At 41.6% G+C, this 144,179-nt stretch overlaps 6 protein-coding genes across 8 annotated transcripts; 5 read left to right on the top strand and 1 right to left on the bottom strand.

The window, feature by feature from the left end:
- The first annotated feature begins 21,676 nt into the window (after positions 1–21,676).
- Positions 21,677–30,448, top strand: ifnlr1 (interferon lambda receptor 1). Its single transcript, XM_084053127.1, has 7 exons — positions 21,677–22,044; positions 23,020–23,146; positions 24,373–24,545; positions 24,871–25,055; positions 25,277–25,421; positions 26,248–26,378; positions 27,833–30,448. Exons 1-7 carry the CDS (start codon positions 22,008–22,010, stop codon positions 28,853–28,855), a joined length of 1,821 nt encoding a protein of 606 aa, XP_083909253.1. The 5' UTR covers positions 21,677–22,007; the 3' UTR covers positions 28,856–30,448.
- A 7,762-nt stretch (positions 30,449–38,210) lies between these two features.
- On the top strand, positions 38,211–110,335 carry myom3 (myomesin 3). Of its 2 annotated transcripts, none has more exons than XM_084051895.1 (37): positions 38,211–38,254; positions 47,208–47,335; positions 53,397–53,495; positions 57,690–57,843; positions 58,188–58,345; positions 59,502–59,594; positions 61,516–61,604; positions 62,526–62,570; positions 66,664–66,807; positions 68,634–68,795; positions 71,425–71,566; positions 74,996–75,195; positions 75,945–75,998; positions 78,118–78,245; positions 80,128–80,311; positions 81,283–81,457; positions 85,160–85,281; positions 86,408–86,595; positions 90,635–90,761; positions 92,179–92,360; positions 93,528–93,642; positions 94,137–94,293; positions 94,950–95,056; positions 96,735–96,779; positions 97,436–97,572; positions 99,824–99,968; positions 100,561–100,620; positions 103,899–103,966; positions 105,189–105,296; positions 106,210–106,297; positions 106,570–106,608; positions 106,952–107,057; positions 108,574–108,737; positions 108,981–109,017; positions 109,183–109,205; positions 109,312–109,367; positions 109,531–110,335. In XM_084051895.1, the coding sequence occupies exons 1-37, from the start codon at positions 38,216–38,218 to the stop codon at positions 109,798–109,800; spliced, it is 4,338 nt and encodes a 1,445-aa protein (XP_083908021.1). In that variant the 5' UTR covers positions 38,211–38,215; the 3' UTR covers positions 109,801–110,335. The 2 variants fall into 2 exon arrangements, with proteins under 2 accessions (XP_083908021.1, XP_083908022.1); XM_084051896.1 differs by lacking the exon at positions 38,211–38,254 and adding an exon at positions 45,277–45,370.
- Positions 110,336–111,786: 1,451 nt separating this feature from the next.
- On the top strand, positions 111,787–113,357 carry fabp10a (fatty acid binding protein 10a, liver basic). The gene is made up of 4 exons (XM_084051104.1): positions 111,787–111,922; positions 112,560–112,732; positions 113,047–113,136; positions 113,270–113,357. The coding sequence occupies exons 1-4, from the start codon at positions 111,856–111,858 to the stop codon at positions 113,318–113,320; spliced, it is 381 nt and encodes a 126-aa protein (XP_083907230.1). The 5' UTR covers positions 111,787–111,855; the 3' UTR covers positions 113,321–113,357.
- Positions 113,358–114,238: 881 nt separating this feature from the next.
- On the top strand, positions 114,239–120,707 carry srsf10a (serine and arginine rich splicing factor 10a). 2 transcript variants are annotated; one of them, XM_084052954.1, is made up of 6 exons: positions 114,239–114,397; positions 115,934–116,047; positions 116,971–117,077; positions 117,217–117,385; positions 117,483–117,535; positions 120,051–120,707. In XM_084052954.1, exons 1-6 carry the CDS (start codon positions 114,333–114,335, stop codon positions 120,320–120,322), a joined length of 780 nt encoding a protein of 259 aa, XP_083909080.1. In that variant the 5' UTR covers positions 114,239–114,332; the 3' UTR covers positions 120,323–120,707. The 2 variants fall into 2 exon arrangements, with proteins under 2 accessions (XP_083909080.1, XP_083909081.1); XM_084052955.1 differs by lacking the exon at positions 115,934–116,047 and adding an exon at positions 116,304–116,616 and having other exon boundaries at positions 114,259–114,397; positions 116,982–117,077.
- Positions 120,708–122,015: 1,308 nt separating this feature from the next.
- pnrc2 (proline-rich nuclear receptor coactivator 2) lies at positions 122,016–127,690 on the bottom strand. The gene is made up of 3 exons (XM_084050062.1): positions 127,495–127,690; positions 125,840–126,069; positions 122,016–124,985 (listed from the first exon to the last, which is right to left on the bottom strand). Exon 3 carries the CDS (start codon positions 124,962–124,964, stop codon positions 124,491–124,493), a length of 474 nt encoding a protein of 157 aa, XP_083906188.1. The 5' UTR covers positions 124,965–124,985; positions 125,840–126,069; positions 127,495–127,690; the 3' UTR covers positions 122,016–124,490.
- A 6,601-nt stretch (positions 127,691–134,291) lies between these two features.
- On the top strand, positions 134,292–139,096 carry cnr2 (cannabinoid receptor 2). The gene is made up of 3 exons (XM_084052146.1): positions 134,292–134,333; positions 137,560–137,671; positions 137,863–139,096. Exons 2-3 carry the CDS (start codon positions 137,593–137,595, stop codon positions 138,927–138,929), a joined length of 1,146 nt encoding a protein of 381 aa, XP_083908272.1. The 5' UTR covers positions 134,292–134,333; positions 137,560–137,592; the 3' UTR covers positions 138,930–139,096.
- The last annotated feature ends 5,083 nt before the right edge of the window (positions 139,097–144,179 follow it).

Raw genomic sequence — 144,179 nt, 5'->3', positions numbered from 1 at the left:
TGTGCAGGATAGCTGAAATAACAGAAAAACCTCCTCACCACATTGTAACTTGAAGTACATATTGGAAGATAGCAGTGATATGGTACGACAACTTGCATGGACACTTGGACAGGGTTCCAGGATGTCTGGCCAGATGAAGTCCTTATGGGGAACTGTGGTAGTTGTGTTTAAGAAATTCTTTACAGTCTCCTTCTGTTTGGAAGCAGTTAGACCACTGCCCTTGTGGAGCCATAAAGAAGCCCTGGCGATATGCTCCTTTAAACGGCCCCCTAAAATGTACTTAGTGTAATAGAGAGGCACCGTGTTGGCCCCTGTGGAGCATTAGCCAAAACAAATTTGTCCACTCCACTGATTTGTAATAAATTCCTTGCATAAAGGTGTGTGTGTGTGTGTGTGTGTGTGTGTGTGTGTGTGTGTGTGTGTGTGTGTGTGTGTGTGTGTGTGTGTGTGTGTGTGTGTGTGTGTGTGTGTGTGTGTGTGTGTGTGTGTGTGTGTGTGTGTGTGTGTGTGTGTGTGTGTGTGTGTGTGTGTGGAAGGGGGGGGTGACCCGACCCGACCCGTGTGTGCGTGATGTGGGTTAGTCTTAACAGAGTGAGTGTATGCATTCAGCAGAATGCTGATCATCATCCATGTGGAAGATATTATAGCCTATAGATGAGTTTTTCCTTTGATACTGGCTGACCTTGCAGTTCCCCCTCAGCGTTCACTAGCTGTTGCTTTGATGTACGCCATACTCCATAGTACTGTACAGTATGTTGCTATTACAACATGATGGCTCCTTTATCGTCACCCAGACAGGACGTTTCTCTTGACACATCAAGGCATCAAAATCCTCCTTATGGAAGTGTTCTCCTGTTGACGCAGTTAAGTGTTACTTAGGGATTGTCTGTCATGGATTGTCGTAAAGACTCGGGGAGGCAAGGGATGGATAGGCAGCCATATTCCCCATGTAGTGTCAGCTCTATTTGCATCTCCCCAGGGCCTCCCGTTGCTTCCAGCCCTCAGCTGTCTGTCTTATTTCAACTAGATCACTGTCTTGTTCCCTATGTTTTTCTCCCTTTCTTTGCGCTTCACAATCTCACTCACCTGTGTACCACTGTCATGATTTTCCCTCTTTCTCTGTCTCTGTACCCCCCCCCCCCTCTCTCTCTCTCTCTCTCTGTCTCTCTCTCTCTGCCTATCTATCAGTCTCTCAGCATGAGGCAACAGGATATGCAGTACATGCAAATGAAGCTGTGTCCATATGAAGATAAATAGGACGCAAACTATGTATTTGTTATGAAAGAGAAATTGTATCATGAGTGAAACGGCTATAGTCCTTGGGAAACCATAAACCTACGTAGGCCTACATCTAAATGAGTTGCCATATTTATAAGCTGCCATATTTATATTTCTGGGATGCATAGTAGCTGAAACTCCACCGCCCCCTCGCCTTCAAGTCGCTAGGAAAACGCCATTCGCAAATAGGACACTTCCGCCCTTCGTTTCTCTCTGCCAGTCAGTGCAAACCCCTCCACAGTTAGTGAAACATCATGGTATTGTTGAGGTCTACAGATCATAAAAGGTGCCTCAAGTCATTGTCAACCCTGACCTTTACCTTTAAAATAAGCTGTCATGCATGGCATACATTGTGTGCCACGTGCATGGCTGTGTGTAGGTGCGTGTGCGCGTGCGGGCGGGCGTGTGTGTTTATGTGTACCCGCGTGTGTGCATGAGTACACTTAATCTCCACACATACATAACACTATAATCAGAATGTCATAGTCATTACCTTTCATTTCTCCAGGAAAAAAGGGGAGTTCACAAAAAATCTATTTGTGAAAGGTCACGCCAGGCTGTCAAACACTTTGCCATTTCATTTTCATCTCACACCCCCACCTCCCCCCCTCTACCGCCCTCACTTGTACCCCTGTCCCTTCCATCTCCTCTGTCCCTCAGCCCCGTCTGTCCAACCCCGGAATGCTTCTCATCAGACAAACAGGGCCTGTCTTGGCTTAACGAAAGCAGTCACGGCAAGCAGCTATCAGCCTGTCACATCTTATCTAGGCCTTTGCTTTCTTTCCTGGGAGGGGATACTGGGCTCCAATGGAATCATGGCCCAGTAGATTTCTCCGGCATTAAATAATAATAAAATAGTCTGGCAAGTTCTACTGCCGACCTGTTTCTTCGCACCATCTCCAAAGGTTTCTTGGTTTCTTTCTTTCTTTCCTGGAAATAGTTTGAGTCGACGAGATTGTCAGTGAAGCATGTTCTATCTGGGTATACTGTATACGAAGAAATAAAGTTGAGCAGAACTCAGAGTTTGTGTAGAGAGTGAAACTTCTCTTCTTTGCTATTAATCAGTTGCTAATTCAATTCCTGTTGGCTGTTTACAAAATGGCAGCAGACCTCTAGTATGCACTATACAAGTCTCCCAAGTTCAATGCGTCCATGGGTCTTTCACTGCAGGCTTCTCTTTAAATGTAGCACTATAAAACCAAACTAACAGAATATAGTTAGTTTGGTTGACCTGACAGCAATAGTACTTTAACACAAAGTAGCTCTCTAACAAACCATCTTCAGACCACATTTGGCAGCTGAATAGAGAGCAATGTTTGAGATTTCCAGATAGTTCCTGCCATGGGTATAGCACCTTTTATTTCAACGCTTGTGTTAAATGTGCGAATCTCGCAGAGGTTCTGGCGTTATAGTCCACTGATGATTAACTGTATGTGAGGCCATCAGAGGCTATTTGGTCTAAAATGGCAGCTAATTTGAATATAATGACATTTTATTTATAGATTCACTGAATGTTTGCAAGCAAGGTTTATGAGATCTTTATCTTCACAAAAGTATTCAAAAGTAAATCAGTGAATTCATCATGCTTCATCTTGTTAGCTTTCCTCCACAAGACTCTGCACTCTGACAGCTGACATAACATGGGTTATATCCCTGTTATAATCGAGAATATAGTGACAGAGGGGAGCAAACTGTTTTGACATTCAGAACTGGGAGAAGCTGGCCATGTCAAAGCACTGTTCTATGACTATATATGGATATTTAAGCACAGACCATGTGTGAAAAGGCTCTATGCAAAGTGCCAGATAACCTTCAGTTTTCAGACGAAGGCCTTTTCAAATTTTATGCTGCACAGACATTTGGTAATGTGTGGTAACGCACATTTCCATTTCGCTTGGCCTTGAAGCATTATGTATCCATGAGGGACTTACATTGAGTGGAACAGTGGAGGGAGGGTAGGGTAAACATTGACTAATGCCGCAGGTAGTGCAAAGGTCAAAGGCCAGCAGTACTTTCCACCCCTGGAGCTTTCTTTAGTATGGCCACATGCGTTGCTGTGTGAGTGTGTTGGCTCCCACAACAGCAGTTTGGGAGCTCAAGGTGTCTTTGGTAGTGACCGGCCAGCCTCATTCTCCTGGTGCTATCTTCTCACCCACCCTTGGTAACCCCCAGATGCTTGTTGGTGACATGCTGGTTATGGTTGATGTTTAGTAATGTTGGTTAAATGAAAAACACGGGACAGCATGCAGTATATCGTGTGTGGACGTTCCCTTCTTATTCAATTGATTATTCTTTGGGTCGAGCACCGTGTTCAAGGAACTGTGGGGACGTGCATATCCTACCTTTTGTCATATGATGTTTAGTACTGCACACAGCATGGATGCTACACCAGGTAGTATCCCTACAGTACATGTACTAAGCAAGAAGCTGAGCTTAATTATGTCTGGGAAGGTTGGACTATACAGCTGTATAGAGACATCCTAGGTGTAATAATGGCAGAGGTCTGTTCACGAATGGCCACTAATGCCTAAGTGCATAGTACAGGTCTATAATGCAATGCTCACATAATTGAAGATGTAAGGACAAGAGCCAGGCAAATGTTTCCTTTTGTCCTGCACCAAATGCTTACTTGAGTGTGGAAATAAACTCAACACTAGGCCTATAAGGAAAACTTGTGCTTGAACTGAGAGACAGTTAGAAAAACTCTATGCCCTTTAATTTATCACAAAGGTTAATGGATTGTGCCTCATTTAGAGTCCTGTAATTGTGAATATTAAGTGGTGCAACTGAAAATGGAGATTGTAAATCTTTGATCACCATAAGCCTAATGTGCATATCTCTCTCTCTCCCGCTCTCTCTCTCTGTGTGTCTTGAGTAATTTTACCACACATTTGAAAAGATAATATTTTATAGCCTTGATGTTGGACACGTTTATGCAATTCCAAACAGTCAAATGCCAAAACCCTCATTACAGTGTGTGGGGTGCAGTGGAACTGAGTTGACGATTTGGTGACCTTGGAACTGCACAGTAATTCTGGGATTTTGAATTATTCCACGGAGACTACTGACAAATTGTGAAATGATATGAATGCTGTGTGCCTTTTGATTTGCTATGCACATTACATTGCTGACATCCTCAATATAACATAGCCATCAAAAGCTCAAAGTCCCATTGGGTCGATGGGACTTTTCCCATCTTTTCTCATCTTTCTCTTCCTCTTGAGTCAATCTCTCTCTCTCTCTCGCTCTCTCTCTTAAGCCTCTCATTGATTAAAGTGGAAGCTGGATGTTGGGAGTTTTGTCACCTAGAGTCACTATTAGATCAGGACCAAAGGCAGGAGACTGAAACTGAAATTACTGTAAAGGAATTCATTTATACAATAATATTGCTTCTCTATTGTCATATCTTGCATTAGGCTATGTTAACCGCTTGAACCCCAGCGTCTATATTCTGGGGGGAACATTAGCCCAAAATAGCAGATCTACAAGCTCACAATGCGTTGCAATGTGACGCATTGTGAGCTTGTAGATCGGCTATTTTTGGCGAAGAGATTTGGTGAAACGGGAAAAGTGGTCAAGGTACAATTAGTAACTCGAATCGGGTTTAAGTGCATGGTTTATGAGAAAGTTGGAAATAAAACAAGACATGGATCTAATAACGTACGTTGCCTTCCTTGTGAATCTTTTGACGTAATATAGATGATACTACACCTATGATGTTAGACTTGCCCAAATATGGAATCCGGCGGGACGGTGGATCTGAGATTATGACCGCACAATCTTACAAGCAAAATATTCACGCGCAGAAAGATGTTTACAAAATGAGAAAAATATTTGTGGATTGACTTCCCTGGCCTACTGGCAGTGTGCGCAAAATATTTGGTGTTGATCAAGGTAGTGGTTTGCGAGATTCAGTGCAACACCCAAATGATGTTATCAGAGGAGCAGACGGTCACAACACTCTGGGGGATATTATATACATACAGATGAACACTCTTCTAGATGGCTCAGCCTTAGGTGCTACGCCATAAAAATAACTGCAAATCAGTTTCCTAATGACCTTTCTTTTTTTTTTTTACCCCGTTATTGCTTCTGAGCAATTACCACTATAAATACATTCTCTTGCTGTATCATGGCACTCATTATAGACAAAATAAGGGACAGAGAGTGAACTGCATTCGTAAGAAAATGTTTTTTGTTTTTGTTTTATTTAGACAGGACATGAGAGACAGGAAACCAAGGGCAAAGACAGTGGATACACAGGTCTCCAGACCAAATTGGACAAGCAAGGCTGCAATCATTTGATGTTTTTTTCTCGGTATGGCACATTGCCACAAATACAGCTCATATTGGCTATGGCCGGCTGTCTATTTCAATCACGTGCTGTTTGTTTACCAAGATCTGTGTGCTGCAGTGGAACATTAATTATCTAACATTACCTTTGATAGTAATAAACAGTATCAAGTGTTTAGTTCCAAAATTGGATATCCAGGGAACATCTTCCCTGATTTGTGCGTGTGTGCGTGTGTGCGTGTGTGTGTGTGTGTGTGTGTGTGTGTGTGTGTGTGTGTGTGTGTGTGTGTGTGTGTGTGTGTGTGTGTGTGTGTGTGTGTGTGTGTGTGTGTGTGTGTGTGTGTGTGTGTGTGTGTGTGTGTGTGTGTGTGTGTGTGTGTCCATATTCTCACTCTCCAGTTGTACTACAATATAGTATAGTGATGGGCTGTGGCAACATCTTGTCTGATTACCAGACGGCCTCTCAACCTACTAAGCTACCACCACTCTCCTGTAAAGACACCTGAGCAGAGAATTATTTTCTCCTGACATCATTATATCACATTAATGCTGCTCTGATTGCTAGATTTTAACACAAAATATAACTTAAACTACTTTCAACCTTGCGTTCAATCTTGGGCATGTTATTACATTGTCTGAAATTGACAGAAATGATCAAAATGTGCAGATCTACAAGCTCAAAACGTGTTGCGATGTGATATATTGTCAGCTTGTAGATCAGCTATTTCATAGGAGTTAAATGGACAGATGTAGACATATACAAGACATACTGTAGCTTGTTTAATTGAAATGTTTGCATGTTATGCACTTAAATGCCAAATTTAGCAAATCAATAATTATTGTGTTTTCTTGCATGTAGCGGCTTCACATTTTTGGAAGCATATAATGGAAAACTTCATAATATGCAAGTTATTTAAATTATATATTCTAAATTATTTCCTCACAGTTCCTGAAAACACAATTGCTTATAGTATGCTATTGTGCAGTCTGCAAATGCAGAATCTGACATAATCTATATTGCAAAGTGCTAATGTGATATTAGTGTGGTTCACATTAGGTGTAAATGGTATTCAGAGACTCTGCAGTAAGACCCAACACTTTGTATTGCTCATTATTTCAATATACCATCTCTGCTGAGAAGTCCATAGTCAGGCCAATACAACATTATAGCACATAAAAGGCATTAGGCATGCAACACATTACAGTGAGCCAACACTGGCAATCTATTACTGCATAATGCCAAGTCTGCCATTGGTTGTGTGTTTATGATCCATACAGCGAGGTCATTACCATATGAGTAGAAATCTTCCTCTTCATCCTAAGGATGTTGGGTTAATGATTCATAACCACATAGATGTAAAAAGAAATAGTATATTAATATCCTCCTGTTCTTCAGGACTGAATTTCCAGTCCTCGGGGTGGCCGTAGCTGAGTAGGTACTGTAGATAGGCCGTCTGGAAATAGGAAGGTCACTGGCTTACCCCCGGTCAGCCTAATGTGTGGAAGTGTCCCTGAACAAAACACTGAACACCCAACTGCTCCCCCGGTGCTGTATTACATAGTGGCAGCCACTGCTCATAATATTTAGGCTGGATAAATGCAGAGGACAAATTCTACGTACAGTATGTGCAAAAATACCCCAATAACAACTAAAGGACAGAAGCAATTAGGGGGCCAAGCACAAAGTGCGCAGGGCCTGGCATCCTATTGGCATCCTATTTTATGTTAGTTTTATTATTATTATTTTATTACCGTGTTTGTTTAGTTTTTTTTTCAGTTCTGGCCTAACAGTTGCTTTTACAAAACATTGCAGAATGGTAGAGGGTCATGCCAAATGGGCAAGAATAGAATCTGACTCTCATTAGGGAGGCACAATTGAAAGTACTAATTTGAACAGGCAAAACTCATAACTTGCTCCAACAGCCATGAAACTTCATTACACATTATGTGTCGCCTCATGAGGAACACATTTGCCACTGTGACCCACGAGCTCTGCCCCTTAGATCTTCTGCCATTTTGAATTTCATGAAAAACTCTTAAATTCCTCCCCTCCTGCTGCAGACACTGTCATGCCAAAGAGCATTAAACACATTCTTACTACAATTGGCCAAAGGGAGGCGCTATAGCGAATGATTGAAAATTTGAACTTTGAACAGGCATATCTCATGCCTTGTTTGACCTACAGCCATTAGACATGCATACGTACAGTACAGTATGAGGAACAAAGCTGCCACCGTGACCCATAAACCCTGGCCTTAGATTTTCCAGTATTTTGAACGGTTTGAAAAACACTCAAGTCACTCCTCGTCCAAAACTGTCTAAACACAATCTAAGGACCAATATCTAAAATCCCAGTTGAAAGAATTGTTGACTAAATTGAGTTGTTGGAATAATACAACATTATATAATTCCATCTCAACAAAACATTTCTTTGTTTTTTCACTTTAGAAGCTCCTTTAAAAATGCAATGAATATAGAGAATGAACGCTTATCTTTTATATTGACTACATAATTGGCCTTTTTGGAGCAATTCTTCTCTAGATAATGCTTTGGTTCTCAGATTGTTGACGCCAGGAGGTTTTGGGGGTAGCATGGGTAGGGTACATCTATAGCCTGTGGCCAGGCTTTTGCACTCTCCATGGGGTTTGCTTCACTGCCAGGCCTCCTTTTTTAACAGACTGCATTTGTGAATCTAAATTCCTCTACGACCACTTTAGATGAGACATGGGGGGACACTCCCATGAAAGGCCATGGGAGTTGTATGTCTCTTTCTTTCTCTTATTAGGGATGAACATTTGGGCATCTTTTTTTTAATGTGCATACAATTAGAAATGTTGGAGGTTATCCACGGTTAACTGTAGCATGATGTCATATTTATAGATATAACATTGCAGTACACATCACAAGCTTTGGGTATACCAACTTCATCTTAGAGTTATGTTGCACAACTGACGTAGCCTACTTGAATGCAGTGAGCAAAGCCTACAAGGTGAGCAGCTTTCAAATAGTTAGTCATCTGTCACCTGTCTTTCTGGAAATGTTTCCCACTGCCTTGTGATTACAGAGGAAAGCTTTTCGTTCAATCCACTCTCTCGCTCTCTTGAAAGGGGTGGCAGTGGCTCATCACGGGTAGAGTGGCCGGGTAGAGTGAACTTGAAACCGCAAGGTTCCCAGTTCGATCCCGGGCTGGCGGGCTCCCCCAGAGATAGTGTCAAAGTGTCCTTGAGCAAGACGCTGAACCCCTAATTGCTCCCGATGTGCAGGTTGGTACCTTGCATGGTTTCCTCCGCCATCGGTGTGTGGGTGAATGGGTGAATGTAATGCACAATCTATGTAAAGCGCTATACTGTATAAATGCACCATTTACTATTTTGAAAGCATTCCCCCCCCCTTTTTTCATCTTGCATTCTTCTTGTTTTCACTCTCTCTCATCTCTCCCTACTTTCATTTTGTTTCACTTTCTCTCACTTTTTCTATTTCTCTTCTGCATTTCTTTCTCAAAAGGGCAACCATTGATTTGATTTTGACTGCGCTCCACTCTTGCCAACAACCTTCTGTTCTATTTTGCATCAAGAGTGATTTCATTTCAGCATTGGCTGCTTTTGAAGGGTTAAAAACTTCTCTGCTGTCAGACTGGGTAAGCAGCTTTGTTCATGTGCGGCCCACAAGAGTATAGCCACACACAAAATGCCACAACTGTGCAAAATAATCCTACTGTGCTGAATGGCTGACTGAGGACAGTTTATTTGGGGACACAATGTGCTGCAGACAATTAAGGGAAACAATAGGCACTGTGCATTTCTGTAGTCCTGGGTTTCCAGAAGGTGGCATACCCATTTCCTGTTCTTTTTCATTTTCCCATAGCTTCATTTGATTGGCTTGGCACCAGATTTGAACGGGAAAAACATATGACACCTTGGTGTCATGTGTGTTTAACGTTCAAATCTGCTGCCGAGCCAATCAAACAAAGCTATGGGACACTGAACCAGAACAGGAAATGGGTATGCCATCCTCTGAAAACCTGCCCTACAGTTATGCACAGTGCTCATAAATTGAACAGAGCCCTCACCAGGATTACAGTGAAGTGAATAGGAGAGGGAAACCACAGCTGTAACCTGTGTCAACAGCTACATGCCCACAAGAGTTTGAGCTATACGTACAATACAAAAACTGAAAAGAACATAATTAATTATTGTCATCCAATGTCCCCACAACCCGAGCTTGCCTTTGTACAGCTGGTTTTGGTCACGGTGGTATAGGAATTGAAAGAGGGAAGCATTTGTAACAGTCTATTCATTATATCCAAAGAAAGAACTTGCTATTGTAGTACTGCATTCTGTTTTGGAGATGTGGAGAAGGTGAAAAGTGTAATTGAGGCAAAATGTCTACATGTCTATTTCTGTGGCTCAGTAACATAAGTAGAGCATACTTGCACTGTATCAACTGCCGCTTTGCCTGATATAGGATTCAGTGATTCAAATTTAGGGAGATCAGACGGATCAGACAGATCTGGAAACCTTGGCACCAATCATAGTCAGATATGTAATATGGAAAATCTGATTTATACATGTTGACCACATGTGTACGGATGTGTGTGAGTTTTGGACAAAATCTGTGCTAATAGCAAAAAGTGTGTTTTGAAGAAGACGCAAACGGTAGTTGCGTCATGATCCAGGGAATGGGTGGTGGGGGGGGGGGGGGGGGGTTTAGTGCCACGATGAGGCCGATTTGAAAAAGTGGGGTGGTGGTTCTTACTTGGCCTAAGGGGAGTGTGCATGCAAAGGTTCAAGCCGATTGGTCCAGCGATGTCTGAGATTAGGTGCACACACACACACACACACACACACACACACACACACACACACACACACACACACACACACACACACACACACACACACACACACACACACACACGGGCAGGGACAAAATCATAATCTCCGCCTCCTGGCTTTTCAGCCTGGAAAATGGTACTGTATGTTTTGTAAGCATTATAGCCCTTTGGTAAGAAAATGTTGTGTACACTGTTATATTCCTTTCTTTTGTTTTGAGAAAAAGGTTTTTGTACACTGCCAATTAAATGCAGACAAATGACCACCAAAATGGCTCCTGACAATGCTGACTTTTGAGAAAGTGAAAAGACAAAACAACCGTGCGGATCCATAGTCCTCTCAGACAATCCAATAATAAGGATGAATGGAGCCCTGAGTTAGAGTTAGAGGACACAGCTTTCTCTGGTGTTGGAGAAAACATTTATGGCTCCCTATTTCATCCAGGTTTCGTTAGCCTACAAAACAGCCTATTGCAGCCAATTCATGCTTTTGAATTGTCATGGTTTGATTTGTGGAATCCAAGGGAGGCCCAGTGGGGCCCTGCGTTAATTTACACATTTGGCTGCTGCAATGTATTCTGTCTCTCACCGTAGGAAGAAAAGCTCAATATGTCTTCTTCCCTGTGAAGCGGTGATGGATTGTACTTGTCAACACTGGATGACGTATGGGGACTGTGGTAAACTCTGGCACTGCTTTGTATCATCGTCAGCTCTCCAAGGTGGCTGTTGTGGACCCACATCACTCATTAAAGTTGAGATTAAATGACAAGGCTGCCGCTAAACTGTTATAGTTAATACTATGCTATTGGTCTCTTAATTCAAAGATTTACTTTTTACTATTTGGAGTCAAGACTCCTCTGTGGAGTTGAATGGGATAATGCAGTGAATGCCATGTGACAGCTGGTTTCTACCACAGAGAAGGGGCCAGATGCATTTTGTTGTTCCTTAGCAAACTTGTAAACTCCACTGGTACAGTATACACAGGGCCATACAGTAGCCTCACTGACAAGAACGTAGCTACAGTACATCTACACCCCTTTCAATGCCATGGTTTTAGTCCTCACTGTAAATAAATCTAACATCGTTATACGAAAAAATGTCAACCTTCTGTGCACACTGTGATTGATTAACTTGATTAACAACCCCCTTTAACAGCAGTAACCTGAATTAATTGTTTTTGGACAAGTTTGTTAGTCACATCATTCTGGCCCTTGCGCAAAAAACTACTTCAGATCATTTGAAAGCTGCTGGGAAGCTATGTTAACATCTGAATTGCCCTTTTGTTTGCATCTGAATTCGTAACTTTCCGTACAAAAGGACATAGCAAAATTCACTAACACATTCCACAGTGATTGGCCATGTGTTCTAGATATGAAAATGGCCAGGGTTTCAAGTGGTCTGCAAAATCTATTCTGTTCATTCTTCACACAAGTATTTCTGTTGCCACACTGGGCTGAGTGCCCAGTCCTCAATGAATAGCCTTGAGGAGAAAGTCTTTGAAAGTGTTTGTCAAAGGTTAAGGTCACTGTAGATATTGACATTTCATACATGTCAATATTGTGATATTATCGTGGGGAAAAAAAGAAAAAGAACAACTTTTAATTAAATATATGATTCTGGACAGAAATGGGTGTAAACTGCAACTGGTTGGTGGAGGCCTACTGATACGGTCTAGTTGTAGCCTAGATTGAATTTAAGATTAATTATTACCCCATGACCGCATGAGGTCATGATTAATCATGACCTATTCGGCCTGCACACAAATGGGCAAACATGGCAACACACATAGGAGTGCCGTGTAGTAGTGACAGTTCAATATATTGTGTTGTGTCAAAACTGTCAAAGCTGCCTTAAATGAGCAACCGTCCTCCCCCATGTTGGTGTGAGGATGTTGTGGTTATATGTTTATAGTTTGGTTTTCCTCATAATTTGAGGAACACATTTAATGTGTTTTGCAGCACTGCCAAACAATTTCACTCTGTTCTCATACAGAATGTTTTGCAGAAGTACTTTGGGTGATTTACAGTAGGTGCAATTCTGCAGAACAGAAAATAAATGTAATTATCTCCTGACTACCCTTACATGAAAGCTGTATTTGTTCAGCATTTTCTTAAATTGAATTCTACCATTTTCCATGTTGAAGATCCCCACAAATTAATACTCAACGTAATACTGTGCACACCAGAATCAATGTAGTTTAACAACAGATTGGAGCGCCTTTCACATTGATGCAAGCTTGGTTACCTCCAATATGATATACAATACAACTATAGGAATTAAACTAAACTGCTGTGTGCTGGATTACTTTGGTCTTTAATGTTGTATTCCATTTGGCACCATAGTATAAGCATAGATAAAAAGTAAGCAACATAGTAAGCACCATAGTGAGCACCATAGATAACAGTTACTGTAAGCATCATAGATAACAGGTAAACACCATAGTACGCACCATGGAGAACAGGTGAGCACCATAGCAAGCACCATAGATAACAGTTAAGCACCATAGATACTGTAACAGGTGAGCACCATAGCAAGCACCATACATTACAGGAAAGCACCATAGTAAGCACCATAGAAAATAGATAGCAGGTTAGCACGATACTAAGCACATGAGATAATAGGTAAGCACCATAGTAAGCACCTTAGATAACAGGTAAGCACCATAGAAAACAGGTAGTACCATAGTAAGCAGCATGTAGGCAACATAACAGGTAAGCACCATAGTAAGCACCTTACAAGGAAGCACCATAGAAGACAAGGAAGAACCAAAGGAAGCACCATAAAAGACAGGGAAGGGGATTCCCAACAGGCATCGTTCTAGTCGCACAGAATCTCTGCGTGTGTGCGTGTCCATGTGTCTCCCGCATATCTCATGATCAGTCCGACCAATCAAATTCAAACTCGCCGCATGTGTCCTGGTGTGATCAGCGGATCTCCAAAAATCTATCTATCTATTCATGCATGGAATCTGTATTTGCCAGTCTGTTTTGTCTCACGCATTACTCGAGGACCGCCCAACCGACCGACTTCAGTCTTGCTGTGTGTATCGCAGAGGGTTTGGCGGGGTGAGAAGTCAGTAAAACCAGTGGTTGTCCAAAACAATATCTTTTATATGTCCGTCTGTCTGTGTATCTGCCTGTCCCTGTGCGTTCCTTTTATGACCATACAGGTATATGGAGATCTCTGTATCTGCCTGTTTGAGAACCGCTGAATTAAGCATTACCAGGAAGGATGAGAGAGGTTTACGTCTCAGAAAAGGTCATCATCTTTGAGGCGAAGCAAAGGGCAGGTCATCTTATTCAGATTTGCTCGTGCAAATTCAACAATAGGCACATTGCTCTGTTGTGTTCTTAACAGCATCTAGCTATGCATGTTGTCCGAAGTTATTGCCATGGGGTTTAATCCGTATGCGTTTATGAGGGGGACCAACATGGCTAGAGCTGTTTTTATATTTGCTTGTCTATGAGCTTGGCAGTGCCATTGTCTGTCTGCATGAAACCCGCCAACTCCTGTGTGATGTAGGCCATGGACACACACACACACACACACACACACACACACACACACACACACACACACACACACACACACACACACGCTGTGATTAATCAGAGGTTCACAGGTCCACATGAGCTTTCATTAGTTGAACTGAAGGGTGCCAGAGCCCAGCATCATTCCGGAGAAGTGATGGAGCTTGTGGTGTGCAGGTGGGCGTGGCCTTCAGATCCTTCAGAGTGTGTGATCAGCCTTCACCCTTCACCCCATAGACCATATTCACACGGTGGCCATATTGGAATTTAACATTGAAAGTGCCGCCACCCGGGGTGGCTACTTTCATTGACTTCATAGAAACATGGCCGCCGTGTGAATATGGTCTATGCAAGGCCCTATGCACATCCACCTCCCTGTCCAAATCACCCCAAATGAGCACAGCCCTGCAGTGGTTTAAGAGTAACTAAGTTCATACTCAAGTACGTTACTTAAGTACAATTTTGAGGTACTTTTACTTTACTTGAGTATTTCCATTTTTCCAATACTTTATACTTCTGCTCCACTACATCTCAGAGGCAGATTATTATATACAAAACATACATTAACCAAGTATTTTATACTTCGGCTATTTAAAAACAGTCGAAATACAAGCTCACAGCGAGTCACATCATGTTGCATTGCAAACTTGTAGATCTGCTATTTTTTATTTGGTATACTGTAAGTATATTTTGATGCCAATACTTTGTACTTTTACTCAAGTAACACTTTTAAAGCAGGACTTTTACAGTACTTGTAATGGAGTATTTTTATATTATGGTATTGCTACTTTTACTTAAGCACAAGTTTGAACTGTGTTCAAACTTGTGTATTTCCAATTTCCAATGCTTTTACTTCTACTCCATTACACCCGAGAGGCAAAATTGTATTTTTACTCAACAATTTTACTACAATTATTTGAAAAGTTTAGTTACTCGTTACTTTGTAGATTTTAATCATTATTACAAAACATACATTAACCATTTTGGCCATTTGAAAATAGACTAACTACAAGCTCACACTGTCACGGTGCAACACATTGTGAGCTTGTAGATCTGCGATTTTCAAAAGATATTCAAGAAGTCCCCAGTTCAAATATGATTATTTTGGAGGGTCGCGGCCTGAAAAGGTTGAGAACCACTGTCCAAGCGCAGGGTTTCTCAAAGTAGGTGCCCCGGCCCCCGTTGCACCCTAGGGTGCAGTAGGGTGGGTGCAGAATACTTTGATAATATTTGGAAATCATCAATATCAGTTCAGTTTAACTACTTCACCTCACTGCGTTCTTTTTCGATCTACTGTAGGCCTACACCAAATCTATTTGCCAAAAATAGCCGATCTGCAAGCTCACAACATGTGATGTTCCCCCCACAATAGGGATGCTGGGGTTCAGGTGGTTAAACGACGAGTATACAGTAAAGTAATTCTCAATCTGTCCTATTTTAAAGGAAACTGATATTCTGATATTAAGTTTTCCCCGTGACATACTATATCTTTGGGGGAAAGTAAGAATGTAAGGCGCTGTAAAGTAACACTGTCATTCAGGTGGTGCCGTGGATGAAAAAGTTATTTACAGGATGAAAACAGAGCTATAACTACAGTGCAGTGGTGGAAAAAGTGCTCAAATGTTTTACTTAAGTAAAAGTATCAATACTGCAATGTAGAAGCACTCTGTTACAAGTAAAAGTCCGGAATTCAAAATGTTACTTGAGTAAAAGTACAAAAGTATTGGCATCAAAATATACTTAAAGTACCAAAAGTAAAAGTACTCGAATGTTTGAAAATAGCAGATCTACAAGCTCACAACACGCGTTGTGAGCTTGTAGATCTGCTATTTTCAAATAGCCTAGGTATAAAATAGGGCTAAAGTGGTTAATGTATGTTTTAGAACGTAATGATTATTTAATTTAATTATTTAATTATTTAATGCCCTATTTCAGACCCTATTTCAGGCACAACTGTGTATTGTTGAAAGGTTATGTTAATGAGGGGGCGGTCCTTGCTGATGTCACTTAAGTAAAACATCTTTCCACCACTGCAGCCCTGGTCTACTGTTTCCAGGGGATACAGGCCCCAGTGGGAGCAGCAGGTAGGCTAATGGACAGTATGCTGTCAGTAAGTCCGTAATTAGCTGCTTTTCTCTCACAGAGATGGAAAACACAGTTGCCCTGTATGCTCGCAGCTGATTGGATACCAGGTTCCACAGTGTGGAATTTCATGTGCTTTTACTTCTGTCTATTTTCGTCCTCCACGCTACTGTTCATAGAGGACAACAACCAACATATTTCTCTCTCATTCTCTCTCTCTCTCTCTCTCTCTCTGAAAGGAATAAAGGAATAGCTCATTACAGTTTTGCAACAGAATTAAAAAGCAGGCATCGATGGTGAGAGAGAAACTACAGAACACAGAAAGATATGGTGGTCTTCAGAGGAGTTTCTCTACTTTCTAAGGGTAATGAAGGGTAAAGCTAAACTACTTGTTTTATTTATTTATGTATGTTTTTTAAGTGTGCCAAGTGCCAACACTTAAAAAAGTATTGTACATAATTTTCTTTTTACATTTCAAATAAATCTACAATCAATTAATATAGGAAACACATGGTGGACGATTATGTCATTAAAGACAATAGTTACATCCTGTTTCACCATACTTAGAGCAATGACAAAAGACAAAAATGAAATACAAAGTATTTACATAAACAATCAAAGGCATCAGCCTTGTGCTGCTACTGTTAATAAGTAATTCTTAGTAACAAATAATTATACATAAAGTAGTAGTGCGTCAGAGAAGTAGCAGTCAGGAGAATGAGACTAGCCAATCACTGCCATCGACACTAGTAGGAACTCCCTGCCAAAAACCTTGCACTGTGGGGACCAACACACGGTCGATCAATATCGATCCCATACCCACCTACGTGTATGTGCTAAAGAAAGATGCTGGTGCAGAAAGCACAAACGTGCGGGCCAGATGTATGGAGAATTTGACTGGAGACGCTGCAGTGGGCTTGTATGAGGATGACGTATAAAGAGTGTCGTTATTAAGCTGAGTGAGTGTGCCGTCATACTTACTCTGATGGAGATCCAGCAGGATCAAAACATTAGTCCTAATGTTTGCTTTGCTTTTTCTACCATTTGCTTTTTCTACTAGAATCTGAAAAGTGTAATTAAATGTTCTCCATCTCCATGAGTCAAAGAAGCCGGTGAGATGAGAGATACAAGTAACATTCTATTTGCTGCAACAGGCACACAGGATGATTCACTGATGTTGTGTAAAATCATGTCCAACAATACCAAAGTCTTTCTTCCCCTCTGGGATGCCTGCACTGCAAATTGATTTGGTGACATTGGCTGAAACACAATGGAAGTGTATTGTGAAAGCAAAGCTCAAGATTGAAAATGGGCCCGAGGCATCATGGCCAAGTATGGATTTGTCAAATCTATGTACCAGTAATGTTGCTCACAGCCCTTTTGGACTTTCAAAAAGTGTTTGGCCAACTTTGAGGACAAAGTTGGTGTGTGTTGGCCTACCATTATTTGAACAACACATATGTGCACAATATGTGCTTGTTAGTAATATTATTATTAAGGCAGTTCATTGTCTCCGGCAGGCCGAAAGGTATGGCGAGAGAGTATGTTTTGCACCCCGTCCGTCCGTCCGTCCGTCCGTCCGTCCGTGAACATCTAATCTCCCGCACCGTTGGCTTGATCGCAGCGAACCTGTGCACACACACTCCCTGGATGCCAATTCAGAACCTCTGCCCCACATTTTTCACATGGGCCTGTTATAGCGCCACCAGGAGGCCGCTTTTTGCAAAACGCATTTTTTGACAGTACTCCTACAGATTTTGTCCAAACGTCATGCACATCGGTACACAGTATCTCTATAGCCATTAAACTAAAAGGGTCTTTCAGATTTTTCATATTACATCCTGATTGGCTAGGAATGGCTTCCAAAGTTTGCAGGAGTGCTCCGTTTTGAACAAAATTCCTCAAATAATGAACACAGCATGCAATTTCCGTGAAATTTTGCACGTACATACCCACTAGGCCGAGGAAGAAATGCCACTTGAATTTTTGTTTTTCATATCAGCCTCATGGTAGCGTTATAACGATTAGTGTTTTTTACCTATAACTGCACAGATCTGTGTAAAACTTTGTATGTGCAAGGAAAAACCTTTGCCCTGCATTTTTCACATCTGCCTTTTATAGCGCCCCTTATAGAAAACACATGTTTGGATATTACTCCTTGAGATTTTATCCAAATTTCACGCCAATCGGTACACATGATCGATTTAGATTTTACATATTCCATCATGATTGGCTAAGATTGACATCTAAAGCTTGCAGGAGTGACCCGTTTTGAACAAAATGCCGCAAATCATGAACCGTGAAACTTTGCATGAACATTTTCACTACGTTAAGGAAGAAATGCCACCCTTTCCACATTGGCCTGTTATAGCGCCACCAGCAGGTCTAATTTAGGAAAACAAATCATGAATGCAGTGTCCGATTGCCATCAAAGGCCTAAGAAGAAATGGTACCCTTTTCACATTGGCTTATTATAGCGCCATCAGGAGGCCATGATAACCTACCTGACCTGGCAGAGACCTGTGCTCCGAGGAGCACTTTTTCTAGTTTATTCTCTTATTAGAAAAAAAAAAATAACAAAAAACTTCATTGGGTGATGCATTATTTGTTTCATCACTCAATAAATGGACCCAATACTCGGGCAGATGTCTTGTAACGCCTCATAAAAAAGGTCCATCACTACCAGAAGGACAATTAGGATTTGTCCCCAGAACTGACTGCCTCATTGTGGGGAAATTAGTTACAGGTCAACAGTGAAACAGCACCTCAGGGGAGGGCATAAAGGATGGCAGTTATTTTACAGTATCATGGAATGGTTTGTACGTTTTTGGTTGCTGGGTGAAAGGTTTCCTGGTTGCCTGGTTGTGCTTGTGATCATTTTATCTTTGGTGATTGAACCCTCTAATTTTGTAAACGGTCCAGACCTGTTCTCAACCAGCTGTCATGTTTTGATGACATTGGCTTCAGGACAGTAGTCAAACAACAGTTTAATTAAAACGTCAAAAAGTCAATGAACCAGATCCCCATCACCATGTTGTTGTGTATAATAGGATGGCAAAGACCATAAAACCTTCGACAAAGCATGGTAACTCAAACAAAACATATTGGACGCACAAAGATCAGACCTGCAATGTTTTAAAAAAGAAGGGGAAAAAAGTCTTGCAATGAGCCCATTGTTTTGTAGTACCGACTTGGTAAAAATCCATTATTCACTTCACTGAAGAGTCAAAAAACATCCCTAAAAAACTTGACATCACTCAATTTTTTTTTTTGAGAGAGAGAGAGAGAGAGAGAGAGACTGTCAGCCTGAAATGTGATCGATCAGTGGTTTGGTGATGAAGTTTTCATTCTCTCATCCAACGAAAATTCAATCGCAAACAATTTTCTTGAGTGCTCTTTCGAAAGCTGAATATAAAGTCAGCAGAATGACATGCATAACATGGGGCCTATTATCTGTTTTGCTCTGTGGTAATGCCTAGGAATCATCTATGAATAACAGCAAAGTGAGAAGAACTAGAATTTCCCCAGACCCCATGCTGTCCTTTAAAAAATTATAATATTTAGTTATTAGAGAAAATATGAATATTGATGTGTAGGCTTTCCCTGAATAAATGAAAAACGTTTACTAAGAGAATAACAAAAAGACATCACAACTTGTACAAAAAGACCAGTCATATTATGCAGATACAATAGATTACAGAGACGACACAAATGTCAGTTTTTTATCAGATGATAAATTGTGAGAGGGTCCACAGATAAACGTTATAAATTGACATTGGCACATTGGTGGCTGGTGAGAACTGCTTTTTGTGGATAGAAAAGTTCATGTTAATTTACAATTATAACAGTGGTTGATGAAGTGACTGCAATTTACCGGCTACCAGCTACCCACACCCACATGAATGAAGACAACCTTGCTCGCTGAACATTTTCAGTGAGCGATGCAATATGTTATATGACTGATGCAAGACATAGGCTACTGTATACTGTAGAGCTGGGCTGACAGGTGATGCCAAAATACAAGCATACAGTACACTACAGTGTCTAATAACGCTCTGGATTCCTTGTGCAGTCTGTAGCAGCTATTTATAGGAGGTTAGGTGTACAGTTTGTGGATATACTAAATGTGCTAATGTGATACTGTAACTAGTCCTTGACTAAAGAAAATTCACTAATCGTCATAGGAATTGGTTGACAAATTGATTAGTTGATCATCGATAAGTCTGTGAAATTGTGTATGCTGCATATAATTAAGCACCAGCTATTTCAGGTTGGTGATGTTGAGAACTGAGAATTGTAATGTTGATTTCATAATGGCTATTGTCTATTGAAAGTAAGACTGGCAGAATTAAAGAGTATCTTGAGAAAGTTTACCTGTTGTGCACGCACGCACGCACGCACCCACGCACGCACCACACACACACACACACACACACAAACTTAAAAAATGCCCTCACTATCTAAGAAGCAAAATTACTCAGAGTACAGGGTTTTGCATCTCTTACTTCTAATCTAATGTTTTTGATGCAGGTTAATTAATGTCTTGTAGTGTACAACTTACCTTGTCTCTCCCAAAACAAGGGACAGACAAACACGGTTAACCCCAGAAAAAACAAGTAGGGGCACAAAAACCAAAACAGCTAACACAGGGATAATGTACATGGGTGGCGAGTATTATTAAAAAGTAAATCCTGACAGGGTGAAGCAAGACATCAGCAAATGTTGGCGTTCGTTTTCTAACAATGACAGCCTCACTGTGCATTATACCATTTAATACATGTCTACTTAAGAACAACATGAATTATTTGACAACAACATTGATTTTAAAATGATTTTATTTGCTAACAAGGTTCAGCTTCCATAGCAACGTAAACAGAGGTAGGGCACTATCAGTAAATAACAGACTGCCTTGGTTGGCCAATCCAAATCGAGTATTCAACAAAGCCCTGTAACAACTCACAGTAAACAGAGACGCACAAAGCAAAAGACCGAGAGCTCTCTGGTACAGGTGATTTATATAGGGGTTGAGTGAAGTCAGTGGATTGGCTGGTGCCAGCCAGGAACTGCAGTGGGACAGGACTGATTGGATGACTGAAATTGCAAATGGCTGGATCAATGACGGGAGACAGACCTGTGATAAGTGACCGAGAAGGAGGGAACAGACAACACAAAAGTGTGGCTGACACAAGGCCACTCCTCCAGACTATTTTTAATCATCACACTAATAACGTGATTAGAGTGGCTGAAACATTAATTACACACTCATTCATACATACATACATTCATTCATTCGGTTGCTAAACTGCGCCCTGCATTGAATCGTCCTCCTGAGACATTTTGAATAGCAGCAGATGCCAGACACAAAGAAATGCCTGTGAGTTGACCCCACATTGTATCTGCATATGAAAGTATGCATAGCACACCCTGCATGCTCCATGTGTGAGTGTGTGTGTGTGTGATATCACTGTGTCCTTTCACTTTCTTTCTCTTGCCATGAGGTACAATCTGGACCATTTTCCGCAAAAGGCAACATCAGATCAAACCTGAAAGACAAGTATATACGGTATATGCGTCAGACAGTCTGAGGACGATGTAGAGAGAGAAACACAGACCAGAGAGAGACAGCAGAAAAAGAGAGAGAGCTGATAGAGGGGGTGGAACCTACTGTAAGTGAGAAAACAGGAACAATGTGATAAGACGCTCCAAAGTTCACTTGCACACCTGGGGAAGAACACACCTTTCACAGGGCAGACGCACACAGGTGGTTGTACAGCTCTGGAGGCTTTACAATGTAGCCACGATTTTGTCCTAATTAGTATTCACTGTTCGACTTCTGGGAATATTTCTTTGGTAATATTTTGGAGCGTGTTTTTCTACGGAATACATCACATGGTCATTTTACTAAGACCTCAAAACAATGAGGCAGTAACGTGAGAGTGGGTGTTTGTTCTCTCTCTCTCTCTTGCTGTCTGCCCATACCTAGTGGGCTAAAGATGTTGCCTGTTATGGTGTTCATTCTTCTCCTGCACGGTAAGTTAAAGAGACAGACGCAGTTGATTTTTGTTAGTGTCTTTTCGGGTGAATTTGTGAAATAAATGAATTAAACATCTCCCAAGAGTCCCTGTCAGAGAACCCTGTACATGCAACTATCCAACTAATGTGGTCTTCAGTATTGATTATAGCTAGCATTGCACAGCTTATACAAATTCACATTTTGGACGTCCTCTACAATTGTGTTATGCTCTGGGTAAGTGAATCAGAATACTGAGAGTATATGGCACTGCTAAAATGTATAAGCGTACCAGTTACAGTCTGAAAAGTTCATTGTCCATACAGAGGCTTTCAACATTCTGTCTGTTCAAGCCAAGAGCTGTCATCCGCTCCCTTGTATGAAACATTTATTACAAAATTGAAAAAGAAATGTAGTCACCAGCAGATCCAGCTAAAAATGTAAGCTTTCCGTGGTTGTGTAGTTACCTTGCCATTTTGTAAATCCAAAAGGTGGACAAGAAATTAAAAAAAAAATTGCTCCATTGATTAAAAATTGATAATTCAAAATACGCTCCTCATTGACTCACATTGTACGGTGAAACAGCTCTCAAAGTCACTCATTTAGCACGTAAACGAACGTAAACAAAGTTGATTCAGTTTGTTTATGTGCTAAAAGAGTGATTTTGAGAGCTGTTTCAGATAATAGTTTTATGTGTTCATAAATGTTTTACTGCACGTATTGTATGAAGAAAGGAAGGAAACTAAATATGTTTGGAGCTGTGTTACCGATACGACTACAGTACATTGGCATGGACAAAAGTATGATGTCGCAATATCAGTTTGAGGTTGTGAAACATAGGGCTATAGCTGACTGATGCATCAGTTAGGGTTACAAAATAGCGAACAGATTGAATGACAACTGCAAAATGAGCAGAGGTCCAGAAATGTAAAATGCAAAAAGTTGGATGCGACTCTGCTTCATAATAACTTTGTGACTCCTTTTCTGATCTATAGGCTGTCTCGCTGCCAGTGGTGAGAGACCAAAATTCTTTTCTAGGAACTTTAACAATGTACTCCACTGGGAGCATGACAAGCGTGGCACCTCCGGAGAGCAGGTTCTGTACAGTGTCGAGTACTGGAGGTGAGGTTCATGGGGCACAGGTGGCTGCTTATCACACCCATACTGTACCTTAAAGATGCACACAGAGCGGCTAAACACACTGTGATGGTATACATCCATTTGACCTCCATGCCTCTCTCACTCTATCCATAGTTTCAGATACAGCTCAATGGCACCATCAATTTATCGCTGCCGGCAATGTCAGAGCTGTGTGCTGTGACCTGACATCAGCTTGACTTCCCGTGGCTCAGATATAATGCTACTGTTCCTGGTCATTAGTATGGGCCTCAGTCAGTATCCCCTCGCAGGATAAAGCTCTAAAGCTTTCCGTCTATCTCACAGCCCCCAAGGACCATTTTTATTTTTTCCCCCTCGCTTACTTTTGCTCATTTCCCACAAACGATCTCGACAAAGTGGAAATGTCAACTTTAATTACTAATGACACCATCTCCTAGACAAAATGTCAAGTGCCTCCCAAATCCTATTGACTTTTCTTCCAGACACTGTTACACGGAATTGCAGGCGCAACTTCCTGGCGTCAAATCAGCGCTTCAGACAAAGATTTGCCCAACCATGCCCACTCAATAGCGGTTCCTCATTTCATTTCAGTTCATCTTACCTGTGGTGCAGTAGTAAGCTTCAGTACGTAACAAGGAACCAAATATATGATAACTTAAACATTAGGAAAGAAATCACATATACATATTTAATTTAACTTACACATTAGGTCACACCAGCTGAGCAGCCTTGTGGTTAGAGTGTCTGCCATGAGATTGGGAAGTTGACGTTCGATCCCCGGCCGAGTCTTACAATAGAATATGAAAATGGACCCAATGTCTCCCTGCTTGGCACTCAGCATCAATGGTTGGATTGGGGTACGTCCCTGCGACATACTAGCGCCATGTCCAGGGGGTGTACTTGTACTTCAAGCTACCTCAAGCTGAAGAAACAGGAGATAGGCTCCTGACCTATGGGCCACATGGCTCGGGAACCGTTGGTTACCAAGTTTCACTCCAAAATGCTAAATTGGGGGAAAAAAATGTATGTTTTAAACTGATTTCAAGATTAATAACTTTTAATGGCATTAATATGTAATAATGCGTTTGAAATTCATGCCAGTAACTATTTAATCAGACTAGGTGTTATTGTTATTTTTATCGCACATACAAATGGAATCAGTAAACCTAAAGATGATGTAAATAGTGACCTTAATTACTTTAACAACTTGTGTGTTGCACTCATTGCAGGTATGAGGATAACCCAAATATAACATCTAAACTGGAGTGTCAAAGAATTACTGCTCTGTCCTGCGACCTGACTGCAGAGACCCCACCGATTCCTAATGTTGACTACATTGCCCGGGTCTACGCCAATAGGGTTGTTCATGGTCAAACAATCAGATTTACACCAATAGCAGACAGTAAGCCTCCTTTAGTTACATTAACTTTCCCTGAACTTGTTTTTCTCCCACTTAAAAAAGTTATTTCATAGGCTGCAATGGCATTGTCTAAAATGTAAGCTTAAACTGGTGGATTGTCTTTTTATGCATTATGCATAGAGCACTTTGAATTGTCTTTGTGTATGAAATGTGTTATACAAACTTGCCAATGCCTGTTTTCTGCAAGACAGTTCATCACTCAAAACAGTATCTCTCTCCACCACTGCCGTCACCCCCCCAGACCCCCACCGCCCCCTCGTCCTTCTGTCTGTCTTTCTTTGACCTTACTTTCCCCCCCATTTCATAGCTGTTCTTGGGCAACCCATCTTGTCGGTAACACCTACCATGTCCTCACTGTGTGTGAACGTTACCTTGCCCTCGGGACCAAACGGGACATCCCTTGCAGACATTTTTAACGAGATCAGGCAGCCACCTTCCATTGAGCCAACAGTTTACAAACTCTATATTACCGAGCCAAAGTGGGCTGTACAGGTGACTCTCCATTCACTCATACAGACACACACTACCAATCCTGTGCTACAGGAAATGGAACAAAGTAATATTACATATTTATGTCAAATTGTCAATATGGCTGCTGTGAAAAAAAACAAATTCTGTGTTTTTATTATTATTTATCATTATTATTAGAATTTTCACGTTTTTTGTACAGATTTTTTTGGATGCACCATCTTTCTGTCCTACTGTCTTGCCAGGACAATGAAAGCACAAGTGGCCAGTTTGTTATCAACTTGAAGAACAACAACAACACAAAATACTGTGGCTACGTGGTCTACAGTCCACATGTCAAGAGGGGTCGACATCTTAGTGAGAAAACCTTCTTCTGTGGCACGCTGAAAGGTGAGGGGCAATGCTCACACTTTTGCTTTTGTAGGAGAAAACAGTGTCCCCATATGTATGCCTTTACTTTAGACAGCCTTACTTGGAGCCTACTGAGAGTGAGACAAGGCAGTAAATCATAGTTCTGCTTGATGTCCTTGACTTGTTTTGCTTCATATTGCTAAATGAAAATCATGATTGGCATTCATGAACAAGAATGTGACAATCTGATTATTGCATGTTTTTCTGTGAGGGTACCTACCCTAGGGGTCACAGGGAGAACATGCAAACTCAGGGTATGGGCACTGATGACGCGGAGGAGACACACCCACAGTTCAATTAAATTTCAAAAATGAAGCGACAGCACTGCCGACTGTGCCACCATGCCCCCACGTGCCACGTTGACTCCCCATTTGCGGATGCAGATCCGGTTCCGCGGATCCAGCCCGGATCTTCTTCCTAATTCAAATAGTAAAATCAAGATGAAGTTGAAATGAATGCCTTGTCAGGGTTGTAATGTTTTGCACTGACAGAATCCGCGTTATTTGAATTGATTAGTTTGGAGACAATGTGGAGAGAGTTACATCATGGCAATTTAACACAAACACAACCCAAACTTCTGCCAAAGTGTAATCTTGATTTAGAGGCTGTCACAATTAATGTAAAGAAATATCAGTACTTCCTAATTCAGGAAACTACTCACCAAGATAAGAACACACCTGCCCTTCTTTGTCAGTATGGGAGTTTTACCACTTCCAAAACTGCTTTGGTTCAGACAGATGTATTAGGTGTTGTTGTTGTTGTTGTTATTTATATATGGGCATGACACAAATTCCCTCCATGTTAGGTGACCCCTGGATGGTTTATCGTTGGTTTGTCATTGCTGCTGTTCTCCTGATGGTGATCGTCATAACATCAGTTGCATTTATTGTCCGCTACGTGAATGGTGGGAAGAAACAGAGCATGCCCAAATTCTTGGTAAGACACCTCTGCTGGGATTTCCCAAACATGTGCAATAATTGCTACAAGGAAATGTTTATTTACTGGAAAACCAAGCCCTCAGGCACATGTGTCTCTCTGGTGTCCCTTTGCACTCAGAACAAAACTGATGTCATTCTATCATTGTGTGCAATATCTCCTGTGTTATCAAGAAATCTACGTTTGCTTTGTTATGGTGAGGTGTTGTGTGGTGCTGTCTGTGTGTAGATCTGTTTGAAACATTATGGACATTATCTTCTGTCTCTATCTCTCTTTCTTTCTCTTTCATTCTCTTTCTCTTTGTCTGTCTATTTCTCTTTCTCTCTTTCTCCCTTAATGTGGATCTGTTCCTTTAGGTGGACTTTATTTTCCTTGGAGACCTGCCATGTGGATTTTTTCCTGTGAACTTTTTTTCTTTTACACCTTATTATAATCTAATCTCATTTACATATCTGCCGCTATGTGGACCTACCGATGTGTTATCACTAGGGATGTCCGATATTATCGGCCTCCCGATATTATCGGCCGATATTAGCATAAAAATTGATATCGGGAAAATATCGGTATCGGTTTTTGAAAAAAAAAAAAAATCTTTTTTTTTTGTTTTTTTTTATGCTTCATAAATAAGTTACAGGAGTTCTTACTGTATATGGTGTGTGTGATATGAAATTTGAGCTTACCCTAATCACAATAATCCCCGCATATATCGGTATCGGTTGATATCGGTATCGGTAATTAAGAGTTGGACAATATCGGTATATCGGTTATCGGTAAAAAAGCCAATATCGGACAACCCTAGTTATCACTTTTGCACCTTATGTTTTGCTGGTCTAAAGCTATGTGTATTACTGTATATTGTTGCTGTCGGGTGGAATGTACCTCATACATAGAAAACGTTTCAGGATTCAAATTCAAAAATGGCAAAAACAGCCGATCTAAACGTCTCACAATTTTTTGCTTGTAGATCGCTATTTTAACTACTTTTGTGTGACACTGTTGTATGATGAAGTAGGGCATTAATTTATGAAAAAACATACAAAGTTAAAATATGGTGATATGAGGGTTCTGCCCGACAGCAACGATCTGTAGATATCTTGATCTTGCTCTCTTTGACATGCTTCTTTGCAGTTTATTTTTACACCTGTAAACCTGTGATGTGACAATAACGTTGATTCCAGGGTGAAATAGGCCTCTCCCTCCTCCCTTCCCACCGCCTCTCGCCATCCCTCTCTCCCTACCTATACCCCCCTCCCCCTCTCACTCTCCACCCCCTCTCTCTCTCTCGTTGATTGAGCCATGCCTCTCTCTCTCTCTCTACCTCTCCCCCCCACTCTGGCCCGGTTATTGTGATGTTTGTCCGTGTCCCTTTTATACTCTTTTATGGAGATCCCTGATCTGCCTGTCTAATTCTAATTTGACTCTGGTCATTATTATTATTATTTTTTTGCATACAGGTAACCAGTTTCCGAGTCCATGATAATGTTGTGCAGACTCCAGACGTGAATCTCTTAATTTTCAAACCAACAGTTTGCCCTCAAATTGACCCAACCATTTGCAAACCAGCAGTTTGCCCTCAAATTGACCCAACCATTTGCAAACCAAAAGTCTGCCCTCAAAGTGACGACCAAACAATTTACGCCACAATCCAGCCGACGGTGCCAGTCCCCTCAGAGAGTTCTGGGGGCTACTCCCCTCAGGACGTCCCCTGCCCAGCCCTGTCCTGGAACAGTAGCTCCTCCATGGGTTCCTCCGGTGCACCACCGGTATCCCAAGACACCAGCAACCAGTCCTCTGCGATCTACAGTGCCGTGGGCCTTCATGAACCTGATGCAGAGGCTCAGGAGTTCCAGCAGACCACTTATGAATACAGAAAAGACATGACCCTATTTCCGTCTGTTCTTGGGAAGCCAAACTGGAGTTCAGTTGAACCAAGAAAAATGGTGACCTCACTTTTCCCCGATTTGGACTCTCAAGACAGCATTTCTGAAGGGACTCTGCTTCTGCCCACATTTCGAGATAGCAATGGAGAACTGTCTTTACCTATGTTCAAACTTGAGTCGAGGAGTGCCATGCCTGGCACAGTAATTCCACTTATCCCAAAGGGACAACCACGTTTGTCAGACTTAGTAGACACAGGCTGTCCTGTAACATTATTATCCCTGAACAGTATAGAGGAATCCGAGTGGTCAGACTCAGACTATGACCAGAGCATCTCCCCATCACAGGTTTCCAACAACCCCCATTATTCTCCATTCAAACTTTCACTTCCTGCTTCTTCCACAGAGGAGGATCAGTGTCAAATGGGACATGTCACATTTGAATCGGGTTACAAACAAAACTGGATGCCAGCCTCCCCTCTTGGAATAACAGCAGGGGACAATAGTGAACATGACAGGACTGATCCTAGTGGAGATGGAGAAGAGGATGAGAGAGATCAAATTTATCTGGGTGGTTGGGTGATACAACTCCAAGGATAATTCTCCTTTCTAAAATATACTGAAAGGCTTATCAAATGAACTTTTATAAAGAGCCAGGCGGAAAATCGATTACGCCATGGAAAGGAGCTTTAGACACTGAAGAACTGGGTCAAAGCAGTCCCTCTGCTGTCTGAAAACTGGACTGCTATGTTATAATATATATATAATAATGTTCTCAAGTTTTTGGGGACCCAAAAGTGGTTTGCAAGATGCTCTAAAAGTGCCATGGAGAACTTTAATAGAGAATTATTGTATCTTTTAATTAATGGAAAATCCAGGAGCTCACAATGTGAAACAATTTTGAGAACCACTGCTTTACACTACCAACCATTACTTCCTATACAAATATCTCAAAATAAATGCTGTGCCTTCTTTGGCAAAGCGGAAACATAGATTTGTATTAGGAATTCCAATTAAGCTTACTACAAAATAGCAATAGCTCTTAAAAGCTTTACCGAAAACACTTATTTACAATGAGGTCCTCAATGGAAGCAAAATATATGGAAGTAAACAAACAAACGAAAATACCAGTGGGGAGTGTGACACTCCCTCCCTTAAAAGTGAACCATCAACATTCCCCAGAAAGCCACCTTAACTTTTGTTTAAGAATGTGCCTTTGTTTGGTTTTGTTTAATATACAGAGGCGGGTTTTTACACACAGAAAGAGATGAAAAAAGGAGCTTTGTGGTATTTTAGCTTAGTTATCACTGTATGACATAATGCTTGCTCTTGTTTCAATTACTGTACGTTGGCTCCAACAATATCAATTTGACATTTCATACATTCTGGGACATTTTTTTTTTATCATTTCAAATATGTTTAAGTTTCAGTTGTTTAATTTGATCATCAAATGTTAATTATCCTACCTTAATTGCTAAGGGTTAACTGCGTGTCCTGGGAGGAACATTGAGTAATAATATTATTCAGTGTAATAATCTTGATTAACTGAGAATAGTTTGAGAATGAGTTTTTAATATTTGAGGTGTAAGTACAAAACTGGTGTGTCAACATTTCATATGAACAGGCTCTGTGATACACAGAAAAACAGGCTAATTACATTATGCACTGTGTCAGATGTCTTGCAAAAAGACTATGCATTGTCCTTCAGTATAATTGGATTACAGGGAGAGTGAACGTGTTTTTTTTTTCATGGTAGGCTCAGTTGACAAAGTCATAAAGTCATGATCATGTTCGGTATGAGAATTGAAAGACTCTTTTTCCAGATGTCTCTGAAGCCAATGTTTTTTCTCACTCATAAGGTTTGTTTACTTTTTCTGTGAGGAACTTTGCTCTCGTCTTTGTTTGGTGCTCTTTCAGTGGATGGAATTACAGCAGGTGAAATTATCATTAATTATATTCTTTATAAGGGTGGGGTAATGGTACAACCCATGCCACAGTGACAACAGGGCACATTGTAGCCTGAATGCAATCTTATACACATGGTTGTAAACCACTAAACATGTCCGATCTGTGGAAGCAATGTGATGTGAGTCACATAAGTAACTGGTACAGTATAATACTGCTATATAAATGTAACATGTTCTAAATGCATTTGAAGTAAGTTGAATTTTTCAATAAACTTTTTAAAACCGATTGATCTGCCTTGTGCCTGATTTATAATTTTGTCAAAAAATACGATTTTCAAAAGATGTTTTTCTGACACCTAATTTTTCTGTTGAAATTGAAAAAAAATGTTTGCAATAACCTGATGGTGCAGGTTCGGCACGGAAAATTTACGCTTCACTGGCGCGTGTCACTGTTTTAGCGCTCCTTCAGCAGCAAATGGTTCTCTGCAGTGGCGTTTCTGGGTGTACTTGCACCCAAGCCTAGGCCAGTGGTTCTCAAATTAGGGTCTGGGGACCCCCAGGGGTCCTTGAGGGGGTTTGCGGCAAAATTGCTTAATAGCATCAAAATCTGTTTAACCACTTTAAACCTATTTATACATCAGCATATACAACAATGGACAGCAGGCATCTTGTCTTGATGAGAGTGCCCTGCGTTGTGAATATTAACAGTGTGGATCAGCGGTGTGTTCTACCGTCAGATGCTGTGTACGGCGTATACCTTGAGATGTTTTTTCGTCGCTACCATATACAGTACCTTCAAAAGCTGTTTCATCCATTGAAAATGCGAGATCGTATACCCACGACCACGCGCACCGTATCGTAGCGTATACCTTCCGAAAAAAACTAGAACACAACACTGGTGTGGATAATCCAATATCATGATGATGAGTGACTTGCAATTTTATTCTGATTTGATTTGAGAAACGAGGTGTCCAATGATAATGTAGCGGAGTAAAAGAATAATTTTCTTATTTTGAATGTATTGAAGAAGTAAAAGTTGTGATGAGTAGGCTATGAAATCAAGTTAACTCGTGAGTGCCAAGAACGAGTTATCACGAGTATTTTCCTGAATATCACGAGTCTAAAAAATACATATATATATATATATATATATATATATATATATATATATATATATATATATATCGTGATTCGAAGATTTGCTGCTCCATTCACTCCAACTTGTGTACTTATTTTTTTACTATGTATTTTTGGCCCAGACATGCTATTTTCAAAGGCAAACAATTAATGTCAACGAGGTCGCGATGACCTCGCTGACATTTGTGAAACCACACAGTATGACCCTCAGTGATTAGCAATCATCAGGGGATCGATCATAATGGAGATAAATATTCTGTGACTACTTTAAAAGGTAAGAAAATCGAAAAATCGCTGGCAGTGGGCAAACGCAGCCAGAAATAAGTCTGGCAGTGAGAGAGAAGTATTATAACAAAGTACTTGTACTTTTTTTACTTTACACCACTGGTATTTCTGTATTAATTAAATCAGTGTCCTACCTATTCTGAGGAAAACCTGGAGACTGTCAAGTAAGCCACTGTACTCATATTTTTATTTTCTAAATCAAAGATTTGCCGCAGACATGGACAAGTCTAGCCACAGACCACTAGGCAGGAACTCAAAACTCAAATGCAGGAGACGTGGATGTTGAACATTTACATGACTTTACTGATTAAACAATGACTACAGCTAAGCAAGCACACAACTGCGTACTAAAACATAACAGGGAAGAACCTGACACACCAATCCAACACTGAACTGAACACACAGTCATGTCACACCAAACCAGTCTCAGCTGGTCCACACAGGTGATGACCCTCTGGGAAAAGAGTCTCATCAAGGCTTCAGGGAGGGAGGAGTGGAGAGGGGGCGTGTAGAACAAGGGAAGGGTGCACCCACTGGGCATGGGCAGAGGCCATGATCGTGACACAATCAAATCAAGCTCAATGCTTTTTGAAAACAAATTTCCCAATAATAAAACATACCCAGGTAGCCTAATTGATAAATTAGTCACAGGAAGTTGGCATGTAAACCAAGGAAAATGCAGAACAGAACCTGTGAAAATAGGCTCTGAGTGGAGACAGCAGCAGGCATCTCTTCCCCCTCCTCTCCTGCTCCATCGGAATGTCAGCAGAGCACAGAGCAACAGGGCGTTGTACAGGGAATACTACACCTTATTTATCAGATTCCTAAGGACAAGCCAACACTTAAGCTGAAGGTGAATGGACAAACTATGCAAATTTTCATAGACACAGGTGCGAGAGTAGTCTAGTGTAAACATAGCAAAACATCAGGTAGTAGACACATAAGAACTGTGGGAGTTGGAGGCATGCCAAATTCGAGCACCCTCAGTGAGCCAATTTCAGTAGAATCGTGCACAATTCCACATTTCCTTTTTTCACTAAACACTCTGCTCAATGCTCATACAGCAGATATGCAATCACTACATGTAAATTATTGGGGCAGGGATCTAGGTATATTATGGGAAGTAACGGTGTCGATTCACTGTATACCAGATGGAGTTTTTTTTTTCTTTTTTTTTTTTTTTACCAGATGATAAAACAGGAAATACTCAAATTCTTCTGAATGTGAACACAGATACTTGATACTGTTGGACACTAAACTGAACCTTGTGTGAGTGTATTTGTGACAGCAGCTCTGAAAATAATATCACACAGCAAACAGCAAAAACAGGCTGGAGGGTGTGATGTTACAACGAATCCAAAACGTTCTCCAAGTACCTGTCTCCACATGGCACTAGGAACAGGAGCGGAGCCTTTAGAGCCTTTTCACGCAGTCATATTAGCCCTGAGGGCTAATACCCTGACTTCCAGACATTGATAACACGCTCCACCATACAGTATCCCTCTCTCGCTTGTAACAACAAAAACAAAAACTCAATAGCAGTGGTGGAAAAACTAATCAGATTTTTCACTTGACAAAAATAGAAATACCACAATATGAAAAAACACGTTGCGAAGCATTCTTAGTTCATTTCCACCACTGCCCAATAATAGAGCTTTGATGTCCTGAATGATTTGACCTTCCCCGAGGACAGTACGCTGTCGGGCAGAAACCTTGTATGTCCATATTTCAACTTGTTGAATGTTTATTTTTTCATGAATTACTTCATCATGCAAGAGTGTCGCACAAGAATAGTGAAGATAGCAATCTATGAGCTTGTAGATCGGCTATTTTCATTATTTTACTTTTAACTATTTTACTTTTTTTTTTATAATTAAAAAGGAACGGTTTTGGACATACAAGGTTTCCACCCGACAGCGACGACATTAATCCAGTACGTGGATAACCTGCTGATTGCCTCAAAGAGGCTTGTGAGAAAGACTCCATCATTTTGATGAAAGCACTGGCCGAGCAGAAGCACAAGGAATCACTTCACAAACTCATTTTTTTTGCCAAACCCAAGTAGGACACATTCTGAGTGATTGCTGTGCCATGAACGAGTAAAAGCTCTGACCTCCATGCCAAAACCTACAACATAGAGGGAACTTAAGGTCATTCTTGGGGGTGGTGGGCTATTACTGTTGCTCATATCACATTTCCCCCAAAGTTGAATATACCCTGTTTGGAAATATGCATTTGGGCCCGTGACATGTGTACTGTATCTTCTGACAGCCCCTGCTGTCAGAAAATGAATAAATAAACAAACAAACAAATAAAGAAATAACAGTGTGTGACCCTAAAGATTACGTTGATTCTATGTCACACAACATATTTTAGTGCAAAACACTCTGTAAAAGCAGGAGGTATACGGGCTACGGCACCTAACACACGTAGTGCAGGGCCTTGCAACAATGCCAGAGCTAGCTAACATGGACGACAGAGCAACACACAGAGATGTAAACAGTGAGTGTCAGACAAGAAAGAGAAAGCAAAGCTCGCAAAAATAGTGAATGTCTTCAGAAAGAAAGAAGGATAGCTAGCTCAACTATTGGGACATTTATTAGAAAGAATCCTCTTGAAATGTAATGATATTTTAAGCTGTTTCTAGTATATTTGCCTTAAAAGTCACCCTTTTCCTGATCTTTATTTATTTATGTATTTATTTATTTGTTTGTTTGATTGTTTGTTTTCTTTTTTTTTTTTCTTTCTTTTTTTTGACCAAATGAGTTCCTAGATTGCCCATTTCCAGCTCCCTTTACTGGACCCTCACTTTTGTCACAAAGTTTCCTGGTGAAATGTTATTCAAACAATACAGAATCATATATTACCACATGTTAAACCTACAGTAGAAACCTATGCAAACAAGTTTCACAAATGCTGTATGTCTTTTTATGGCTCAAACAATAAAGAGGTGAGGTAGGCAACATAAAAAGGAGTCAAAGTACAGTCTGTTGCCAGGTTACAGTCGAAATAAAGTTGAGTACTAAACTTTTTGATTGGCCCTGGCTGTGCTTGTCTACCTGCTTTATTCAAATGTGGCATTATGTAACATTGTGAAAATGTAATTTTCCATGGAATTAAATCTTGTTTTTTGAACCCCATGGGCAAAGAGAATCGCTTATTTGTACAGTATGTGTGCATGTCTGTCGCCTCAAAAGTTGACTAATCACAGATCATGCTGCTACGTGCATAACATCCAAAGACAGAACCACCTCCGGCCATAAATAACACAACATAAACAGTATGCACAACCAGGAAGTGAAAGGCAAAGTGATGGAGAATGTGAAAGCTGGATCGCAATTGATAATATATGCACACAAATGTTGTTGGTTTTTTTCTCAGTGGATCTCTTAGTTACACAAACAATATTCTTGTGAAGCACTTTGTACTTATAGGTGAGGTGATTCATTTATAAAGATTGATATTTAGATTTGGCCAAAGGAGACGTACAGTCTAGCAGTGGTTCTCAACCTGTGGGTCGGGACCCCCTCATGATTTTAGGGGGGTCCCCAGATGACAGCGAAGTGACATGTAAGGACTCTTAAGACCTTTTTAATACCTAATAAAATAAAATAAGACCATTACATCAAAAGTAAGAAACAAACTACACTATACAAACTGGTCAAACATTGGCCAAATTGTCAAATAATATAAGAAAGAGAGAACATTTTTTTTAAATAGACGATCTACAAGCTCACAACACCTTGCAACGAAAGGCATTGCGAGCTTGGAGATCTGCTATTTTCTAATATTAGATAAATCTAATATTTATCTGTGGAATCGAGTCGAACAAAATGCCTCAACTCTTACACTTCCATGTGCTTGTCAGGTTGGGGGTCCCCAATTCAAATATGAGTCTTTTGGGGGGTCGCGCCCTGAAAATGCTGAGAACCACTGCAGTAGAGTAGACGACCTCCACATTAGTTGACACACCCCCATGCATGGGCACAGACTTTTGGGAGGGCAGGTGAAGGTCATACTTACAAACTGCAATTAATTCATTACCAGGACGGTAGCACATTTACAAACGAGAAGCTATCAAGAATGGAATCTAACACTTTTGGGCATGACATGCATTAAATAGATGTGCTGCAGTAGGCATGACCTAAAACCAGACTCATCAGGAGGGGAAAATATGGGACCCTGCCAACAAAAGGACCTGGCCTATCCTTGAACGAGAGTAGGACAGAGAGCAGTTGCGGGTTGTTTTGGCAATAGTGAAATTATGGGGGCATAAGTAAGGGCACTTTCTCCTGCCTGTGGGGATGATGCCAGGTTTTTTTGTGTATAGTGTGGCTTCATCATTGAACATCACATTGGGATTTGTGTAATCTCTCAAGAACAGATTCCGACCTGCGGTGGAATCTGTCGGAGCGGTTCGTCCTAACCAGTGCGCATTGGCTAAAAGTGGGCGTGCCTTCAGATCAGGAAGTGGGCCGCGCTTTACCCAATCAAATGTAGTGGGCGGGATTCACGTGTCCATCCACCATGATCCACCCTCCCCCCCTCGAAACTAGCCGAAACTAATTTAACAATAGCGTCCTCGGAGCGGACAAAACCACGGAAAGATATTCACATTTTAAATTACTCTTTCATCATAGAAACAAGTGGGCTTATAACCAAAACCATCCATGTTCTCTGGGAGAAGTGGTGTTAGTGTTCCGTGTAGAAATATTGTTAGTGGGAATGAAAACATGGTCGCACCAACCGGAAGTGATGCGCTATAGGCAGACATGAAACCGGTGTTTCCCTGCGCTCTAGTCTAACATTATACTCCTGCCAGACTCCACAGAATATCAGAAAAGCAGAGGTCGCTGTTTTTCATTTTCTGTGGGGTCTGGCTACGCGAGACTAGGATTTGTGTGGCTTCATTAACAAAGTACCCATAGTAACTTATTTTGGATAGATAAAGCCTTGAGCATACCACCTTCGTTTATTGTTAAAAGCACTGTTACTAGCAAAATGTGTTTCTATTCATTCAGGGTAACTGGTAAAATGTGACATCAAAGCTAACAAAGCCGTAAAGGACCAGTTTTTATCTGGGGCTTGGCTCTAGCAAAGTCCTCCAAAAGTTGATAAAAATTCCATGTGTATACAGTAGGTCAGAGGTATAGCAACCACCACTTTTTGGTGATCAGATTGGGCTACTAAGGTGATCATTGAGTTGATGTTACCCACTCCTGGTATAGATGACTAATGACATGACATGAGCACAATAAAAAACTATTATGTCTTTTGCCTTGCAACCTTTACATTTGGTCATCTCTGCTGTCAAAAGACTACATAATGGTAAGTTGTAATACGTAACTACCTATGTAAAGCTATAGGAAGAGAGATGACTAGCTTAAGTCATAGTTATGAGCTTATGACAATAAAACCAATTTAGAATAAAAGGCATTTCCCCTTTAGCATAATTGAAAATGATCGGCATCATCAAATTCAAATACATTGCAATAACCAATCCATACAAGGAAGTAACAAGTGCACAGATCATAGCATCCCATACAGAGAAAACAAAAACAGAAAACACATGTAACACAATATATCCACTTTCACTTAATATATCAGAGACATTGCCATGGAGGCTGGATATATTGAGGCTGTTAAATGCCATCGTAGAGGGAGAACTGTTCTTTTATTGGATGTAGGAGAGAACTGTTTTGGAATTATGCGCTTGGAACTCTTGCACCAAAAGATCTAAATGAAGACTTTAATATCAAATCAATCCTGTGAATCTGTGAATAGGGATTTAAGCTTTTGGTTACTGTACCCCCTATTATGTCTTCATTTATTCCTTGTATGGATTGTTTTTTGCAATATCCTATAGCATAATTTCACACAAATGCGTGCGTGTGCAGACGCCCACACACACACACACACACACACACACACACACACACACACACACACACACACACACACACACACACACACACACACACACACACACACACACACACACACACACAGAACACATGAGTATGACCAATTCAGGCATTCACCAATGTACTAATTTGCAATTTCTGTTGAGGTCCTTGAGATTGGCTGAGTCATTTTCAGCCTTGGCTCATGAGCACACAGGATTGGCAGATGGGAGAAAGGCACTGCAGGGGAACAGAGAGGGAAAAATGAAGGCAACGCAAAGGAAGACGAAACAAGGTGGAGCTGACGATGCACTTGATGAAGCCCTGCATGGGCGAAACGTTCTTGTTTGGTTAGAATAATGAAGAAAAGACGGGAGAGCAACCTATCGTGTGCGGACATTTCCTTTTTCTTCACTGGAACTGACAATGCACCGACAAACAGCTGACTTAAATATCAGTAATCTTCGGCAAGCGACAAGCGGTCATGCAACACAAATGTCTCCCTCTCTCTGAGTTGGAGTCAAAGTGGGAGTCAGAGAGAGAGAGAGAGAGAGAGAGAGAGAGAGAGAGAGAGAAAGAGGGACTCACAAAAAAGTAGTGTGAATCAAACTACACCCACCAACAGCAGAGGTCAAGAGAAGAAAATGGAGGAGTGGAAGAAACAAAGGCCTAGCACGTAACACTTCATTCTGACACCATGGGAGAAAGGCGAGAGACAATGAGAGGAAATGAGGAAGCCAATTCACCAAGCCTGTCTAGCAGACAAGGTACGTAGGATACCCTGTTGTATTATTCCTCTGGCTCTATCTCCTTCTATCTGTCCTTTCTTCAGACAGCTGTCCAGGAGCTTGAAACAGACTTCACCTGCACGGCCTACACTGTTGACAGGTGCTTTGCTCTCTGTCTGCCAGGAGAATGCTCGCCCCTTTCTTTTCTTTCTCCCCTCTGCCCACTAAGCCTTCAGAAAAAGCGATGGCCGATGTTGCGGTTCAAACCCTCTTGAGAGCTAGAAAGCATGATAGAACTGTGATTGGTATTTCAATCACACCAGCAGACTTAAGACGTTCCAGATTCTCAGGCTCAGCAGGTATAGACGAGCAGCAAATCGTTGTTTCAAGAAGCATGGGCCTGAAATAAAAACATGTCTCTTTTCTTGCAGTGAAGCATTTAATTACATAATAGAGAAATATGTCTAAAAACCATAATGTTATCTGAAATAGATTATTATATTATTAAATACGGGGTGCAGTGATTTTCAGTGACCCCCCCCCCCAAACATAATCATCAGGTATTATGGTTATACTAGGAAGATTTTTTTCAAAAAAGTGTACAGAAAGTGTTAAAATTATGTTTTTATGTGGACACGCCTCCAGTTCATTAAGTATACCTGGTTCTCACCTTAGCACCTCCTCCACCACCTTAGCACCACCCACCTGTATAGTCCCTCCTCCTCCTCATGCCCACACCTGTTGTGTTATGATAATGAGGGTTGTTTTTCTATTGGCACGTTTGACCCTCAAGGTTTCAGCCTCCAGGAAGAAACTCAAAATAGTCAGAGAAGACATAAAACACCATAAAGACACCACCAGGGGGCTTAATGAAGTTCTATCAACCTCATAGCCACATGAAAAACAGAAAAAGGGCAAAACCATGGCACCACCTCTTTAAGCAAACCGCAATTAGTGTCAATCACAAATTACTTGCAAAATCTCAACAACCACTTGTTAAAAAAACAGTACAATGTAAAATATAAAGGAAACGCTAAAATAGCTGTAAATGACATAATATAGATTAATAAGTAAAAATAAAAAAGATAAAAACAACATTCCATAAGGCTACATGACATTAATTGCAATGAACAGAATATTGCAACCATTAGTGACGCAACATGTTATAAGAAAGGTGCAAGATCTAACTCTTCATTAAGACCCTGACCTAACTGTAGCTTTTAGAGAATACATTCAGAAAGATTATCTTTGTAATTAATAGGCATTTTAACCTGTCCCCTCCTCATGTGTTTACAGCGACCACTTGACGACAGAAGCTTTTAATGAATGTGCACTGCAATGTCCAGATTCTTTGCAGTGCACCGCCATTGGGTAATTCTCATTTGCTGTTCTAATGGCATATTTGTGTTCCGCGAATCAGTTATTAAATTGCCTTCTTGTGCTTCCAATACATAAACATCCACGTTGGTATTCAAGTATTCAAGTTAATGGATTATATGATTGGTGTCACCGTACCAAAAGACAGCATACAGTACAGTGACGTCTTGCTGTGAAGATCCAGAAATGTGTTTGGCTATATTGGGGCAATGGTTACAATGTCTGCATGGAAAATATGTTTTAGATTTTAACACCTTGTAAAGAGATTTAACATTACACTATATTAATGGCTCAAATGGCTTTGAGATATGAACTCCAGAATCCAGAATTGTGTGTGGTTTCGATGCTCTCCTGTTCAGTGAGGAAAAAAATCATTTGAGGCAATTACACCCCTATCAGAACATGCTTGATGATACTGAGAAAGCTCAACAAAGGGGGATTATGAAATGTGGGTGTCTTGTGTTATACATACAGCCTATCATGGCAGTACCCTCCCCACCCCCCTACATTTCCTCCACATTAGCTTTTCAGATAAGGTGGACAGATTTAACCGGTTGCTTTGAAATATATGCATGGATCCCCACTAATGAAGTTCTACTCCGATCTCCCAGTTTGATATAGCTCCAAAGAGATCCTCTGTGGCTGTTCCTCATTTACTCTGGCGAGATAGTGGTGAGACAATTAAAATGTGCCCATAAAGGGACTGCCAAAGCTGGGTGTGGCCTATTCTCATGAGCAGAGGACTAGTTTGAGGTGTCATCGAGTTACTCATACCCAGTTGACAATTTGTAAAAAAAAATCACACCCTGTGTGAAGGTAGCGGCGCCTTTGATACATTTTGTCATCGATATGTGTTTATAATGTGTTTATAGCCACGTGTCACGTGAAGCTTGACCAATCACTTTGTTGACGGGTCTGACCAATCAGAGCATTGACGGGTCTGACCAATCAGAGCGTTGACGGGTCTGACCAATCAGAGCGTTGACGGGTCTGACCAATCAGAGGGTTGACGGGTCTGACCAATCAGAGCGTTGGCGGTGAACACGGACAAAGTCAGGTATAGAGCAGGATCCGGCTAGCGCCGCTAAAAAGAAAAAAAAAGAAGAATGATTCAAAGGGTGGGGTCTTATTGGGACAGACATTTCAATAGTAGTGAAGACAATCTAAGAGGGTGAGGGGCCAGCTGTTTATGCTTATTTTTTATATTGTAACAGCATGAAGGTTAATAATCAAACACATGCATGTTACGGATGCTGTTCTTTGGCACTCAACAAAAGCCTGATGCCGTAAGTGCATTGAACTTTACTGCAAATAAAATCTTTATTTGTTGTTTTAAGGCTTGTACTCTTTCAATTTCATGTATAAACAGATGAACTTTTTTTTAGAGAGAACTGGATGTCGTAAATGTGCAGTTGTGGAAACACTATTACAACAGCACACTAGTTGAGAGGCAAATAATTGCACGTCCCTGCAAGTTCCGTTAGCAATTTCCATTGCCAACAATGCCAGTTTCATAACAACTGTCCTTCTCACAGTGGCATGTGCATAAGGGTAATAACAGTTTATAATTGTAGTTTTTGCTAGGTAAGGGAGCAGGTAACAGTGTTTATCAGGGAGGCTTCACTCTGGCTTGAGATGTCCTTGGGGAGGATGAGTGAGACACCAAATACATAACAGTTGTCAAGTGTGTGTGTGTGTGTGTGTGTGTGTGTGTGTGTGTGTGTGTGTGTGTGTGTGTGCGTGTGCGTGTGCGTGTGCGTGTGCGTGCGCGTGCGCGTGCGCGCGCGTGCGCGTGCGTGCGTGCGACCGTGCGTGCACGTCCGTGCGACCGTGCGACCGTGCGTGCACGTGAGTGAGTGTGTAGTTGTAGTAAATGTTCCCTTCATCAGCACTGATTGCACCCAATAAAAGCAGTCATTATTTATATAATAAGTACAGCACACTTGAGTGATCTACTGCCCACATCACAGTATCAATCAGGTGCTCATGTCTTAAGAGCTGATATCTAGATGTTGTTATTGCACCTTTACTGTACAGTATATTCATACTGAGCTTGACTTGTGTAAGTGAGGAGGAAATATTTACTTGCGACCCAAAAAATTGGCCCGACACATTGTTTGGGAAACACTGCTCTACCAGACCAAAATTGCCTGATGGATTCAGCATTCAATTACATGCCATACCCCCCCCCCCACATCCTCTCTTGCATTCTAATGAGCTCTTAATGGGAACTTGATTAAACAGCATGTAAACCGCTTTAAGACTGTACAGGGGATGATGGCTTATCCCACTGACTTTGGTATAGTCAGTATATACTGTATTTATTATTTTATTTAACCTTTATTTAACCAGTAAAAACACATTGAGATTGGTCTCTTTTACGAGTGTCAACTGGCCAAGAGGCATAAATGTTACACAGCTTAGCCAGTTAAAACAAATACAGGACAATAACAATGACAGACATATAAAATAACATCCGTGAAAACATACCCACTACCTACCAAAAAAATAAAAAATAAGAGAATCTATAAAGTGACCAATATAAAACTAAGAGCAACAACATTTGCTACACATCAAAGCAGGAGCAATGTCTGGGAAGTGTGTCCATGGCAATCCTTTTAAAACTCATATAAGATTTTTTTTTTGCACCCTCCCCCCTCGAAAATCACGATCGAAAACCGGCGAAAGCGGACGTTTTCAAGATGTTTTGGCCATTATCTCTGGAACGGAATGTCCAATATGCTCAGTTCAAAGCTTGTTGGATGCATGACTTTGAGGACATTAAGCACGCAATGACACATTTTCGGGTTATTTGGGTTTTCTAGGGGAGGCGAGATCTTAGTTGGGCAGGAGACCGCCTGTCCTGCCTCTACAGTGGGTACACCACTGAGTGGTGATAGCGTACACACCGCCCATTTGACAACATATTTTCAACCACTGACGCTTTCCAATGCTTACCGACACTGCATGACTGTCGTTGACCAGTGAATACCTGGTATGATGTTTCATAATCCCGCTTGTCATAACATCTGCTCAACCTGCAGTGGGCCATGTAATCCTTCAGCTGAAGAAAACTCAATCATCAAAATTCATTTCAGTTACAAGGATTTCATCTGGCAGCAGGCATTATGCTCCCTGGTGAGGCTGAGGAGAGCCTGATGGCTCCTGATGACTGTAAGGGGAGCCGAGTCTCCCATTGTACGGAACTAATAAAGATTGCCCTCAGCTGCCTCTGTGCAGCAGTTATTCTTGGTTAGACTGTCATTGCTGAATCTGATGTATGATGAGAGGAGAGCCAAAACGAAGCCCCACTTGTATTGTGTGCTGATATTCCAGAGGCAGGTGTGGCAACTACTTATAAATAACCCCCACCCCTCCATACAATGCCATGGCCTTGCACAATGGCATGCCCCCCCCACCCCTGTGTGCTTTTAGGCCACATCAGTCAGCACTGCTGATGGCATACACACACAAGCACATACAAATGTTCCCATACACATCCACACAACATACCATAGCAGTTTGTGTGTGGGTTAGATATTGATATCCTTTTAATTGCGGTTCTTCCGCAGAATAATCAAGGTTTCATTTGCCAGGAGAGAAAGCTTGATAAAGACAAAGTCATTGGCTGAATACACACAGGCACATACAGTATATACTCACGCATGCACATGCACGCACACGCACACGCACACGCACACGCGCACGCACGCACACACGCACACACACACACACACACACACACACACACACACACACACACACACACACGCACGTGTGACAACCTTAATGAAGTCAGGCTGACTGAGCTCCCTGTTTAATGAGACAGAACAGTGGACAAGTTCCAGGAACTAATCAAAGATCACTGTAAAAGGAGATGGAGAAGGAGGAGGGGGACAAAGAGACGGGAGGTGGGGGAGGAATACAAAAGAGGAACACCAAATGACATGGGGGCAAAGAAGGGAGGAGGAGGTGGATAAGGAGAGAAAGAACAATAATGGGACAGTGGAATGAAAGATGGAAGTCAGAAGACATGCATACATGTGAATCTCAGATGTTGCCGTGGTCATTCTTACAACCTTCTCCCTTTTTATTGGTGGTGGCATTGGGTGAGTGTTCAAGGCCAGCCTGATAATAAAGGCTTTCATCCAGTCTGTTAGGGTTCCTCACACTGCAACCCATTCAATGCGTCCTTGAGTCCTCAATCCTCAATATCAAATCATCTACATATTTACACATAGTACCGTATATCTATCTGGAGCGGTAAGTACCTGAGGTAAGACATAAGGTGCGGTAAGTACCTGAGGTAAGACAGAAAGGTGCGTGAGCATAGCAGCAGATATATACTGTACATGATATGCTATGGACGTTAGTTAAGGTGCGAGAAAAAAAGACAGCGCGTACATGGGAGTACGGTGCAAAGTATCAGCACGTGTCGACCACATAGTCCGCATAAGGTAACTGACACAGGTATAATCCACAGGTAGATCCATTTAGGAAGAGCAAAAAAAGTCCAAGTCACTGTCCCTGGTTTAATCCACAGGTAGGTCCAAGTGGAAGAGCAAAAGTCCAAGACCAGCTTGACGTCAGGCGGTGATTATGCCTTGTTCAGCAGTCCATGACGGTAGCCGGGTGGAAGCTGGTGGTGCTGCCCTTGATACTGCGGTAGACCTCCATTCCCAGCCGCGGTCGTTGTAGGGGTTTGAACAGTTTGTGGCTGGGGTGGTGCCTGTTCTTGATGATGCGCTGGGCTTTGACCCCCCCCCCCCGACAATCTCGTCCACCTACAATGTCTCTCTCATTTCTGTTTCTGTTTCATACCTCGCATCCTCCAGGCTCCCTCTCTCTAACACCTTTGAACCTATTCTCTGTCTCTCTCTTATTCCCTTTCCTTCTTGTCTTGCTCCCCCATTCTGCACAAAACCCATTCATTCCTCACTTACCTTACCTTAACCTCTCTCTTATTTTCTCTGAGCCAGCCCCCCCCCATCCATCCATCCATCCATCACATCTCTCTGTCTCATACTTGTCATGTCGTCCCAGGCTGTTATTTTGTTTCCTTTGAACCCGAGAGGAGCAGTGTTGAGGGAGGCACATATATGTACTATCTATATTTCCTTTCTGTGACAGCAGATTATTTGCAGCGTTACAGTACCATGACCAGTGGTTCCCTTGCGGTGCTTCCAGATGTTCCTTTCAGCTGCTGCAGGTCACATGGTTTCAGCCTATTGTGCCGGGGGCTATTGTGCCGTCCTTTAGTGGCACGTCTGTAGAGCTGCCTGTAAGCCAATCTAGCGTGCCGGCCTTGATCATTTTGTGTGTGTGTGTGTGTGTGTGTGTGTGTGTGTGTGTGTGTGTGTGTGTGTGTGTGTGTGTGTGTGTGTGTGTGTGTGTGTCTGTGTGTCTGTGTGTGTGTGTGGGTGCGTGGGTGGGTGCGTGCATGTGTGGTTGGAGGTTATGGATATACAAGAGAGGTGTCATTGGTCTATATTTACCACCTTAAGAACGAGACAGCATTGTGCTGTCCACATTCTGGCACTGATGGACACTTTGTGTCCAGGGTCACCCCTGCTCTGGTTTCTGAGAGAGGCACAGGGAGAGGTGGCTGTGAGATAGAGACGCAACAAGGAAGAGAGGCAGTAAGTTGAGATAGATTGGTGGAGAGACATAGAGAAAAGAGACAGACAGACAGACAGACAGACAGACAGACAGACAGACAGATCATCCATCCTACAAATCCTAAGGTGCCTTGGACAGACCATTTCTTCAAAGATGGACGTGAGTGGAATCTGTTAGTCTTGATCTCTATTCCTGGTGTAATCATGGCTGTCTGCCTTCTGTCATTTAGGACAACTTACTAACACACTGCAGTGCCTGATAATGAAAGGTGAAATTATAACACTAAGCCCAAAGGATTAGCCAATCACACGCTAGCTATTCTTTTACACGTGACTTCACAGAGCTGCTAAATTATTTGCCCTCTCTTCGTGTTATCAGGGGCTTTTTCTGTCTGTTGATTCTCTTGAGAGTCTATCCACTTGCTAGTTGTACTTCTTAATGGTCTCGCCTTCTGATGGATGTATCTTTTAATTACTCTCCCGGGACTACTAGAAGCGCGAGCTCCCGCCGTGTTCAGACAACGCTTCCTTCTTTCAACGAATAGAATACCATAATTTCCTGCACGTTCCTTTGTGTGTTTGTTGTCTGCTAGTTGGATGCAGAGGTCCTTAGTCTTTAGAGAGAGGCCCACCTGCAGGGACCAATCAGTTGTAATATGCCTTCTAAGCAAAGAAAGGAAAGTAGAGCGGGGAACTACAAAGGCCCAACGCGCTAGAATATTAGCATGTTACTTATTGGTATTTTCCACCGGAGTTTCTGGCATTAATGTACGGTGATGAGTAGAAGCAACACATTATGGTTGTTTATGATGCTAACGCAGGTGGTTACTAGTGGGAGTGAGTGAACGCTCACCCGCGACCCGATTATGTTGGTTGCATTCAACTCCCCAGAGCGACCTGATGATTAATGGCGGTAGGGTGCAGGCGGCAGCACAGCAGAAATTGATGAATTATTACTGGCTCAACAGCCTACAAAAAAGGCTGATTCATTTAAGTATTGGAATCCACCTTCCTCCACAGCCACACACCTGTCTAGCACGCCAATGAAAAGAACACACTGTGACTTGAAGAGGTGCATCTCAAAATGAAATACCAATCATATGAGAAACAAAAAATGTGTGTATTTAATTTAATGTGTGTATTTAACACGTCATGTATCACACTCAAAGTAATGGATCATCTTAAGCATTTTGGTAAAATACTCTTGTTTTTAAACATTAAACATCAGCCAGCATTTTTCCAAGTACATAGACTGTATAGCAATTTTGCAATTAAACCCTGCCTTTTGCTGTGTGGTGTTCCCATCATGCTACAGGACCGGTTGACATGGGGTCTCGTGTAAGAATCGCTGGAAATCATAATTGTAGCAGGAGGTGATTCAGAGCTGCTATATTATTAATGGTGTCCCATACTGTCTCTAAATGGACTTCAGACACTGGTCCCCAGATGCTTCCAGATGTGAGACGACTGGTGCCTCTTTGTAGAACTAATCTATCAGCCAGCTAAATGGTCCCATTAACATTTTGCATACACTTAGCACACCCATCCTGCTCGTTTACTATTCCCAACGGATAGAAGCCGGGCGACTCATTAGCAATTCTACACCACAGCAATAAGTAGTGACCGCGGTCATTCGTTTAACACCTGGACTGCACTTAATACTAGGCGTGCAAAGCTGCCTGCTGAATACTGACAATAAAGTAGCTGCACTCTCCGGGCTCTTCAGTTTGATGCAGTCATTCATTTGCCACAGTACAGTCATGTTTAGTAACTGAAAGTACAACTATAATGTGCTCCTGCGAGTGTCGTTGAATGCTGCTACTGTGATCCCCTGCCATGGCTGCACTGCCTTTAGCGTTTTACTCATCCAGTGTGGCCATCACAACTCCCACCATGCATGCCAGGAGGACAGCTGTTCCTTCCTCCTTCTCGACCTGCCCCGTCTTCCCCCTCCGGATCTCTCCATCCTCACGCGCAGATATCCCTCCCACCCGCAGGTGCCAGTCGGAGGGGTCACCATGGAAACCAGGACAGCGATGCGACGGGAGCAGGAGGAGCAGACGTCCCAGATGTCTCACAGCATGGAACTGTCCTCCCACATCAAGAAGAAGACCTTCACTTCCAGGTACAAAGACCACTACGCACCATCAAGCACTTGGATGATGTAGCGGTTTCCTTTAGCTTTCCTTTTTCCTTTCCCTTTTTTTCCTATCACAGGTGCTCTTTTAGGGTGCTCTTTTTAACCCATTAAGACCTGAGGACCCGATTCTACCAATACCTTCTAGATCCCAACAGTTTTCTGGAAAAAAAAACGTATGTTGCTATATCAGTGGTGCTCAAACGTTTTCAAGTCAAGGACCCCCAAAATGATATGTACAGTATTTGTCCACCGACCGCGATCTTAAATATTTTGTTCCAGGGGACCCAAACGCAGAATAGAGAGACTGAGGCAGAGCAGGTCAAGTGCACAACAATGTAATGACCAAAACTAGGAACACAACAAGCTTGGAATATAAACTGGAAGAATACACTACAGAACACTGTAACAATATCTATAACTGGCAGGAAACACACTAAGGAACTGAGGGTTTATATAACACACAGGTGAACACAACTGACAATCAATACAGGGGTAGGCTTTGGGACTAACACTTGAACATAACTACAAAATAAAGGTACACAAGAATAGAACACGACAGTTCATGACAGTAATCATTGCCATAGGGGCGCCTACTGGCCTAGCGGTCCAGGTGCATGCTACATAGGCTCTAATGCCTGACGGTGTGTCGCAGGTTCGTGTCCCATTCCTGACAACAATTGCTGCGTGTCACTCCCTGTCTTTCTCTCCCTGTTTCCTGTCATTCTCTACTATACTATCAATAAAGGCAGAAAAGACAAAAGAATAAATAATAATAAAAATAATTAAAAAAATGTGTTTGTTAAGGGTCTCCCATCTCTCCAGCTCTTGAATAACCAGATAATACATTTTAATCACCATTTTAATCCAATCAGGAAAGAGAACCCATTAATCAGCTTAAATTTTATATTGAAGCAATCGCTACAATTGCTCTTACTTTCTTGCTTATGCTTAGACAGAATTCACACTTGGGAGCCACCCAGTACAAACACAGGTTAGGAAAGGCAGTAGGGGGATGTTAAGTGCATCGGTCAAGGGCACCTTGGTGGTCGTTGAGGAAAGGCAGAACATTACTCATTTTCATTCTCCGTCCCAGATATTCTCAGCTGATCTGGGAATTCAACCCAGCGTACCACAATTCTGTTTCTCTAACCTGTCTTAAACTACCGCTGCCGGCAAAGGCTGTAAAAATTACTTTAAAGAATTATGGTCGGATTTCACTGAATCACTGGCTAAAACGGATTCCTCTGTATGTGTGGTTAAGATTTAAATATGCCTCTTATTGCATTGCACAGCAAATCTGGAGTGTTCAATTAAGCTAGTGTAAAAGTGTACCCGCTTTCAAAGTTTAATTCACAAAAAAAGTCACTTGTACAATAGATAGATGTTACAACAATAAGCTAAACTATTGTTTATTTAAATACAATACATGCTTAGTCAGCAAACAAAATACATTTCTAAGCTCACTCTTCCGCAGTGTCTGCGATAACAGATTATGCAGATAAAGTTGAATGGCACATAATCGATCTACATCATGTACACATTATAACTCAAGTGGTTTGGCAAGGATGAGAATCTTTGTATTTGTGCAGTGAAGTTCTTACAAATGAAACCAAATGGAATCAAATTAACCCTTATTTGGTTCCATTTGTACACACCTCAGAGTTAAACTAACACTGAAGATTTGCTGTTGAAGAATTGTGCTGTTGACTGAAGTAGCTTGCCTGATGGGTTGTAGCTGTGATGGATTTTTTTTGTTGCTGGAATTTAATGGCATTGTAAATAGAAACACGCAGCATGTTACTCGACAAAATGATATCAGTTGAACATATTATGTATAAATAAAATAGCCTTTTTTTCTGAGCTCAATGAGCCGTCAAAGCTGTGGTGGGTAGCCTACACCCTGGAACACTGGAGGTTGAACACACACACACACACACACACACACACACACACACACACACACACACACACACACACACACACACACACACACACACACACACACACACACACACACACACACACACACACACACACACACACACACACACACACACACACACAGTTATAGTTTGCAGGATTTTCCATGGTGAAAGCTTGCTAAAGGTCGCAAGGGCACTGGTTTTGTTTGACAAATATGAGGTATCTAATGTTTGTCGCAAATAAAGGCTTGGAGCAAGTGAGTTGCGAGTCCCAGCTTTGTTTTCATGATTCTGTTCTTGCAGTTTGGCTCTGCACCAAGACACAGAGAATGTGCGTTATTTTTTCTTTGAATGACAAATATGAGGTACCATACTGTGGTGGGCAAGTGCCCCACCCGTGCCCCTATGGTAGATCTGCCCTTGCGGGAGAAACCAAACATCTACTGCTCAGTCAAGAAGGAATCACCACTTGGCCAGGGGAGGTGTTGGGCTTATGAGCTTCAGAAAGGGCTACCACCTCCAACCACTGAGCAGATGTACTAGTTATGTGAGGGATAATTAATAGTGAGCTGGCCCCGGCCCACTGGTTGGGAATCACTGCTCTACCTTTCAGATTGTTTAAAATATCATGCCAGATTGCAGCTTTATTGGCCTCATCACTTTTTCGTTTTGTTCGCCAACGTATGATCTCTTTATTGTCTTTATAGTCCCAATAGAATCTAGTGGAACTTTGGCAGAACAGTAGAGAAAGAAAGGAGGTGCAAGAAAGCACCCTGATGCCCTTAACCTCTTCCAAAAATATACTGAAAAAAATGTGCTAATCATTGCAAAAATAGATGATATTTTTTTGACTCCCTCCGCTGTGAAAATTAATGATTCCAACGTGCTGAACTTAGAGGTCATGTGTTGCTCTGTGAGTGTGTGAGAGAGCAGGTACAGTGAGACATGGACCCATGGACGGTAGAGACTCACATTTATCTCCATGTTACTGTAAGTGAAGCACAGTGGCATCTGGATAGGTTTAGGAAGCATCACTTCTAATGAGGTAAAAATGGGTTTCACTTCTGCGAAACTTTCATCGCACTTTTCATAACTGTGGCTTGTGCGAATAATCTCCCATAATCATGCACTGTAAAGGTTTTGTTGTTGTTTTTTTGTCTTTGGCCATGAGGAAGTGTAGTGTTTATAACATCCCCAGTTTTTAGTGTGTGTGTGTGTGTGTGTGTGTGTGTGTGTGTGTGTGTGTGTGTGTGTGTGTGTGTGTGTGTGTGTGTGTGTGTGTGTGTGTGTGTGTGTGTGTGTGTGTGTGTGTGTGTGTGTGTGTGTGTGTGTGTGCGTGCGTGCGTGCATGCGTGTATGCGTGTTCAGTGCACTGTTAGCCGGTCTTACATTGCCAGGCCCCAAGCTTTGTGCTACATTATTCACCAACCTGGACCCCCCGGTGTACGTGCAAGAGAACAGTCGAGGAACCAAAACACGAGCAATGAGAAACAACAACAGTGTGTATTAGTGTGTAAACAGGAAAAAGCAGAAGTTGTTCTTTGAGAGCTATGAAATGGGGAAATTCCCCAGCTTATAAACAAAAGAAAACGAGAAGTGCCGTCAATTTGCATTGTTATTTGTTAGGTGGCATGTTGAAACGGTATGCCTGAGGCTAGATGTCAGGGAGCAACGGCACCTGGAAGTTCTTACACACACGCACACAGACACACACACACACACACACACACACACACACACACACACACACACACACACACACACACCTGGGTGGAAATCAATTCCAGCATGCAGATGCTGCCTGGAAGTTGTCTAGTTTATTTTTCTGTACTGTGTACAGAGTCTGGTGAAAACTTATGAAGCAGCACATGTGAAATACCAAAAGATTTAGAAATATCATCCTCCGAATACAGCTATACTTAGTCTTCTTAAGCCAATACAGTACACGGGTACGATAGTCTCTTGGGTGAATACTGCTATAATTAGTCTTCTCAAGCCAATACAGTACGTGGGTACAATAGTCTCTAGGGTAAAAGCGGAACAGAAGATAGCACGTCTCCTGTTACTACCAAATGCCTCCCAACCTTATTGTCTCGGGTGACCTTGCCTCTGACAACAAATATCCCTCGGCCTGTTAGTAGAGGCACACATAGAAAAGTACAGCTCATGCTTTAAGTATGGGCCTTTGTGTGTGTGTGTGTGTGTGTGTGTGTGTGTGTGTGTGTGTGTGTGTGTGTGTGTGTGTGTGTGTGTGTGTGTGTGTGTGTGTGTGCGTGTGTGTGCGCGCGCGTGCGTGTGTGCATGTGCAGCCCAAATGAGCCAATTGATTGCCATGGCAACCTCAGACCCAAGCTTGATTTGGCAAATTCCCCACACCTGTCGAATTCCCCACCCCTGCCATTTGATTACTTGGTCAGTCTACTTTCCACAGTCAGTTTGCGCTTCAGACATTCTCCACAGACGTTTACCACTGCACAAGGACTTTCCAGAACCGCGATCCCCCCCGATATATGGGCATATACTGATAACATCAGGAATCTCCATATATGGGCAAAGTATACAGTATGTACAGAAAAACAGTGGGGGGTCATTTCTTTTGGCTAGTTGCAAATTGCAGACAGGTGCTCTATTATGGCTGCTTTGAAGGAGGGTAGGGGGTCGCACTTTTTGATGGCTGGTGGTAGGGCATTCCACATTTTGGTGGCATAATAGTAAAATGAATTCATCCCCATGTTTGTACCAAATCTAGGGGGAATGAGATCAGTGGTGTTGTGCCCGTGGACGTTTCTCACTCTTTTGAAGTAGTTTGACAGGTACATGGGCACTGGTCCCTTGAGTATCTTGGAAACCAGGCTCATTGCAAGTTGCTGTACTCTGTCCTCTACCCTGAGCCATTACACCCTAGCATAGTGAGCAGGAGTTATGTGAGTCCTATAGGTGTGAGGTCTAGTAGTCTGATGATGCAGAAAACCCAGTGAGGAAAAAGGAACATAGCGGAGAGCAGAGAGAAGCTGCTAATGATAATGCTTATCAGATGTGTTTTCAGTTGAGAGAAAAACAGGTCAGCAGGCATTTCATGATGGCTGCAGCTTTCCTGCATGATCCTTTACCTGAGGAGCCTATGAAACCAGATAACCAGTCATGTCCTACTGGTAAGTGTTTTGGTAGAAAGTTCATGTGTGGTGTTAAGAATTTGACAAAATGAGCATACATGTGATCAAACCATATCACTCTGTAGAGGCCACTGCAGCAGTGTTTTCCATTCATTCTGCATCTCAATCTCAAATTCTTATCACTACAGGCGTTGTGACAGAGTGACTACAGCCAAATCTCAACAAGCACCAAGTGCAGCATATTGCACAGATGAGCGCAATTTCCTGTGCTAGATCAAAGGACAATGCTGGAGAGCATGTGTGACAAATTGAGCAGTGACAGACAGTGCTGCTAGTAAAGTATGTCCCTTCTGCCCTGTGGTAACCCATTGAACTATACATAAGCCTGTGGGCTTCTATGGCTCAGAGACACACTCACACAAACATGGTATTAGTGTGACAAACAATGCTGACAGCATGTTTCCAAGAGGGTCTGCCTTCCATGGATCCTGGCATTATTATGTATCTCTTTTGTTTGCTGTTGTAGTGAACAGTAAACAGAGGAAGAGACAGAAGATATCCATTGAAGCAGTTGTCTATCAGTAGATAAGATAAGGATTTTAAACTAAGTGCTGGAATAAATTGAAATGCATGCATATATATTAGGTTTGCCTACACACTGTAGCAGCAGGCCTTCATGTGTTGTGTGCACCAAACCCCCCCTACTGTTAATATGAGGAACAGCAGAACAGCTGTCCCCTGAAGGGGAGCAAGAGGCTGAGGAGAATAATGGGCCGGTGATTGTCAAATTAAATGATAAATAGAAATAAACTGTGACTTTGAGACATGACAGACATAGGAATAATCATATACACAATCCATACACCAGCCCATTTTTTGGGCAGTGTAACGCACTAGAGATTGAATATTAATTTACCCATATTTCACAATTGCCAATTAAGCTGAGTTCTATGACTCTATTAATCAAGTGTGTCCTTTTTGTGTTCCTGCCATGCTGTCCTGATGCAACAGCGACGAGGAGCCTTCTTATGCCGAATACTATCCCATCATCCCTGGCGACGTGATGTCTGCTAAGGAGCTCCTTGGCAAGTTCCCCCGCCACAGGACATGGTACAGTGAAAATGGCAACCCATGGCCTACATTACATGGCAACAGTCCACTGCTTTCAGAGATGATATTTTAGGCAGCAAAACTCAATGAGTCTCACACATCATCCAGACATAGTGCATGTAGGCTACTGTACATACTGTAGTGCATTTTTTTGGAGGTGATGTGTTATTTTCAAGGGGTTAGATTCAAGGCTCATGAATACAATGTCCATCTTTGAGGGAGATCACGTGATTTACCATTAATATAAAACAGGAAAGTGTAATTCCATATTTCCACTGACTCATAATGGATGCATCAATAATGCATCAATGCATCAATGATGCATCATCAATACATCAATGAGCAATGTACACCGTGGTATTGACCCCACCACACTCAGATTTAACATTCAAATCTCTTTAATAATACTTCACAATGTCACAATGACATCACTGGAATGCTTCTTTTGAAGATGTTTAATGGAGTTTTATTTATGATGTAGAAACATTGCAACTACAAAATTATTCACAATATTAAATGATGTTAAAGAATATGTTTTGCAGGATCATTTCCTTGAATTGGCATGTTTTCTCTGAAGGAACTTGTCTTTATACTCTACATAAGTCAGTGTGTGCACGCTGGCATCGTGCCGTCTCATTTCAAATGCAGGGCTCTAGTCTACTCCTGAGGACAACCTTCCTGAATGAGGCACATTTATCATGAGAGTGGAGGAGTGGGTCAACTTTCTTTATGGCTCTTATGGAACTGTATCTGCTGTATCTTTCTCAGCTGTCCTCTTAAGCCAATGGAAACTGTTAATAAGACATGGAAGCGAGGGCTCCCCGATCCCCACCCCACCACACACACACACACACACACACACACACACACACACACACACACACACACACACACACACACACACACACTCTCACACTCACACTCACACTCACACTCACACTCACACTCACACACTCACACTCACACTCACACTCACACTCACACACAGACACACTAAAATGACCAGCTGTCAGCCAGCTGCTTTGCCAAGGACATTTTCCAGCCTAAAAGCATAACAAAGTTGAATATATTGTATGATCTGAAGTTGCCTTCAAGATAAAAAGAGACAAGAGACAGGACTGTTCATGACATGACGCCATGATGAGCTGTGATGTGTGATCACAGACAAGTCACATCCATAGCAAGGGCACTCCAAAAGTCACCAAAGTTTGAAACAATTCTTAAGCCTCTTAAGTCATAAGCATTAGCATAAGATATGCTAACTCGCACCTTGCCACTATGTACTGAACTTTCATCACAAAAACAACAGCAACAAAATAATAGGCTACAATAATACAATAATGTTGTATATGAAACATATGACGTCTTGATATGATCACAATACAAGGAGTGGGAATTAATGCCCGGCTTCGGAGGAGATTACGTCATCAACCTTGAAATACTTCCCAGACTACTGGAGGGAGTTTAGGTCACAGAGAACAGGGAAGCCAGGGGCAACGTGATGTCTGGCCCTTGATTTACTTACCCCCAAAATCCCTCTTCCGCGGTCAACTTGCTCCTGTCTGGGTCACACTTGATCTGCCTCTGGCTTCACTAGTCCCTTGGCACAGGGATCACCAGCAGAGCAGTGAGAGGTTCTTTTACTGCTCTTTTTATTTTTTCATACTTCAGCCAGGATGACTTTGATCTGATCCTTGTGTCAGAAAGGGGATTTGACATCCCTGGCATATGCAGATATCCTCATCCTTAGCTAAATATAGCTAGCGCTGAAATTATACCCCCCCCCCCAAACTGAGGAAGGAAGCGTGGAACCCAGTAGCTGCCGGCAGTGGATGGAAGGACGGAGGACGCAGAGAGCATTGAAGGGGAGGATGAAGAACACAAGGGAAACGGATTTGTCAGCGCAGAGTGATAAAGAGCGGTGGGTGGGGCGGGGGTCTTAGAGGGTGAAATCACCACCTCTCCAAAGACAAAGCGCTGTTGACTGTAATGAGACTCAGCTGCGCCTGCATGCCCAACTTTGGCGGCTTGGCATCTCATTAAGTGCCCTCAGCCCACAACCTTCTCAAATAACCCCCCCACCCGCCACCACCACCCACACACACCGCACAGAGCAGTCTGCTGGTGTGCTTATAATGCTAATTCGACAGGCGCCGTTGCATAACCTTGCAGATATCTCCCACCTGCACACAGCAAAATCCTTTACAGGTCAATTTTTACACTCTCAGAGTTAAACCTGTATCACGGAGGATTTCACTGGGTGGTAATCCCCGTACCTCCAGCGTTAATGAGGTCGTCTCCCTCTGAAGCATAATTTACATCACAAAACTCTCTCTTACACCCCCACCCCCCCCCCCCCCCCCCTCCCTCAGAGGGATGAAGGCGTTTTGGGAGGGATGCCAGAAAAGTGAGGAGTCTGAAGGATGCGAGAGAAAGAGAGAGAGAGAGAGGGGGGGGGGGGGGTTTAGAGGGATTAAGAAGAACCCTCTCACAAAATGGTGTTGAGATCCCTGGAAGATGCGATTGAGTGGCAGTATGGGACTTTTACTGTCATTTGAATAACTAAATAATGAGGTTGCATGTGTGTGTGTGTGTGTGTGAGTGCGAGTGCGTGCGTGCGCGTGCGTGCGTGCGTGCGTGCGCTCACACATACTGTATATCAGTATGTGCTTGCATTGTCCAGTATACATTTGACTCCCCTTGCCCACTGTAATGTTTGATTCACATAACCCCACCTCATTCCATCCCTCTCTGTTTCACGCTTTTCTCTCCGTTTTCTACCTTTCCTCCACCTCCACTTCCTCCTTTGACGGAGAGAGTCTTATTATGCAAATTATGTTGCTCACTCACGCATGCTTGGCTCTTTTGTGTGGAGGTCAGCCGCTCCTCACACCGTGAAATGATATTAAAAATTACCACTTGGAGCAGTAAGTAAGCCATAACACTCTCAGACACTTGAAAAGACCCTCCCCCCAGGTGCTAACATGCGTGTGTGTGTGTGTGTGTGTGTGTGTGTGTGTGTGTGTGTGTGTGTGTGTGTGTGTGTGTGTGTGTGTGTGTGTGTGTGTGTGTGTGTGTGTGTGTGTGTGTGTGTGTGTGTGTGTGTGTGTGTGTGTGTGCGTGCGTGTTCTTGACTGCCTGTGTGCATGTGTATTTATTTGGACATCTTTGTGCTGTTTGTGTAGTTGACTAAATTATCACAGGAATTTGTGGGACCATTCATGCCCTATATATAGTAGCCTCCAAAGCCTTCAACGTTTGTGCCTCACTGTTGTTGTGCGTGCGTGACTGGCCACCATGTGTTGGTTCCCGGTTGAAAAAGTCTCTGATCCAATCAAAGTGAATCGAGAATCACCAGTGGCACATCTCCATGACAACTGGCTTGATCAAAGGCGTATCCAGGACCAGGACACAGCAGTGCTTTGAATTGTCCCTACCTGAAGAGGTCCAGAAGAGACTGATGTCAGCATTTGACACATAAAAAGTACTGCTGCTGCATGTTAACACCTTGGCGGGAATCAACAATGACAGCCCCTTTTGATATTCCAGTCACAAAAGAACAAACTGGGCCTTAGGCTGTCCGCATGTGTAAGTGAGTGTGTACCATTGTGGAAAAGTATGAGTTGACATAATAGAGTGGTTCTCAAACTTTTTCATGTCAATGTATTTGGCCACGGACCCTCATCTGAAAATATTTTGAGCCAGTGACCCTCATACAATATTTATGTTGTTAAAATGTTTCAAGAATATACAGAATTCTTCAAATTCGGTCAAGATTTTTTGAAAATAGCCGATCCACAAGCTAAAACAAAAACCACGCAAACCACTGTACCAGGACCCTAATGACAGTGTGCTAAATGTTGTTGGGGCGGTATCTAAATGGCCTGATGGTTGTTTTCTTACATATTGTCAAAAGGTCTCTCTTCTCCCTCTCCCTCTGTGTCCCCTTTTCTAATAGTGTTGTCCTAGAAACATGACTGTATAATCATAGTTTTCCAATGGAGTCGATTACTGTTGATTACTGTATTCTGTGTGCTTATACTAGGTCTGCCCCATTAACCCTAACCCTAACCCAAATGAACAGTGCTTTCATAATATATATATATATATATATATATATATATAGAGAGAGAGAGATAGATAGACAATTTTAGAAATGTTTAACGATGCAATCTTTTTTTTTTGCTCTACCAGGGAGGTGCTGAAAGACACCATGGCGGCGGATGAGGAATACTACAGAGACAAGTGGACCATGTTTGGGAATGAGTGTGAGAAGGTGGAGATAGAAGTCATCAGGAATCAGCATGTCATTCGCACCCGCGTTGATCACATGGCCCTACGCAAACAGGTATGGAGTCTGGCTGCATTTGCGACTGTCTTAATATAAACAAACACTTATTCATTCATTCATTCATTTTTATTTTGTTTTACTTTCTGTTACACATTTTGTTTTATACATTTCACTCCCTTTTCCGTAATTCTGTGTCTGTTATTGCACTGCTGCAGTTTTGTTTGGCATATGTATTGTCTTCTTTGTTTTGTGTGCTGTTTCTTATGGGCCTTTTGGGTTTCTTCATCTCACTAGAACAATGTTCTGTTCTTTTAGTAGTATGTGTTTGTTTTTTTTGCATGCAAATAAAGAAACTTCAAGAAACTTTATCTTTGTCATTCATGGGCTTGTCCATGTTCCAGGCAGAGAGGAAGGCAACCGTCCACCTCAAGTACTTAGAGGACCTGAGTCGGAAGGCCCCAGACTTCATCATCCCACTGAGGGCACACGCCGTTTGGGAGGGCATGTCGGTCAAACTCTCCTGCACCGTCCAGGGCTGCCCACCCCCAAAGGTCACCTGGTGAGAACCAGTGTTGATTTTGACAGCAAATTTTGATTTAATTTAAGTCTTTTGAATACAATTCTGTATAGTTTTAGTCCTATGCTAGTCATCTGAAATGTTTTACTTTTAGTCTAGTTTTAGTCGACTAAATATCATAAGGCTTTAGTCGACTAAATCTTCGGTTGATTTAGTTGACTCCAATTTATTTTTGGCGGCCGTGATGGCATCGAAATGATTTTCACTTAGCTGCATGCCGAAAATAGCCGATCTACAAGCTCATAGATCTAACTATTTTCGGTCTGTGAAACCTGCGCACCCATGCTGACTTGTCTTAGTTCTACTGGATCTCTTCTCTACTAGTCCCTACCAAACATTTTGGTTTTGTTTTTATTTCGTTTTCGTCAGTGATAAAAGGTAGTCGACGAACATTTTTCGACACTGAACCTCTCCTTCCAGTACTCCACTGACCTGCACAACCACATCTCTTATCTGTCAACACTTTCAGAGAATGACATTTTAATTACATGCATCTTGGTTATAGGTTATAACATCTTCATGACTGATTCATTGCTCATCTTTTATTCAGCAGAGTTCTATTGAATTAATTCATGAGCTCATTAGTAGAGGTATAGAATAATGTTGCAACCATGACCATTGTAACAATTTTAAACTAAGGCTATGGCTACATTTTCATCCGGTCCTGATCCCTGGGGTCAGGATGTGCGTATTAAAGTAAAATTAACCGTTCTCCCGCAGGCAATGTTTCTAAATGCTGACCGTGATACCAGTGCTGCTGAGAGACTAGCTGATGAAAAGAATATAATGTTCTGTATTCATGAACCCAAGCCGAGATGCCGAGAACCTGCGGCTCGTGGGTTTAACCGTTCCAGATGGGACCTGTCGAGCCCAATGAGCTCAGCAGATAGCTGCCCTCGACAATACGCAACTCAAAACGGAATGAGAGATCAAAGACACACCCCAGCGCACTCTCCATCGCAGCAATAGACCCGACCAAATTAACTGTTTATTAATGAAAGATGTGCATAGGTAATGTCTGGGCAGGAGCACTGGATTGGAACCCCCAAGCATAACCTGGCTTCTGCTTTTGCTTTGATAAATTTGGGAAAGGTGCTCCTGGTTGTTTTGCACGTACTCTTTATTCTTTCCACCTCAGGTACAAAGACGGCGTGCCTCTGAGCTCATACAGCCAACCTTGGACACACAGTCTGCAGCAGAAGTTTGGCCTCAATTCACTGGAGATCAGAAGGTATAGGTTGTTGGTTCAATTTGAAGCTTATCCCTACTCTCTGCTACTACTGTGAATGTATAGGCTACTGGAGGGCAGAATGTATACAGTACTTCCAACTATATATGAATATATAACAGGGAGACTGGTAGCTTGCATGCTTAGCAAGTCCCAGCCATGAATAAACAAACTTATAAAACACAATTATATAAGGGGCGGAGAGGAGAATGGCATAGTCTTGTAAGACTAAATGAGGCTGTCGGATGAAAAATGCATGCATTTAGCTCCCTGTTGTGTTTGGAAGCTATTTCTTGCTTCTTTACCATTATGCAAACAAATGAATCCTCCATGTAAGTCAGGAGGTGCCACCACTCCCCTTCTCACTGTGCTTCTTAACGATTTGGGGGTTCAACGCAGTAACGCAGCCCAGGAAGTAGTCTACATACATTCAACACAGGATGAGCTTGTAACTATATTGAAAAAGGGGGGGGGAAGAAAGAAAGAAGAAGCAGAGTCTGCATTAAACACCACGCCATCATCAGCATTAATATAACTTTTTCAGCTCTTTGGCTTATACAAAATATGTATTTCATAATAATTAAGCTATTTATATTTAGTTAATAACAAATTATTCATACACTATTTATAAAGCACATGACTAAGTCATTAGCAAAGGCATATACATATTCTTTCTTGAATACATTTAATCTAACAGATACTTTACAATTTGCTTCATATAAATAAAATATAATGTCAAAGAGTGTAGTCTAAGAGAAGTAATCGTACAACAGCCGCATACAGAATATACAGTATTAGGTCAGCTATTTTCAACACGTGACAATGTTGTGCGACAAGTATGAATCAGACTTAAGTGGCATGAGTGGCAGTCATGTGCTGTGATGAATTGGAGCTAATTAAGTAGTTCATGGGCAATTGCAATTAAATATTGCACACCACTTTACTTAGCTTACTTGTTAATGTAACTAAGATATTCTTAGTTACATTAACAAACCCATTCTGTCTGGTCTCGCTACAACACACAAGAGGGGGTTGGGGTGCGCTGAAACCAGTGCACCCCAAAACAACAGGTTGAGAATTGATTGCATGAAACAATCACCTGTGCATCCAGTCTCAATGTTAGTAAACAAATAATTGGTCTATAGGGCAGCCTATTCATCCAGACCACGGTAACATTATTATTAATGTTCATGTTAAGCTAGTTGGCAAGCTGTAAATAAAACAATATCGGTGTACTGCACTGCACATCTAGGCAAGGGTTATTTCAGATGATATATATATATATATTTTTTTTACAACTTTACTTTTTTACGTTACATACACGAATATACACGTATAAATGTATAGCATTTTATACAAAAAAAGAGATCGCGTTGATATAACATACAAGACTATATAGACACACATACAACCCCCCCCCCTCCCCCCTCCCCCCTTAGGCTCCAAAGAAAAAACAAAAAACAAAAAAAAACAAAGCAGTGGGACAAGATTACAATCAAAACACAATTCTCACAGTTCTAGACAGAGATACCTCTCCTTATTCTAAATAACAGGGACAGTTTATTTCAGATGATATTTAAGAAGATAATGAAAATATGCGTTCTTATGTTTGTGAAAAAGTTCAATCGTTGAGAAAAAACAATAAAAATGACAAATGTTGATCTACTATAAATTGTTCCGAGCTTTTTAATAATTCTAACATTTAATAGATCATCAGGGAATACCGATATGGTGACAGAGTGGATTCACAAATTATTACATCATCATCAATCCATAGTTTATTACACAGTAGAGAGAACAGCGGGTAAAAGTCATTTTAGTCAATAGCTAGCTTCCTAATATTCCCCATTTTCTTTCTACTGAGTGAATCTTGACCTACTATCACCTTTCACACAGGTGCATAACAGTCCTATATTCTCCCCAGGTGCTCTCCTGAAGATGCTGGCGAGTACAAAGTGGCGGCCAAGAGTCCCCTGGGTGAAGCCTCTACATTTGGAACACTGGTGGTGAACTGTGGGTATAGCTGCTTGTTTGATGCTGTACATTCTCAAAGCCCTAGTGGAGATTCATCACGGATTTGTGATAGATGGGTTACTGCGCTAGCCGCCAAGCCCCACACACCCCTCTGTGAATACTAATGCCTCCTTATTTCTCACTGCTCCCCGACGTGTTCACTCTTGTAAGAAAAGGGAATGTTTGGATTCCCAACCAGAACATGTTACTTACTTTTCCTTCTTCTTCGCACTCATGGAGAAGTTTCACATTGATTTATGCCACTTGTTTTCTTCCTCCTAATGCCGTGTTCTGTATTAAGCAAAAAATTATTACTATGATAGAATTTAGATATTTGGACCAGAGTCAGTGTCAGACGGAGAGGATGCGAAAAGCATAGCTCTATGCATAAGTGTCTACTCTACATAATTGATTATTATGAATCTGTTGGCTCAGTGATGAATTGATGTAAGAAAAGAAAAATTTAGCATTGTGGATTAAACCACTCCCTCCTACAACCAAGTATTGTTTTGTCTTGGTTTTTTTTTCTCAGTTGGTAACGGGACCCATGCAGGCTTACTGGAAAAAGCATGCGGGCGCAGTAAGAACAGAAATAACAGTGACATAGAGCTCTGTCTTACTACATACATTAGATATTGAGAGCCTTAATGAGGCACTTCAAGAAGCTTTTCCTTGCAATCCATATTTCACAGGCTGTCCTTCGATGGTTATAAATAGGTTAAAGGGAATATTAGATGTGACTTGCATAAACGGAGTTTCACCACGATTGATCTGTCTTTTCTCTTTGTCTCTTTCATTTTCATTCCCTCGTACTTTCATTCTTTCACTCACTCTACCCAACGCTCTTCCCCTCTCTCCCTCTCCCTCTCCCTCTCCCCCTCCCCCCCTCTCTCCCCCCATCTGGCCCGCTCCTCCATACAGCATATCAAGGAACCGTGGCTGGATCAGAGCACTTGCAAATCCCTGGTAAGTTTCACACCGATGCCTAATGAAAAATGTCCCCTTTCATTTTCTGTGCCACCGCTTTGAAGTTCCTCTCCTCTGGTGAAAGCTGCGAGGGCAGAGTGGCTTTGAAGGCAGAGGTACTGTACAACACAAGTCCTGCTGCTGTGCACCTAAGACAGAAGATTTTGAAGACTTGAAACTTGAACGGAAGCATGGTGTTGATGATGTTTGCTCATGAAGGAGAGGGGGAGGGGGGTCGCTGCATGTACAAATTTTGTGTACCGTGGATTTCCACGTCTATGCAGCACCAATGTATATGCGCTTAGTAAGGCTGCGTGTGAGGCACAGTTGTGGGATATTGAACGAATCCTTGCCATTTGAGCCGAAGCGAGAGTCATGTATATTTCATTTTCTAGAGACTAGATTCATTCAGCTTTGCTTCAAGCCAGAGAGCATCACACATTGGCCGTGCCACTCTTTGACCTGGATTAGCCACCCTCCACCAAGTCTGTGTGTGTGTGTGTGTGTGTGTGTGTGTGTGTGTGTGTGTGTGTGTGTGTGTGTGTGTGTGTGTGTGTGTGTGTGTGTGTGTGTGTGTGTGTGTGTGTGTGTGTGTGTGTGTGTGTGTGTGTGTGTGTGTGTGTGTGTGGGTGGGTGGGTGGGTGGCTGTTCGCCTTGCTGTGATCTTCCAGCTATGAGTTCATAACACTTTTAACATACGTCCACACTTTCTTCTCTACCATAGTTCTGTGCAACAGCCCCACTCTCTGCATAATCTACAAATTAAATTGCAACTAATTTTCAATTAATCTTTATCGGCATGTAATGCCATCAGAGTCTGCTTGATGGGAAAATGGGTGGGGTGGGGGGGGGTATTATAGGCTATGCTGGTGTTTTCATAGGGCCGATAATTAATTATCTCAAGTAGTAGCAGCAAGAGCTATTCTTATTTCCCAGAATGGATCACTCACCGAACAAAGGTGCAACTGTGGTGCATTTATCAAAATTATTATTGCTGGTAAGGAAGCATAGAAGGGGAGTTTTTGAGAAGCAGAGATCCAAGGGGGGATGGGGGAGGTTATTAAGGCTATGCACGCTCTTCTGATTACGAGGACTGATAAGGAGTGTAAGATGATTATAAGAAACGTGTCAGCGCCACTCGGCTACGTCTCTGGGAGCAGGGTTTGACAGGGCCTTGTAGCAAACATTTCTCTCACTTCCACATTGCGTCGCTTCAGAGTTTAGTCAACCATGAAAAGAAAAGTGTATCTGAGTGTCTCGTCAAGAACTTTGGACTGCAGGTGTCACATCCTTCTGGGTTCCCTTTTCATCCTGTCTTCAGTTGTGTTTCCCCCTCGTTTGTGTGTCTGTGTTTTCCTTTTTTCCCTTCCTTTCCCCCCCTTTTTTTGGTGTTTGTTTATTTTCTTACCTCCGAGGGATGCCTGTCGTGGCTGTCCTTTGTCTATGTGTTGCTCTGGGAGATTTTTCCATTACGGTCGGTTATGCACAGTCGGCATAATGAGAGCTTCTTTATAGTTAATTAAGGGCCTCTCGTTGACTTTGTTCATTTTCACCCCCTGCCACAAGTGAGAGAAACCGAGGTTGAAAAAAGCTTGTCACTTGTGTAAAAAATAATGAGATCTGATGTCACCATGGCACGACAGTACGTGCCACGGTATAGAGATGTCATGTCAACTCTAAGTCTGGATTAACATGGTGATGAGGCTGTGGAGATGGTAGAGAAATGAGCTCTCATCTCTAATCATCTGCTAACGTTGTGGCCGGTCTGGCCTGTCACTTCATCTGCTGGTCTGTCTCCCCTCCCTCATTCTTTCCCCCACCTTACCTGTCACATTGATCTCCATTGTAGTTGTCAAAAACTAGACTCTGGACACAGCAGTACTGTTCCATGAAAAAAACATAACTGTCTGAGTCTGTAATGATTGTTTTCGCAGTGCACCCATGCTGTGTCTGGGTTTACTTTCAGTATTCAGGACACACAATAATATAACACACAAGGTGTAATGCTTCATTTATACTCCGCTATACAGTGGTGTCATGTGCCAGAAATACAGTAGCTGATCTATAAGCTCACAACGTGTCGCATTGCGATGCGTTGTGAGCTTGTAGATCAGTGGTTCTCAACCTGTGGGTCGGGACCCCCAGGGGGATCCTCACATGATTTTGGGGGGGTCCCCAAATGACAGTAAAGTGACAATTTAAGGACTTTTAAGACCATTTTAATACCTATTAGAAAAGAAAAATAAGACCATTATTGCATCAAAAGTAATCAACAAACTAAAACAAACCCAAACTCATTTAACAATAGCGTCCTCGGAGCCGACAAAACCACGGAAAGTTAGTAACATTTTAACTTGTTCTTTCATCATAGAAACAAGTGGGCTTATAACCAAACTATCCATGTTCTTTGGGAGAATTGGTGTTAGTGTTCCGTGGAGAAATATTGTTAGTGGGAATGAAAACATAGGCACACCACCGGAAGTGGAGGGCTGAGGGCAGACCAAAACGCCGGTTTCCAGTCAGCGTCGGCCTATTTAATCACTCCCCCCAGAGTCAAATGCAAAAGTGAAAAGCGCTGGGGGCGCTGTTTATCCTTTTTATTGTCTCCGCCAGGCCGAAAGGCATGGCGAGAGAGTATGTTTTACCCTCCGTCCGTCCTTCCGTCCGTCCGTCCGTGTGTGTGTGTGTGTGTGTGTGTGTGTGTCCTGTCTGTGTGTTACCAGCTAATCTCCGGCACCGTTGGCCCGGTCGCTGCGAAACTGTGCACACTCCCTGGATGCCAATTCAGAACCTCTGCCCCTCATTTTTCACATGGGCCTGTTATAGCGCCACCAGAAGGCCGATTTGTGCAAAACCCATTTTTTCCCATTACACCTACAGCTTTTATTCCCACTAGGCCGAGGAAGAAATGCCACTTGAACATTTTCAAATCAGCCTCATGGTGGCGCTATAACTGGCCGATTTGTATTTTTAACTATAACTGCACCGATCTGCGTGAAACTTTGCACGCACACTCCCTAGAGGCCAAGGAAAAACATTGGACTGCATTTTTCACATCTGCTTTTTACAGCGCCGACTTATGTAAAATACATTTTTGGAGATTATTCCTTCAGATTCTGTCCAAAAAACACGCAAATTGCTACACTGCATCTCCATAGTCATGTGATTCTGATGGATCTGTCTGATATTTCATATTCCATCCTATTTGGCTTACAGTGGCTTCCAAAGTTTGCAGGATTGGTCAGTTTTAAACAAAATGCCTCAAAACATGAATGCAGTGTGCAATTTCCGAGAAAGTTTGCATGCAGATTCCCACTAGGCCGAGGAAGAAATGCCCCCCTTTTCACATTCACATTGGCCTTTATAGCGCCACCAGCAGGTCTAATTTAGCAAAACACATGTTTGGAACAAAATGCCTCAAATCATGAATGCAGTGTCCCATTGAAAGGCCTAAGAAGAAATGCCACCCTTTTCACATTGGCTTATTATAGCGCCACCAGGAGGCCACAATAACCTACCTGACCTGGCGGAGACCTGTGCTCCGAGGAGCACTTTTTCTAGTTTGACAATGGATTCCCAGATTGGGTTACACCTAAACCTAACCTTTACTAGCCTGTCATGTTTTTACCTGTTCACCTGTTTTTAATCTGTACAGGAAAACAAAACACAATATCAGCCTAGCGTTCCATGCCCCTTTAAATACAATTTTAAAGAACTAGAAGGTCGGGCCGCTACGCGGCCCTCCCGTCTAGTAGCCTGGCCCGCACATCGGAGACAGAGACAGTGGAGCGTGTAGATGTTCATTGCAACACCGGTGCTTGTTTCTCGCACATGATTTGGCAACGCACAAACCGAAAGCGAAACCTAACTGCAACATGCAAACCAAAAGCGAAACCTAACATGCGCAGTTTTTTGTTTGGGACAAACCCTTTTTTTTGGGACAAACCCTTTTTTTGGGGCAAACCCTTTTTTTGGGACAAACCGCGCATGCCAATTGTATTATAAGATATATCTCCATTGTGTTACAGTACCATGCTACTATGTAACCGTATGATTTGAGGATTTTGTTCTCCACTTCCTCTCTCTCATACAGTAGTGCCAGCTTTGGACCCGCAGGCCCAGTTTGACACCACTTTCCAACCGACCAGGGTGAAGGAGGGGGGCAACCTCACCCTGCAGTGCAGCTTCACCTCGAACCTGCTGCCGTTCCAGCAGAACATCACCTGGTTCAGAGACGGTGAGTGCATGGGGAGCTAGTCCAGATCCACTGACACGGGGTGAGTTTTAACATTGCTGCAATGTATTTGCAGAAGTCTGACATAGGGAGGCAAAGCAACGACGTGATGCAGTTGCGTAGAATAATGTGAAAAGGCCTCAAGAGAATAGGACCACTGAAGGTTGGGTGTATTTTCATCCCTATTTTCTGTCGTTTCCCAGCAATGTTTTTGAATGGCTGGCTCAGTGGTTCTCCACCTGTGGGTCGGGATCCCCAAGGGGGTCCCCACATGATTTTGGGGGGTCCCCAGATGACAGTGAAGTGACTTTTAAGACCTTTCAATACCAAATAATAAAAAAAGTGCTACTCGGAGCACAACTCTCCGCTGTTGGGAATGTTGGGAATGTTCTATCTGTATAAGTGTCCTATCCGTCCTGTCTGTATAAGTGTCCTATCCCTCCTGTCTGTATAAGTGTCCTATCCGTCCTGTCTATGTAAGTGTCCTATCCGTCCTGTCTGTGTAAGTGTCCTATCCGTCCTGTCTGTGTAAGTGTCCTATCCAATTGTTACAGTATCCGCCATTTCTCAACCATTTCGTGATTGTTCCTGTCTTACCTCACTCTTACCAGACTTGTGTTGGGAATGTTGGGAATGTTCTAATTCTTATGTTCTAACTGTCCTATCCATCCTGTCTGTATAAGTGTCCGATCCGTCCTGTCTGTATAAGTGTCCTATCCGTCTGTATAAGTGTCCTATCCGTCTTGTCTGTATAAGTGTCCTATCCGTCCTGTCTATGTAAGTGTCCTATCCCTCCTGTCTGTGTAAGTGTCCTATCCCTCCTGTCTGTATAAGTGTCCTATCCGTCCTGTCTGTATACTGTAAGTGTCCTATCCGTCCTGTCTGTATACTGTAAGTGTCCTATCCGTCCTGTCTGTGTAAGTGTCATATCCCTCCTGTCTATGTAAGTGTCCTATCCGTCCTGTCTGTGTAAGTGTTCTATCCGTCCTGTCTGTATAAGTGTCCTATCCGTCCTGTCTGTATAAGTGTCCTATCCGTCCTGTCTGTGTACTGTAAGTGTCCTATCCGTCTGTGTAAGTGTCATATCCCTCCTGTCTATATAAGTGTCCTATCTGTCCTATCTGCCAATTATGTATCAGCCATGCAGCCATTTCGTGATGGTTCCTGTCTTACCTCACTTTGACAGTGGCAAAGACACTGTCAAAGTGACGCCATGTATTTATACAGTATTTCACCGTATTGTCACGTGAGGCTTGACCAATCGGTGTGTCATATTTAGAAAGTGAAAACAATACTCTCCTGCGGAGAGTAATAATAAAGAAAAAAGACCTCTACTGCATCAAAAGTAATCAACAAACATAACAACTGGTGAAACATTGGCCAAAATGTCAAATAATATAAGAAAGAGGCAAAAATGATGAAAATAGCCGATCTACAAGTTTGTAGATCTGCTATTTTCACAATATATCTATCAAACCGAGTCAAACTAAATGTAATGCCTCAACTCCTACAATAAGTGCTTGTCAGCGTGGGGGGTCCCCAGTTAAAAAATGATTGTTTGGGGGGTTGTGGCCTGAAAAGGTTGAGAACCAATGGATTACATCACCACACGGGCCAGATTTTGTTCTCGGCATCTGCAATTAAAGATGAAAGTTTCAGTATTTGTTCATTTAAGGCTGTAAAACACATACAATCAAGCAACTACAGAATGCTTAGTAATAGTACACTCCTTCAAGAAGACTGGGTGAATCATGAATTGTTAAAAAGTCATCTCCACCGGAGTTGTATCTTGTTTGACATGTCATCTTCATCTGTACACTTGCCTGCAGGTGTCCAGTTGCATCAGTCCAGCAGGGTGGACATTCAGACTACCGGTGCCTCTGCCTCCATCACTCTGACGGGGGCGCATAAGGAGCATGAGGGCATGTACTCTGTCCGTCTGACAACCTGGGATGGGGTTCAGGAGCACAGCTCCTTTGTCTATGTCATAGGTGAGTCCAACCATTTTCGTATATCTGTGAATAGTTAATGAAAGTCAGCCTTATATTCCTCATATTGGTGAAATGTAATATTTGGATCGTGTTGCATTATGTATTTCATTTGAACCTGCAACCCTGCGACTACGAGATGGCTTCATATTTGCCAGAATTCATTTAGATTTCCTTCTTGGCAGAATTGTCTTTTTTTTTAATCATCAAACAGCGTGTTCTCCTCTAAATGGTTTGTTAACCTTTGTGCATTGGTACTGCTTTTGGCATGCAAGTAAAATAACAAATAGCCCCAACATTCTCAGTCACATCAAATGAATCGGATGAGAATTACATAAGACCACAAGGACTTTAATGTCTTACTTCACCTCCGTGCTGTTTACATTTCTGACAAATATAAAATATTCAATCAATAAAAAATTAAAATTAAAAAATGAATGAGAGAGCAGTGGAGAGATGATGGCTGATGTTGACCTTTGACCTTCGTTGATAAAACATTCATATAGCCCCCGAGGAACATTTTGGTAATGTGTCACGTCTTAAGTTATCACGTCAGTCCTCTTAATGTATTCTCCCATGTCTCTCTTTCTCTCTCTCTCTCTCTCTCTCTAAAGTCAGCCTAATATATTCCTCATATTGGTGAAATGTAATATTTGGATCGTGTTGCATTATGTATTTCATTTGAACCTACAACCCTGCGACTACGAGATAGCTTCATTTGCCAGAATTCATTTAGATTTCCTTGTTGGCAGAATTGTCTTTTTTTTATTTTATCATCAAACAGCGTGTTTTCCTCTAAATGCCTTGTTAGCTTTTGTGCTTTGGTACTGCTTTTGGCATGCAAGTAAAATAACAAATAGCCCCAGCATTCTCTGTCACATCAGAATTACTTAAAGTAATACAATGCAGGTCCACAAATAACGACTTTTAGCAGCCTCTGCTGGTCATTACCGTCACTGCAGGCCGTTCGTTTATTCCTCCGTTACCCAGAATTCCATTTGTTTTCACCGGAAGACGGAAGAGTTTCAAGAAGCGTTCTTTAAATTGTTTTATACTATCTGTGGATCGTTTCTCTTAGCCAGTGGAGCTTTAGTTACCGTGAGCTGTGTTTTCTTTTTCTGTTGTTTTTCGATCTTCAAATCCTACAATCTCTTAAAAACAGCGTGAGATTCCTTTTTGTTATTAGCGCGGTAGTTCCTGGCCAAACAGGAAACCGGTGCGGTAGTTCCTGGCCAAACAGGAAACCGGTGCGGTAGTTCCTGGCCAAACAGGAAACCGGTGCATTTCCGTTTCCGTTTTCCGGACGGATGACGTCATTTTCGCGGGAAAGGCTCACCGAGCCACCTTTCCAATAGAAATTATAATAGAAAAGGCTTTCGGGGGTGAAATTCATGGAGTGGGTGTTGTGAAACATTTGCCACTCACAAAAGATTTATTATTTTATTATTTACAATTTAACTTTAGTTTTGTTGAAAAAGTTGCCTAGTATTATTTTAAGACCACAAGGACTTTTTTTGTGTTATCATTTTAGCCTAAATGCTCTCTCTCCCTCCCTCCCTCCCTCCCTCCCTCCCTTCCTCCCTCTCTCTCTCTCTCTCTCTCCCCCTCCCCCCTCTCTCTCTCTCTCCCCCCTCTCTCTCTCTCTCTCTTTCCCTCTCTCTCTCTCCCCCCCCCTCTCTCTCTCTCTCTCTCTCTCTCTCTCTCTCTCTCTCTCTCTCTCTCTCTCTCTCTCTCTCTCTGTCTCTCTGATGATGATTCATCCACATACCTTGACCTGTTAATCTCAACACTTCCCACTGGCTTAGCCCTGCTCTTTTCTGTCCTAGATGTCATGTGAGAACAACCGCTGTGGGATTACATTAACTAGATTATTTTTAATCCTGTCACATTTACACTTCACTCACTCTGATTCACGGTCTCCTCATCCTCACTCTTTCTCACTCATGCTACTCTTCCTTTCTTTTTATTTTTTCTCTCCCAGCCATTCCACACTCCTTATTACCGTCATATTTTCCTTACTATATTATACTCACACTCTTTTGATGGGACAATGAAAGCCAATAGTAAACACAGATTGAAGTATCACACGATTAGATTTACCAATACAAATGAAAAGTAATTTAATTCAATGAAGTTCAATAAAAAGCTAAGACATAAATTGCTCATCTAGAACAAAACCATACAAGCTTGCGAAAACACAAAACGTGCGTGCGTGCGTGCGTCTCACACATAACTGTACACGGTTATGCAATACCCGTTGTACCTGTCCATATATGGGCATTCCCATTTATAGGCATATCGGTCGGATCGGTGGATCTGGACAACCGGATCTCCATATATGCCTATATTTAATGCCCATATATGGAGATCCCTGAAGTATCAGTATATATATGCACATATATGGGCATACCCGTATATGGCCATACATGCCTATATAGCGGATAGTAGTGCACGGCACTCCCCTCCAGTCGTCTGCGACGCGCACGCCGAGTTTGAAGTCGGTACGGATGGACGGACGTACAGATGCACAGAGATTTCTCGCATCGATCGTAAGATTCATATTTGTGTGCAGAATTTGAGGCTACTGTGGTTTGGACTGTAAAACATTCTATGGGGTTGTCTCCTCTCTCAGATGGATCAGCTGCAGTGCTAGGAGGGCCGGCATCTCCTCTCTCCGTCCAAGTCTCTGACATCAATAAGGGCTTTGTCTTTTTGACCTGGGAACCACCCAGTGCAGATGGAGCCAGTCCTGTACAGGGTTACTATGTTGAAAGGTAATGTGGGAGACTGGTACCATCAACATTATTTGGTCACTTATTTGTTGTCGTTACCAATGTAGCTTTCCTGAAAGATTTGTATAAATGATTTACTTTTAAAGCTGCAATCCGGAACCTTTATGCCTTACCCACTTCCCGGGATTCAACCAATCTATATGTTTTAATCTTTCTGCATTCTTATTAGCATACTCTCCCATACAGATTGGTTAAAATAGTAGCTTTAATTAACTGTGTAGCTTATTTTGTGCCACACATAATCTCTCAATACAGGTTATTATGTTTTTTCTTCTTTTTTTTACCGAATAGGTTCCCAGATTATTTCACACATAACAGATAATCAGATTCTCCCTCCTTATAAATGATTGTTACTATGCTTAAAAGTATGTTAAGCCAGTTTAGTGGAAAATATGAAATACGCTGGATGAAAGCGTCTTGCACCATCAAAAAGCACATATTGTAGCCCATTGCATGGACAAATGCATTTAAACCACCCTGTCACTTCATCATTGATAAGGCTTATCTTCAATTCTAGTTACCGCTACTTTCTATCTTTCTATCTTTCATTCTATTATGAAATAGTAAGACAGTATCCACGCTGCCAAACCATTATCATTTCATTAAATCAAAGGTTTATATTCCCCACTATCTTCTTCAATTACCATAACTTGTCTTTAATGTTGTGGCGTCAATCCTTGCTGCTTTGAGGGTAATACTGTAGCTGTCACATTTTGTTTGATGGTCCTTACAGCTCATTTAGCCCCTAGCTTGTGCTCATTTCAAACTTAACAAAGGACAGTTAGCAAGACAGGCCCATTGAAGCAGATCTTGGTCTCTGCACAGCGGGTGAGGAAATTGGATTGGGGTAGACGAAGATGGCGGTGGTAGCAGCCAACAGTGGTGTAATATCCATTTGGCAGAGCTCACAGGAGATGGATGATATACATGGTAATTATGGGGATGGAACACCGTGCTAACACCAGAGTCAAAGTCTCCCACTGGAGAACAGGTGCCCACTTATTACTGACACCAATCAATCAGTATTTCCCTTTGTACTGTATGTACTGTACTGTATGTACCATGTCTGTGCGAGCTGGTATGTGTGTGGGCTCATTTGCGTTGGGTGCTGGTGTTGTTGCGACCGTAGGTCGCATTTACTATAGAAACCTGCTCCAGGTGTCCGTCCGTCACCCCGTCCCTCCGTCACACACGTCCCGTCACACTTTTGCCCTGCTCATATCTCCGCACCCGTTGCCCCGATCCATGCCAGATTTTGCACACACACTCCTTACCTGCCAAACTACACCCTCCAAGGACCCCCGGAGCTCCAGGGACCCCCAGCTGCCTCGGGGACCCCCAAGTGTAAAAAATGAGCACATGTGGACAAATTACCAAATGACCACCCCAACGGGGCTGCTCACGGGGCATTCCCGGGGACCACCCACTCCTGGTGCTCCAGAACGGATGCAAAAGTGGTGGCGCCCCCAGTGGAGGACCCCCTGCCACTGCAGCTCACATAAAATGCCGTAACTCGGGCTAGGAGCGTCCGGGAGAGCCGCGGCCGGTACCTATTCGTCCGCCAAGGCAACGCGGACACCCCACCCCTAATTTCTCACATGGCCCTCTTCTAGCGCCACCTTCAGGCCGCTTTTCACAACACATTTTTGCCCACTACTCCTACAGTTTTGCCCCTAAAAACACGCAAATTGCTACACACTACACAGTATGTCTACACTCATGTCATCAACATGCCTGCCACCACATTTCTTAGACCACCAAACAAAACTATACATGGCCCACACAACTAGGAACCAATCGCCGTTACAGCCCTCTTCTGTATACATGTGACCTACGGTCGCTTATCTCCCGATTAGGGAGTCTTACTGGTATGTACGTGTAATTGTGTACAATTGCGTGTGTGCTTTTTGTGAGGATTTGTACATACTTTCTTTCTTCATACTGTACAATGTCCTTGTGTGAAGTGCACATTTTGTGCACATGTGGGTAGTGGGTCACATCATACACGTCTGTTTTTGCGACCGTAGGTCGCACTTACTATAGAAACCTGCTCCAGGTGTCCGTCCTGTCCGTCCGTCACTCCGTCACTCCGTCACACACGTCCGTCACACTTTTGCCCTGCTCATATCTCCGCACCCGTTGCCCCGATCCATGCCAGATTTTGCACACACACTCCTTACCTGCCAAACTACACCCTCCAAGGACCCCCGGAGCTCCAGGGACCCCCAGCTGCCTCGGGGACCCCCAAGTGTAAAAAGATGAGCACATGTGGACAAATTACCAAATGACCACCCCAACGGGGCTGCTCACGGGGCATTCCCGGGGACCACCCACTCCTGGTGCTCCAGAACGGATGCAAAAGTGGTGGCGCCCCCAGTGGAGGACCCCCTGCCACTGCAGCTCACATAAAATGCCGTAACTCTCGTTTTCTGCCCACATAAACGCCACCATGTCACAGCTAACCCCACATTTAGACCACCAAACAAAACTATCCATTGCCCACACAACTAGGAACCAATCGCCGTTACAGCCCTCTTCTGTATACATGTGACCTACGGTCGCTTATCTCCCGATTAGGGAGTCTTACTGGTTGTACGCACGAGCGTGCATGTGCGCATATGTTTGTGTGTGCGTGCACATCCAGCCATCCATCCGCTTATCCAGAGTAAAGTCGCGGGGTAGTAATTCCAGCAGAGAGTACCAAACTTCCCTTTCCTAGGCCACATTAGCTAGGCTACGTGTCATCGCAAATAAAAAAAAATTGGTTTAGTAGTACTTTTAGACTGATGAATGATATTGGATGTTGGGAAATGGAAAGAAGGCAAGATTCCTTCCAGTTCCCTAGCAACCCACTAACTCTGAGTTTTAAACGTCTACTCTTTACAGTCTTTGTTTACCACCAACCTCTGTTCATCATGCTATCCATGTCCAAACACCACTATTTGGAAATGTATTATTTTGTGTCATATATTCAAAATGAGAGGTTATTGAGGTGTAGGCATGTAATTATTGTCTAAAATGCATTATTGTGTGCAACTGAAAGTATTTTGAAATAGATTTTCTTTATGTTGCACAGTCCAGTTTTCAAAATGAATTTGATTCTGTAAATGTTCCTCTCATTTGACTCTTTCTTTCTTTCTTTCTTTCTTTCTTTCTTTCGTTCTTTCTTTCTTTCTTTCTTTCTTTCTTTCTTTCTTTCTAGCTTTCTAGCTTTCTTAATTTGTTACATTCTTTCTTTCCTTCTGTTTCTTTTTTGTTTAATTCTCTCTCTCACTGTATTTATATAAAATCATGTTTTTTTTTGTATATATAAATTATAGAATATAAAATAAATAAAAAATATGTCTGTCTGTCTGTCTGTCTGTCTGTCTGTCTGTCTGTCTGTCTGTCTGTCTGTCTGTCTGTCTGAAGGTATGACATAGGTCAAGCCCAGTGGCTCCGCTGTAATGACATGGTCCAGACAGCATGCCACTACCCAGTGTTTGGACTAAAGGAGGGGACCATGTACCAGTTTAGAGTGTGTGCCGTCAACCAAGCTGGTGTGGGACGCCCCTCCAAGGCTACAGAGCCTGTCCTTACTTTGGACCCCCTGGAACCCACCAGAACCATGGGTAATACACACGCACGCACACACACACACACACACACACACACACACACACACACACACACACACACACACACACACACACACACACACACACACACACACACCACACACCACAGTCTTTGTGGCAGCTACAGAAAATTCTATAATAACATTGTGTGTGTGTGTGTGTGTGTGTGTGTGTGTGTGTGAGAGAGAGATAGAGCGTATATGTGTGGACTGATGGGGACTGGTCAGATACTGTGGATCATTAGACACATGCAGATGAAGGCCGAACAGAAGGTTGCTCGCCTTTGGCCACCTCTCACCCTTCGCTTCTTTTTCTTTCTTCCTATCTCTCCCTCTCTTTGCCCCCCCCCTCTCTCTCTCTCTCTCTCTCTCTCTCTCTCTCTCTCTCTCTCCCCCCCTCCCCCTCCCCCTGCTCTCTTTCGTCCCCTCTCTCTGGCCTGGCCGCTTACCAAGGACACCTACTTCAACATTAACACTAATAGTGTTCTCATGGGCTCTCATACAACTTCATTAAATCAATCTCTTTTTCTTTAACTATTTTCTATCCCTCTATCTATCCCTCTGTGTGTGTGTGTGTGTGTGTCTCTCTCTCTCTCTCTCTCTCTCTCTCTCTCTCTCTCTCTCTCTCTCTCTCTCTCTCTCTCTCTCTCTCTCTCTCTCTCTCTCTCTCTCATTCTTTCTCTCTCATTCTTTCTCTCTCTCTCTCTCTCTCTCTCTCTCTCTCTCTCTCTCTCTCTCTCTCAGTGGTCAAGGTGGACAGGGGGAGAGAGATCACAATCACTAAAGACCAGCTGGAAGGTGAGAATGCAATTCATGGTAAAATAATAATAATATACACATTATAAAATATAATTAAATATTAAATATCTTTGAACACCCAGCTTTGCCATTACTTCTGTCAGTACATGTGGTGCAACTATGTCACATGCTGTACCGTGTGCATGCTCCTTCCCTTTTATGTTACCTCAGGCACACGGCTTAATGCGTCTTCATATTATATTCTAGCTAGTTGTAGTAATTGCGCGCAGCTGAGGCCATGCACATTATTGTTCCATTTGCAGAGCAGAATGGAATGGATGGTTCCTCAGTGGCTTCCTGGTAAATGGATATAATGGCCACATGATGTTCTGGGCATGTCTTAAGTGAACAAGACATGGGGCTAATAATGGTGGAGCTCTCATGTGGATCTCTGACTAATGTGGCCATCGTCATAATCTACAGTATGAAGACATATCTGTGACGTACTGTACTACTCCATATTTGTTTCAGGCTGATCTGACTTTGACTTCCATTATAAGATTAAAGTTAAATATTTAAAAAACAATATTGAAAACCTAAAGAAAACATTGTGTACACAAGACATTTGACACTGATTTGCCTAGCGGTTTGTGAGATCAACCCTGGAAATAAATCTGGCGCTGGCTGATTCGTCTGGTTTCCAGGCTACAACCAGACATGCCCCCCTTGTAGATGGGCGCGCGCGCGCGTGTGTGTGTGTGTGTGTGTGTGTGTGTGTGTGTGTGTGTGTGTGTGTGTGTGTGTGTGTGTGTGTGTGTGTGTGTGTGTGTGTGTGTGTGTGAGTGAGGGTATCCATCGATATCAATCAGTGTTTAATGGACGTTTGATCTCACAGGCTTCTACTGTGTGCCTGTGTGCATCTCCGTGTCCTCTGTTGTTCAGTTGGTTTGACAGTGAAGGCCAGCAATGGGGGAGAAAAAAGCATGCAATTGCACACATGCATGCACAAACAAATGAACACACACACACACACACATACACACACACACATACACATACACATACACACAGTCACAGTGTCTGATCAACATCTGTCACTGCGTTGTCTTTGGTCTTGTCGCTGCTTTGATCCACATTATGTTCATCTGCTGACTGTTTTTGGGCCGATAGACAGACACATAAGTACATGAAGTACAGATGGAGAAAATCAACAAAATCAGGCATTAATGGTGAGACAGACAGAAAGACAGACTGGGATGACAGGAAAACAGACAGCCTGAGTCTACAAGAATGACAGCTATACAGGCCCGCATCATACTGTATGTGATAAAAACAGAATACTATCTTCTTTTTACCAGGTGCTCGAAGAGCGCCTGAGTCTAAGAATCGTCAGAGCAGAGGTCGACATATTACAGATTTGCATTAGACATATTTTCGACACATTTGCGTCATTGGCTGTCCTGGCTGTCCTTCACTCCTTGAAGCCAATGGCCACACGAATGGGGAGACGGCCCGCCCCCCCACAGTAACAGCCCTCCGCTCTCCGCTCCCCTCATTCACACTGCAACAGTTGCAGAGCAGACAGTGCAAGTTGTACTGCAGCCTCAGGCTAACACAGTTAGGCTAAATGCTAGCGTGCTTCATTAGACCTAGTTTGGCTATTAAGTTATTATTTGGCCATGTTCACACTGACTTCAATATTCGCTATTGTTGGGAAGACCTGTGTGGTGTCTAAAAATGTTGCCACCACTTATATAAAAAACATTATTAGCGTTTCGCGTCGCAAATTATGTTGCCAGGTTTGGCGAGAGAAATAAGCATTCCGAAAAACAAGTAATCAGGTCTATGAAAACAAACACACACACACACACACACACACACACACACACACACACACACAGCACCTGGTAGAATATGACTTCAAGTCATTTTCTTTCTTGTTTCTCTTTTTTTATCCCAGACTGTGGTGAACCAAGGCGTTTCATTTCCTATACTGTCTTCTATGTAACCACTAGCATCTCAGCAGGCATATGATCTCCAACCTCCATTGGAAGAAATAAAAAAATATATTTTGCCTGTTTTTCTTTTGGCGTCATCCAGCAAAAATGAAAAAAATAGAATCTAACGTGGTCTTGTCTGAAACCCTCTCCTCTCTTTTTCCTTCCTTTTTTGCCTCCAGGACAGATCAAAGTTCCCCTCCCGCCCACAGATGTGCACGCCTGCGAAGTGAGCAACACCTACGTGGTGCTGTGCTGGGCCGAGCCTGAACCAAGGGGAAGGGAACCGCTAACCTTCTACGTGGAACGGGTCAGTTTTTTACTCCCACATGCAAACACCATCAATATTTAACCCATTAATATATGAGACCGATTCTACAAAATGTCTTCTAAATCTTAACAGTTTTTTGAAAAACGTATGTTGCTATATCAGTGGTGCTCAAACTTTTTCATGTCAAGGACCCCCAAAATGATATGTATTTGGCCGCCGACCCCCATCTCAAAATATTTAGTTCCAGGGACCCCCCAGAGGCAAATATTTGGTTTAAAAATATATATTCAATGATTTGCACACATTTTCATGATTTAAAAAAATAGCAGATCTTCAAGCTCATAGCGCAGCACGAAGTGACACGATATGAGCTTGTATATCTGATATTTTTGAATAGCCAAAGTATAAAATAATGCAAAGGGGCCCTGAGTTTGCTGCTACTGTACAGGCTGGGCTGGGCTGCCATCTACATGCGTTGCTCGCATAAATGCATCACACTGCGATGCGTTGTGAGCTTATATCGCTAATATTTGCCAAAGAGAAAAAGGAGATAAAAAGGAGTGAGCCGAGGATAGACCCCTGGGGGACCCCGGTCAACCAAGTATGGTTTAATTGGTTTTAATATACGTATATCCATTGAACCCATCCATTGGCGTGTCTGTACTGTCAGTTCCCCAATGACTTTTTCAACTTCCTCACTGTTGATTTTGTGCAGTCTGCTGCCAGAATGTGGGACAAATTAACAGCTTCTGGCAACTGTGCTAATTAAAGACATAACAGTGGAAGAAAAAAATCTACTTCTACTGCTGTGGTGCCACTTTAGGTGGAAATTTGTAGATTCATTAAAGGCAAGCAGACCCTGAAGTTTCCTTTCCTGCCACGTACCTCAACATTAGGTGTTTCATTTACTTGCTTGTGAACCTTTTTCTGTTCACTTGATGGGTGGTTAGAAACTACCCGGTTTGGATTTCACCGTTTGTGAGTGGTTGACAAAATAGTGACAGCACAATGGTGTTTGTGGATTTTACACATTTGTGGTGTATGACACAGGTGTGCAGATTATATTCTTTTATTTATTTTATTTTGTATTGCACTTTAAAATGTATATGGGAAACCTTTTTCTTCAAACGAACTGGGAACAGCAGAGCACCTCAGTTTTCCAATATCATGGCAATAATGAGAAGGAAAGACAGCAAACAGATGCAGGAAATTGATTTTTATTGGACTTTTAAGGTTGCATCTACAATTATTGAATTCTGTGGCTTCACTTCTACCCAGAAAATGAAGGGAAATTTCAAATATCCGTCTCTTGCCCTTGAAAAGGCATTGTATAATCACTGATCTCCCTTTCAAGTCCCCTTTTCAACAAAAGAGTAATGCAGCACTTTAAAGAGAGGGATGAAAAGAGACAATAGATGAATAACGGCGAAGTGATAGCAGACAGTTGATGTGCATTTTGGATAATTAGCCAAGATTACAAATGGGCATGATGGATGCTGATTGCCTGTCCATCTGTATGTCTGTATGTTTGTCCGCACCCTTTTGTCTTCTTTGATTTGCTGTCTGTCTCTCTGACACTCTCGCTGTTTGTCTTCCACTCTGTCATTCTCTGTGGATTTCTAGCACTATATTCTCCAACACTAATTACATGATTGACAACACAAACATAATAATAATAATGCTAGCATCCCAGAGCATGCCCTAATAGACAAACATTTGGCAGAAATAGGCAAACATTCTCTGAGAAAATAGCCGATCTCAAAGCTCTGCGAGCTTGTAGATTGGTTATTCTGGCTATTTGACATACAACAAAGTATACAGTATATAGGGTTTAAGTGGTTAAAGAATAGAATATAAATAATGTCTTTGCCTGTTAAAATAACACTTGATGTCTTGCTGATGTTGTCTGCCTGCCAACCAGTCCCTGGCAGGGAAGAACAGTTGGAAGCTGGCCAGTATGGATATGCTAGTGAACTCCCCCAGGTTCCCTATGTTTGACCTGGAAAAAGGCAAGCAATACTGCTTCAGAGTGCGTGCCATCAACAAGTATGGCGTTAGTGACCCTTCTGATCCCAGCGCACCCATCTCCCTGGGAGAGCCACAAGGTGAGAGAGAGAGGGAGAGAGAGAGAGAGAGAAGGTGGTCATTTAATCTCCATTCTGTACCAGTATGTAGATATCAACATGCAGTGTTTTTAACATGCTGCGACTGAAAGAATAATATGTTTGTTTTCTGTGCAACTGTTAGTAGCACCACTGTGTGTGTCCGGTGATGACATCAGAAGCTAGTTGTGTCCTCAAAGAGACTCAATTATATTCTTAAAAATCTATCTATCCTGAAATAAAAACCGATCTGCAATTCTATGGATATGATTATAAAAAAGCTGTTTGTTTGATTGATTGAACACTTTATTAACAGCACAGAAAGTACAGTTCTATACAAAAGGTTGCTAAAAGGATTAAACCCAAGAAAGCACTTGTTTCCATTGGGGTGCTGTGTATTCAATTCATGAAAACATTTAATGACAAACAAGAATATACAATACTATGCAAAAACATAATACAAACGAGTAGTACTCAAAAAGAAAAATATGTACAGTAAACAGTTCGGGGGTAGATAGGATTTTATTTTTGGTCACTACATTTCAAAGATTAAGAAAACGGTCCAATGTTCTCGTTCAGACTCGTTCAGAAAACAATTCTCATCTAGTTCTGAAAAATGAATATTGAGCCTCTGGACGAACCGAAACGTCCACTCTCTGTGTCACTTTATTTCACCACATCACTTTTTGCACTTTTGTAAGTAAAATTAAATTATGTTTTTGCATCCAAAGAGCCTCAATGTTAATTTTTCAGTGTGTGCAAGCCATTTTGTTTTGGACTTTCATGCTGGTCTCTCGCACCTGTCTTCAGTCCTAGTAAGCCTCGAGTTTAGAGCGCAAACTTCTCTGTCTTTCTGTCCTTCGTCTAGTTCTCCCTCAGTGGTGTACTGACTCTATACTGTAAATATTTGTGTCCAAAAACCTTTAAGGAACAAACAAATTTCATGTGGTGGTTTTACACCTCTTTTCCATCAGTGGTGCCACCTCCTCCCCACTCTGTGGTGGCTGTCATAAACACGGACACCTCAGTGCTGCTCCAGTGGCAGGAACCCAAACACAAAGACGACGTCCTTGGCTACTACCTCTATTACAGCGAAGCAGGCACACAAGGATGGAGCACCATCAACAACAAGCCTGTCACCAAAACCAGGTAATAATTAACCACTGTTTTCCATCTACAATCTACATCAAATCAATTCGCCAAAAATATCTGATTTACAAGTTCACAACGTGTTGTGAGCTTGTAGATCTGCTATTTTTTGGCTAATATTCCCCCCAGAATATGGATGCTGGGGTTCAAGTGGTTAAAATCTGTACAACTCTTTTTAGTTTGAATTGTATACATTGGTTGATTAATATGTCAGTGTTTCTGCTTGACTAAAGATAAAGAGTCAAGTAGAGACTGTAAACAAAGCGATTCTGACAGTCGTTTGTGCCAGTTGCCATCAGGCTCCAAAACCACACCTGAACGCCAGAAGTTCTGTTTCTTCATGGATTACTGACTCCTGATTAATTCTGGAAGATTCACACATGGACAACTGGAATGTAGCCTACACTACAGAACCATGAGCGTTCCCTTGTTGATAGATTAATAGATTAGATTTATTTACTTAATTACTTATGATTATATTCACCGTTGATAGACAGTACATGTCGTTGCTGCAAGGATTCCACCTGAAAGCGACGATAAATTATCCAGATACCCACTGTTGGAAGGCCAGCTGACACTGTGCATTTATCAGTCTCAAATCCACTGTTGATACTCTGTACATATATATTTTGTGGATTTTATAAAAACTGAGTCGCAGCATTCATAACCAATAGATGTATGCCCATTCATATATTCACTGTATATAGATTTTGCATTATATATTGATAGAATATACATAATGTTAACTCAGACCTAGTGTAGGCGGTTAGGGTCAGATTCCAAGTGTATTTTTATTTCGTTTTTTAATCTTATTATCTCCCTACTCTTCTTACCCACACATATCCTGTGTTGCATGCATTGAGGTATAAGAACTGGAGGAGGCATAGAAAATTCCCGCCCACTCGTTTCATTGAAACCCGCTCACCCAGCGCATACTGTACATACCTCGAAAGTATCTCTCTCCTTCCGAGGTTTGATGACAGTAGAGAGCATGCACACTAGTGTCCTTTATGCGTATAACTGTGGATATTCGTATACATTGAACTATATTATAGGCTATCTGGAGGAGGCACAGACAATCCCTGCCCACTAATGTCAATGAAAGTTGCTCACCCAGCACATAACCATAAGCATTGATTGATTGATTGAATACTTTATTAACAGTTTTACAATCAGTACAGAGGTACGATTTACAATGAGTGTTAAAAGGATAACACAAAAGGCCCTAGGGGCTTGTTTGCATTGTGGTCCTGTGTATTCAATTCATTCTTCTTCTTTTCGTGTCTTTGAAGCATGTGGTTATATGACAGTTTCCAATTTCTTTACACAGTCCTTTGCATTGTTATCGAACTCGGCGAGATATTTTAAGCTGCACTGGTTGGGTAGTAGAGGGCAGACAAGGCAGTGCTGCATCGTATGGTCCTCTTCTCCACATTCACAGATGGTTGGGCCAGTTATGTACTGTAGCCCCATCTGGCCATAGCAACTTTTGATCGCCCTATTCATGTTCTCAGGGGGTTGAGTGTCTTCCACTGGACCCATGATGCTTCTGAGCCAGAAGGGAGACCTTTAGAAGGGGCTATTCCCATGTCAATAGGAGGGGGGTCATTCTCAAGCTTTTTTGTCCATAGCTGGAGTCTGGTTTCTTCCTGGGATGTTGTTAGGGCAGGGGTCTTCAACCTTTTCAGGCCAAGGACCCCCTAGCTGAGAGAGAGATGAAGCAGGGAGGGACCCCCTCTATATTGTATAAAAGTGTGTTTCAGATAAACGTTTGCTTCTCTTTTTTTCCCTCTACACCTATAACTCTTTGCCAAAAATAGACGATCTACAAGCTGTGAGCTTGTAGATCTGCTATTTTTTGGCCAAAGTTCTCGTCAGAAAAGGATGCTAAGGGTTCAAGTGGTATATGTAAAAGAGAAAATGATATCCCAAAGATTTGGCGGACCCCCTGTAGTAACTCTGAGGACCCCCTAGGGGTCCTGGACCCCCTGTTGAAGACCCCTGTGTTAGGGGCTGGACATGGCTGAGGAAGCTTCTCCTTGACTTCAGTCATTGGGCCGGGGGCTCACGTCCATGAAGGAGGTGGCGTTCATCGCTGGTAGCTTTTGTGATCTCTAATCGGCTGGCAGCTTCCCGTCTCACATCTGCAGGGGCAATGCCAGTGAGGAGGTGCAGGTTGTTCAAGTTGGTAGACTTCAAGCAAACAGTGATCATGTTCAGCACTGAGTCTAATTTCTTGCCGTGGGTTGATCTCTCCCAAACAGGACACGCGTTCTCCACAGAGGAATAGCACAGGGCCAAAGCAGTACATCTTAACCCATTAAGACCTGAAGCCGATTCTACATGTCTCCTAAATCTCAACAGTATTCTGAAAAACGTGTGTTTCTATATCAGTGGTGCTCAATCTTTTTTCATGTCAAGGACCCCCAAAATTATATGTATTTGGCCGCGGACCCCCATCAAAATATTTTGTTCCAGGGACCCCCCAGAAGCAAAAATTTGAGTTTAAAATGTTCGCTTTAAAAATATATATATTCAAAGATTTGCACACATTTTTACGATTTAAAAAAAATAGCAGATCTACAAGCTCGTAGCGCGGCACTCGGTGCCGCGCTATGAGCTTGTATATCTGCTATTTTTGAATAGCCCAAAGTGTAAAATAATGCTTTTTAGCTCAAATCTAATGTGTGTGCTGTGGCTCCCCATTTGGAGTTGGTCAGTTTCAGGATGTTGTTCCGGGAGCTGACTTTCAATTTGGTGTTTTTGATGTGTTCCTTGAAGGAGAGGGGGCGGTCCAGGGTTACGCCAAGGTACACAGGGTTGGTGCAGTTCATTAGTGGTGTTCCAGACCATATGATGTTAAGAGGTCGGTTTCCCGGTTCCTGAGATGGAACGAGCAGACTTGTGTCCTCGCAGGGTTTGTGTGTAGGTTGGTTGCTCTCGTAGTAGAGGAGTAGCTCATCTAGGGCTGAGGTGAGGTTTGCTTATACTGCTTCAATTCATTAAGACATTTAAAGACATACAATAATAAACAATAATAAACAAGACATAATCAACTCAACACTAGTAGCAATGAACGTATATGTTCAGTAAACATGGGGGGGGGGGGTCATTTCTGGTGTTAAGCTTAGAGGGCTTTTCTAAGAGCACATTAATGTCCTTTATGTGTCCTATACTGCTAATAAACTACCTCCATGTGCAAGCTCATGAGTCGAGCCCCTTGGTCAATCATGTTTTGCTCACTCATGTTTTTGGCCCAAACTTGCAGTACCTTTTTACTTCCAAAAGCTCTAACCAGTCCTGCAGGCTTGGTTTGTTCACGTTCCAAAGCTTACAGTACCAGAGTTGGCCACTAGTATACTTTTGCGCAGCCAGCCCTGCCTGGTCCATGGGGGCTTGGTTGCATGCTTGTTTATTGCTGTTCCTGACACCTGCATTTTCCCACAGGAATCAATAAAGGTATGCCTGTCTGTCTGTCTGTCTGTCTGTCTGTCTGTCTATCTATATATGATTCCAAATGACAACAAACAATGGGCTTTGCTCACAGCTCAGTACAGATACAGTATGTGTGGGCTTGAAAAGTTTTTCAAATCTCTGAACACCTATATGAATGATGCAGTAGAGTGAGCTGCGCTGATGGCGTACCAGCTGGCTGGGCTGGACTTGTGATTCAATCTACCTGAACTCAATGTCCTTGTTTAGGTTTACAGTCCATGGGCTGAAGAAGAATAAGGAGTACGTGTTCAGGGTGAAGTCGGTTGGCAGAGCAGGAAACAGCAAGTATTCAGACGAATCATCCCCCACCTTGGTCAAGTCAGCCATCTGTGAGTCCCGCTGTCAGCAAGGACACACATTTAAGGAAAATATCTGTTTGACTGCAGACATTTAGTATGTATATTATTGTACCTTAGCTTTCCAAACTGAAAGTGGTGTATAGAGAGAAGGTGTAGTCCCGCTCACTGCCTTCACTTACAAAACAAATGTATTACTTTTAGAATACAGCTTTTAGGTCGAATGACCTTTATCTGGTTCGTTGAGATGCCAGATGAAGGTATAAAAGTTATCTGAATTGTATTTTCTGCAAACTACTTCAAAGACATGTTTTGGTGACCTCAGAGACTTATATTAACTTGTTGAGAATGAGTTTAATGTGTGACCTTTAAATTCAACCTCTTAAATTCGTAAAGCTCCTTTTTAAACTAGATAAATAGTTTTTTATATTAAACAACTATTAAATGGCAACACAAATGTATTTTCATAAAACTGGAAAATGTCAAACTAGAGAAGCCATGGGGACTAAAAAGTCAAGCTTGCAAATGACAAAGATGCCTTCCATTAGGCTACTTTTATCATACGAGATGTGTCTCTTTCTCCTATAGCATTAGCTAATAATGACTATCAAGCAATGACAGGAAATTATACCAAATCCGATTAACATAATTGTGGGCCAGGGACGTTCTTTCTTTCTCTCGTCACAGGTCAGTTTGTTCACAATAGCTAAATTAAGACCAGGAGGAGTTACCTGTTTGAGGACATCTGACCCCTTTCTTCTGTCGAGCACTCTGGTGCAATTTCAGATAATATACACTCTGCAGTCCGCTATAATGATGAGTCATTTTGCCTGCCACTCACCACCAGAGTATTCCCATAGTCTGCCATTACCTAGGGGGATAGATGGCAGAACTCCAATTCTTTGTGTCTGAAAATGCATAATGTCCTTAAGTGACCTGAATGGATGAAAAACAAAAAAGCAGAAGAGGTAAGATAAGAGAATAAAATAAAATGAAATATATCGGAATACAAAAGAAGAGACTAGACTAGACTAACCTAGAATAGAATACAGTTTATAGTCCTAGGTTCTATTAATCAAGAATGAACCAACACACTAACATGCACCCTCTCATGCCCCCCCCCCCCCCCCCCCCTTTTCCTTTGCTCTCCACGGTCCAGTTGCTCCGTCCTCTCCGTCGGCCATTGCCCTGCTTCTGTGCACCGGCTCTGAGATGGTGCTGAGCTGGAGGGCCCCTGCCTGGAACGGAGGCGAACCTGTATGTGGCTACTACCTGGACCAGAGGGACAGCGGCCTGGCTACATGGAGAGAGGTCAACACCAAACCTGCCAAAGACAGGCAGCACACGGTCAGATCCCAACAGATGTGAAATCTAGGCGTGTGGTGTGATGTCATATTTTTTTATATTACCAATAAACCTTTCTAAATGGTTTTCTTTAGGTTTCCCACCATGTGCATTGAATTTGGTCTAGGTTTAAAGTTAGGGTTGGGGTCAGCTGTCTTCATGAGACAGTATATGGGTGGAGATTCTGGAGAATACATTAAGACACCTTAAAGGACTAGTTCACCCAAACAATGACTTATTTTCTATCAATTACACACCCCATGAAGCCTTGAATTCATGGAGATGTTTTTGTTTTTGTCGCATTCCTAATTTGATGACCGGGTCATCGGTCAATAGGAGACTCTTTGAGTCTCCTACTCAGACTCTTGAGTCTCCACCGGTCATCAAATTATTGGCTTAGGAATGTGACAAAAACTAAAACATCTCCATGAATTCATGGCTTTAAAGGTCACTTTAAAGCTGCACTATGTAACTTTTCTGTTCTTCCCTGGATTTGAACCCAGGTCTCCTGCTCAATTAAGTGCTGAAAGTTTTACCACTGAGCTAATTTGACCTTCAGGTCCAGAAACAGGATCATGTCAAAGATTTTGTCAATACAGGATCTAAATGTCTCCATAGAAGAGCAGGGAGACCGAATACAATCCTCCCCAATTTATATATAATATAAGTTATATTGTATTAACATACTCTGCCATACAGATTGGAACATTTTATTCACTAAAAGTTACATAGAGCTTTATGTCAAAAAGTTGTCAATCAGCTGTGTGACATATTTAAAGATAGCAGCTTGGTTTTAGTATATATATATATATATATATATATATATATATATATATATATATATATATATATATATATATATATATATATATATATATATATATATATATATATATATAAATAAAATCTCAAATTTCTGCACTTACATTTCAATTATGTCAACTCTAGCCTAAACTCCCACGGTTGAATCAGCCATGTCACTAGGCAACAAGCAGTGTCCATGGAGACCCGGTGGAAAATATGAAATCTTGAGCCTGTTTCAGGGAGATTACAGGTGCTGGCTAATTAGGCGATATGTAAAAAGTGTTATATCCCAATTGTCCACTTTTAGCTTCTGGGGAGAAACAGGCAAAGCATATTAAAGAAATTCCGCGGCGTCTTTCAGTGTTGATTTTCACAGCAAATTTTTATTATGTTTTAGTCATAGTCTTTTGAATAAAATTCCATTTTGTTTATCATATATCATATTTTAGTCATCTGAAATGTTTTTGTTTTTGTCTAGTTTTAGTCGACTAAATATCATGAGATTATAGTCTAAAATGTATTTTGGAGGTGCCTTGATGGCGTCGTAATGGATGATTTTACACTTGGTTGCATGCTGAAAATAGCCGATCTACAAGCTCACAACGCGATGCGACGCATTGTGAGCTTGTAGATCTGCTATTTTCAGAGCGCAACACCCGAGCGCAACCAAACATAAAATGACTTGTCTTTTAGTTTACTGGATCTCTTCACCACTAGTCCCTCACTAACATTTTAGTCTAGTTTTTATTTGTTGACGAAATTATCATTATATTTAGTCTTAACTAGTCATTTGTCATAGCTTAGTTTTTATTTCGTTTTCGTCAGTGAGATAAGGTAGTTGACGAACATTTTTCGTCCTAGTTTTAGTTGACGAAATCAACTTTAGTGTCTTTTCAGCTCAGTTCATTGATTGGACACTGGCTGCAGAAAACTCACGGTGTGAGAACAGCATTCCCTGTTCTCCCCAAAAAAATGCACTCCCACTAGCATCTCCCCTCTTAAAAGAGACTTTTCCCAGGCAGATCATTTTCCTGGATGCAAATGAGATTAATTTGAATACTGATTGTGCTATGATTCTGTGCCCGAGGCTCTTTTCTTCCACGGTTTGTGTAGCAAATGTAAATTAATTTCGCCGCGAAATCATTCACTGCTTCAGCAGTCAGCCTGGCACGCCACCTATCCCGGCTCGTTAGGACAGTCGAAGAGGTGAATCCAAATAATTTCTGTCTCCCAGATTTGAAATTCAAACTTTCTCTGAATGAACCGCCACATTACAAATGTAGCATGTCTGCCACCTAGTGGGTAGTAGTTGTACCTGCTTCCTTTTTTCCTTTTTGGTAGAGCCCTTTGTAGCCTATTTCACAGAGATGGACACTCTCCATGATATTGATCCAATAAGGAGGTAGTTCAGTTGTACCCAAGTATAGTTAAAGGCAGATCTATAGATGCAGTAGGGGAAATGGGCTTTTGGGAAGCAAATGCCATTACTGTGAATTAAACCCCCCACCCCCCAACATCCTCTGGCTGCATCAATTGATGGGCAGTTGTTGCTAGAGGGCCTTAAGGCGGCAGGAGAGGTTTAGAGCTCTTCACTGGGCGATAAGGGGCTTAAAGTGGCCGTGAATAGGAAGATCAATGTGTAGATCGATAGGGCAGAATCCCCTCTCTCCCCAAAGCCAGTGTCTTTGGGACCTCCGCAGAAGTGCTGTGGCAGCAGCAGGCTCAGTACTGGAACCATGTAAAAGTGTGTACTGTCAAATTGGACTGGGACGAGAGCGCTAAGCCCCTGTTTTGATCATAGACCGTAAAAAATATGGACAACGTTAATCCTAGACTCTACTGACCGTAAATGAAGCCTATTTTTCAGCTATTTCAAATCTTTCTATATCCGGTCCCAAAAATGGACATGGAAATTAAGTGCTATTGGTTGGGACCAGAGCGGGGGTGGGGAATTAATGCTATTGGTTGTGTAACTTGTCAATCAAATCATCACAAGGTACCACGCCCCTCCTACAGCATACCCTATTTTATCATCAATTTAAAAATAAATGGGACCATAATTTACCAATGCGCATATTATGGTGATTGAAAGAAGACTTTAAACTAGCGACTAGCATATAGTATTTATGACAATGTTTGTTAAGGTAATAAGATCAAGTGTAAAGTTCGTCAAAAATCCATCCGCTTGAATGGAGCCTAATCTGACACCAGCAGGGGTGAAACAGCGAGACTACAGGCCATTCATATGAACTGTCACTTCCTATATAGCCTCAATTTACAACTGGGAAGCTGGCCCGTTGGTTTTGATCAGAGGCACACACTGTAAATCTGTGCGTGTTAATTTAACTCTGTGAGTGTATGAATCTAACCAAATGGACCCCTTCAGTGGTCCATTTAGTTGTATTTGTACACTCTCAGAGTCACAGATGGATAAATCAACACAGGATTTTAAGACCGAATTTTCACTGTGCATTCGTCATTAGAGTATAAAAGTGACTCGTTACTAACACTCATGATGTTTCTGTGTCTAAATCAGTGGTTCTTAAACTGGGGTACGGGGACCCCCAGGGGTCCTTGACAGTGTTGGGCAATACTACTTAGGAGAGTAATATGTTACTTATTATATATTACTCCTTAAAAAAGTAATAATAATATATTACTTATTATTTGAAAAGAGATGTAGCCTACAATAACACAATCTGTTTAGCCAGCTCCTTTTAGAACTGAATCCAATTTTTTGGAATATTAATAATAATAATAAGAGCCACCAATCACCCAAAAAGGCTATAAAATAAAGCAGCAATCTCTCTTGACCTTTTAAACGAAATGCTTTCAAAAGGCAGCCAATAAAACCTGAGTAATATGTAATAGGTACTAGTGTTTACAATAGTAATATGGTATAATATTACTGTTTTGGCAGAGAAATACCTTACACTACTCGTTACTGGGTAAAATTACAATATTACAGTAATATATTAAAAGTAACTCGTTACTGCCATACACTGGTTCTTGAGGAGTTTACATGACTGTGACTCTGATGGTTCCAAATGGAATCAAATGGACCCTTACGGGTCCATTTGATTCCATTTGTACACTCTCAGAGTTAGGATTTCAAATTCATAGTATAGATTGGGGTCCCAGAACTGTATCAAATGGGGGTCCGTGGCCTAATGCTTATTAAACTGGGGGTCCTTGAAATTAAAAAGTTTGAGAACCACTGGTCTGTATCTACCTCTAGGTTTCCAACCTGTCTAGTGGACACTATTACCAGTTTCGAGTTTTTGCCGCCAACGTGGTCGGAGTTGGGAAGGCCTCTGAAGCCAGTGAAGACTTCTTATGTGAGGAATGGACAATGCCAGAGCCAGGTGAGGGATATACAGTAGACATGCTGATGCAGGTTTGTACCACCACCCATAAAGTGTATCGTTGCTGTCGGGCAGAAACCTCTTATCTCTATAATCTAACTTGTTTTTGGTAAATTAACGCCTTACTTGACCATACTACAGCATCACTCAAAAGTAGCAGATCTGCTAGCTCAAAACGCGGCGTAAAGCGACGCGTTTTGAGCTTGTAGATCTGCTACTTTTGCATTCGAATCCTGAAAAGTAACAGTTTTGGACATTTGTTTCCACCCAACAGAGACGATATGATAGGCTCATATACTGCCTATATAAGGCAATAGATGGGACCGTCCCATTTGAATTGTACTGACTTCAGGCAGCAGGCTTAAAACCTGTGTTAATAGAAAACTGTGACATACGGCCTGTTTCAATCAATGCGCTGTGATTAGCTGTTTGAACTGCAGTTTTTAATTTGAATTAGAAATGATTGAACTGAAAGAGACCCTGGCCAATTCTGATCCAAGCGCAGAGAGCGCGCACACGCACGCACGCACGCACGCACACACACACACACACACACACGGCACATGCAGGCATGCATGCAGGCATGCATGCACAAAATAATACCTGCATTCCCCTATTCATTCTTATAAACACACTCCATCATGCAATAATGCGATGGTTCAGTAGGCAGCCATGCCCCGCAGTACACTGGCCCCACTCATATAATGTCATGATATTAATATTGGAAATGGAGAGAAGCTATTGCACACACACCACTGTTAAAGTGCAGCTCATTAATCTCTGCAAATGGGCACACACCCCCCACCACCACCACCCTTCCCCAATGTCATTAATAATTTAAATGTGACCGAAAATCATTAGGCAAATTAACTACCACACGCTGGCACTGAAACAGAGGGGTAGATTAAGCAAAGTCACTTTTCTGCTTTTTACTTTACCATTATTTTTTGTGCATTTCTTTATGATCACTGGCTGTGTCACTGGAAACCTGTCTGCTTATGGCTTATTATGGGGCCCTGCGAAAGAAAATGTACCACCCAATATCTGGCCATTGTTTTCCCCTATATTTCATTTTGACATATTGTTATTGGAAGATTTGTGGTTTTCTCTTCTTATGGTGAAAAATCACTAGAGTGCACTCAGTTACACACATGTAGAGGCATAAACACACACACACACACACACACACACACACACACACACACACACACATGCACGTGCACACACACACACACACACACACACACACACACACACACACACACACACACACACACACACACTGTCTCTCGCTCTCTCTCTCGCTCTCTCTTCCTTTGCGTGCCCATCAGTCCATGGATACTCTGCAGAAAAAGCAAACAAACCTTCATTTATTGTTATTCTGACCCATGCCCCGCGTGCACCATCTTTCCACCAGGGTGCCCCTATGACCTGCAGTTCAGGGAGGTGAGAAAAGACTCTCTGGTGCTGCTGTGGGCGGTACCGTTGTATGGAGGACTCAGCCCCATTACTGGCTATCTGCTGGAATGCAACGTGACTGACCAATCAGAGAGCTGGACTGCTGTGAATGATGAGCCAACATCCAAAACCTTTTACACAGTATGTGTTGTTAACCACTTAAGAACGCCATTTTATACTTTGGCTATTCGAAAATAGATTACATTACAATCAGTGGTGGGAAAAGTACTTCATTTTTTTTAACTTAAGGTAAAGTATCAATACTGCAATGTAGAAATACTCTGTTACAAGTAAAAGTCAGGTAATCAAAATGTACTTTAGTAAAAGTGCAAAAGTATTGGTATCAAAATATACTTAAAGTACAAAAGTAAAAGTACTCATTATGCAGAACGTCCCATTTCACAAGTTTTCAAACGTATAAAATGTATAAAAATCCTTTGAAAATAGCAGATCTAAAAGCTCACAATTACTTATGGCTCTATAAATGACAACTATACGACCATTACCAGCAAATATTGTATTGTGAATTATGTGTGGTATTACAGTAAACTGTTTGTTCAAATAAAAATAAAGGCACTTAGTTAAGTGAGAATTATTCATGTTCAGATACAAGACTATTTTTTAAACAATAATAGCTTGACTACCAAATATCAACATGCAAAAAGAAAGGCTCATTCGACTTGACCCAAACATTGACCCAAACATTGCAGGAGCAGTAATGTTTCAGTGCTGCATTTGACGTCATTGATCATGATATTTCAATTGAAAAGCTTATACAGGTCCACTGTTTGGACCATAGAAAGGTGACTTGTTGTCTTTAAGAAGTAGAATGATTTTCCCTCCCTCCACTGTCTAGGCTATACCCCGCATAGCAGACATCTGTTAAATGTGTGATTTAAGGAACCAGAAATGTAATCAGCAGCAAAGTTTAACACCTTGCTGTCAAGATTGTCTGTGCCTGCACAGACAATAGATTTCAGCAGTTATTAACCTCACTCACCTCTACAGTTGAACTGAAACCATTATTTCATTATGTATCAGTAGCCTACCACTTAGGCTCTGCCTAAAAATGTTCACCTTATTGCTAAAATAGTTAGCAATACCATGGGGCTTGTGTTTATACAATGTGTTTCTTCATAAAGTCACACATCCCATTAAATGTCAACTCAGTCTGAAGGCACATTGGTCGTTCAAACTGTCAAAGAGACCTTGCATGGTCATTGTGTGCTAAGCTATCAAATAGTTAATAAAATAATATCCTAAGATCAATGAAAATGAAGATAAATCTGTGTTTCCTGTGGCACTCAGATGTCAGGTCTCAAGGAGGGCCAGATGTACCGTTTCCGGGTGTCTGCTGTTAATGAAGCTGGGGTGGGCTCGGTTTCCCTGCCCACTGAGCCAATCACAGCTCACACCCAAAAAGGTCAGTCATCAGCAGAGTACCACAAACTACAGTGCAACCCCTTATAGCAGTGTTTTACACATTATGCAGAAAACTGCAAAGTTGTTTTTGTAGCTATTTTCACTTCCCATAGTTCAGTTCTAGCAGCTGTATAATAGGGTTCCAAAATGTATCTTGATACCAAGTTTGTTTCTTGCCGCTATGAATTCAAATCATAATATTAATAATCTGCACAATTTGTGTAATCCATGACCTTCTGCTCTAAATAAACATGAGGCTCAGTGTCAAGACCATGACCTCATAGACTGTCGAGGACTATACATGTTTATTCAAGAAGACCTTATGTTATGGGATGTGCATAACTAGCTGCTATGAATCCATATATTATTATATTATATTCTGTCTACAACTACTGTACCTGTATGCCTCTATAAACTTAGCCCCCTGTGGTCCAGTACCAGCTAGTGTAACACTTAACACTCTGAAACACCATTAACCTTTTCTATCTGCCTTAGGCACCAAAAACATAGAAATTGGTGTGGACAATGATGGTTTCATTTTCCTGACCTACGAGACCACTGAGACGACAGAAAAGAGCGAGTTCTTCTGGAGCAAGAGCTATGGAGAGTCCATCGACGGCGCGAGAGTCAGGGTAGAGAACAAGAACAATAGGTAGAGTTTGTGTGTGTGTGTGTGTGTGTGTGTGTGTGTGTGTGTGTGTGTGTGTGTGTGTGTGTGTGTGTGTGTGGGTGGGTGGGTGGGTGGGTGGGTGGGTGGGTGGGTGGGTGGGTGGGGGGGGGGGGGGGCTGGTGTGTGTGTGTGTGTGTGTGTGTGTGTGTGTGTGTGTGTGTGTGTGTGTGTGTGTGTGCGTGCGTGCGTGCGTGCGTGCGTGCGTGCGTGCGTGCGTGCGTGCGTGCGTGCGCGTGCGTGAGCACACAGGCATGGGCCTGAGTATGTGAGAATGGGGCCAAACAAGATGTGTTGAATTCTGAAAGTCACACCAGGGGTCAGATTTAACAGAGGCTTTCTCTCACAGTTAAGTGTGTGAAAAGGCTTCCCGGGGTCTCACTCTGTCTGTCCTTCAGGGCCTCTCTGTCCTTTTCACAGTTATAAGTGTCATCCTTGGACCGTCCACCACTGACCCAGATATTTCTTTTACACACTGTGTCTCAACCAGCGACAGGAGGGGCAGAATTGTACAATGCTCGAGTAAATGTACTTACATCCTTTCCACTGGCCAGATGATCACTGCCCTTTCATTAAGCCGTCTCTCTTTATCTCCATGGCTCCATCTCTGTATCTCAATCCCACCATCTCTTCAACCCCAGGTCCGTTGTCACCTTCACTGACCCTACTGAGGAAGACCTGGGTCTGTATACGGTGGAGATGAAGAACAACACAAGCCTTTCTTCTAGCTACAACTTCACTGCTGAAGGTAAACTGCTTTAGAATCGCTGAAGAATAGAATAGAGGGGGGTGGATGAGGGGGGGGTGGGGGTGGAGAGAAGATACATGTATGGTTAACAGGTTATAAATGCAAGTAAGACACGCGAACGCGGGAAGCGAACGCAGCTGGAAACTGTCCTCTTTTCAACTTGCCATCCGGCCTGAAATATGCACAAATTACATGGAATTCTTAGATATCCCGATAGATGAACTTGTGTAGATGCTTTTCGATGTGTTATTTTTGACTGTAGCTGCTATATTTGTCTGAGAGGAGTGTAATTAGTCACCGAGGGGCAGGCGGATTGCAGCCACACTGTAGGGGCAGGTGGATTTCCTGTAGTGCACTCTGGCGCACTCTGGCGGCTGCACACAGGCAGTGCACGCACACAATACTGCACACAGAGACACACACACAAGCCGAGCAGGGTTTCATAGTAAGCTCCACTTGAAAACATTACTTGTTTTCTATCAATTACACACCCCATGAAGCCTTGAAATCATGGAGATGTTTTAGTTCCTGAGCCAATAATTTGCTCTATCCGGTAGGAGACTCAAAGAGTAGGAGACTCAAAGAGTCAAGAGCCTACTCAAAGAGTAGGAGACTCAAAGAGTCAAGAGCCTACTCAAAGAGTAGGAGACTCAAAGAGTCAAGAGCCTACTCAAAGAGTAGGAGACTCAAAGAGTCTCCTACTCTACTGAGCAGCCACCCGGTCATCAAATTCTTGGCCTAGGAATGCAACAAAAACTAAAAAATCTCCATTCTTCATGGCGTAATTGTTTGAAAATAAGTCATTTTTTGGATGAACTACTCCTTTAAAGCTTTTTTTCTCTAAAAGCAGATAACAAGGTTCCTTGTAGTGATTTGTTTTGACCCAAGATGTCACCTGACATAGGTATCGTGACATAATCATGATTACCACATAATCATGGTGACATAATCATGTTGTGACCTAGTGATTTGTTGTTACCTAAGACCTAACCAACCCGCCCGGCCAGAAGAAAAAGAAAAGTTAATCAGCGACCCGACCTGACCTGAACCATTCATTTTATTGTGGGTGGGGTTCTCTTTTAAAGCAGATGACAAGGTTCCTTGTAGTGATTTGTTGTGACCTAAGATGTCACCTATGTGACATAGGTATCATGACATAATCATGATTACCCCATAATCATGGTGACATAATTATGTTGTGAGTGACCTAGTGATTTGTTGTTACCTAAGACCTAACCGCCCCCCCCCCCCCCCCCCCCCCCCGGCAGAAGAAGAAAAAAAAGTTAATCAGCGACCAGACCTGACCCGAACCATTCATTTTATTGTGGGTGGGGTTGACCCGCCCATTTTATTGTGGGTGGGGTTGACCCGCCCACGGCCCACCCAAAACCCAAACCCGCTCGACCCATGGGTCAACCCACGAGACCCGCAAGTTGTAGGCCGACCCACACATCACCAGTTCCTTGGCTTCTGATATTGCAGGTCCCAAATGTCTGCTCAGCCTAGCCCTAGAGACTGATTTAATATCGATTTTAAAACAAAACAGGGCTTTGTTCTTAACACTAACAAACAGCAATGGGTTTATTGTCACAAAATGTCAATTCTGATGTGTAGGATGTTAACTTTAATTAAGTGGAACTCTTAAGAGACTGGCTGTCTCTTGTTTTTTTGTCCCTAGACCTTGAAAGATTGACTGAACTGGGCTGGCATGTCAGAAACCCATGTAAGTATTGCAAGTATAATGTTTTATTGGGAAAGGTGCTTTATACTGTTTTTAAAAGCCAACACACACATATACACACACGCACACTCACGCGCACACACACACACACACACGCAAGCACGCACACACACACACACACACACACACACACACACACACACACACACACACACACACACACACACACACACACACACACACACACACACACACACACACACACACACACACACACACACACATATACAGCACACTCACAGGCACTTGTTACAAAAATATCAGAGCATCAGACATACTGTATAAATCCTGGTACCTAGGATCAATGTTGAACTTTACATAATTGACCAACTCTGTGAACAAAACTGTGCACATCAATTATTCAACATGTAAATGTAGCATTTCCCCACAGGTAACATCACATACACATTCTATTTTGTCTTATGGTGATTGAGTGAGAGTGTAAACCTTATTTTATCCCTCCATTGCAGGAGGGTGTCACTTGGCAAAAAGAACACGATGTGACACGTTGTTAACTTGTAGATCAGCTCTTTTTGGCAAGGGACACCGCCGTACCACGGAATATAAATTAGTCTTAATGTGATTAAATGTGACCTCTGCTTAATGTGCCTCTCCACCTGTGGTGTCCCTCGCTGCAGTAATAGCCCTGAAGTCAGGCTGGCAGGTGGATGTGTCAGAGAAAGGCAGCGTGCGTCTTTGGCTTCAAACAGAGAGCCTGAGTAATGCTGCTGAGCTTCGTCTCATATGCAACGCCCAAGAGATCTCCAGCACACCCGTAAGACAAATGCCACTAACTGGATGTTCTTTTTCTGCTCAAGCCATGAAGTCAGAACTTCATAATATTAACAATACAGGGTCTAATAACGTAGTGACGTCCATGTGGATCTCATACAGTCTATGACGTCAGTCATATGTTGTCAATACTATGAGGTCAGTCAAAAGTCAGGCAAAGTTTCAGCCCAATCTGACCTACATTGACTTCAAGTATAAATGAAAGCTTTAAAAAGTATAATGTTTCAAAAAAGTATAAAACACATCTGGAAAATATTGTTGAAATATCAGGTCCAGTGGTTTGCGAGATTAGCCCTGAACACGCACGCACGCACGCGTGCGCGCGCACACACACACACACACACACACACACACACACACACACACACACACACACACACACACACACACACACACACACACACACACACACACACACAGAGTCCCTCTTCTAGAAAGCTCAGCCCACACTGTAAATAGGTAGCCTTGGGAACCAATGGTTCCAGAGCCATAAGGCCCATATGGTCAGGAGCCTATCTCTTGTGTCTATGGCATGAGGCCGCTTGATGTACAAGTACACTGCTGATGACACCAGTACGTCACAGGGACCTGTACCTCCAATCCAACCCTTGATGCAGAGTGCCAAGTAGGGAGGCATTGGATACCATTTTGATAGTCTTTGGTATCGGGTCTCCCAGTCTCAGGGCGGACACTCTAACCACAAGGCCACTGAGTTGGTCCCTACAGTGCCACACCATAAAAAAAATATTATTATGAAAATGATTATGGTTTGGATTAGGAATTAAAGCAGCACTATGTAACTTTCCTCTTCTACCTTTGATTTGAACACGGGTTGCTGAAATCTTTACCATTGATCTAATAGAGCCGGCCTGCTTGCTCGGGGGATAAATTGAATCTTGAACATCAGGTCAATCCTGTGTCTAGGTGAGACATGACCTTTGACACAATCTAAATGTCTCAATAGAAGAGCAGGGAGACAAAATACAACCACCTTAATTGTATAAGTTATATTCTATTAAGATACTCTACTGTACAGACTGGACACATTTTTATTTTATTCATTAAAAAAAAGTTACATAGTGTCTTGAGACTTTAAGGTCTCCAGTGAGATCAAGGTAAAAGAAATGCACACATTAATCATGTATAGTGAAAGATTACAAACCTCAGTCCTACTTTTCACAGAGTGATTATTATGCCATGTGCATAGGACATAATTTAATCCACACATATTGAAATGTGCATTAACTTACACATTATGTATAAGTGCCCCGCAGGTACTGTGATATAGTTTGATGGCCAAAACCTTCATATGACTTTGGGAAATTGGCCTGTGAGAGCTGCGTATTCTCATTGAAAAGCAATTTCATAAACACTTTACTTACTATCAGTACTATAATGGAATGGAGTATGGAAAAATAATCAAATGGTTTCACCTACCATTTGCCACAAGTGCAATTTAAATGTGAATCGTGCACTATAAAAAGACAGAGAAACCATTATCATTGGGCAAAATGAACTATTGTGGTGAGATTAAGTTTAAAACTATTATTGTGCAACATAACATTTTACATGTTTTTTCCTCATTCTGAAAACCGTATCTATGCATATAGTGGTGTGTATGCTTGCATGCAATTGTATGTTTGTGAGGAGCAGGACTATTGAGGGCAGAGAGGTAAAATATTGAGCTTGGGAGCAATTTTGTATACCGTGTATGAATCCATGAATTGGCAGCTCAATGTTTCCTCTGAAATACTGCTTATTATTAAAGAGCTCCCATCCATTCATCCTAATTCAATGTTCATCTCTCACCCATTATTCTTCCAGTATCTGAGTAGGATCATTAACAGCTCTTAACAGTTGATTCCAAATGATCCCAGAGTTGAGGCCCGTGAATGCAAAGCCATTTAGTTGATTAAAGGCCTCTCCCATATATCATAAATTACATTCATTGCCGATGCCAATCACTGCACACTCACAATAATGTTGCTAGATATGAATATCAGCAAACAGACCTCAAATGTTCGTGTTTCTGTGCGTGCATTGGTATGTGCTCGGATGCAGTTTGTACATGTCTGTATAAGGGCAAACAAATATCTACCTAATGTCTGAGTGTCTAATTCTTAAATTATGCTAGGTTCTCATCTCCTACATGTTATTGTTTTATTGACGTGCAGTGTGTGCACCTGCCTGTACATGCATTAATTTATGTGACGTGTGCGTGTGCTCTTCCATAGCATCGTAAGATTAACTTTGACAAGGCCAGCGGTCTGGTGGAAATCCTGTTTGATCAGCCGTCTCAGGAAGATGAAGGCTCCTACACGGCTCAGCTTAAGGACGGCCGTGCCAAGAACCAGTTCACCCTGGTGTTTGTGGATAAAAGTAAGTCAGTCACCCACTCGCCCTGTCACACCATTCAGTAGCATCAAAGTGCAACACTGCCACGAGGGCTAGGTATACTTTGGAACACTAAAAGATGTGATTTGTTTTTCGTTTTGTCTTACTTTGAAGACTTTTGAACAGGTCTGATCTTTTCGAGACTAGATAGGGAGAACCCACGTGGAATGTGATTTTTCAGATACCGTAGCTATGAGCAGATCAATTGTTCCACAAAGAGATAAATGCATGCTGTTGTCAAGTTGAATTGCCATCAAACTCACCACCAGCCTGAATCCTTTTTGTCCTCTCCATGAATCCTCTCCATCCTTTTTTATCCTGGTCTAGCAATTGTAATTACAAAGACCCTGGTCAGTTCACACTACATTATCAGCCTGTTTCTAAGACATATGGCTACTGTATCGTTTGGTGGACAAGTTTATCCAAAGCATCTCACAATATCATGACTGCATATACATGTTTAAATGGCCCCACTGTCAGTGCTCTACCCATGGAGCTACACAGAACCATGTGTATCCTGTGCAGAGATGTTTATTTTGTAAAAGATTGTGATGCTGTGAATATCTCTCTCTGGCAGAGTTCCTTCAGACTCTGGCCCTGTCTGCGGCCAATCAAAAAAACCACAAGAGGAAGTCCGGTGAGAGGTTTACCCTTTTCAAGTACAATACTGGCAAACATACAGTAGTAAAATTCTTTGTGTTAATTTACATAACTCTGAATGTGAACAGAATACCAAATAGATTTAAAATTGCATTTGTACACTCCCAAAATTACAATTGGATGCATGAACACTAAGGATTTTTCTGTGTATAAGCAACTTAGATTTTCCCTTAATGCTTGTTGCAACTTTCCCTTAATGCTTGTTTCTTTATTTTAATCAGTCTCTGTGGGACCAAGTAGTCTGGCTGTCGGCCATTGTCTGAAAAACAAGTCTCACATATTCCATTTATAAAGTCATCCTTAAGGCACTGTCACACCAAACTATGGCTGTCGGCTGATAAACTCAGGTTGTGTGCGGCCAACGTTTCTTTTTTGCAGCCAGCGCATTCTGTCCCAATAACCAGTGACGCACCTGTCACTTACTTTCAGGACCCTCCCTGTAGCCCGCGCTGGCAGCAGAACCGCCTTCGGTTGCACCATGTCACTTCCTGAGTCTTGGGACAGTCTGCCTTCGACTAGAAAACAGCATATGTCTCGAGCATTTATCTGCTTCAAATAGACAAGGCGTATAGAACGCATAAACGCAAGGTGTGCGCGACACAGGGAAGGATGAGCAAGACCATCAAACCACGCCATTCCCATTGAAAAGCTTTGGCAGAATCCACCCTCATAGGTGGATTTAAAGTGCGCCGTGACTGTGCCCTTACTGTTGAAAAACACTTGACCCACAGTATAAGTAAGTAGGCCAGAAAGGCTTATTGTCGGCATCAGCCAAAAACACTTGACCCTGTACTACTCAAACGCCAAGTTGGCCGTGCCCGGGAAGGAGCCCATGACTTTGTGGTCCAAAGGCGACAAACTGAGCTACCCGGACACGAATTACAGCATAGGCCTACCGTAGCTTAATGATGACCTTAGCAGAACCAGCCTTTGCAATTGCAATAACCTTATACAAGTGCATTTCTCTAAATACACAACAAATATATGACAGACACATTGTCAAAATAGTCACACAGGCAATTTCGACTCTGCCAGCGGGGGGCAATATTTTGTAATGAGAGAATGAAAAAAAAGAACAAACGAAAACACAAATTTACAGAAATGCCACTTACAAATCTTTATGAGATTCAGATAGATTAATCATTTAATCAATAGAAATATCTAAAAAAAAAAAAAAAAAAAAAAATATCCCCCTATTAAATCGCCACGAAATCATAATAAGATTTAAGCAAGCCACAATACAATGATGACTGAATCAAAATGCAGGAAAGAGTAGGCAGGAATTGTGGGGTAAAACACATTTGCAACAGGTTGAATACAACAACAGGACACAGAGCCATGGGTACAAGCAAGGCTTTCTAAAGCTGGAACGGTCAGATACATCATGTTCTAAGCATTCAAACTGCACTGGGAGGCAAACTCCTGCCGAAGGTTTGATGGAATGCATCGAAGTCAATGGGAGCCAGGTGGACCAGCATATGAATAAATGCTATGTTTGAATTTGACTTTCCTGAACCATTTATTTGACAAAGGTTGCAATCATTCAAAGATAGTGTTTATTCATACGCTTGTGCACCTGGCTCCCACAATGGGGCTGCATTTTGCCTGCCAGACAGTGCAGTTCAGAACATGTACTCAGACTCAAACCCATCAACTCGCTAAGAGACTCTCTCTCTCTCTCTCTCTCTCTCTCTCTCTCTCTCTCTCTCTCTCGCTCTCTCTCTCGTTCTCTCTCTCTCCAACCTTGACTGACCTATCATAAAACATAACTGACATAATTAATTAACAATCAGTCTTTGCAAATTACAGAACATTTTAATGACTAAAATCTGTGCAGAAGTACGTGCAGGATCTTACTGAATGGACTCGCAAAGTGAGTGGTTTAGGCAGCAAAAATCAGACACTTCCATTTCAAATCATATCCTTTGATTGACTGATGCTAAAAACATATTTTGACACAAGGATTATATCAGATTATAGAGAAATTTGAATGACAGAAACCCATTCAGAATTACGTGCAACATTTTACAAGACCGGGCACATGCGTTATGCACTTACTTATGTTGCAATGTATTTTGCATTATAACATTGTTGTAACGTTATCGACGATACGTATAAGGCTTAAGGTTACAATGTTATATTACATTTAACATTCTGACTAGCACACCAAATAGCTTACCCCAATAAATAAAAAAGATGTTAGATCTGAAAACGAAACCGGCCTGACGAGACCATTCCTACTTAACTTTCAGGTCTGGGCAGAGAATCAAACCTCTAATACAGATGCATTGTGGACCAAGCATGCTTCAAACTCATCATGGCATCATTGGCATTGGAGCACAATTAGAACGGGAGGGAAGATTGACTCAACCACCTTATAAAAACACGCTCATGCTCTGTTAACCCTGCATTTTAGATAGGCTTAGACTATATTTGGATATTTGAGATGCACGTATTTATTGACCATCGTCAAAAAGGCACACACCAAATATTGTTTCACTAAGCCTGCCCCTGTGTGTACTGTGACGTGTACCGTCGGCTCTCCATCTTTAACATTCTCCTTGGGTACAGAAAGGTAGGATACACCAGAATGACAGCGGCCAGATTCGAACACGCAGGATTATAGACACTAGAATTCAACAGGCTGCTTACAGTATAATCAACTGACGATTGGACACAGACTAACAAGAGGGCATGGCTTAGAAACACACGTAAGATAACAGGACACAGGTAAACATAATGGACAATCAACAGATGTAATGTGACATATGAGGGGGGCAGATCATGAGGGGAGAGTGACATCTGCTGGACAGGTGGGAGCGCCACAGATGTGACAGAAGCCCCTCCGCATGGGAGGGCTTCTGACCTCCTAAAAGCCATTTAATCAAAGTTCAAATGATGTGTTTTGTTCAGCCCACCTTTTAATGGATAAATTATACATTACCCAACAGGATCCACAGAGGGTCTATTACTCCCAGTCTCCCACATTGATTCAGATGCCTATTGTACTAATTTTCCCAGCGCCAACTGTCACTGCTCCCTTTTCTCTGTTACTCAATATCCCACATTAAGTCTTGCACCACCCTTTAACAGGATTTCAAAGTGTGGGGGTGTAACGCTGCATTCATTCTTACTCTGGAGTGCTGACGTTGTACTATGAATGTGTGTTTCACTGATCATTTTGGAAGAGAAGGTGGTCATTGTTTCTCTGGTCCACTGCAGGTAGTTAATCATTTTTTTCTGTGTTTTTCCAAGGACCCTACTTCCTGGATTACCTGACATGGATTGTGACAAGGGATTGTGAACTGATTATGAGGTGCAAGGTACCTTACAGATGTTTAGTCTGACACAAATCATTTGTAATTAATCAAATTGTATGTACCAACGGATGGAGGCTAATTCAGTTGAAAGGGGGCATATTCACTGTAAAGATAGCATACTATTTTGCCGGTTACTTCATTCAACTCAGGCACCTGGATACAGAGCTTTTTAAGATGTTAAGACCACAAGACCAGAGATATAAAGTTAAGATGTGTTTATTATAGTGGCAGGAACTTAAAGGTAACTCAATCCAATAACTAAGGAAACGTAACATAAATCCATACTCGGATATACATCAATAAGCATCTTTGTAATTTTAGATTTGTTTGGCTATTCAAAAATAGCAGATATACAAGCTCATAGCGGGGCACCGAGTGCTGCGGTATGAGCTGGTAGATCTGCTATTTTTATATAACTATAAAATAATGGCTAAAATCTAAAATGACACAGATGCTTTCCCGGTCTTAATCGGGTTAAAGCAGACCCATAGAGAGAGAGAGTTGCGTCACACTTTGATCTCTCTGCAAAGCGGGATGTTGCCTCCTGTAGTTCCAAACATTGGAACTTCCTCATTGAGATAGAAAGAGAACTTCTGCATTCCATTCTTACGATAGGAGTCTATGCTAGTGACATAACTCTCTCTCTGTGTATGGGTCTCGGTTAAAGGGACCTCTGCAATCAGTGCAGGTGTGATCGATCACTCTACACAAGTCAACTGTGTCCATAAGGCAAGTGCCCAGTCTCTGGCTCCTCCTTCCCAGGACTGGGCAGGAGGGGATTTACTACATTCAACAATAAGTCTAATGTTATGTATTACCCATATTATGATATATATACTCAAATCCATCCAGAGAAATCTATCAGAATCATTTTTCTGTAACTGGCATGTTGTACTTTCTACAAGTTCTGAATCCTTGAGTTTAAGGTCACTCAATCTCATTGGCTTAACCTCTGGCTAACTGTGCTCCCAGATCCTTACCCTGACCTTAACCATACCAAACCCATGGCCATATCTAGCCACCTGTAAAGTAATGCCTAAACACAATCATTTTAATGTTACCTGAACTTCATTCGCCTCTGGCTGTTCACACAATGCATTGTGTATATGATACTGTTCAGGTGCCACTATCTTAAGATAATGCTGATCATTATGAATGCATACATGCATACAGTGTATATTGTATTCATAATTAGTATACGCGGTGTACCTCTCTCCCTGTTCAGGTAACAAATGTAACCAAGGACACAACTCTGAAATGGTCGAAGGATGGCATGCAGGTGGAGGCTGTGTACGACCAGTCATCAGGAATCAGTACACTCGTTATCCCACAGGTAGTCATGGTTATTTTCCCCCGGTTCTATTTTTGAGGCTTATTATGGTGTAGCAGAGGAAGGGAAGGACATTAAGAGCTCAGGTGAATACTGAATATGATTCATTATTTGAGATGGTTGCTGAGGGAATAGGGGAGCGAAGAGAGAGCGAGAGAAAAGATGTGTGGTGTGGATATCCATAGGGTTGTTTATAAACACACCGCTGTGGCGTACTATCAAATATTTGGGGATATTCCCCAGGTTACAGTAGGTTACAACCAAGTTATCATGGTGGCAAAATCTAATTATGTGGGTGTTTGTTTTCTCTAGAGTCAATATTTAATATCGTCGCTCTCTGGCAGAATTCTTGTACTGTATGTCCATAACTCATCATCATCTTTTTTCCCCATAAATTTAAGAAATTGAAAATGTTTAAACATTTTCACCTACCGTATAATGACATGGCCAAAGTAGGGACACCAGGTTAAAAGTGGTTCAATCTATGGGTTTTATAAATATTTTAAAAATAATTGTTATGCACATCCACCTTGGTCGCTGCTAGTGCTAAACTAAACATGAACATATGAAAATAAAAGGAAATCCGCACAGGCAGCTTTTGCTCCGAAAATGTTTAATAGGCAAAGGTTACGAAAGGCCACTTGATGGTCGAAACGTTGTAACCTTTGCACATTAAACTTTTTCGGAGCAGCAACCTGTGCGGACTTCCTTTCATTCTTATAAATATTTAACCAATGAAAAGTATTAACAAGCGCTTGTGACTAAATCATAACTACATTATTGGATCCACTGGAACACAGGTTATTTTTTCCATTTCTTGAAAAGTAACAGTTTTGGACATATTAATACCCAACAGTGATAATAGAATAGAAGAAGTTATGGATGTATTTCTTTTTTATGATTTGGTTTTCCCCAGGTAACACAGGCAGACGCGGGCGTGTACAAAGCTGTGATTTCTGACGGGAGGGGAGAGGATGACAGCACCTTGGAATTACTGAATGAAGGTGAGGCATGACGCTGCCATTGTGTGAAGAAATAAACACCATCAATAATCCTATTTGCTCTCATCAAAAATGTTGCCACCATAACATTTCCATCTCCTCATAAAGGGAGAGGAGGAAAACTGTATTTTTTCCTTCTTTTGTCTTTATGTACCCTCAGGATTCTGATAGCGTATCACCTTGTGGCCTAATCCTGTGTTTGTTATTCATAGAGTTCCAACAACAATATAGCCTATAACTCTGTCTGGAGGTTTAATTATTCTCTTTATTTACAGAGTTTGATAAGCTTCTCCAATGCCTGAGCAAACAGTCCGGTGAGTTAATCACAAAGTCCTAATTTAGGGAACATCCATTGCGAAATGTGTCAACGGTTAGTTGTTGTTTTTTTTAACATAAAGGGTGCTCTTTTGGTATGGGGCTACTACAACTAAAAGCCATGCTAATTAATTGTTTGGTGTGATGTTCCAGAATACTATGCAATTAACTGAAATTCGATCTGGGTCACTTTTGTCACCCAGATCCAATTATCTAAGCTGACAAAGGTGTAAACAAATGGTGACATTAAAGTTTTTTTCCCCTCTAGAATTATTTTGTAAACCCTCCATTACCAACACTGCCATCTCACTCTCTCTCTCTCTTCCTCGTTCTGTCCCACAGCGTTGTCAGCAGGCCCGATGAAGCTGCAGTGCACCGCTGACGGGTTCAAGTTCTTTTGCTCTCTCAAATACTATCTGAACTACCTGAAGAACAGCTGGCACTTGAAGTGAGTAGTGTTGGCAGATTTTATGAAAGAACTAAGCAACCAGGTCTAGGAAAACAAGCCTAAAAGAAGCGACTATTATAGAACAGTAAGGCCACATGAGCACTTTAAACCTACTGTATATACGTCGGCTCTTTGAAAATAACCTATCTACTCTATTCTCAAAGTGGGGTCCAGGGACCCGTCCCGCAGTTTTAACTAATATGACCCATGTGTACATTGGCTATTTGAACGGCTCACAATTGTGTGAGCTTGTAGATCTGCTATTTTCAGTAGATCTTGAAAATGTTTTGAGCAATTTTTAACACATTTTAACAACGCAAATCTTTTATGGGGGTCTCTGGCACAAATTTATATTTTTCAGATGGGGTCCATGGCCAAATAAAAAATATTAATATGGGGTCCTTGATATTGAAAGTCTTTGAGAAACAAAACACTGCCAAGGCACAGAGACTTTCAAAATCTCATCCAAGACTACTCTTAACCATGTTTGCCAACCAGCTTTAATAAAAAGGGGTCGATTTGCATCTTCTGGTTCCTCTTTCATTTTAACAGCCAAAGGCATGTGTATGAGTTGACCCAAATAAGCTTGAAGGGCAGAAAGTAAGCATATGAACAATATAGAGTGTCTGTCAATATAGAGCTCATCAGTACCGTGGACAGGCTTCTTGGCTTGGTGGGTAACTTAATCCACTATCTTGTGGCATTGGCAATATTAAAGTAGACTGAAAGTTAAGTATACAATACAATATTATACCATACAGTATATAAAATAAATAGCTATTCTCTGTACACCTCTCTATACCATTAACTATGGTCTGTGGAGCAACTGATTCCCCAAATTCCTCAACAGACTAACAAACAGAAGATCAATGTCACTTTGTTCCAGTCAAAGATTGATCAAATCATCTGAAGATGATTCCGTATACTTTAAACTTTGGGAATCAAAATGACTGGCTACAGTATATATTCATGTTATTTAATATGTCAGATTTGATCCCACCAGCTTATTCATTGTGTTCAGCAAATTGTGTTCAGCAATGTAAAAAAAAAAAAGATTGTTTACGATCTAATCCTGTTGTCTGCAGAGTAGCTACAGGGGGACTTCACATATTAGGTCTTGTTGGTTTCTTCATGCTGCTACCACCCCCTGCTGGGAGTTTTAAGAACAGCCATGAGAAAATAGTCAGCAGGTGACTGGGAAAAAAATGAAAAAAGAAAGGTATTCATTATGTGTGATGCGGACCATTCCTTTTTCAAAGCACTAACAGAAGATTAGATACAAGGTGATGGAATAGCTGTCGGTAATCTGATCATATAGCCTATATAAAGAACTATGGAACACCTCTTCTCTCTGCAACACTGGAAGTTAACAATTCCCTACTTATTTCACCTGAGTGGACTGCTCCATGATTGATGTTCTTTCTGCAGAAGCTCATGCATCTCTAAACTTAAGTCTCTTTGTCTATTTCACTGGAAGAGAAATACCTCAACGATTTCCTTATTCCATTCCCTGCAGGGAGAAGAGGATTGACCAGGAAGCCAGATGCAAGCCTGCTACCAGTATGCAGAGGGTCTGGGTTGAGGTCTTTAACCCCACTGAGAACGACCAGGGCAAATACACACTGGAGATGTTTGATGGCCAGGAGACACACAAACGCCATCTTGAACTGTCTGGACAAGGTTGGTGGGAGAGCCAGCCATTTTAATTTCCTTTATCTGGCATTTTCACCCCAGTCAAAACAGGGAAAAAACATGTTGAGACTTTAAATATTTGTTAAGAGTTCATAAACCTAATCCTTCATAAACAGTATTAAGAAATATTTAGTTTTTCTTCAGTAAGCACTATATCAAATGTGTATTCATATGATTTAAATAAAGATACATCATTTGCTGGATGCTTTTCTGATTCTCTATTTCTGACAGCCTTTGCTGATGCCTTGCTAGAGTTCCAAAGGTTGAAGTAAGTGCAGCATCTTGTATTCAGCATGACTTTCTGTGTTGAACACACAGATGGGGGTCAGACTTATGTAGAGGGTAGGGGTTAGAGGTAACAACAGGGTATTTGCAACAATTATTTTCCCTGCTTAATGTCACTTTGATTTGACTCCTTCTTTATTTCCTGCAGGCAAGTGGCATTTGCTGAGAAAAGTGAGTAGAATGTGTTAATCCCCATGCTATTTCCGTCTGCTAAATTGATTGAATGGTTATGGTGAGGACTTTAACTAGGATTAAACCTTACCCTTATTGTTTCCAGATCGGGCCAGGGTTACAAAGGGTCTCCCTGATGTGGTGACCATCAGGGAGGGCAAGGTACAGCGATAAAGTGCACATTGATGTGTAGATTATCATTACGAATTGTTTAGCTGCTTAGTGGTGACACATTGTGTGATGAAACCAGAATAGTAATAGACATCTTCTCAAGAATTTTGATTATAGATTTCTTATTCTTGTCTGCTCTTCCTATTCTATTTAGTCTCTGTGCTTGACCTGCTTTGTCGATGGTGACCCGGCACCAGAAATGTTCTGGCTCAGGAACGACAGAGAAATCACCAACCAGGGTCAGTTTACCATCACCAAGGAGCCGAAGAGCACTTCGCTTACTGTCAACAATGTCACAATGGAAAACTCTGGCAACTACAACATCTTTGTGCGTAACAAGCACGGCACTCAGACAGTCAATGTGACTGTGAGCATATACAAGCATGGGGATAAGCCTCCCGCAAACGCTGTGGAGTTTGATTAAAACAGCATCAGGATGAGCACCTCTGAGTCTGACATTTTTGGTTTGAGGTGATTTGCGTGCTTTAGTTTGACCTTCAATGAAAAAGAGAAACATAGTTGATTAAAAAACATGGTGGGTTTGTTCATTGTGAGGACGCATTTAGCATACGTGCTTTTGAGACTTTAACTGAGGTTTACTCCAAGATATTACCCTCCATATCCTTAAATATGTCTACACAATTTTGACACCAGGCAACCAATGAATATGCCAAGAACATCACATATCCAATTAATACACAGCCTGCATCTTTTGTTATAGCTATGAGAGATAGACCAGGAGGTTATGAGGTTGGGTTCATTAAGCAAATCTGCAGGTGGCTAAATGGTAATGACATGTCCTCCTGCCTCTTGACAGAACTGAGCATGTTCAAATTTCCAATTACGTTGAGTTACATTTGATTAGGGCTTTCATGTTAGACGTATAGGTGTGAACTAGTACGTTCACAAAGACTTCTGTAATGACGCAGAAACCCTGCACCATGCTATGCTGAATAACATTTCAAATACTTCTGTCCTCACTTGTGTGTAGCTAATAAAATTGCTTATTTAAAGTGATTATGGTGATGCCTATTATTATTATTAATATTATTATCAATGTTGTTTCTGTTGTTGTTAATATATACTAATTTATATTCTGGTAGAAATGTGTCATAAGATAAAGGGAAAGGTCTGCTTTGTGTATTATTATGCAAGCAGATATTTTGTCGTTTGCTCTCGTCTAAAAAAGCAAAACGGCCACAGTGTCATTGACCTCTCCATAGGAGCTCAGACAGTAGAGTAGAGATCTGATTATCTTTTAGTAAATTCAACAGCACAGGTTTGCATAGAGTAGGTTTAACAATCAAAGGAATGTAATGAAACTTCTCTACCAAATGACATCAAATTGTTGAAGCATAATAAATAATTTAGTGTTTAAGTTTAGTATAGTTTTATGGCATGGCGGCGTTAGTGTAATGAAATGGAATAAGCCTAAACATTTAATGAATGGTGATTTAACATGTTTAGGCTTATTCTATTTGCGCCATCAAACTACTAAACTGTTGACTACACCGTTCACTGCAAATTTTGAATCTATTTTACTGCCCTGCATCCACATACATGGTAAATGGTGCATTGCAGCCTTTATCCACTGTTCTTAACAAGTATCAAAATCAATATTTTTTCTCACATCACATTCATCCATTCACACACATTCACACAACGATGACAGAGGAAACCATGCAAGGCACCAATCTGCTCAACGGTTAGGGGGTCAGCGTCTTGCTAAAGGACACTTCGACACCCAGGGGCAGCCACGGTTAGTACCATTAAAAACCAGGGGGTATAACGGTCCAAGCGGGCCCTCTGCCTACTGAGCCACTGTGCCACCCTACCCACATTCCATCTGAGTACAGCTTATATCACACATAGCCAGAATCCATACACATGAGTGGCATGTGAATGATTTGTCCCCTCAACAGTAATGTAATATCACATCTCTACATAGGCACTGTTACCACAAAAGCAGAAGGTCATCCGTCGAATCTGACTGGGGTTTGTATTTTCTCTCTGAGTTCATGTGGGTTTCCTCTGCTCCGGTTTACCTTCAATGCCCTGTCCCTTTACGGCGAGCATGGATGTTCAGTCAACCTATCCTGTATAAAAAAGGTTAATAAGAATGTAGTTACACAGACTATATCATGATGATATCCCACCACTTTTAGCATCTGCCATTGGGGATCGTGCAGCACAGATCACACGTGACACACTCCACCTATCCAAAATCCTCATCCCTCTTCACTTGAAGTTGAGGTCAAGCCAAGCAGGTGCAAGTGAACGCTAGGTTGTTCAAACAGTGGGGATTACTCCAGAGGCCTTTGTTACTGATTAATCACAGTCCTGGGCCCCCCTTCTCCACCTTCTGATATAAGAAGGTGTGATAACATTGGTGTTCTCTACATTGTGTTGAGCTTCACACACAGCTGTCACAGCATCTTGCCCGCCTTGGTGAAGGAGAACCCGGACCTTTCTAGAAAACATGGCCTTCGCTGGAACATGGCAGGTATACGCCCAGGAGAACTACGAGGAGTTCCTCAAAGCCATGGGTGAGTGTGACTCATAAGGTGCTACCCTAACATGGCAGAGATTGGCATTAAAATACATTATACCATTGGTAGAGCAAACCAAAGCCGCAATTTGTGTGCAGATGTTTCTTGTGTTTATTATAATGTCACAAATAGCTTGAATTGCAATGACTTGGTATGTTGGAAGAAGATCTGACTGATTATTTTTGATTGATTGATTGAATGCTTTATTAGTCAGAAATGTAAATAGCACGTGATACAGTACAGACATTAAGGCTAAAAGGATAACACAAAAAGGTCTTGGGGGACTTTCCATCGTGGTCCTAGAAATGGATGTTGATGATGCTTACGGGGATTAAACAGCATTTTACATTTGCAACGAGGCAACCAGTTAAAATAGTAAAAGGTGCTCCTGGATCAGACGGGATAAGACATCAGATAAAAAATGGGAGATTCGGGCACTCACAGTAAAAAAAAAAGAAGAGAGCAGCCTTTATTAAACAAACATGTTGGTTTAATAAAGAACTCTGAGTTCCCGGATCTCCCATTTTTGATGTGGAGCATTTTACATTTGCTTAAAGATGACACTTTTTAGTATGTTGAAAAGTTGAACAGTAATTGATGAAAAGGCTTCCCCATTGTGCTCTTCATTCACCAGGACTTACTGACGATATCATCAAGGTTGCCAAGGACATCAAGCCCAGTACCGAGATCCAGCAGACTGGTAACAGCTTTGTCATCACCTCCAAGACCCCTGGAAAGTCTATTACCAACTCCTTCACCATCGGCAAAGAGGCTGACATCACCACCATGGATGGCAAGAAGATCAAGGTGCACAAATCTGTAAAACCGAACCAAAATTGTTGCTGCACATCAACAAAATTAAAATGTTATATACTGTATTTCTGTTTGAGTGTTACCAGTAAATATAGTAAACATGAAAAAAGGTTCAACAGTATTTTTTTTTCTTCAAATCATTTAGTAAGGCAAATCATTCTGCAAAGAACTAAATGTCTTCTGTATGTCTTTTGTGTCCAACAATGCTATTTCTGTGATGTGCTCAGGTTCCAGTGGATCATCATCTGTTTTTGCTGGTTCAAAATATTCACTGTCTCTGTCTCTGTCTCTGTCTCTGTGATCCCCAGTGCACTGTCAATATGGAGGGAGGGAAGCTAATCACCAACACTGGCAAGTTCAGCCACATCCAAGAGCTCAAGGGAGGAGAGATGGTTGAGGTAGGCCTTTCGCTTTCCCTCCTTTCAGTCCTTTGTAGGCCTATCCTATCTTTGTCTCTCTCTTATTACACACATTTAAAGCCAAAAAGAAAGATTATAAAGCACTACATAACAATGATGTTTCCCATTCCAGACTTTGTCCGTGGGTACCACAACTTTCATCAGGAAGAGTAAGAAGGTGTAAACTTGGCAGTGCACTGGTTATTTAAATAAAAATGTTGCTTCTAAAGTGTGCCTTTTGTCATCTTTATCCACATTCTGTGTTATCAATTAGCCTACATGAGCAATTGCAATCCCAGCATCTCTGCACAGTGCGCACAGGCACCACTCAACCCATATGCTAAGACCCCCCAAGTAGGAGGAGAGGCACTTGGGTAATAAGTGGGCTAACAAAAGGACAAGCATAACAAATAGATGCTATATCTCGGGTAATGACGTGCCTCAGCTCTTAACTGTTGGGTTATACCTTAGCACACACACACACACACACACACACACACACACACACACACACACACACACACACACACACACACACACACACACACACACACACACACACACACACACACACACACACTGGTGGGAAAAGTACTGAATTATTTTACTTAAGTAAAAGTATCAATACCACAATCTAGAAATACTCACCTCAGTTACAAGTAAAAGTCCAGTATTAAAACTATTGGCATCAAAACATACTTAAAGTTCTAAAAGTAAAAGTACTCATTATGCAGAATGTCCCATTTCACAGGATAATAAAAATCTACAAAGTAACTAAAACTAGTGTATTCAAATAATTGTAGTGCAGTAAAAGTACAATATTTTCCTCTGCGATGTAGTGGAATAGAAGTAAAAGTACTGAAAATTGGAAACACTACATTGAAGTAAAAAATAACTCAAAATTGTACAGTTCTTGAGTAAATGTACTTTAGTTACTTTCCACCTCTGCGCACGCGCGCGCACACACACACACACACACACACACACACACACACACACACACACACACACACATTAGACAGTATTTTCTATCTATGGATTGAGAGTGAGAGTGTGACCGTTCTAGAGCATGCGCAATGGGACATTCCGAGCGGTCCCTGGCGAAGGAGGCAGAGCGTCAGCTGCTGCAGCTTTAGGGCAAAACATCTCGTTACATTGAGTCAAAAAATAAACCATAACAGTTTCCCATAAACAAAATGGCGAGGTACCTAAGACCTCCAAACACGTCTCTCTTCGTTAGGAACATCTCTGACGAATCCAGGTACGTTTGTTTGTACGCTGCTTATTGCTTGACGTGACCAAGATGGCTAACGTTAACGTTTGATAGGAGGAGGAAATCTAACAGTACCCTCCACTCACTGCTCTGCTCCAGCCTCCAGCCTCCAGCCCTGTGCTGTCAGTCTGTCAGTCTGTGGTGCTGCTGCTCTGGGGCTCCACAATGCTGTGGTAGTTGTCTGTCTTAACACGAGCTAATCAAACCAACGGCTGAGGAAAATAACAGTGAAGAAGTACGCTACTCAGATGTTTTACTTAAACAAAAGTATCAATACTACAGTGTATACATACTCTGTTGCAAGTAAAAGTCCAGAATTTACTTGAGTAAAAGTACAAAAGTATTGGCATCAAAATATACTTAAAGTACAAAAGTAAATGGAAAATTGGAAATACTCAAGTAAAGTACAAATACCTCAAAATTGTACTTAAGTACAGTGCTTGAATAAATGTACTTTACACCACTGTCTTAACACGAGCTAATCAAACCAATGGTTTATAATAATGTGCATTATTGTTTCTGCAGTCACTCTGTGGAAAAGGTACATCACCAAGCGAAGACACGGGTCAATTAAATTGAACTCAAATAAATTAATAATGTAACTAGCTGTCATCATGTCCATCGAACACCAGGCAGTTGAAAGTTGCTGTTTTTCCCCTCTGTTTTTAACTGTGTTAGTTACCCCCCAAACATTAGTCCTGCATTGATGTTTTGAGCAATGACAATGTTTGGTTTTTAACTTAAGTTTCTTGTGGAATTCAAACTAATGTAATCTACTTAGTATTAAACTTCATAGTACTTAAGCCCTAATACTTACACCCTAGCCTGGTAAACCCTCCCTCCGGAAATCTCATTTTCATTCGAATGAAAATGAGATTTCCGGAGGGAGGGTTTACCAGGCTACTTACACCCGGCTTTGTCCCTAAATAAACAGGCTGCTTGGGGGAGAGAGCCTAAAACAATAATTGATTAGAAAAGCTTGCATCACAGTCAAATAAATGACAGTTTACTTGCATTGAACCTAGGCACTTTGCTTTCATGGATGAAAACTGCTCTACAAAAAAAGATAATGCAAATAAATGACATATTAGTTAACAAACATGCAGATTGTTTAGTACTAAAACATTTGAGGAGTTGAGGGTTTACTTTTTTCACTCCTGTGAAAATAGCAGATTTACTGGGTTACACAGTTGGCCTATCTAGCTCTCATAGCTGTAGTTAGAGATGGACAGTGGTTTGATGGAAACGTACTTGTTTTTAATGAGAACACTTCCTGTAAGTGTGGTAATTGGGTCTTTGTGTCAATAAGATAAACTTTTATTGATCCCCTGGAGGAAATTCAGGTGAGTATGATGAGTAATGATCATAATGTATGATCATAGTCGATGCTGGCACTAGCTTGTGTGTGGCCTACACACACACACACACACACACACACACACACACACACACACACACACAGGGCTCTAGCGTAGTGTATCTGCTCGCCAGCAGAATAAATGTCCTTATTTCATGACACTTTAGGCCAGAGGATTTACGCCGTGAGTTTGGTCGTTATGGGCCTATTGTAGATGTCTACATTCCACTTGACTTCTATACACGGCGACCAAGAGGATTTGCTTACATTCAATATCCTTTGTATTTTTCACGTTTCACATGTTTTGAGTGATGTTTTCCCTGACTGATTGTAAATGTTTTAAATAATAACCTTTTGGTTGCAGTGAGTGGACTATTAAGTACTCCGATGGGGAGTCAACATTACGTGTACTTTATTTCACAAACGTTTGGTCTATTGTATGGGATTTAATTTAAAGTGTTATTGATTTGTCACTTAGTATATTGTATGCAGGATTAAACATATTCCTAACTAATATTTCTTCTGTTGTTGCCTTAGAAATGGTAAAGATACAGTTCTGGAGACCCCACACCAAAGAAAGTTGAAAGGCCGTTGTAGAGTAGATGCAAGCCAAAGACACCCAGGCATCAAGCAATAGTGGAATTGGAAAATAAAGAAAAAGAAAAAAGATGAAGATGCAAAGTGGAGGAAAGAGAGCATCCAGGCTTCCATTTGTCTACCAAAGGGAGGAAAAGCAAAGAGTTTATTGGGCAAAGACAAGCAGGAAACCTCAAGTTCTTCTGCCAAGCCAATAAAGAGCAAGCTGAAGGTCAAAGGTCAAGCATGTTAAAGGTAACAAACCTAACTTTTTGTATCCTACCCAAACCACTTGATGGCTCACCACCTCAGTATTTGTCTTATGTGTCTTCAGGCCCAAATCACGTGTAGGCCTATTTGAATCAGTAATTGTAATTTGTAATTGTAGTCATAATAACTTTCAAAATGATTTGTATACATTATTATTTTGTATTGAACACAGCAGCTCCATGTATAGACCTTGTCAGAATGGCGCCACCAGCCTGTATAGAAGTAGTATTAGCCTTGTACTTTTGTGTACTACGGTATGTATGTATGTGCGCAGCCCTTTGTCCCCCCCCCCTCCCCCCAACCCCACCCCGAAAAAGAATTAAAATAATTCCCTAAGAGAGAAGCCTTAACAGTCCAGCACATTTGAAGATGTCCGGGATGCAGAAGATGCCCTTCACAACCTAGACCGCAAGTGGGTGTGCGGCCGCCAGATCGAGATCCAGTTTGCCCAGGGAGACCGCAAGAGTACGAACAGCTTTCATCCATGTTTCATGTCCCAGCAACATTGCATCTAACCACAGCTAGATCACAGCCGCACACACTACACTAGATTAAAACAGGGAAACGTCCCCGTGTTGTCTTGACCTCAATGTGTCCATTGTAGCCCCTAACCAGATGAAGACAAAGGAGCGCCACTCCCCTCGCAGTTTCTCCCGATACGACGACGGTGATCGAGATGACCGCCGCCGCCGTTCTCGCAGCCGCAGCAACCGCCGCAGATCCCGCAGCCCCTCTTACGAGCGCCGTCCCCGGAGGTCTGAGAGCCCCAGAGAGTAAGTTAATCCTTTAGCAAATGCAACTCTCAGTGCTTGTCTGTTGGTTACGATATGGCCATATTCAGAGATGTTGTCGTCCTTGTTTTTTCTGCAGCTCTCGATCCTATGGACGGCACAGACGGAGCAGAAGCCACGATAATGACAGGTTATTATCGTGTATTAGCTAATTATTATTAGTATTATTAGCTAATAACAAAAAAATATTAAAGGCACTATATTGCGCTTTAAAAAACATTTCACAAATGGCAAAAATAACCAATATTTTAGATGTGACACCATCGTACAATGACGATAAATCAGGCTTAAGTGGTTAATTGATTATTTGTATAAGCTACAGAACCTACTGTAGTAACAGTTCGATTTTAAAACGTATCACTATTTATATACTTGGACAAATGGAGTCCTAGGCCCCCGGTTCGTGTCCTGCCCCCATGTGTTGAGATGTCCCTGAGCAAGACACTTGCTCCCCGGTGCCCACTGCTCCTAATAGTTAGGATGGGTAAAATGCAGAGGACATATTTCACGTATGTGCAAATGTACAGTGACAAGTTACACAACCTTATGGCTATTAATTAATGGGGAGATAGTACACACTTTGTCCATTTTGTTTGTCACCAAAAACGACAACATCTCCTTGACAAATAATGTAAAAGCATGTCGGAGGTTGACAAAAACCAACAGCAAGGATCCATGGTAAAACCACCAACCAGCAGTTTATACAGTGGGCCGTTCAGAGCCCAGAGCAGTTCACTCATGCCAACATTGTTTTTATGAAGTATTTTGTTGATGGAACAACCGTTTGTTCATAGAACTGACATCTGTTATGTATGTAAGCACCATCATTACGTCTTGATGGTACTGATATAGTTACGCTTTGCTTTCACACTTAAATTCCATGACGACAGAATCAGAATCCTCTTCATTGTCACATCACAGGTTTACAGGTATAAAGAAGTGGGGGATTTTTTTGTGTGCAAGCTCTCATTTTTGTTGTTTTAAGGAAGAGACTAGAAAAAGTGCAGGTCATGTAGGTTATTGTGGGCCAGCCCAGCAATGTTCGGAATTCAGTCATAGTGGTGAGTGGAATCTGTAGAAGTTGAGGGATTAATGTTGATGAAGTTATGGCACATGATTTGTGGGAGTGTAGAATATTGTTTGTGACTGTTAATTGTATTGTTATTAATGTAAAGCGGCTTGTTATAGAGTTATAGTCAGACAATGTTTGGGTGGAGGTTCTTTAGTGACGTTGTTGGGGTGTTTAGGTAAGTTTCATGATGATGGGTTTAGTTGCGTGGACATTAGGTAGGGATTGATATGTACATATTTCATCACTGATATGGATGTTTAAGGTGCACATTTGTTGTAGGTTTTGAGGTTTTTTATTTTATTGTGCATGGTGAACATAATAAAATTGTTTCCTGGTGGCGCTATAAATGATGTGTGTGAACTCTGCGTTCATGATTTGGGGCATTTTGTTCAAACTAGCCACTCTTGCAAACTTTAGATGTCAATCTTAGCCAATCAGGATGGACAGATCTGTCTTGATCACATGACTACATGATGTGTACCATTTGCGTGAAGTTTGGACAAAAGGTGTAGGACAGGAGTAATATATATATATATATTTTATTATTTTTTTGTGCAAAAATCTGCCTCCTGTAATATAATAGGTCAATGTGAAACGGGTCGCATTCCGCATTTCTTCGCATTTCTTCCTCTGTCTTTCACGGTTATCGGACGCTGCGTTCATGATTTGAGGCATTTTGTTCAAAACAAGCCACTTCTGCAAAATGGTGGGGTGGGGGCAAGGAGAGAAAGGAGAGAAAGAAAGAAAAACAGAGAAACATGTTGAAGATAGGCAAGAAGAAATGTATATACATAGATACACATAGCTTTATCCAGCTGGTGCAGTATGTAGATGAGGTTAGATATAAGGTGCATAAGGTTACACACAACGGTTGTATCACTTGGGTAGGTCCACAAAGCAGCAGGTATGTTACATTACATTACAGTCATTTAGCAGACGCTTTTATCCAAAGCGACTTACAATAAGTGCATTCAACATAGGTAGGGAACGAAACTACTAATCACCAGAAGTCTTAAGTGCATTTCCTGCAAAAACAAGCAACCAAGAGTATACCTAGCGCTAAGGTAAAAGTGCTATATATCAGCTACCTACTTTCTTAAACAGATGAGACAAAATAGCAAAATCAAATGAGCACAAGCTAATACAAAAAGTGTATCGACTAAACAAGATCCAATAAAACAGTACAACAATAAAACAAGAGTTCGTACAACTAGTTAACAACAAGTAAGCCAGACAAAGAGGAAGGGTAGTGTTTCCTGAAGAGGTGGGTTTTCAGCCTGCGGCGAAAGATGGGCAGTGACTCTGCTGTCCTGACTTCAGTGGGAAGTTCATTCCACCACTGTGGGGCCAGAACAGAAAAAAGTCGTGACCGTGTCGATCGACCAGAAGGACCCCTGAGTGACGTGATGTTAATGTTATTACCTTGGTAATAACATTCACCTTGTTATTGCCTTGCTGCATTTAACTATCCATCAAATATTCCCTGTGATAAGGGGAAATTCCTAAACCTTTTACCATCCGTAAAAGTGTGATCCTAAATACACTGTGGCTTCACATTATTTTTTTCCTGCCGGTACAGAGGTCCTCCCCGTGACCACAACAGGACACACCATGGCCCAGGATCCCGTAGTCGCTCAGCCTCTCACTCCCCATCCCCTGCTAGATCTAGACCCAAAGGAAGGAAGAGCCAGTCCCGGTCCCCGAGCCCAGCTGAAGACTTTCATCCTGCATCCAGCTCCCAGAAGCAGTCCTTGGGACGCTCACCGTCACGCTCCTACTCCAGGTCGCCGTCCCGGTCTCGTTCTCGCTCGCGGTCGTGGGCTGGCCGCAAATCTGGCGGCCATTGAACTCCATACTTCCAAAGTCCCATTGTTTTTCTCTATCTAAAGGATGTTTTGTGTTTAAACGTTTTGAGTATGGTTTCTAGAGTTCAAATGTTCATGCCCACCATTGTTAATTGCTAGCTTATATCACCAAGATATTGGTTGAACATGCTGCACGGCACAAGAGAAAAGAAAGCCCTGGAGTTTCCTTTAATGTTGTGTATAGTTACATATTTGTTGGATATAATGCAAGCTCCTGGAAGTGTTCTTGATAAGTTGTTAGCTATATCTGGTGTCTTTTGACTTGGCTACTGTGGATTTAGCTCATGTTATAGTTTCAAAGATGGTTCCGTTTAACTTTGCCATTTAAGTCCTATTTTTGTATGTTGAGTTACCTTAAATCTATTAAAGGACGACTTCACCACTTTTCAACATATCTTCATATTATAGGTCCTCACTAATGCTCATGATAAAATGGTACAATTTTTTTCTAATCAGTCTGTGTCTCAGAGGACGGGCTGTAGACAGTTCAGAAACCCGTCTACCAGTGACATCATCGATGGGGAATCCAAGCTAATAGAAACTGCAGGCTTTGTATTCCTGGAAAGTTGCAATGCAATAATAGATCCCATTATTCTCGCCTTAATAAAAATCTGAATAGAAAAATTGTAATCTTTTTGGAAAAAAAAATCCTGCCTAACGATGATGTCACTGGTAGACGGGTTTCTGGACTGTCCACAGCCCTCCTATGAGACACAGACCAAGTAGAAAAAAATGGTATCATTTTATCATGAGCATTAGTGAGGACCTATTATATGAAGATATGTTGAAAAGTGGTGAAGTCGTCCTTTAATACTCCATTTTTATTCAATATTATACATTATAGCAGTATTTTACTTTTCTGTTTGTTTTGGTTATTTCTCCGATGGAAAAAATAGGAAAATAATATATAATGCAATTCATTTTGTACCCCAAGATGCCATGTTTACGTTACCATGTTATTTACTGTATGTTATTACAGTCCATTCATGTAGATTTTTGCTTGCCAGTGTTTACTAAGTTCTGCAATTAGTAAGGAATGGATTGCATTGTATGGAATGTAGCCTGAGTTTTTGTTACAGAAATCTGTAAAAAGTATTCTTTCTATTGCCCTATGTTGTTACATGTAGTCCATATAATATTCATAATGTGCTGCTTTATTTCCTTGTGTATGTATGTGTGTACTAAATTGACTCCCAAGTGTTCCTTAGTACTCTTATCTGGATTTTAGTGGTGTTATTCCATTGAAGCTATTTTTTGTTCTCATCATTAAATGGATGCATTTTTTATTTTTTGAGAACAGAAAATGTAACCACCTGAAGCTGCATATTATGGATCATTGATGTAAAAGTGCACTGATGCTGCAGAGCAGCACACCTGAAGTAAAGATCTGGGTACCCAGAATATTGAATTGAATTGTGTATGTTCAAAGACTGGAATTGGTATTGAGAACTGCTGCTCTGGAACACTTTTCATCAGTGATGAATGAGATGGGTATATAAAGATAATTTCATTTAGCCGTTTTGGAATGTTGGGAAGTAAACTGACCTAGTGAAACTTTAAATAAATCGCCGTCAGCTATGTACTTTTTTTGTGGTGTGGGTGCACTTATGTGAACCTGTGCTTTCACACTTATGAGCATCAAGAACATGTTAATACAGACAACCAGACACAAAGGTAGGGGGGAAAGGGGAGGGGTTTAATATTTTTGAACTTATTTTTGTCTTTACCAATTTAAACAGCATAGCATACCGTTTTCTTAACATTTTTGAACATCTAATTAGTACCAATTCTGCGGACAGGGAATCATTTTTTCATATTCATCTTCGGTGACATTTAACAAGTGGGACAAATTAACAGCCAATTTGGTTAAAAGTTTAGAATGAGGAGACTTTTGCATGCATGATCATTTACAAAACAATAGAAAACAGTTTTTACATAAAATAGTTGGAAAAACAGTTTATAAAAGTAACTGGACCAAATTCAGTTGTCAGTTGGCGGAAGAACGACTGAGAACTGAAGGTGGGTTTCAGGTGGCCATGTGTGTTTGGTCAATGAGTAAGAGCTCTACCCAATGAAGGAAAAAAAGAAAAAAAAACTCAAAATGAGTCTGATAAGTTCTTTTTCAGAGAGAGATTCAACATAGGCACAATCAGGCTTTGTTAAACTTGTCAAGTGGTTGATCATAAAAAAGGAAAATAAAAGCAAGCTTACATACTGTAAGCACAATAAAAAATACATCCAAACAATTCATACATACAGAAGCCTCCTCCAAGGTCCAATTAAAGATTTGGTTTTTTTGTTTTTTTTCTATAAAAATGTGCACTTACAGCATCTTTTCACCCTACACTGTTCATAATACAAAATAATAAAAACATTATGTGCAAGATCACTGGCAAGATTACACAGTGCAGGGGTATTGACAAATGCTATATGCAGATATTTCTTTTCTTTAACAAAAATATTCTTCAGCATTTGAAGTTAAGACATGTCCATAGCATGTCGCGTACATTCAGTGTTATTACTAAAAATACTTTGTCAAGCAGGCCTTCAAATTGTCCTGCAAAATGTACATATGCTACAAGTATTTTAATACATTTCATTATATACATGGCTCTTTTAACATATTTTCAAGCTCTCATACTTTGTTTTGTCATTTCTAAGCTGGCAATTACAGCTCCCATTCTGCAAAGGGAAAAAGAAAAAATAGAAGACAGCCTCAATAGAGGTTTGGTAAAATAAAAATAAAGACACTATAGATAGTCGATAACGCACCCACCATTAAGAGCGAAAAACAGCTTTTCAGCCAGTAACTCAAGACAACAAGTGCAAGAGGATAAAGGGGTGCAGGAGGCAGTGAGTGTCTGGAGATTGTTGGGATGGCCAACCCTTGAGACCCATGTATAAATGTAAACACACCCGCACTGGCCTTGCGCCTTACATTGTTGAGACCCTTGGGCCACATCATCCACATCACCCAGCCCTGCCTTCCCCACTGGAAAGAAGGCCACACAGCAAACAGGACCATGACATGAGCTTAAGGTGGAGTGAAATTGGTGCAGTCACATCCACCACCTGTTGAGTCTGGTCCTCTTCCGCATTGTTTGCCATGTGGCGTTTCCACTGAGGGGGCTAACAGCACTGATTTGAAATCGGGATGTGACCCCAGGGACTCCCATCCAATTCCCCACTCGGCCAACGTGGTCGATATGGCACTAGTGACCACGTCGGTCAGGCAAAGAGGAGGTGGCAAAAACACAGCTAAAGACATTGCTTTGGTTAAGTGCGACAGACTCATACACCTTTCGACTACAACACAAATGGACTTTAACACAAGTAACGCTATGATAGAGAGCTGCGGGCCTTAGGCAAGCTCAACTCCCATAGTGCAGTGCGCACAGCGCTATAAAAAAGGTACAGGAGTTGAGAGTCCAAGGTCCGTGTGCCATGGTCTCATATTACCCTTCAGTTTTTTTGAGGTTATGCTTGTGACCTGTATTCGCGACAGCTGATTCCTCTCCAGAAATATATCTCTGGTTTCCCTGCAGAATTGCAGGCGAGTGGCTTTTACATCCCAGATAAAAAAAATAATAATATATTGGGCCCCAAATAAAACTAAAAAAAAAATGCTACAAACGTGAATGTGCTTTAGCACCAGATGCTTTAGAGGTGAGGTCCAAAAAGGATTAGCATAACCTATGTCAATGAAAAAGCATATCTGTCCACAGAAATGGACCGTAAAAGAGATTTGAGCTCTACTGCTTACTACAATACCTTGCCATACCTGCTATTTGGGAAGAAAAGCTCACTCGGCCTGCTATAACAGCCAACATAAAAACATCAAAACAAATTAACAGAGCGCAAAAGTACAAAGGATATCCAGTTCATCGTCAGTTACAGAAACTGTCTCGACTGAGAGCATCTTCCCCACCAGCAAGGCTACAGTTCTGCAATATTGAAACTATCACTTTTTTTAAAAAAAATGTTATTGACTTAACATTTGCAGTAGAACACTGCAAATGCCACGCAAGAGAACAAGTTAAAAATGTACTAAAATGTACTGTGGCGTTCCTGGTGGGACTAAATACTCTCAGAGGAGCCGTAGTTCATGCATTGGCTTCTTTTTCATAAAGGTCAAGTGCGGGGGTCCGTCTTAGGCCTGCACTTTGAGCAGGCTCTTCAGCTGGAAGGTCATCATCTCCCTGTTATCACAGGAGCCCAGGGCGAAGGGCACCCAGTGGCTAGGGGGCTTAGGCAGCACGCTGGGCGACGGCGGCTCGCTGAACTTTGCTCCTGCATAGCTTGGGCTGTCCAACAAGAGGTTGTTGAGATGGGAAACCGCGCCCTCCCAATTCTGGTCATAGTTGGTTGAAAAACGGACAGATGCGTTTTTCTTCTCAGCGGCCGCGGCCTGCCGGGCCTCTGGAGACCAGGGGTAGGCTGTGCCCTTGTCGCTCCTGCGGTGGCCATGGTGGTGGATGTGAAGGCCCCCCACTGCTCCTAAGGATGCTGCTGTTGCTGCAATGTTTTGATCACGCCCTCGTTGCTTGACCCGGCCCAGGTTCTTCTTGGGCAACGGGCGCTCAGGGTGGGACACTGGAATGTTGTACCTCTCTCCACCTCCCATGCTGCTATTCCTGTGTGTCACCTGAACAATGAGAAGAAGAATGTCACCATCTATGAAGTGCACAAAAGGCTGTAGGCACTGGTATCCAGCGCAGCACACATTAATCTTTGGTCCTACTATTTGCACTCTTGTGCATATCAAATACAAAGTTGTACAATAATATGCGATATTTGCACATGTTATAAATTAGATATGAGTATATATATCTTTTTATGTTTTTGTTTTTCATAAATGAATGAATTATTTTATACTAAGTGGTGTGTCAGTGCAAATGTTGCGCAAAATGTAGATTGGTTATTATCAAACAACAATAAGTTCTAGTAGCAGGTCACATGATAAACCTGGTGGGCATAACAACAACTGCAAAGGCTTATGGCCTACGTGCAGACTAGACAGTGTGGTCGGAGCCGCCCATCCCCCAACCAGCCAACCAAGAGCAAAACAGTCCGTGTTGCCATGTCCGCTTATTATAAGCGACTTTGGGCTTATGTTTCTGTTAATTCGCTTGTAAATATTGGTAGTTGTGGGGTGCGTTTTTTTGGCCTTGTTTCTAAAGTGTAGCTGCTTGTTTATAATAATAAATTATAAAATAATATGTAGTATGTAATAATATGTAGGCCTACTGGTTTTTGTCTGCAGACCCCCATCTGAAATTATTGTATGCCAGGGATCCCCATAAAAGATTTGAGTTTTTAAAATGTTTCAATATTTAAGATCTTTTGAAAATAGCCGATCTACACGCTCACACCGCGTTGCATTCGTGAGCTTGTAAATCAGCTATTTTCAAGTAGGTTTCATGTAGCGTAGTCGCTTCTTTTCATAGACCTGGTTGCTTGTTTCTCTCGCAAAACTTGGCAACACTGTCCACCACCCACCTCTTTGTTGTTGCAAAGTTGACTGAGCAGCAGCTTAATGTCTCCCCTCCAGTAGATCTCCAGGTCCTCGAAGTAGTCTTCCTCGGTCTACTACTTCTCGCTGCACGTTCGCGTCCAGCAAGTTGTGAAGTGTTCATGTGCCAATGATGAGCGATGTTTACCCGTGAAGCCGAGCTGAACATTAATTCAACCTCGACGGCACGATGCTCTTAAAGAAGCCGATGGCCTACCTGCAGAGGGTTGAAATAAACAATGCTTTAGATCACTGGTTCCCAAACTTCAGCTCAAGACCCAAACGAGAAATCAGACGTTTGCCCCAGGACCCAAACTAGTGAAAATAGCAGATCTACAAACTCACAACGCGTCGCGATCAGCTAGTTTCACTACCAAAAATCATTGAATATGTTTTTCATGACATTTTTTTTTCATTTTTGGGGATTTAAAAACAGTATTTTGAAATAATAATTAAATCAATATGTAGGACTAAGGGGATATTTACTCGTGATCCAAAAAAATGTGTCCCAAACAGTGGTTTAGATAGCTGTAAAACGTAAAGGTTGATACAGTGGGGGTAGTGTATCTGACCGTTTAGTTCATTCGGTAAAAAAAATCTATACAGTATTTTTTTATTATTCATATTTGCATCGTTATATATACAAAACATAAGCAATCGTATAGTTCTGACAATGTTCTTCATTACTCAAACTAATAAGGAAATAATCAAATACAAGAAGATGAACAAAGACAAACACAGGAGCAGGAAGGAGCTGCGGCCACACAATGAATTAACAAGTGCGTCATCGCACTAAAAGTGCGAAAACAACACGCCAGGTCTGGATATTGTGTAGAATGTGTTCCACTATGGTCACAGCTATCATTACTATCAAATAAAACCTTCATTTGTCGTCGATGATCACAATAATAACACAGTAATAAACGTTATATAAAGCGACTAATCCCACTGTTTGTGAGCCTGCCTTCGGCTTTGTCCCCAGTGTTGCCAGATTTCGAGAGAGAAACAAGCAACGAGGGCTATGAAGCGACCCCGTCGCCTTTTAAAGCATACATTGGCAATGTGAAAATAGCCGATCTATTCTACAACCTCACAACGCGTCACGATGTGACCCGTTGTGGGCTTGTAGATCTGCTATTTAGCCATTCAAAAAAATCTTGAAGAAGTGCATTTTTTAACAATACAAATCTTGTATGGGGGTGACCCTGACATATTTTCAGGTGGGGGTCCGCAGACAAATGTTTGAGAAACACTGGTTTAAACAACATTAGGAAACAAGCCCTAAACTTAGCAACTACACTTTAGAAACAAGACCAAAAACCGTAACCCGAAACTACCAATATTTACAAGCAACTTTACAGGAAAAACAGGCCCAACGTCGCTTATAATAAGCAGACATGGCAACCCTGTTTGTCCCGTGGAAAAACAAGACGTCGTAATAACCGAGGTATTCACTGGTTGTGACGAGCTAAAAAGCATACCTTCTGTCGGTGGATTTATTTTAAATCCATTACCAACTCTATGAACGAGTAGGTGACTATTTACTATTTACAACAGTGGGTCACATTACTGTCTGGAACCACAACAAAGAAAGAACAGTGACAATATGGCGACGGACGGAGGCTCCAAATAAAAAACTTACCGACTTCTTCCAGGCTTTGGTTGGTGAAAAAGCCTCTTAGATCGTCACAAGATGATCAAATTCAACCTCAGAAATCTCCCAAAAAGGTGGATGATGTTTTATGTTTAGCAGCAACGCTATATTTCCTACCTAATTCCGAGAAACCTGGGATTTTCGTACGTACTTTCGTTACTGTAACGACAAATTCTCCCTCCGACTCCGATTGCGAACAAAATGGAGCATACAGTGGAGCTATGTAGCCGAGGCCTGACCAATCACGCTCCAGCTCGAGGCATAGCGACCAATCAGCGAGCTCCTGTTGGACGCCGTCCATGTCTGTTGTTGCTAGTGGGGGAAGAAGAAGTATTCAGATATTTTACTTAAGTAAAAGTATCAGTACCACAATATAAGAAAATACTCTTTTACAAGTAAAAAGGACTGTGTTCAAAATGTTACTTGAGTAAAAGTACAAAAAGTATTGGCATCAAGATGTACCAAAAGTAACAGTACTGAAATATTTTTCAAATAGCCTAGGTATAAAATAGGGCTAAAATGGTTAATGTTTGTTTTATAATATAACAATGCTAGTAACTAAAGTTTTCAAATAATTGTAGTGGAGTAAAAAGTACAATATTTGCCTCTGACATGTAGTGGAGTATAAGTATAAAGTATTGAAAATGGGACATACTCCAGTGAGTGAAGTAAAAGTACATCAAAATTGTACTTAAGTGCAGTACTTGAGTAAATGTACTTAGTTACTTTCCACCACTGCCTGTTGCCAGACGGATGACGTCAATGCCCTCAAGCCCGTTTCACACTTCGCCAGCCGACGGTGAAAAACAGCAGATCTGTAAGCTCACAACGGGCCTCGTCGATGAGAGATGTGAGCTTGTAGATCGTCTGTTATTGGCGCGCGGCACCGTTGTACGGCGAAATGCTTTTCTCTTCCTTTGTTGGGGGTATTTCCTGAGTGAAGTGAGAAAATAACACAGAAAACCCCCCTCGGCTGAAAACTTTTACATTCGTTTAGAATCGACCCCAGAAACCCCACTGTGTCCTTATAAAACATCATGGACAGCCAATAATAGGCACAGCTCAGCGTTATGTAATCCAAGTGTTTGCTCTGCTACTGATTACATTACATTTGACAAGACATAGTAGGCTAGAGCAGAGGTCTACTAAACGTAGACCTAGTCTAGACCGACCTACTGTATAGTTTTGAGAAAAAATGCTGCTAATTGTCCTAAAGTGATTGCAAAAGATTGCTGCTATTTGTTTCAAAAAAGCGTCTCATACCTTATATACAGCACGTATATAACGACGCAATGTGACATAGGCTATAGCTCTGTTTAACACAATGCAATGCATAAGGAGAAAGAAAAAGGATTGACACCATGAACACAAGCCAGCAACGTGTGCAGTGCATTGGCTCTGAACTGCTGCAACATGCTGCATAGATAGATAGAGGTCAGGTCAGAAAACAAAAACAACATAACGCACGCCCCTCTGCTCTACCTAATAACAAAATAAAACCTCTAATCACTCAAAGAAATTGCTAATTTGCTTGTACACTGGACAGAGACAAATAATACAAAATAATAATAAAAATGTGTCCCTTGTCTAACCAGTGCTTTTTGCAGTACTTGTTGTTGTTTTTCTTTTGCTCTTCTCTCATTGGTCAATCCCAGTGAGTTTATCATGGTCATCCATCCAGGCGACCCCCCCCCCCCCCCTGCTGGCTTGGTTTGACTGTATAACAATAAAAACAGTGGCCATTGTTTGGACAGTAATGTGTGAAGTCTCTGATAGAGGGCACATTCATTGATCTTCTATCCCTTTGTCCTTATGCTAATTGTTTTGTCTGTATAGCCTCCTGTTTGGTGATCATTGTCTTCTCCAGACAGAGGGAATTTTACTTATCTGAGTCCATTCTGCTCAGTCAACCATGTTCCTAAATCCTATCAAGGTCACGTTGATTGGGTAATAACATTGATTTGCAGACTGTTCATTTGGGACACGTTGTCATTGGCAAACATGGGCCAAATAGTTCTTGTATGTTGTGGCTTGATATTGCAAATAGTGTAGATGCAGGCAGGGATCTAGCTCCAAGTATAATTCTTCACCTGTCTAACCAAAATTACAGCATGTTATATACATGGAAAAAATATTAGTTTTAGTGCATTGATGTTTTTCTTTCTCTGTGCAATAAACTACACAACCGTGGTCCAATTCGGCACCTGTGTTATCATGTTATATCACTTTTTTACAACATGTCCTAACAACATGGTTAATGAATCACTTCATTGCATGATGTCACAGGTTGCCAATGTGTTGCATTCTTTCTGTTATACATGTCTTTTGTGTGACATTTGTATTGAGCAATTTCCTGCCTGGCAGCTCTGTGTAACAATTGTCCTCTTTTATACTTTAGATTTAGAGCTGAATCTGTTTTAAGAGATTAGTAAACCAGTGATATGACAATAAAGTTGAATTCCGATTCCGATTCTGAGATGTGAAATTCAGCGACTGTTTTAGTGAAAATATGAGATCTACGGTATTGTACTCATTGTTCTCAGTGCTCTTGTGTCTAGCAATAAAAGCAGGAGTAAATGATAACAACAAAAAAGTAGGCTACATGTTTTTAAACTCCTCAGAAAAGTCTACAGAGTAAGGTACCAGAATATATACAAGGGCCCATGGAGTTTATTTCTGTTTCTGTTCCTTATAAGGAATAGGGATAGATATCCAAGACGTATGTTCTTCACTGACATTTTCTCATAGTCAAAGTCTAAAGAATAGACTTACAGTATCTGAACACATTATCTAAGTCCAGAGCCCACATAATAGTTCTCACCTCCTTGTAACCCATACATGTGTTGTGCAACATTTTCCATGTCAGAAAGCTAAAGAGACATAGTCCATGAAAGGGCACACCCATCCCTTAAGCACAGTCTTAGGAAGGCTGTGTCTTGTCCAGTCAAGAAAGAGCTATGTATGGAAAGTAGGTCGCTGAGAGGCTACTGCAAGTCACATACAGGTCATAAAGTCTTCAGTTGTTGTTGGCGGAGGTGCCAGGTGGTTCACTTGCCAAATTTGACTGCACACAAACAATGCAAAGCTGGCCACCCTGACCCACTCCAGTAACAATTTTCCTCTTATCTCTCTCTCTCTCTCTCTCTCTCTCTCTCTCTCTCTCTCTCTCTCTCTCTCTCTCTCTCTCTCTCTCTCTCTCTCTCTCTCTCTCTCTCTCACTCACTCTCGACTCAATTCAAATGGGCTTTATTGGCATGAGAAAACATAGTGGAACAAAACAGTCGAGTCAAAACAAAATAATGTATGTACCTGTACAATTAAAGGGAATAAAGACATGTGTAAATAAAGCTGTGTTACATTGCAACTTAGGAAAATGTACTTAAAAAAACATAAGAATTGTGTATTTGCTGTCCCAAATGTTATACATGCTTGGGAAAAACATTTAAACAAATGGCAGCAATATTTCTCTCTCTCTCTCTCTCTCTCTCTCTCTCTCTCTCTCTCTCTCTCTCTCTCTCTCTCTCTCTCTCTCTCTCTCTCTCTCTCTCTCTCTCTCTCTCTCTGTCTCACACACGCACTTAAACCCCCCACTCTCGCACACGTAAACAAACCAATACTAGGCCTTTATTGGGTGTTAATGGTGGAGGGTAAACAGTAGGGGAGTTTCACATTATGACTCTGAATGGTGGTTGTTTGAAGTGTACTGAGACATCCACACACAGGCCATGTGAACACTGAGCAACATGAAAAGCAGCAGACCATGACATTTTCACACAAGGCAATCAATTGAGCTTACTGTCATGCATGCACCTTAATAGCGACCTTCTCAAGTAACAATGCTTCAAAGCAATTCTCTACCAGCAGGCTATCCATCACGTGATACTTAGTTGACAAGAGGCCACTCTCACAGCAAGACGACCACTTGTTTGTCTTTTCACATTCATGTCACTGGCTGTAATCAGAAGGACAAGTGGTGTTGAACAGGCAGAGTGGAGGTTTGGTAAACAGAAATGAGTCCAGACGGAAACTATCCAACACAAAAGAAAATATATTGTTGTGTCACAATGATGTGGCCCAAATGGTTATATAGACCAACTGAGGTCTTCTGCCACCATGCTGCAATATACTGTGCTATGCTTATGCACCTGTTGAGTGTGACAGAGAGTGACTCTTATTAGAGCAGTCTCATCTGTTCCTAATCATATTTCCTGCCTTCCTGCCTTCTGGCCTGTTAGATATATTGGATCAGGGCATGGGAGGGGAGGAGAGGAGGCCGTTAGTGTAACCATTAGTCTTGATGCCCGAACTGTAAAGCCTCCTGTTTTTGGACACTGTCCATAGACTGATGGTCATACATACATAGACATTGAACATATCTGGCGTAACCTGCCTGACCTGACCTATTTTGCTTGTGCGATCACTTTATGTACAATACTTTTTCAGTTCCCAATTGTTGTATTGCTTAACACACTTTTCAGCTTTGTGAAGCTAGCTGATAATCGCACCTCAGGCAAGTGTTATTGTGACCTGATTAAATTGTAATTGAAATGTCATTGCGCCTTTTTGCCAGAAGGACATAACTTAGATTAGGCTGGCCTGATTATGGCAAGAAATTGTAATCTGATAAATAAATATAGTAGACTTGGTCTGTACAGCGCAATAAAGATTTAACTATCCCATCACAGTTGTTGTTACCATGTTATTGAGTAGCTTATTATTCCCACTGTACTGTAATCCGGTGTTTATCATTGCCCCCTGTTGCACCGTAAATAACATTACACTAAAATGTTTTAATTGCATTCAGAGTGTGGGCATTAGTAAATAGATTATTAGATGATAAATACGAAAGACAACACTTGCTAGATCATTTGTAAAAATAAAAACAATTATGAAGCAATGTTATTTTAATGTTCGGCAAGAGACATTTTGTGGGAAGGAAAATAAAAAAGACATACAAGAGCTTGGGACAAGTATAGCAATGCAATCTTTAGTAAAATAATGTATATAAATATTAAATCCTAATTTCACTGTTTACCTCATTAATCAATCCATCAAAGAGCTTTTGTAATCCCTTGCGCTCTCTCTCTCTCTGTGTGTGTGCGTGTGTGTGTGTGTGTGTGTGTGTGTGTGTGTGTGTGTGTGTGTGTGTGTGTGTGTGTGTGTGTGTGTGTGTGTGTGTGTGTGTGTGTGTGTGTGTGTGTGTGTGTGTGTGTGTGTGTGTGTGTGTGGGTCTGCGTGCGTGTGTGCGTACGTGCGTGCGTGTGTGTGTGTGCATGCATACGCATGTGGAGACTATGAGGAAGGTTACCATAGAATAATGTAAAATAGTAGATCACTTCATTTGTAATGACACAGTGTACAAAGTCTACTGACAGGACCTGGTTGTTATATAATCACTAAAAAATATGCGTATACAATTTAGGCATGTATAGCATAATATGCTCTTATCCAGAGTGACGTACGGTACAAGCGACTAACAAAGACAATATCAAATATGCCATTTCAACAAATGGACCCTTTTTTAGTACTAGAGGTTCAGGCTGCTACGCGGCCCTAACACCTATTTAGTTAGTAAATACAAAATCAAATATCAAAACAGATCAATGAACATAGTTTAGTATTTTGATTGAACAAAACTGAAAAACAATTGATATGTTTACTAATCCTATGTCGCACCGCCAATCCGACTGATATGCCCATATATGGGCTACTGGGCAGAGGCACCCAGGGGACACAATGCTTGTTTACCTTTGTCCCTTTGATGCCCATGTATGAAGATCTCTTATCTGTCAGTCCATGTCCCTTTTATGCCCATTTATGAACTCTATACAGTATGGTTATGTCTGAGTCATAGTGATGGGGGCCCATGGGGGCACTTGTCGGTGGTCCGCCGTCCCATTAGGCAATTTTAATATAGGATAGGACACATGGGCACTTCCAACTTGGATATTTTTTATACATACACTAGGTGACTGTAATAGTTTTTTTTTTTTTTTTTTACTATTTTCATTGTTGTTGGTTTCTTATTTGATTTCATTGTTTATGTGAAATGCTTTGTAACTCCTAACTTGTGCTACATTTATTAAAGTGTTATTATTATTGCTTTATAATAATGATAATAATACAAATTTAAATACCTTAAATTCCGTCCTGTCTTCTGGTCTTAAATAAATGTGATATCTCTGTTGATCTGAACAGTGAATACCAATTAAACATTTGTCTACCCTCTTCCCTGAATCTGTTGTCATCAACTCCCACTCTGCTAGCAATTTCTCATACACTCTTGCTTGCCTCCAACACCCCTCCTCTTTTGAGCCCTGAGGCGTTGATCACTCTATTTTAAACTACCTGCCTGACTATATTGCACCTTTAAAATATAGAAGAGCTCAAACTTTGTACCTGATAGCACAGGCTACATGGGGGGAATGCAAAAAGGAACAATATAAATGGAAGGGGGATATACTCAAGTTTATTATTTCAGTGTTACATTCTTTAAACATAAGGCCGTGGTGAAGAGCGAGACATTTTTTACTAACTTTTTACTTGTTTCCACAGCTCTAGTTTTAAAACAACTTGACTTTGGTTTCATATTATGTTAAATACTCCCTGCAGCTGTGTTCATCATTTTTTTTTCAAATAATAGTGTTGGATCCCTTGGGTCTCTCTCACTCTTTCTGTCTCCCTCCCTTCCTCTATCTCTTTCTTTCCTCTGTCACCATGCACAGCCTCTCTCTCTTCCCTCGCTCTCTCACTTCACCAGGTCTGGGCTGTTAAGTGGTTATGAACCAGAGAGACAGTTCCCTTCTACTGACAAGAGGACACTGAAGGTAAGATTCTTGAGGGTTATTTCTATAGTATCATTATTATTGTTATTATTAAGCCTTTCATATACTTTCTGATTTGGTTTAGATGGTATTGTGATGTTATTCTATATGTTCAAATTGTATTTCAATGTTAATATTAGAAAATCATTTGAAGCATGCAAGTTGTTTGTTTGCTGCATGGCTTCTTTTTGTTGTAGTGTATTTGAGGTAACCATGTTGTCATTTTCTTGGACCTTCTTCATAACAGTCATTTTTGAATATAAACAATTCAAATAGTGTCTTGTATAACAGATGATTTTGAAATACTGTGACTAGTGTGTGACAACAACTCACTGGGGTTATTGCCACATAACATTTCAACACAACATCCCAAGCTTGATGTGACTGCCACAGTATGGATGGTCGTATACTGTAGATTTAAGATAAAGGGAGCTTCTTGTGTCAATAAAGAGCCATTCTCTTTATTGACACTCCTTTCCATGAAGATAGGACAGTATAGCATCTTCGGAGACAGAATTCAGTGCCTTGTCAATCAACATCTTCAGCGCCATAAAGAAAAGAGAATGCCCGAGGTGGTGTGGTGTAATATGCACAGTTGAATTGAGAAATAGCTCTCCGGAAAGTAATATTCCTGCCATGTTTGTGCCCATATATTCTGTATTATTTATTTGTGATGAAAAAAGTAATAATAACTGTTGTGACAGAATGAAGTGAAGGAATTGAGATAGGAGGGGGGCATAATAACCCATTTATTTGAAAATAAAGGCTTTATTTCTTCATCCACGTGGGAAGGTGGGCACTCTTGCTGTTTGGGAGTTATGCATTTATATCTGCCTGCATGGCTGATAAGGAGAAACAAAGCAGTTACTGATAACTGAAGAATGTTTATTTTCATTTCATAATCTGTCGTTTTAATAATTTAACTTGATTTTATGTTTAGCCAACAGTAGAGCATTTTAAATGATTTGAATGTTTGAGCCATGCACTGCAACATTTTCCACAACATATAGACCAGGTCATTAGTAATGGATGACAACTGTCATTTATGGCAGGGTCATTTACTTTGATCTAATCTCCTCACAGCAGCTTGACATACTCTTTTAGCTGTTCAATCTACTGATTGCATACGTTCGTCCCAAAAGAGATTGGTTTAATCACATAAATGACCATAATTTTGAAGAATATTTCCATATAATCTCCAAATGGGGCAGTTTGGACTCCATTAGGTTCAGTTTGGACTCCATTAGGTTTCTCCTTGTTACGTTCTCTGCATGTGGGACTGCAGGATCAAACAGGGCAGTGGTTCCTAAACTGGGGGTTGGGACCCCCAACATACAGTATAAGTGTATACAGGGTATCTGCACAGTTCCAAAGTTACAATTTAAAGGACTTTTAAGACCTTTTACTATATATACTACATAAGAAAGACGCAAAACATTGTGAAAATAGTTTGTTGACGTGGAGCAGTTTGTTGACACCTTGCAGGTATGCTGGAATCAGCCAGAACAGCTCTATAATCATGTAATTGTGCATCCCGGTGGGATGCATGTTATACAGTCATTCTTCAGCTGCATTGCAAAACTGATGCAAGGTTCAGCATTGGAAATGCATGTGGTTAAAATAATCATATTTGAAGTGGGGACCTCCCACCCGGACAAGCACTTGGAATTGTAGGAGTTGAGGCATTACATTTGGTTTGACTCGGTTACACAAACAAATATTGTGAAAATAGCCAAACTACAAGTTCACAATGCCTTGCACTGCGTGGCGTTGTGAGTTTGTAGATCGGCTATTTTCACAATGTTTGCCTATTTGACAATTTGGTGTTGAAAAGGTCTTAAAAGTAATTAAATTGTAACTTTATAAATGTGCAGATACCCTTTATACACTTATACTGTATGTTGGTTTGTTTACTGTTGAATGAGAAAACAATGTTGCACATTAAGCTAATCATCTGGGGACCCTCCAAAATCATTTGAGGACCCCCCTTGGAGACCCGACCCCCAGTTTGGGAACCACTGCTATATAGGACACAACATATTCCATTATGATAACTTATTAGGGCCTGCTTCATACTGCATTCATGCATTTTGATGTTTGAAAGGATCATTTCTGTGCCAGTCCTTTATAGTGCACAGGCTTTGATTTAGATAATGAGAAAATAGGAATTAGATGTGTCAGTGATCTGTGCATGCAGCTAGGTCGCTCCGTCCCTGCCATGCAAGCGTCTTTGTGAGAAGAAAAGTGAAAGCAGGCTGGCAAGGTGAAGATAATTTTTTGTTGTGTTTTTGAGCATCCCACTGATGATAAGGGCACAAGCTCTATAACAATGATCCAATCAGTTCAGAGTTAGACCATCATTCATCCCAGGACGCTATTGAGGATGAATGAATCATACTGTATAAAACTAGCTAATGGATGCAGAAGAATAATTATTTCTTTGGTGTAATGGTGTAAAGCACATGATGTGAGCTGCTTGAACACTGTGATTCAAGTGATTTTCTTATGGGTGACTATTGAGTTTTACTGGAGTGAGTTGAAGCACTGGTGTGTCTTGGTCATAAAAGATTGGGGTGTATCCTCACACACAGAAAGATCACCACCCTCCATCTATTCAATCCCATCCTTGACTAAATTGCCCCCACGCTGTTGTGAATAGTAATGCCTTACCCACATGAGTCAACCTGAAAAGCAAGAACATTAGCTGAGTTGAGCATACACCTTCAGTGTTGACAATAGATACTGCATTTAGTCATGATGAGGCAGACATCACCATGATTTCCTATGTCCCTGATGCAGCCATCAATTCAATTCAAAGGGCTTTATGGCCATCTATGGAAAGGGTGTGATACACACGCTCAGTGATTTAACTGATGTTCTTTTCCTGTTGGTGTATTGGAGTGTATCAAGTGGACCTACAGTGTAAAGTACAGATGGAGCATTGGGATGGGACAGTCTTATATGTATGGCAAAGGCAAGATCAGAGTACACAACACTTTGCTGGAAGGGAAATTCAACACTCTACAGTATATATCAATGATTGCTATGGTAGAGCTATTTAAGATGTATGTGTGTGTGTGTGTGTGTGTGTGTGTGTGTGTGTGTGTGTGTGTGTGTGTGTGTGTGTGTGTGTGTGCGCGCGCGCGCGCGCGCACGCGAGTGTGTGCGTGCGTGTATTATTTCTTCATTATTTGTTAATACATATAACCACCATTTATTCCTATATTAGATCCTTGTGCTGAGCCTCAACACACCAGCAGAGATGGAAGAATGGGAGTTTTCCACCTATTTAGGAACCATGGAACCCAAAGATGAGAGCAACGCAACATCATCACCCATGAGTATTTAGCCTTCAATAAATACAGTCCATCCTTGTGTTTCAAAGTTTTCTGATGAATATTTCATTGGAGCTCAATAGGTTGGGCTTTGTCATTAGATACATTTAGCGCATTCATGATAACACAGTTACATTTGAAATGTACTTGCCTCATACATTTGTGATGAAAACCTTTTTTTCCCCTTGACTTCCCAGCCTCTTGTGAGAAACTGGAGTGCTATATGGTTCTAACAGACACGGAGAAGAAAGCCATCGGCTCCATTTGCCTCCTGGCCGGTCCCTTCACCTTTCTGGAAAACACTCTGGTGCTTGGGGTGATCGCAGCCACGGCCTCGCTACGGCGAAGGCCTTCCTACCTGTTCATTGGCAGCCTTGCCCTGGCGGATGTGTTTGCAAGCATCTTCTTCACCACCAGCTTCCTGGACTTCCACCTTTTCCAGCGCAGCGACGGGCCACCTACTTACCTCTTCAAGTTGGGCGGAGTCATCATGGCCTTCACTGCCTCTGTGGGGAGCTTACTGCTCACCGCCCTAGATCGCTACCTCTGCATTTACCAGGCACCCCTCTACAAGGTACTGTTGACCCGCCGGCGGGCCCTGCTGGGCCTGCTGGTCCTGTGGAGCACCACTATCTTCATCGCCTTCCTGCCTCTTATGGGCTGGAGGTGCTCGACGGGCCTAAAGCCGCCATGCTCACGCCTCTTCCCCTATGTCAACCTGAGCTACATGGTCTGCTGGATCAGCTTCATTCTGGTGGTTCTGTCCCTTATTCTCATAGCCTATGCCCTCATCCTGTGGAAAGCCCATCGCCACGAAGCCTCCATGACTGGCCGGCAGGCGGTGACGGGGAAAGGTCAGGCGCGCATGAGGTTGGACATCATGCTTGCGCGTACCTTTAGTCTGATCCTACTCATATTGGTGAGCTGCTGGCTTCCTGTGCTCTCCTTGATGTTGGCTGATGCTGCTGTGCCTGTGCAACTGACCCGTGGCCAGCAGAGGGCCTTCGCTTTCTGCAGCACCCTCTGCCTGGCTAACTCAGCTATCAACCCACTGCTGTATGCCCTGCGATGCCGAGAACTGAGGGTTGTTCTGCTGCAGCTGTGGAGGGGCCTGGTTCAGCTCGGACACTGCCAAAAATGCACTTGGAACTCAAACCCCACCCTGCACTCAGGAGACAGCACTGCTCCCTCTGATGAAGAAGACCCACCAAACACCATAGCAGAGCAGTTGGACAAGCAGCAGCTGGACGTCATTAGAAAATGAGGGAGGTGGAGGAGGCATTTGTGGTGTTCGGCTAGTAAATGATGGTATCATCATAATTGGTGATAGGTCGGACCAGTGATGGAGAAGTACTCAGATATTTTGTCTTGCACTTGAGTAAAAGTAACTATACCACAATGTAGAATTATGTTACATGTAAAAGTCCTGTATTTAAAAAAATTGCCCATTTCACAATAATATTATTGGATTGTAATTAGTAAGGTATTAATGTGTTCATCACTTTAATGTTGCAGCTGGTAAAGCTGGAGCTAATTTGAATTACTTTATGTGATGCTATAAAAAATGAAATATGTCTTGTATTAATAATCTAAATCTGCAGAGAAGGCTGTCACATAATTGTAGTGGAATAAAAAGTGCAGTGAGTGTAGTGGAGAAGAGGCAGAATATAAGTATATGTAGAAAATGCAAATACTCAACTAAAGTAAAAGTACCTAAAAATGTACAGTATTTGAGTAAATGTACTTGGTCAGACCAGTCATATGAAGGAATACACAGTACATGTCTCTGGATACTCACTGTTGAATCATATGTACATTAGGGATGGTAAGGCAAATGTTTTTGTATAGCACATTTCATAAAAAGGCATCTCATAAGAAATAAACAGTAGAAAAATAAAAATCTACCAAATGAATACAAATTAAATGTAAAATAGTAGGCTACAATTGGGTTGCAAGTTGGTAATGCACTAATCAGTAGTTTTAGTTTTTTTTTTTTTTTTCTGTGATTCGAAATAAAATCTTAACAAGTATTTAGTGCTTACTTAAACAGAAGGATTGGTTATGGGCTGACTCCGCTAGAATAGATCTACACTGCAAAATCCTTTCTCTGAGAAGCAAGGCAAGTTTATTTGTATAGCAAATTTTAAGTCAATTCAAGGTGTTTTACATAAAACGTTAAGCATTAAGACATTAAGACACAGCATAAGAGAGTGCAAAAGAAACATAACATAACAAATAATAAAAAATAAGTTAAAATAAAACAGAAAAAGATAATAGAATTATGGTGCATGAATAAATGATTTAAAAAAACTCAGTAAAAGGCAGAACACCTATTACCCTAACATAGACAGGAAACACCTATCTCCCTAAACACCTACAGGATTACCCTAGTATAGTTAGTGTAATAACCTTTAGTCAGGAAACACCTATCTCCCTAATAGCAAACACTTACACTACAGTTTTACCCTATGGAGTGTAATTGGTGTAATAACCATTAGAGAGGAAACACCTCCCTGAGTCCCTAATATAGCTTGAGGAACAGTTCAATGGACAGGTGGCGCCATCTCGTGAGGTTTTCAGCTATTACTTTCAATGGGGTGATGTCACGTTCTCTTTCTATTATAGGAAACACAAATTACCTTACAGAGCGTACAAATGTAACCAAAAAGGGTCCATTTGGTTACATTTGTACACTATCAGTTAAATCAATGCTGAGGATTTACTGGGTAACATGATGTGACCTTACGCCACTCATTCTATAACCTTTGACTGTTTCCCATCCTGTGTCAGAGCTTTGGGGCTTTCTGCTGTGAAATTTTGCCTTTTCTGAACTGAACTGCTGACTCTTTGGTTCAGCACACAGCAGAAAGGTGGACACATGTGGATTGTTGTTTGATTGTTTGTCCCTGACCATGCAGGAAAAGACGGTGCTGTGGATGGCCTATCTGCACATGAATGCCAAGAAAGCCCCATGCAGAGGAGGATTGTTTGCAATTCTTGCCACACGTGACAACAATGTGACAGCAATGTACCTAGAAAAGTGGGACACAAGTCTGGGACAGATTTAACCCAGAACACAGTCGGACACACTTTCAAGTAGTAAGAGAAGTGACATGCAGCTATTGTAGTTCAATGTGCACTTTGACAGACACACGCACACGCACACGCAGACACACACACACACACACACACACACACACACACACACACACACACACACACACACACACACACACACACACACACACACACACACACACACACACACAGACACACACACACACACACACACACACACACACACACACAAACACACACACACACACACACACACACACACACACACACACACACACACACACACACACACACACACACACACACACACACACACACACACACACACACACACACACACAATCTTTAAAAAAAAAAAAGCGATTGTTGATAATTTGTCTTGTTGCTGGTAAATACGCTTATTTGAAGCACCATATCAAGTGATTAAATGTCTTATTTGAACATCCTCAATTTGGGCTCTTGGCTTCTTTCCTTGTCATCTACAACATTCCTCAGTTGAGTTCTTCTGAAAGTTCTATATTAATGCATATTTGATAGGCAGCCAAATGATACTGTAGCCAAAAGGTGTACACATTTTGGTTTGATACTGAGGAGGAGATGACTCTAAACTCTGTAGTAGTTTACAGTCATCTCCTCCTCTCTATCAAACCCACAGACATGCTGGAGACAGGGTGTCTGCCACCCCAGACCATGGGTCTGAAGAAGGGAGAGTGAATGAGTGGGTAATTGGGAAATGGTGATAGACAGACAGACAGACAGACAGACAGACAGACAGACAGACAGACAGACAGACAGACAGACAGACAGACAGACAGACAGACAGACAGACAGACAGACAGACAGACAGGAGAGAGCGAGAGAGCGAGAGAGAGAGAGAGAGAGAGAGAGAGAGAGAGAGAGAGAGAGAGAGAGAGAGAGAGAGAGAGAGAGAGAGAGAGAGAGAGAGAGAGAGATGATTCTTAAAGTTCTTGAAGTTACAGGTAAAACGGGTTAAAAACATGCCAAATGGATGACTCAAAAAGCCAGAGGCTTTTCCTATTGAGACAGACAGACAGACAGACAGACAGACAGACAGACAGACAGACAGACAGACAGAGAGAGAGAGAGAGAGAGAGAGAGAGAGAGAGAGAGAGAGAGAGAGAGAGAGAGAGAGAGAGAGAGAGAGAGAGATAGATAGATAAGATAGATAGATAGATAGATAGATAGATAGATCGATCGATAGATAGATAGATAGATAGATAGATAGATAGATAGATAGATAGATAGATAGATAGATAGATAGATAGATAGATAGATAGATAGATAGAGATATAGAGATAGATAGACAGAGATAGATAGATAGATAGATGGATAGAGAAAAAACTTAATGTTTTCTACATCACTTCAACAAAGGTGGCAAATACACATTTGTTATAGCTGCCTTGGCTCTCTATCATTATTCATTGCATGGCTAAATTGAATATGATGACAGCAGGACACAGTCCGGTGGTACTGTCCATTGCAGACAGGCACCCTGCACATCTCCATTTCTATAAATAAGCCACATCGGTGACAATGCCATTGTAAGCCCAATCATTACCATCCTGTTAGTAGGCTACTACAACCCGGTTTTGTCCAACATCGGACCAGAAAGAATAGGCCTACATGTTACAAATATTCAACTGGCCTGTGGTGGAAAGTAACTTTACTTTCCAACTTTTTTGAAGTACAAGTACTGTATTATGTACAATTATTAGGTACTTTCACTTGAGTAGCCTGTTTCCATTGTTCTAATCCACTACATCTCAAAGGCAAATATGTTATCCTACTCCACAATTATTTTAAGTAATTGTATAGGAGATAACGTTAGTTATTAGTTACTTTGCAGATTTAGATTATTATAACAAACCATACATGAATAGGCATTACTATTAGTAATAGCCTAAATAATGATGTATCTGTCGGTTAAGCTACCTGCAGCACCTAAAGTAATTCAAATCAGTCCCACAGCTGCAATAGCCTTATAAACACATGATGATATTGTGGAATGGGTCATTCTACGTGAGAACTTTTAGAGGCGTTTATGATATTACGAACAATCCCGGCTTTGTAAAGGCCGAAGAGGCAAAACTAATCTGGTTCTAGAGTTCAATGATTATATACACCCGGTATCCAGTGGTGTAAAGTAACTATGTACATTTACTCAAGTTCTGTACTTGAGTACAATTTGGAGGTATTTTTTACTTTACTGGAGTATTTCCAATTTTCAGAACTGTTACTTCTACTCCACTACATCTCAGAGGCAAATATTGTACTTTTACTCCACTACAATGAATACAATTAAGTACAAAGGACCCCAATGGAAACAAGCCATAGTGCTTTCTTGGGTTTAAAATCTTCTTAACAGACCTTGTATTTAACTGTACTTCCCTGTGCTTGTCTTTGTACTGTTAATAAAGTATTCAATCAATCAAACAAACAATTATTTGAAAACTTTAGTTACAAGTAACTTTGTAGATTTTGATTATTACAAAACACACATTAACCACTTGACTTTAGCCCTATATACATTTTGGCCATTTGAAAATAGCCAACCTACAAGATCACAATGCCTCACATGTGATGCATTGTGAGCTTGTAGATCTACTATTTTCAAAAGATGTTTATACATTTGAAAACTTGTGAGATGGGACATTATGCATAATGAGTACTGTCTACTTCTGGTACTTTAAGTACATTTTCCATGTGAGTACTACTTTTACCAGCACTGGGCCAAAATAATCTGGTTCTAGAGTTCAATGATTTATATACCTATCTTGATACATAGACGTCTCGTGAACCTTCAGTTTGAGTTCAACTAAAGACAGTCCATAGCGACAAACAGGGGGTAAGATACATCATCAAAGAGCAAACACAGAGGACGAAATACAAATGTAGCCGTACACGCAACGTACTACACACGACTATCTTACATTTGGGGGGTTATGACATGAATATACTGGTTGAGTGAACATAAAAGCAAGCACATGTATTGTGCATAATTGTCGATATCCCCTCTTTTGCACAATGGTATGCTCCGCCATTGTGACGTCGTAAGAATTCAGCAGGCTGGGCAGTGTTGCCATGTCGGCTTATTATAAGCGACTTTGGGCTTGTTTTTCTGGTAAGTTGCTTTTAAATATTGGTAGTTATGGGTTGCAGTTTTTCGGGCTTGTTTCTACAGTGTAGTTGCTTATTTTGGGCTTGCTTCATAAATGTTGTTTAAAAAACAGTGGTTCTCAATTATTTTCATGTCACGGACACGGTCCACCAAATGTATATGTATTTGTCTGCAGACCCCCATCTGAAATTATTTTATATACCAGGGACCCCCATACAATATTTGTGTTGTTGAAATGTTTCAAAATATTCCGCATTTTTAAAAATTTCTTCAAGATTTCTTTTTGTTGTTGAAAAT

The sequence above is a fragment of the Gymnoscopelus microlampas genome (genome assembly GCF_963454915.1).
Source record: "Gymnoscopelus microlampas genome assembly, chromosome: 3".
Classification (NCBI taxonomy): domain Eukaryota; kingdom Metazoa; phylum Chordata; class Actinopteri; order Myctophiformes; family Myctophidae; genus Gymnoscopelus; species Gymnoscopelus microlampas.
Note: the sequence above shows the minus strand (reverse complement) of the source record. Positions and strands in the feature narration are given on the sequence as shown.

Bases quoted from the DNA above. Each gene is read 5' to 3' on its own strand.
- ifnlr1 (XM_084053127.1), top strand. From the start codon at position 22,008: ATGTTGCCTGTTATGGTGTTCATTCTTCTCCTGCACG. The intron at 22,045-23,019 runs GTAAGTTAAAGA...TCTGATCTATAG, and splicing joins GTTCATTCTTCTCCTGCACG to GCTGTCTCGCTGCCAGTGGT. The intron at 25,056-25,276 runs GTGACTCTCCAT...CTGTCTTGCCAG, and splicing joins AGCCAAAGTGGGCTGTACAG to GACAATGAAAGCACAAGTGG.
- myom3 (XM_084051895.1), top strand. From the start codon at position 38,216: ATGAGGAAGCCAATTCACCAAGCCTGTCTAGCAGACAAG. The intron at 105,297-106,209 runs GTAGTCATGGTT...GGTTTTCCCCAG, and splicing joins GTACACTCGTTATCCCACAG to GTAACACAGGCAGACGCGGG. The intron at 106,609-106,951 runs GTGAGTTAATCA...TCTGTCCCACAG, and splicing joins ATGCCTGAGCAAACAGTCCG to CGTTGTCAGCAGGCCCGATG.
- fabp10a (XM_084051104.1), top strand. From the start codon at position 111,856: ATGGCCTTCGCTGGAACATGGCAGGTATACGCCCAGGAGAACTACGAG. The intron at 111,923-112,559 runs GTGAGTGTGACT...TTCATTCACCAG, and splicing joins GGAGTTCCTCAAAGCCATGG to GACTTACTGACGATATCATC. The intron at 113,137-113,269 runs GTAGGCCTTTCG...TTCCCATTCCAG, and splicing joins AGGGAGGAGAGATGGTTGAG to ACTTTGTCCGTGGGTACCAC.
- srsf10a (XM_084052954.1), top strand. From the start codon at position 114,333: ATGGCGAGGTACCTAAGACCTCCAAACACGTCTCTCTTCGTTAGGAAC. The intron at 114,398-115,933 runs GTACGTTTGTTT...ATGACACTTTAG, and splicing joins AACATCTCTGACGAATCCAG to GCCAGAGGATTTACGCCGTG. The intron at 117,386-117,482 runs GTAAGTTAATCC...TTTTTTCTGCAG, and splicing joins AGGTCTGAGAGCCCCAGAGA to CTCTCGATCCTATGGACGGC.
- pnrc2 (XM_084050062.1), bottom strand. From the start codon at position 124,964: ATGGGAGGTGGAGAGAGGTACAACATTCCAGTGTCCCACCCTGAGCGC.
- cnr2 (XM_084052146.1), top strand. From the start codon at position 137,593: ATGGAAGAATGGGAGTTTTCCACCTATTTAGGAACCATGGAACCCAAA. The intron at 137,672-137,862 runs GTATTTAGCCTT...TTGACTTCCCAG, and splicing joins CGCAACATCATCACCCATGA to CCTCTTGTGAGAAACTGGAG.